Raw genomic sequence first — 144,179 nt, forward strand, 5'->3', positions numbered from 1 at the left:
GGGGGGGGGATGGAGGTTGAGAGGCAGTTTGCAAAAACATACTAGGTAAAGATGGAGTTGGCCCATGACGGAATCATTAGCGTAGATTCTTCTTTGCAGAGATCAGATTAATTCTTAAATAGTATCATTGACTATAAGGGCAACTCTGTCTACATCCTACCATCGACAACTAACATTTGGCTGAGGCTCACTTGGGTATTCTATGCCCCCAAGAATTATCTAGTTTGAGAAAGTGCCCCTACATCTTATGGGACCGAAGAAACGACATCCAATAGGTCCTTGAAGTCTCTGACACCAATGGCCTCAATATTATTACAGAAGTGCGACATTCCCCATTCCACGACTTCTGTTAACTTTAGAAAGGCTTAGACCAATTCACTAATGATTGTCCCAGCAAGAATCACCAGAGGGAGAAAGTACCAAAGAGCAGAACACCTAGGCAATCAACTCTGCTGCCCGTCAGTTATCCACAATCTCAAAGGTTGTAGAAACAACACAAATTAACCATGAACGTATCGTGTCTGACAAAGATGGGCTAAAGGCAGCTAATGAACCTACAAGGAAGCCCAAATATCAATTGTCGGAAGAGTTTAAGGAAAGGTCAAGCAGACAGAAAATAGAACCGAGCCTAAAACTGATGGAGGCAAGGGTCAATAGAGAGGACAAGCAGTTGCTCAAGAAGCCCACAAGGAAGCCCGCAGTCACGTGAAAAATTGATGGTACTCTTCAAGTCATGGAGTTACGAATAGGGTGACCAAGAAGATCAAGGCCCTAACTCGGAATGGTAAAGTCTCCATTCGTAGAGCAAGAAAAATGATTATATGTATATGTATAAATTGATCTATACAAAAAATCCAAAAGAGTACAAAATTTGGTAACTTTTGACCCCAAAATTGAGCTCAAAAGGGCCAAAAACCTTAAAATGATTGTAAACATAACCTATTTTACCTCAAGATAAATTTTTCTCAACATCTCTAACATTTTTAGCTGTAACCTCTTTGGCAAGGCACCTTGTATTAAGGTCGAGAAGCCTTTCAGCCTTTCTGTGGTCATTTGGGGAAAAGCAGATTACTATTTTGATCACATAGTCCTCGGTACAGCCTTACAATCGAAAGTGGACTGTGTCTAGAGTCCCTAAGGGGACAAGGCTTACAGGATGAATCTCAATTGGCTGCTGCATACTTCAAAGAATGGATACCGACAAGGCTTGGGCAATATTGAGCATGGGTTCGATCTTTAGTGATGCTTGAAGTCGATTTAATATGACTTTGTTTGGTCCTATTTCTATTCATTATTTGTTACTTAGAAATAACTTTCTTATTTCCTTGGGCAGTTTTTTTATAAAACATAGGTTAGTATAGATTTTGGTCTATGATGCTAGTTGTTTGGATATTGACAATTGGTTTTCTCCTCGAGTGGAGGAAAGACACCCTTGATTGGGAATAAATGGTTTGCGACAAGTTTGCTTAAACTCCTTTGTCCCATAGTGCTTAGGTCTACCCCACTACTTTATTAGGAGAGGCAGTTTTTTCATCTCCTTATGCAAGGTCTCAGGGGGCATATGGCAAGACATATTTGGCACTTAACTATGTGCCCAAGACATGGCACTTTTTCTGCTGGCATCTTGTTGCTGATCTGGACCTATTGATACTCAGGGTGATCCTTCCTACACAGTTTATATATCTTACAGATGACACCTTTGCAGGACAGAATCTGCCAGTCAACAATTGCTGTAAGTTGGCCATGGCCATGCATAATAAAGGTCAACGAGAGTGGGAAAACATGTGGGATCAGTGTGCTTCAGATTTTCTCAATACAGATACTGTGGCCAGAATCTTCGACTGGGTATTACAGAAAAGAGTGGCTTTTCATTGTGCTGACAAAAGAAAAGAGGAGTGGCCATCCTCTTCTTTTTGCTCATAGAGACATGCTTACTCAATTCATGGTTGCACCTTCTAAAAAGCCCTTAGTAAAGTGGAAACTCAGGAAAGACTTGAAGGAAAGAAACAACTTGAACTTCATCAGAGTCGAGGAAGAATGGAAAAATAGATATCCCCATGCACAATCAAAACTTGGAGGGGCAATATCAGGAAATGCTGGTGACCTACGCCCTCTCCTAGACTTAGCTTGATACTATGGAGGGTCCTACGTTGGAGGGTGCCAAGTAAGAACTCCTTTTCCAAGGTTGAATGGTACTCCCCTTGATTTGCTTTGTGTGAGAGAGTTAAGGAAACCATCCTGTGACATTAATGTGACATTAAAAGTGATATTTAATGTCACATTAAGGTCATAAATGTGGAATGTGACATTAAAAGGGATATTTAATGTTACATTAAGGTAAATTTAGGGGAACATGCACGAGAGAGACCGTCCGGGCTCTTGGGCGCCCGAACGGGGTTAAGGGGAGCCTAGAGAGTAAGGGAGTCCAGGAATAGTAGGACTCCAGGAAGTTGACAGCTGGCAAAGAGATGAGCTTGGAGGGCCAGCACTTATCTAGGCGTGGCTGGGAGGATAAACCGACTCGTGCTTCCATCTTTTCAAGAAATCTGTCCCCGTAATCTAACATTGGTATCAGAGCCTATGTTTCTGATCATTAATCGAACAGAAATCCGTCAGGTCGTCAGTTTTGTAATACCGCGTGAGCATCAGGAGACGGGCCGAGAAGAATAAAACGGACGGAAGCGGAAGGAAGACGTGACGGGCCGGAACCAGGAGCCGTGAAGACGTGACGGGACGTCAAAGAAAAATTAAAAAGAACTCCAGCGCCACGTCACATTAATGTGACCTTCAACGTCACGGCAGAAACGTTACGAGCAGAAACGGGCAGAAAAATAATAAAAAAAACGTAAGGACCAGGGTCGCGAGAAGGTCGCGAGGACCAATCAGACCAAGCGTGGAGCTGTCAGCATTCGCGAAGACCAACCAGATCAAATGTGAAGCTGCCAGCATCCGCGAGAACTAGATCAGAAGTGGAGCCGCCAGTATCAGATTGCTGTTGACGGGTAAATCCGATTGCTCCTGAGGCGGATAGGACTGCTCCTGAGACGGATAGGACTGCGACTGCTGTGAGATAGGTAGAAAAACTTCATACACAACTGAAGCCACAGCCTGCCATTAAAAATCAGGGAAGTACTTTATCTTGTATGCAAATTTCTTATTTTTGCTTTCCAATTCCAGTGTATTAATGGCAGAAAAAGGGAAAGAAAGGGTAATGGAAAGTTCTAGTTCCGGGGATCAACCTATGGTAGATCCCCATGAACCAGACATACAAGAAGAACAATGGGAAGAATTTTTTGCCACGCGAGAGCAATTCGATGATCTTTCTGCTCGTGTGCAAACTCAGGGGGTTCAAATGGAATTTTTAACTCAAACACTTACTGAAATAAAATCTCAGTTAACTTTATTGTTGGAAAAAGATAAAAATAAGATAGAAATCTCAGATGTCCCATCTTCATCGAAAGATTTAGATGTGACTATGCAAGATCCTAAAGAACCCCAAACTTATCATAAATTGAGGGATAATCCGGTTTTAAAGGATATGAAACCACCTCAATTTTACGGGGAGGAAAAAGATAGGAATAAAGATACAATCTTTAATTTCCTCCAAAAATGGGAAGATTTACATAAATTAAAAAATACCCCACCACATCTCCAAGCACTGGAGGCCAGTTTAACTTTGGGGCCCAAAGCATATAAGTGGTGGCGAACTTTAAAGGAGGCGAATAAAATACCTGAAACTTGGGCTCAATTTGAATCCGTCTTTTTAAAAGAATTTCTTCCTGAAAATGAAATGGAAAGAAATTGGGAAGATTGGGATTATGTCAGACAAAAGGGACGGCCCCTACTGACATATCTAGAGGAATATCGTGAGATAATCCTCAAACTGGAAGGAATTGATGAATTCCAAAAAACAAGAGGATTCATTAGGGGACTGGATAAAGCCTGTAAAAAGGAAGTAAAACGGAGTTTACCTAAGACGCTTGAAGAGGCAATTAAATTTGCATTAATTTATGAAGATAGTACGCGTCCAGGTACACTCACTAGTCCCACTGATACGGAGCCCAAGTCTAAGGAATTGGAAACCTCAAAATTTGTGGGCAAATTTAAAAGAAAAATGCCATTTTTCAAGGGTAAAAAACAACCTTTTGAAAAGAAACCATATATGAGGCCAAAGTTAAGTCCTGATGACTTTGATAAGGCCAAAAAAGAAAAGTTGTGTTTCAATTGCCTATCCCCTAACCATGCTGCTTGGAATTGCCCTCAAAAGAAAAAGGAGGAAGACAAAGGAAAGGACAAGGGCAAGGGAAAAGAAAAACAAATCCATGTAGTGCAGACCTTAGAATTAAAGGGCCATGAAAAGTATAAATCTTTAGAGGTCTTGCACAGGGATATACAACATAAGTGTTGTATGTCAACTTCTTTGTGGCAGCCTACTTTTGGGCCACATGATTTACTTAGAGTACATGGATTGATAGCTGGAAAACGGGTTAGAGTCATGATTGATGACTCTGCCACACATAATTTTATAAATTATGCACTTGTCAAAAAATTGAAACTTCCCCAACAAAACAGTGAGCATCAATATGTTGTTCGTATGATGCAAGGCCAAGACAATAAAATATGGGATACAATGGTATCCAATTTGGAAATCGAGATTCAAGGATATAAAGATAAGCTTGATTTCCAAATAATGAACATGGAAAGAGCTGATATTGCTCTAGGGAGGGAGTGGCTATGGGGATTGGAACCATCCTTAAAACGTAGCTATCACCATAATACACTGGAATTTGAAAGGGATGGTAAGACTTTTGTCATTCAAGGTGAACATAAAGTATCTGATAATCCTTTGCTGTGTTCTACTGAAGTTCAGAAGCTGATAAAGAAGGAAGTTTGTGAGGTATATATGCTATGGTCTCTTCCTGTACAGAGTACTTTTACTTTCTGTAATATAAAGCAACAATTTTCTTATGTTTGCGAATTGAATGTTAATAATGAATTGAACAGTTTGTTAGATGATTTTAAAGATGTGTTTCCTTCTGATTTACCAAGTGGCCTTCCACCAGATAGGGGTGAAATAAATCACCCAATTGATATAAATAAGGATACACACCCAATTTCAAAACCACCGTATAGGTTAAGTGAAACACAGCATCAAGAAGTTGAGAGACAAATTAAGGATTACCTGGATAAAGGGTTTATTCAACCCAGTAATTCACCTTGGGCTTCACCAATTTTATTGGTAAAGAAAAAAGATGGTTCTATGCGACTTTGTGTTGACTATAGAGCACTTAATAAAATAACGGTGAAGAATAAATTTCCTATGCCCAGAATGGAAGATCTTTTTGATCAATTGCAAGGGGCAAAATTCTTCACAAAGATAGACTTAAGATCAGGTTATCACCAAATAAGAATTAAGGCACAAGATATTTCCAAAACGGCATTTCGTACTAGATATGGGCATTATGATTTTTTGGTGATGCCTTTTGGCCTCACTAATGCACCAGCTACCTTTATGAAGCTGATGAATAGTGTTTTACGGCCCTATCTAGGACATTTTGTAGTAGTCTTCTTGGATGATATCTTGATCTTTAGTAAATCAAGAGAAGAACATTTGGAACACTTACAATTAGTATTCCAACTGTTAAGAACACATTCCCTTTATGCGAAGAAAACTAAATGTGAATTCTTTGCACAAGAGGTCAAATATCTAGGGCATATAATCTCGAAAGAGGGAATCAACATGGATCCAGAAAAAGTAAGGGCAATTATTGAATGGCCACCTCCAGGGAACCTGGAAGAGCTGCAGATCTTCCTAGGTTTATCTGGATTTTATTGTAGATTCATTCGAGATTATGCCAAAATAGCTGTTCCAATGACAGACCAACTTAAAGGGAAAGGGAAAAGTTTTAATTGGGGAACAGACCAAAATGAAAGTTTTCAAAAACTTAAGGTAGCTATTGCTACAGCTCCAGTATTATTAATAGTGGATCCCAATAAACCATTTGTGGTTGAAGCTGATGCCAGTGATAAGGCAATAGGCGCGGTCTTATTACAAGAAGGTCGACCAGTTGCTTTTGAAAGCAAGAAATTAGATCGTGCAAAACAGAATTATTCTGTTTATGAGAGGGAGCTGTATGCAATAGTACATGCAATGAAGAAATGGAGGCACTATTTGTATGGTGCCAAACTTTTGATTTTATCGGATCATGAAAGCATTAAGTGGCTTAATGATCAACCAGATTTACATGGGCGTAAAGCCAGATGGGCCGAACTCCTTCAAGAGTTCGACTATGAGATAAGATATAGAAAAGGAAAGTATAATATAGTAGCTGATGCACTCAGCAGAATGCCCATTATTAATGAATTGAGTTTTACTCAGTTTACTTCCAACTTGCTTGAATCTTTAAAAGGGAAATGCCAGGTTGATTCGGCATATTCCAACATATGGGAAGCAATAAAAAACGGAGATCCAACTGAAAGTGCTTCTACTGAGGAAGGAATATCGGAGGATGTTCAACTAGGGAATGGAGCATCAGGGGTTGCTCAAACTGGATTCAAGTGGAAGAATTTTACCATTGATAATGGTTATTTACTCTACAAGGGTAGGGTATGTGTCCCGAAAGATATAGAAATAAGGCGCCAGATATTCGGAGGATGTTCAACTAGGAAATGGAGCATCAGGGGTTGCTCAAACTGGATTCAAGTGGAAGAATTTTACCATTGATAATGGTTATTTACTCTACAAGGGTAGGGTATGTGTCCTGAAAGATATAGAAATAAGGCGCCAGATACTCTTTGAGTGTCATGATACCCCTAGTGCGGGACATCCAGGAGTTAATAAGACTTATAGTCTTATTAAAAGGCAGTTCTATTGGCCTGGAATGAATAAGGACGTCCTTGACTATGTGGTCAAATGTAATAAATGCCAGGTTAATAAAGCTGAAAAATTAAAAATGGGAGGACTTCTCCATCCATTAGAAATTCCTTCGGGAAAATGGGAGAGTATCTCCATGGACTTTATTGTTGCTCTACCTAGAACACAGAGGGGGCACGACTCTGTGTGGGTAATTGTGGATAGGTTAACCAAAATGGCTAGGTTTATTCCAACCTCAACTGATGTTAAAACACCAGAATTGGCTAGATTGTTCGTAGAGAACATATACCGATTGTATGGCCTTCTGGCAAATATAGTTTCTGATCGGGATAGAAAATTTGATAGCCATTTTTGGCGTGCGGTATTTAGGAAATTGGATACTAAACTTAGCATGAGTACGGCGGATCACCCGCAAACAGATGGGCAAACTGAAAGGGTTAACCAAATTCTTGAAGATATGCTTAGGGCATATGTAAGTAAAAGGCAAACTAATTGGGAAGAGTATTTACCGATAGCAGAGTTTGCATATAACAGTGCCAAACACTCTTCCACTGGATATAGTCCATTTATGTTGATGTATGGGTTTCAGCCCAGAGCTCCTTTTGCAGTAGGACTGCATAAGGAAAAGGTTCAGGCAGCTAAAGACTTTTTGGAGGATATGAATAGTATGTTAAAATTTGCTCAAGAAAATATTAAAAAAGCTCAAAATCGAGCTAGAGCATATGCAGATCCTCACCGTAGAGACATCTCCTTTGAAGAAGGAGAATTGGTCTATCTTAAGGTGCCTGAACAAACTAAAACTATGAAAAAGGGACATTGTCCAAAGCTTTCACCAAGGTATTGTGGTCCTTTCATAATACTTAAAAGGGTGGGAGAATTGGCTTACAAGCTCCAACTACCTGCTGGTAGTAAAATACATCCAGTTTTTCATGTAAGCAAATTAAGAAAGAAGCTGGGTGATTTGGATAATATAATCTTAAATGATGATATTGAGGAGTTATTTTATGACCAATCTAATCCACATGAACCAGAAAAAATATTGAATGTTCGTAATAGACGAACGAGGAATACTATTTATCAAGAATGTGTGGTTAAGTGGAAAGATTGTTCAGAAGAAAGCTCAACATGGGAGCGAGTAAGTACTTTAAAGAAAAGGTTTCCCGATTTATAGTTAGACCTTCCAAATATCGTTTTCGAGGACGAAACCGATTCTTAAGGGGAAGGAAATGTGACATTAATGTGACATTAAAAGTGATATTTAATGTCACATTAAGGTCATAAATGTGGAATGTGACATTAAAAGGGATATTTAATGTTACATTAAGGTAAATTTAGGGGAACATGCACGAGAGAGACCGTCCGGGCTCTTGGGCGCCCGAACGGGGTTAAGGGGAGCCTAGAGAGTAAGGGAGTCCAGGAATAGTAGGACTCCAGGAAGTTGACGGCTGGCAAAGAGATGAGCTTGGAGGGCCAGCACTTATCTAGGCGTGGCTGGGAGGATAAACCGACTCGTGCTTCCATCTTTTCAAGAAATCTGTCCTCGTAATCTAACACATCCCCCCACCTTTTCTGGGACTGCGGGGAGGCCCATGCTCTCTTAAGGAAAGTTGGCCGCTGGATAGACCACACAGGATTCAATGGCATTCCCAAAGAATTACCCCAGTGGTAAAGATTTTGCTTCATAACCTAGAGGTTGTGGGTTCAAGCCCGTCAAGGTGCATCATGAGTAGGGACACCTATGTTCACATAGAGTGTTCATGCAATCAGGACTCGTCCCCTGAAGACTCAGGTGATCCTTGGCGGGTGGCCCAAGGAGGAGAATCTCTATTGCGATCAAGCTCCCTTGTTCCTTGTTCCTTGGCTCATGGATTATCTTTGGTGTCCATAAGAGACGCTTGTGTTGTTTCATGGCTAATATTTGGAGGGGAGGTGCCACCCTTTGTGGGTGTTTGGGTGTGCGAGTCTAACCAGAAAAAAAAAGTAGGATTCAATGACATCAACTTCAGGACTGCTATCCTCGGTAATCAGGGTCGAATGGATGAGGAGACCTGGAGACTCTGACAGCTTCCAAGGGCTGCGACTCTTAAGACAATTTACCACTTCAGAAATCCCTGTGTATATGGCAAAGTCAAAAGTTTTAAGGCTCTCTTAGATGAGCTTGAGAGGTTGAAACGACACACGCTTGCTCTTTTTAACAAGCACAAGCTTGTTTTAAGATTTCCTGTTTAGTGGCTGAAAATAGCCTGAACCTTTTGTTATTCTCACCTAGCTTTATGCATATGCATGCACGCCTTATGATGTTGTGAATGTAAATACATATTTCTTTGTCACATTTAAAAAAAACAAACAATGAATTAGTTGGAGCTCAGATTTGAATATGAGAACCAGTGAAAAGATAATATAGTTCACCTATAGCTTCATATACTGTCCCACTGAAAAAAGGATCCTGTTTAATGTAGCTTCGACTCTGTCCTCTTGTTGCCTAGCAATACTATCTTCTCTCTATACAAAAGTGCTTGCTTGTGAGCACTTTAGGTTTTTGACACTAGCAAGAACGAAGACCTTTTGAACCTTATGCATTTTTGCAAATTTGAAGGATCTCAACTGACATTTTACTTTGAAAGAACTGATAATCTTTTAGTGTTTTGTAACGCGAGCCATCAAATAGAATCCTCTAAAGATCTATATCATAAAATTTATTGGCTCACTAATGCTTGAGAGCAAGGAGGATAGCACTTGTGCTCAAGCAAAGTTTACTAGTCACACCCAATCACCCTATCCTTACCAGGTGGTCAACATGCTACACAACCTGATACTTTATAACTACTTGGAACTTCTTCACAATGCCAATGACAAATGATGCTTTGATTTGTACCTTGATTTTTACAAAATTCTGTAGATGATAAGGAATCTGGTTGTAAAGACACTCAGCATGTTCATGCTGCAATGTCAGCAAGAAGTCAGCCAACTTGCTCAACTTGGATGTGCCAAAATGGATGCTATACACAAATGTCTATTTTAGAGAAGAATTAATTGAGGTATCGGCTACATAGGCAACACTGATGCACATGCAATGTCAGCAAGTTGTCAGCCAACTTGCTCAACTTGGATGTGCCAAAATGGATGTTATACACAAATTTCTATTTTAGAGAAGAATCAATTGAGGTATCAGCTACGTAGGCAACACTGATGCATGCGGAAAAACCATACCATTTTCTGATCACTTTGGACCTGTGAAATTCTTGATCTCCGGAGGCTTTACATTGTATATTAGTGGCACTACTGTTGATGAAGACGCGGTTGGGTCAAATGGGATTACAAATGCAAGGTTTTTATACAAACAAACCTCATCCTCTTCACAGAAGTAAACCTGTCAATACAACAGTTTTGATCTCAGTATGGAATTTGTAGAATTTGGAAGATAATACGATTATCTGAAGTTTATAAGAAGAACAAACCACAAATAAATCTTTGACACATTTTTTCCTTCAGAAAGAGTCATTGAGGCTTTGGGAGTCTTAACAGGCAAGAAGCATGCTTAAAAGCTCAGCAGAGTTGGAGCCATACATTATGACAAACAATGAAATAGTTCCAATAAATTCATGAAACAGTTTAGCAGCAATAATTTGTACAGTTAAATAACACCAGAAGCATGCATACACATTGGCTTTATAGTTATGAAAGTTCCTATGTTAGTAAAGACAACTGTCCTAGAAGCTAAGCCTGTCCAGAGATCCCTTGTAGTGGACAGATTTGTGTTTGCCTTGGAAGATATTCCAGAAATGGCACCAAGACTGAATCTTGCCTATGTTCTAAATTCTACTCAGAGAATGAAATGCCCCCTTTCAGTTTGGTTAGCACACTAAATCTCTTCTTGACAAGATCTACTATCTTTTACTCATCCACGCCCACCAGATTCCAGACAAAATGTCAATTTCTTATGACCTGAACTCTTGGCTATTTCTAGATTGCTGCATTGGCCAGATGAATCATTGTTCAAAAAGATGAATAGAACGACACAGGTTTGAGGATGGTGAGAGATTCTGCTATTCCTCACCAGTCAAGACTTTATTCTTTTCATTGTCTGCTGCAATATTTCCACAAGTTAGAAATCATTGGGTACTGTGGGATGGAGGAGAAAACTTGGAACCATATTCCTCTTCCTGATTTTGAAGATTCTAATCCTTGGCAAGATAGGAGTTTCACCTATGAAGAAAACTACTAGGGTTTGCACTGAGGACACACAGAGTGTACGACCACGACAAAAACACAAGAAGACAGACACAGACACATAGGGCAAAGCTTAAACCCTAAACGCAAAACTCAAAACTCAAACCTTAAACGCAAAACTCAAAACTCAAAACTCAAACACAGAAACTCAAATCTCTCGAACCGCTCCCTGTTTTAGGGTTTTTACTCTAAAAGAGCATTTTTTAGTGTGTTTTGGGTCTGTTTAATAGGCTAATCAGCAAGTAATGCATGTTTTAGCTCAACACAACAGCCCTGATGATTTCCTATAGTTCTCAACAAATGCAAATGTACCATAAGATGATAGAGGATAAAAGATGGATTATGGAAAAGGCTAACAAGGTGTGTTCATGTAGAGATGGGTGCAGAAAATGGTGTGATAGATTCCTACAATTATGCAAGTCAAAGATCCTGTATTAGGGCAAGGGCTTTGACATGAGAATTCTTATTGCAAGTCTCCCTGCTAGTGTTATGGTGTGGCAATGCAAGATTATTGGGGTCCATTGTGTATTTGCACTACATGTGTGGACACCGCATCTCATCTTTTTGTTTCATCTTGCTGCTAAACAAATTTGGGATATATTTCCAGCATTCTGACTTCAATGACATCCCAAAGAATTACTAATTGTGCACGAAACTTGGGAAGATTACCCTAGAATGACACATTGCAACTGCAACATTCTCATTTGTCTCATTTGTTACATTGGACTGGACTTTAGCACATCTAGTGTACTAGAAATGCTTTTATCTTCGACTCTGCCTTTGGAATATGCAGCAATATTGGTTTTGTTAGATTATTTGCACAATTTCGATGAGTGCTCGTGCGTGATGGTGCTCGATATTCTTACTGTTCAAGGGCTTCAACAAGTTCTCTCTTTTGTTTTTGCTATTGGTTTAAGCTTCAATTACTAGGGGCAAGTTTTTATATGGAGGCTTCTTATCCGGGGTCTCCCATAGGGGATATGCTAAGCAATCACAACTAGTGGTAGATGTGTCTCCTATACTACATATGTTTCCTCTTTTTATATCTTCCTCGGTTGCTAGATAATTTTGGGTTTCATTTCCTGAGTATGGACTTTAGTGAGAGATCAGCATACAATCATCCATTCTTGAGTTTGGGCCAAGATGCCCTTTAGACCCACTTTATACATTGTACTTGCAACTAGGTGCTCTAAGTAGTCTTGTGTTACAGGAGCTTGAGCTATAAACAAAGGTGTTTCTTGAAGATATTTTTTGACTGATTTAGGGCGGTAATTTTCAGCCGTGACACTTCCAAACTAATAACAACAGTTCTTCCTATTTCTCTTGCATCATACAAGCCCTCTTGATAAGATATGTATCTTCCAGGAGCTCTTGTGATACATCACTACATGTATCCTTCATCTAGCTAATTTCTCTTGATATAAGAAGAATTCTTTTTATCTTCCAAATCTTGGGATAATGTTGCATTGCCAAGAGATTGGCTATGTCTACATACCATAGGGTAATAGTTTTGATTAGAAAAAGGGAAGCATTAGGAAGGTTTGGGTCATCCTACTCCTCTTTGTCGCTCTGAGGGATCCATGACAGATGATCAACTAGGACATGGGAGCGACTAGTTTTGGTGATTACCTCAAAGTTGAACTCCTGGAATAGAAGGAGCCATCTCATCATTCTTTCCTTCTCATCTACTTTGTTCATCAAGAAGGACAGAGCCTTGTGATCCACATAGAATTTAAAATGCGGCGAAAATAGGTAGTGTTGGAATTTCTCCAAGACAAACACCATTGCTAGGCACTCAAGCTCTATCATTGTGTGTAGTTTCTTTCTCAATCAGTTACTTTTTGGCTTGCATAATAGATAGGTTGATCTAACTTCGAGGAGCCCTTTTGGGGTAACACTATGTCTAGGCCTTCAACTGATGAATCAGTGTGCACATGGAATTTCTTCGTCCAATTAAGAGGTTGCACGATGGGCACTTCAACTAGATACTGCTTCACGGTGTTGAATGCTTCATCACAATCAGTGGTCCATGTAAACTCTACATCTTTTCTCAGGAGCTTATGCAAGGGGGTTGCCTTTGTTGCAAAGTGTGCAATGAACCTTCTATAATAGCCCACATGACCAAGGAATCCCCTCAATTGTTTAAGGTTGGTTGGCGCTATCAACGCTGCAATCTTCTTGATCTTGGCAAGGTCTATTGCTATCCCTTGTGCAGAGACAATGTGGCCTAGAAGAACTCTTGTGATGGCAAAACTCCAAAGACGCATTTGTCAGGGTTGAGAGAGATCCCACACTCTCAACAACTATCAATGCACTGCTCTAGGTGTCCCCAATGCTCACAGATTAGGCTATAGACATAGAAGTTATCTAGGTACACCTCAATGAAATCATGCAGATGGTTTTGGAATCTAACCATCATCACTAGTTGGAAGATTGCAGGAGCATTACAGAGCCCAAATGGCATCACTATGTGAGCATAGGTTTCCCACTCAACAAGTGCTTCGTTCTTTTTCAGCTTTTCATGAGTGAGGGGTGATTCTCTTCTTCACGGGTCGGATTCTCATGCTTACCAAGATTCCTCAGTGGTGTGGCTGACTGCCATTCTTTAGACTAATTGTGTGGAGGAGATCTCTGCTGGTCTGCATGAATTTTATGAGAGGTTGTGCTTCTCTCTGCTTCAGCCTGGGATTTCCTCCTCCAAAAGCAGCTCCTCTTCTTTGAGAAACAGTTAGTACATATTGTCACAAGGCGCCCCCTACCAGAATTTCAATCTTCATTGAAGCACCAATGTCCAATGTGAGTGGAAGTGGAGTATTGCCCGGCTGTCTATTGGGCCCTTCCCAATGATGTGATGGCTGCCAAAGGCTAGGTGTTGGTACCCCCCAGGCCAACCGAAATAGACTATGTATGTTATGGGATACTGCTAAGAAGCAACCCAGTTGGTTGAACCTCAATTGTACAGGTATGCGGCCACTTTGGTTTCAGCTCAAATGGGGTACTTCTGCTGGCCACTATTTCTCCTGTGGTCAACTAGGTCACTTCATGGCTGAAGGTCCTGATCGCAAGAGCACATTGGTAGATCAGCCCATGGACAGCGATCAGCACATGCTCCCCTCTTCTCCAAAGCAATAGATTGTTCAACCTACTTCGTCCAAAGGCACCGTCCAAAGGCAAGCAAGTTGCTCCTTCTTCATACTTGGAAACACAAAGACGGCATGGTAAGGGAAAAGCAAAGGAGACTTCTATGCCTGTGGTACCTATTGCCCCTCCTTCACAGGATTCCCTTCACACTTGTTCACGTCGTCATGACAAATCCTCAGACATGCCTATTGCTTGACTTCCTACCATTGCAAAGCATCTGCCGCCTCCCATGACGCAACAACAACAGCAGCCACAGACCCGTCCATCGTTGCGTGCCTCTCACCCTACGGCTTAGTAGGTCTTCAATGCTGCTCATAGAGTCATCACTCCATGGGATCGCAGGTATCTAGGTTCTACTTCCCATGCCACCGATGTGCCTTCTTCCTCGAAGGCTAACCATCAGAGACCCAATCCCTTTGTAGTGCTGGGAGACTTCTTTGAAAATGGTGTACTAGAGACATTAGCAGCGAAGACCTAGGCCCCTGCAGCAAAGTCCCATCAAACCTCTTGATCATTTGTGTCTGTCTAGTCCTGAGGTGCCTTTTGCACTCTCGTCTTCGTTTCTTAGATCCTGTTGTATCTAGTTTCTACTTGATGGCCTAGAGCGACCTTGTACTTTGTAATCTGGTTATCATGTTTTTTTTTTTTCCGTAAATTAATACAAATACCCATTACCGCGAGAGAGAGAGAGAGAGAGAGAGAGAGAGAGAGAGACCTTGCAGCCAACTTGCACAGTGGCTGATGCATCTGCAGAACGTGTAAAGTTTACAACAGCTTTTCCATTTGTATCTAACACCCCTGTTGTTGGTTCCAACATTACTCCATCACCAGCTTCGATACCCGCTTCAAACTTGCTAGACACCTCCTGCATGCCCTCAGAACAAAAGGTTTGAATATTACTTGATTTAAAATCCTGACACTGAAAAAGAGAATAAACCTTGAATTATCATTAGACTGACATTGGGAAATAGAAAGAGTGGTGAATTTTGAAATGTAGCAGCTATAGATATCTAGACTTGTTGCCAATATGTTAAGAGACTTAAGGTGCTTTGATGTTTTCCTTTGTACCATATGAAGATTGTGAAAATGACTACATGTACTATGATGACCTTTATTGCAGTATGTTCCTTTCATACCATGCTGAAGTCCATGGCCTAGCCCTGGAAAAATGTATGGCATCATGGTAGTGTCTTTGGCTGTTAAGTTTATGTGTAGTTTATGCGCAAGATTCTGATGTATTTTTAGTCTGGTCTCTTTTAGTGGTTTCTGCAGGCTTTGCTAAGCTTCAGAACAGGATACCGATTCCTACCTTCAAAATCATAATCAAGCATTTCGACAGATCTCACTGAAGATACGAGGGCAAAAATGTACAGCTCCAAGTTATGAACCAATCAAAATAAGAGAGATGCTGAGCAGACCTTAGTAAAGTGAAAGCCAGGTGGAAGCAGGATTTGTATCTCGAATTTCCCACTCATAGCTTTAGTAGATTCTATTTTTATAATTTCTGCATCACTTGAGCGTCGACGACGAAGTCGCCTTGGTTGGTCAGTCTTCAATTGGGGTGGTTGTACACCCTTCAACTCAAGGGTTGACAAAACTGTGTTATCACCTTTCATATCCAACACTCTTATGACACTATTATTTGTGTCTGCAATATATATCTTTCCTGAAAGACAAAAACAAAATGATCGTAAACAGAACATCCAGTCTGCAGCACTTCTTGAACAAATCATGTATGTCATTTGCACAACAAAACAACAAATCGTGCCATATGACACAAGATGAGTCATGTTTATTACTGATTGCACACATTAATTGCAGCTATTGCATCCAAAATATTCATAAAACACCACTAGAAACAGAATTGGAAGGGGACAGTGTGGCCCAGTAGGCCTGCATAGACATGAGCAGCAGAAGATGAAATCAAGTTTGGTGAATGGAAGACCCCTTGAGAGCAGTGACACTTATGCAGATAGAATCTTCAGGAATGGAGCTCGCATGAAGACCTTAGCAGGAGCAGTCCTAGCTAGCAGCTTCAAACAGTCCTTTACCCAACCTTGTGGGGATCTTTTACTAGTTTACAGTTTCAAATACCTGGTTCCCACTATTGACATTCACACTGCACAAGGTCAAGTCAGTATATTAATCTCTGAGAAATGTGTGAATATTATGGGGAAGAGTAGCAATTGAGGAAGACACTCTTTGATCTGCTCCTCTCCTTCTACACCTTGAAAAGGGCCTTAGGCACACACAGGTTTTGGCACTCACATTGTGCAAGGTCAAGTCAGTATATTGATCTCTGAGTATTGGATGAGAAATATGGGGAGAGTAATGATTGAGGAAGTCTTTTTAAAGGTTTTCTAAATGTTTTTCTCTCCTTCTACACCTTCAGAAGGGCCTTAGGCAGATACAGAGATTTTGGTCCAACTTGGGAGCTCCACAACATTGGTGCTTTCATAGGAATTGACATATGATTAAGGACCAAGGACAAGACAAGGGGCAGCCAGGATGCCATCTTGGTGAAGAAACAGGTGATCCGCAAACAACTGGCACATTGTACTCCACAGTTTTAGCACCTTTCTGAAAGATGAGACCATGGACTGGGCACTTCCAAGAGAAGGAGAGTAGCTGGAGACACAGCGTGCTGTTTTCCTTCAGAGACTTCAACTAGACCATTGAAAGATTTGGGGTGTTGCATTGCTTGGAAAGCACTAACATCAAGCTGACGGCCTTTGAAGAGAGGGAATCAAAGCAACAGTCACCTTGGGTGATGCAATAGAAATGCAAATTTTCCTAGGCCTGAACCTTTTTAGCCTATCTCATGGATTCGAGTTATCCCTCATCTCCTCAGCTGCCACTGCTGCCATATTATAAGAAACAGTGCCATCTCCTCTTCCAAGTTTGTGCTCTTCCATGCCTTGCTGCCTTTCTCTTCCCCCCTGCGCACTACAGCAACATCGCCACCTTTTGGCTTTCACCATTGCCTCAACACTGCTACAACAGGCAGCATGGCTGCTTAGCTCTGTTCCCAGCTTTCCCCTTAAACTCCAGTTTCATCCTATCCTTTACTTTGTTTCTTGGCTGAGTTTTCTGTAGTTTGCTCACCCCCTGTGGTAGTTTCCCTCCTGGAAAAGAGTTCATAGGTGAGGATACACCTAAAGCGTGTCCAATTGCTGAATTTGATGGCCTCTTTGGGACCATCCTGCCAGCCTTATTTGCAGATTGCAAGGGTGCCAAAGCTTCAAGTGGTTGTCATAGATATCCACAGGATTCCCACAGCCATTGAGATAGTTGCATGAAACATGGCAGTCTACTAGAGGGTCATTATTAATAGGCAACCCAACCAATGTCCACTAGAGGGTATCGTAGATGGGGAGGTTCCTAGAGGCCTTTCTTTTCACCATGGAGGCCACAGATGCTGGGAGATAACTGGTCCTTTGTAGAAGGTAAGATTCGTTGGAAAAGTTGTAGGGTTATAAGAGACCGGGAGGCAACTTGCGATAGCACCTTGACAAGTTTCATGTGGGAAACTAGGGTACTTTTTGGGAAAAGAACATCAGTCACTTGGAAAGTATCACTTTCTAATACGATGCTTCATGAGTGCAAGATAGTGTCCAAATAGAAATGTGAGTTGTGGTATAGAGATTAGGATTCTTAGTGCCAAGGTTTATCATAAGATGGTTAAGGATAAGAGATGGATGACTAAGAAAGAAGATAAAGTTGTCTTCTCAGGACAATAAAGCTAAGTGGCATGATCAATTGCTTCAATTGTGGAGGTCTAAGCTTCTGAACAAGGGGAAAGTTTTTATATGGAGGCTCCTTATCAGTCTCACCACATGGGATATGCTCCACCATCACAAGATCTCCAGTGGTAGATGTCTCTTCTGTATTACATGTGATGAGACTCTTGCTCATGTTTTCATTTCTTGCCTAGTTGCTAGACAAGCCTAAGGTTTCATTTCACAAGTATGGAGTTCAATGACACAACAATATACATCCTTGGGTTTTCTGTTAGATGCCATGAGCAGACACTTTATAGCTGGAGCATCCTTGTTGTTTTCATTTCTTGCAATTAATTTTTATTCGGCTTCAAGTATCCATGGTCATGTGGGCTGTGTTCGAGGACTATCATTGTGGCAAGTTAGTGCAATGGGTTCTCTTGGTGTGATCCTCAAAGAGGTGGCTGCTCCGTGGATGGATATCATCCCCTTCTTTTGTTATTGTAACCTAGTGTTTTTTGTAGCCTTTTGGCTCCATGTGTTGTTCCCTACCTGTCTTTGAGTCCACCTGGTTGGCTAGATGGCCCGTTGTAAATAATCCAATTTATTAATAAAAACTTGTGTGTGTGTGTGTGTGTGTGTGTGTGTGTGTGTGTGTGTGTGTGTGAGAGAGAGAGAGAGAGAGTACCATCTAATCCCTCTGAAAGACCAGCTGGCTCGGACAACTTCAAAATTGGGGGGAAAAAAACAAGAAAAGAGAATTAGAACTTCATAATGATGTAAAATAATCAGTTCTACTGACAAGACTGAAATAGTGGTTGGTAATCTTTAAAAATTTTAAGAACATGATCCACAACTTAAAATTATCATGTGGCGAGACAAGATTCTAATGCAAGACAATGGATTAAGCTAAAAATCCATACACCATCTCACAAGCCTTTATATGGAAATTTATAAGCAGGCATTGCTAAACCTGCAAGGTCAATTTATCAGCAAGATCCTGGAAATCAACAAAGGCAACTTTGGTTATATTATTTTGACAAGGCATCTATTTCTAGTAGAGTAGATTTCATAGGGAAACTTGGCTCTAGACCACTACTAAATGTGATAAAAGATATTGATTAATATTTCAAAACTCCCCTAAAAGAGTAGCTGTCATGATGAGCTAAGAAGTTACCTTTTCTAAATGATGATTTTGTACAGTTGGAGTTTGTAGTGAGGATAAGACTCAGTTGAACTTGATAGAAAGGTCTGGTTACTTGGATAATAGAGAAAGAAAGGTGTTTGAACTCATCTCTAGTCAGTTCTTAAGCAGAATTGGCACGTTGGAGTTTTGATATAGTCAGTATGGACTGGGGGGTGCTCGCACAGATGGGAGCTGATAGCAAGCATTATTGCTTGTTATATTTGGGCACAGATGGGAGAGGATGCAGGGCAGTTCAGAGATGATGAGAAGGAACAATGGTGCTTTTCTCAAGTCTTAGGATTTTGGCATTTTCTTTCACTATCAGCCAAACATGGTTTGGCACTATAGAATGCACAGTGGAACAAGCATTCTCCAAATTTTGAGAGCAACCGATTGAAAAAAACTCCCAATCAAACTTTCCTTATGCTCATGTTAATGGCACCACATGATATTCATGGCTATTTATAGCATTGAGAAAGATGCATGAGAGGCATGCATTGGAATTCTTAAGCAAAGATCTAGAAATTTAAATGGAAATTTGCATAAAATGACAAAGGTAAGTGAAATTAATGACAATGATGACACAATAATTAAGATCCTGACTATGGAGGGGGTAATGGGTTGTTCCAAGGACTCCGGAGGATAGGTGCAAACTTTGTCAGGCATTGTTGGACACTAAATATCTTGTGCTTCATTTTGCATTGCATTAGACAAACTTAAAGCAAGGACACACTTTAAAAGGTGGCATCTAAAATGTGACTAAACAATCAAAAGCGACATAAAAGCTAAATTTCTAGCACTGATTAGGTCAGAGGGCTTAAATAGCATTTAACCATTTTGGTACCCCTTTACAGGAAAATGCACTTACGTGGAACTTTTCTTGGAGACTACAATAAGCTCTAAAGATAAGGTTTTTACGGGTCCCATGGAGTAGACTATTCAGAAAATTGCACATAATTGCACACTACTTAATGATGAATTAAAAGATCAGCCAATTTCCTCTTTATGTGGTCAATATCTTAACTTATATATGTGTGGTGTTGGTCTCCAAGACAGAAGGACAAACCCTAAACCCCATAAGAAGTTTCCAGATTGCATTTGCAAAGTCTTCTTTATGGTCTGCTCAGCCCAGTACTGACTTTGTTACACTCAATCATCAACACTCCTCATCAAGGTATGCCTACCTGTCCTAATTTTCTACGAGGAGAGAATCATTCACAAGCCACCACAACTTCCTTGGATCCCGATCAAAGTCATATAAGGCTCAACCCTTCCAAATCCATAGGTATCACTTGTGAAAATCCTGCCAATAGTGTGCCTCCAAAGTTTGAGAGAACTAGCATGGGCTGCCCAATGGATGTGGGAGTGCTCACCCAACTGCATCAATAGATCCCTCTCTTTGACTTGACCATCCAAAACAATGGGCTATCTAACACTCTTCTCTTGCTATCCAAGAGAATCCTTGACCAGCCTCAGGTTATGGGGATCATGGGGAAGATCTGTTGCAAGGATGGCCTCAAATCTCTGCTAAACCTGGCCCAACAACTATATACCTCTTGTCATGGGGATGTGGAATTTTGATGCTTTGCTTAGCATTTGATTAATGATATAATCAAATGTGCGAATGTGAAATGCACACGTGATGTGCAAGGTTGTGTAAGTTATTTCACATTGACAGTCCAAGGACCCTAACAAGTCAGAGTGGGTACCAAAGATAAAAGTTGTAACAAGTTTTCCTTGATAGGTACCAAGTGGTACTTGGTGACAAATTTTGGCCTAGATTCATTACCCATTAATGTCAGTGATGCACTAGGAACTCAACATTAATTAATTAATTAATGCCAGTTCAAGGGCTAATAAATGCTCTACTATGAGTGGGTGACAAATTGGCCTCACCAATTTAATTGTTGACTAGACTCATTACTTTTTTGGACACAAATTAATTTTCAAAATTAAATATTATGAAGATTAAATTTCAAAATTAAATATTCTGAAAATTAATTTAGTAAGTTTGAAAATGGCTAAAAATGGATAAGAAAGGCTGCCACTTGGCAAAACTTTCTATTTGAAGTTTGGAAAGGCTGAACTGGGGTTGAAAGGGAGAAGGAAATCCCATTTTGGCAATTGGAAGCTGTTGAGGATAGGTATTGGATTGAACTTGCTTGCTTTTGGGTTGTTTCCTAGCTGTTGGAGACCATTTTCATGAAGGCAACACCATATTCTTGACCTTGAGAAGCTCGGAATTGCTGCTAATGTACTTTTTTCTGAAGATTGCAGCCTTCCATTCTTCTGTCGCTGCTCATGAATCCATTTGGGGCTGGAAAACAGGGACAATACCTAAATTTCACCAATTTCTCATAACAAACCTCCTAATTTTCTCTCTCTATAGTTTCTTCTCTATTCTGCCAGCCATTTCACAGCTTCTCAAAATATCTCAGCCAAATTCGATCTTTGGAGGGTGCATCAAACTATCCTTCCTCCTTGGATAGGGTGGTAAATAACCTAATTAAGCACTATTTATAGCAATTAACAAATTTACAAAACTGAAATGCATATTTTACCATATAATCTTGGACATTGGACACCCTGTTGGCCCCAAAATTGGCACCCGTTTCGGTATTTATTTAACTTAATTGAAGAAGAAGTTGATATACAATGGGATTCTCCCAATCCCTTTTGGTATTCCAACTCCCCTTGCTGTCCAAAAAGACCAGCAAGTCTTCAATCTGATTTGCCCTTTGATTTGGGAAGTCTATTGCCTTCACCTGCTCTGATGGAGATGGAAAATGACCCAAGTCCCTCCACCTGAATTTGGCTGAAAACAACTTCAGCCCTATTGAATCTAGCTGAAAATCTCTTGAAAGGCTTATAGTAGGGGGTCCTTCACACCTCCCAGTAGGTAGTGAAGAAAGCCTTAGAAAGACCATCCCTTGCCAAGCATTTCTGCCCATCCTGTGCATGGAAGGCCTCAGCTAGCTCCTTCTTTGTGAAGGGGTCTAGAAGGGAGCGTCCCATCTCCTCTATGACAAGGGACGGAATGCAATCCAGACTTGTTGTCTCAACGCTGTACTCTGGCTGAGATTGCCTCCTGCTGAAAAAGCTGTCTATAGAAGTCAATGGCAATCTCCATCACCTCGTCCCGGCTAGAGTGAATTCTCCCGTATTGATCACGAAGGCTGCGAATATGATTTCCTGAGGTGCGAGGCTAATACACCTGAAAAAACTCCCTGCACAATGTGTCCCCCTTCTGCGCCCAAAAGGTTGTTGGGGTACGGAAGGAGAAATCAGAGCGCTTGTCCTTAAGACCGGCAAGGGCAGGTGGCGTGGGCGACTATCATACGGCATCGGTCAGAGGAAGGGCTTGGGATCATAGACCCAGAGTATTAGAGTATGGCCCTCTTAGTCAAGCTAGTTGTCCGCGGCCTCACACCAGGCGGGCAGACCTGAAAGGTCTTATTGCAGGAGGGTCTTCAGGATTGTTGATCGAGGCTTGGCGGTGAGTGGAGGCCATCCCTGAGATGAATCTTCACGTCAGCCCAGATCACCCCTCCTAGATTACTTTTCCTACGCAGCTTACTATGCGTGTGGCAGGGCCTTTGTAAGGCCCTAACCCAAAGCCCCCCAGGCTGTAGGAGGAGATAGACCGTTAGCCGGTGATCTGGAACCCCCAAGTCAAAGATCGGGAAGGGGTACAGATTGACGAGCGCCCCCACATCCAGTGGGCTGGTTGGGATGCCGGCCCGGCTCATACCATCAAGACATGGCAGGAGGTGTACAGGATGGCGGATGAGGAGGTGTTACAGCGAGTATCAGGCTGCCAGAGAGAAGTGGAGTTGAGGAGAAGGGAGATAGACGCAACAATAACTTTGGAGTGGCTTGCTTCCCCGATATGAGAGCCGATAGAGCCCGGGGAGGTATGGGCCGCTAGGTTTTCACCAGTAGGCATCCCCCTACAGGTGGTAGGTAGAGTGGGCGACGTCCCGCAAGGGACTTTCTTCATTGTTCAGGAGGGGGGGCATCTGGCCCTTGACAGAGGGCAGCAAGATGAGGGGATAGCTGCCCTTTCGTGGAGGAGGATTCGGGTGGTGGGCCTTCAGGAGAAGACATGGCAACTGGACCCCTATGTTTTTTGGAAGGAGCTCAGGGAGTGGTGCCTTTGAATCTGGGAGGGCAGACCACTTGATGAGCTGGAGTGGGATCTAGGAGAGTGGCTATGGCCGGCCACTGCGGTCGCCAAGAAGCCACCAAGGTTCCTGGAGTACACTGCTAGGATTGGTAGACATGTACTGATGCAGGAGGATATGGATTGGGCGCCGTCATGTAGCAGGCACTTGGCGGAGCATAGCATCACGGAGCCTTTCCGACGGACCTTCTGGCGCCGCCTATGGGATAGCTGGAGGCTGAGGAGGGTATTGTATTTCTTATGGCTGGTGGCACATGGAGGCTTGGTGGTGGGAAGTTGGCTTGCCCTGATGCAAGAGGAGGGAGGTTATAAGCGCTGCACACAGCAGTCTCTAGAAACCCCTAAGCGTTGTCTTTGGTCATGTGAGGAGGCACGGCTCGTGTGGAGAGGAGCATGCCGCATCCTTCACCGTATAGCACCCAGCCTTGGATGTATCTCATGGGGAGCTTTCTGATGGTAGGCAGTCAGCCAAGGCTGTCACCTTCTGTATGAGGCTAGGATGCAGAATACAATCTTCATCATCAAGGCAGGGTCGTGCGCAGTGGTCGGTTTGGAGGCTCTACCCATCCGCTAGGTATTGGAGTTCACAGTAGACCGCTTTGAGCTATGGGAGATCATAGGGAGTCTTATTGGATGGCATATCTAGAAGGCGCGGTGTCAGGAGACTTTCGGCGGAGAGAGATTTTCAGTATAGGCGACCTTAGCAGAGCTCTTGACCTCCATCATCCACTCCTTGTGCGGCTGTTGGGACTAGGTGCAGGGCGAGTCGAGGGCGAGTCAGGAGATCCGTTGTCATTTCATGCACACTTGGGGCGGCCAGGACCTGTTTTTCATAATGCAGGCAGGCAACCCCAAATGGCGATATACCCCCCCCCCCCCCCCCCCCCCCTCCATGGCTTCTTGTCCCCATTCCCCCCAGACTGCCTTGAGAGGCTTTGTATACATGATGTATTGGTGACTTTGCATCAACTCCAACTAGTCTGTTGAGCATGAGCACTCCGTTGTAATCAAAATTTTTGAGTAATATAATCAGCCACATTTTACTTGCAAAAAAAAAAAAAAAAACCGGTGAGGGATGCCTATGCGCGCACCTTGCATGTGGAGAGTGGGATCCCCTGGTGCCTCTTGGAGTAGTCTCTGAGTGGCTGCTAGGTCTTGCCAGAGTGCTCTCTCCTCCTCCCAATCCTATTGCCTCGCCTGTAGGGCTGCTTCCTGGTAGATCCTGCTCAACTCAGCTAAGACCTCCGCAACGTCCTCTGCGATCTGGTCCCCCTTGCCGACAGGATGGAGTGTCAAGGGCTGAAATAGGAGCATCAAGTGTGAGGAGATCCGCACAGTGATCAAACAAAGTGGTGCCAACCAACTGCCCCACCTAGCCTGAGCACCCCCTCTCTCCCACATAGAACTGGTCCAGCCGCTCCAAACGAGCTCCACCTAGCCGCCTGTATCCCTGAGAGAAGTCCAATGACCTCTCTCTCTTGTGAAAAGTTGGGTCCCGCCAAGCATCACGTGCTCCTACTACGAGGAGAAAGACCTCCCATGCCTCCTGCTCCTCCCTTGCCATACCATCCTAGTAATCTCTGCCTCTACCGTGCTGATCCTCTAAGGCCTCCAGATTGTTGAAGTCTCCTCCAACAATCCAAGAGTCCACCTCTGGAAGTCCTGCTGCAATCTCCATCCAAAACTTGTTGTGTGCCCTAACCTCAGTAGGAGCATAAACATTGAGGACTCCAAGGCATGAGTCCCCTAAATCCAGTCTGATCCATAGGACCCTCCTTGCCACAATCGTCCTGTGGTATCGCACAAAAGCAGTAAGGCTCGAGCCAAAGCTACCTTGGCTTTGAAATACTTGCAATCTGCTGCTCGATGCCCAAAGTCATGGCATCACAGGCACTAACCAGACTGCCCTCTCACAATAACCTGCTGCCTGAAAGAATGTCTGCCTACCTCAATCTCAAGAAACTTAGGTATGTTCTTTGTATCTTCCATAGCCACCCGTACCTTCGAGACTCCTACAGTTGTCACTGCATCCAAGATGGGAGGAAGAACTGTGTTGAAAAGCCGTCCAAAGTCCTCCACTAACTGACGATCCTCTACCGCCGATACAGGGAATAGAAGGGTGATCGGGTATCTAGGAAACTTGTTGTGCAGCGTAAAGTCCTCCACTGTGAAACCACTATACCAAGGAACCATATAGATGACCCCCTTTGTGGAGGCATAAGGTGAGCTATCCACTAGCTCACGGGCTGTATCCGCGGAGGTAAGTCGGACCATGAAGATCCCCTGACCCATGAGAACTGCCTCCGCAATCTGCGTTGTGCCAATGCGTAGCATGGAGTGAAGCCAATCCCGAAGCTTGGCCCTGGATGGAGAGTTTCCTATGACCTGTCCAAAGATTGCTATTTCTTTCACTTCCATCTCTGTGGCATGGACGGATAAGAGTCGTTCCTCAGAAAGGACAACGCGCAAGGTGTTTCACTAGGGGGGCACTTGCAGAATGCATCGGCGTCTGACCAGAGGTTTCCAAACCGAGGGGAATGTTGCTGCAGACGGAGGGAGCAATGATTGCTAGTATTATCACGTCTCTGCAATCACAAGCAACTCCTGCTGAACTTGCAGAGGAGAAGCAATCAACGGAGCAGACGAACGTGCAGCATAGGATGGAGGCACAAGAGCAGGTTGACTGGGGAGGCCTTTTCGAGCGTGAGGCAGAGGATGGAGCCGCCATAGCAGGTTGATGGTGGAGGATGAGCGTTGATGCAGAGGACGGAGCCTGATGAGACACAGATGCGACGACGCTGACCCAGACTCGCGGTCACGAGTGGGGCAACGAGGCACAGACGCGATGACGTTTAAGTGTTTTGCTACATGCTGCAGAACAAAAATACTGATCTGACATGTAATTATGTTCTCAAAAGGAACAGATTATACTTGGGCCAATGTTAGAAGTGACCTAGCATCCACAGCAACAGTCTATAAGGGTCTACCAAGAAAGGTCTGACCCTAACTTAAGATGCACATAAGGAAAGCTGATAAACAAGCACTGGTTTAAATGGCCTGCTTTTCAGTGAGTAACAGAATTATGAAAGTGGAGAAGGACACGAATGTTCAATCAAAGCACACCAAATAAATGGCTCCTACAAAGTTCAAAAATAGTTCTAGAGAGCCCTGAATATCAGCTTCCCACCTAATGTGCTTATTTCCCTACTTATTGTAGCTAGGTGTCTACCGTCATGGTCTTGGTACCAAAAGTTAAGATTTTGTCTAGCAATCTGTTTCTATGTGCCTTGCTTCTCTTTCCTAAATGAGACATGACGAGCCTTTCAATCTATCATGATGTGCAAGGATTATACAATACCTTTTCACCTGCAAGTTTCACATTGAACTTTCCACACACAAAGCAGTGAAAATCTCTTAGAGAAGCCTTGAATCCTCAGAGAATATTAGAAACTGAATGTCAATTTTGGGTACATTTATTGACCTATCTGTAAATAATGCTGCTGACCAGTGTTGTGTAGAGAATAATAAGCTCTTGCTTTCTTCCCATATGGGAGTTGCCTGTTTTCTCAATAAACTCTGATATGCAAAGGGATGATGATGGCTAGCACCACAATTACTTCATCTGGAAGTTTCACATTATTTGAAACTTGGCGGCCAAAAGTTAAAATACCTGACATGCTAAGCCATATCCATCCTTGAACCCAGCAGTTCCTGAGCCTGCAAGTGTTTGAACTTTCTTGCTCTTTGGGTCAAGGACTTTTATCTGTTTTATATAAAATTCAGTAACAAGATGTTAATTTCTAAACAGTATTATCCAGCTAGTAAAAGATGCTTCCTCAGAAGTGTTCCATATAAAGCAGTACAAATTCCTTTGCATGATAAATTAAAGACTCTTTTCAATCACCAGACAGGTGTAATAAGAATTCCTGCATTAACTCTGGTCTGTAAAGCGGAGAAATATAAACAGCACATATGTCAAAAAATCATTTTTTTGAATTCAAGAAATGCAAGCAGTACCTTCTCACAATCCCCACTCAATTTCCCCTCAATTCAGCATGCTGCCTCTCTCCTTATTCTTAATAACCAGCATAAGTCAAAGTCAAAGAAAGAAGTATATGGACTCAACAGCCTGGCTGGAGCTTTAAGTTGCTACATTGCATATGTATAAAGCCTCTCATGGTGGTCCAGGTGGGATATGTAGCGAAGCCAAGAGGGGAAGTCGGAGCAGTCCCATAGCATGTACAGGCTGTGTTAACCCCTAGGTGTGAAGAAACAGTTGTCAAGCGAAGTGAACTAGGAGACCTTGTCACACAGATGGAAGCTAAATGTATGTGGATATGAATATATTCAAAGAAACCAGTCCTTTATCATCTCTGACTAGCACTTGATCATGACTTCCATGCTAGACTTTTTTTCACAAGCAAAGTGGACTGTCACAGATACAATTGTTAGTAGATTGTCAGTTCATGTGTGAGTCTGTGCATGTGCTGTAGGCTGGGCACATTATTTGTTGTTTATTTTTTGTTGGCACTTGGATTTATTGGGGCCAGTCTATGGCCAACTGGGCATTGCTGGCCAACTGCATATTTTGGGCCTTTTTCAGCTGGCCAACTTTTCCCAGATTATTGCCTATTAATAGGCTGTGCTCCCTTCTCCTCAACTATCATCATCAAAATACTTTGACATCTGCAAGTCCTACTGGAGAGAGGGAGCTAGTGCTAGTGCCTACTCAACCAGTGACTCACAGTTGCTGTATTGTTTGTTGACTTGGTATATTGATTCCATTTCCCAAGCATTCTCCTAAGTTCTCTTTGCAATGTTCTTCCCTTTCTTTGCACTCTCTCTCTTCTCTCTTAGGTTGTGCAGTCTATTATAGTAGTTTTACATGCTTCCATCACTACACCCACTTCTAACATGGTATCATATGTTTGTGTTAGGTCTTGTGGTGCTGATTTCTACTGCTGCAGATCTACCCTCACTGAAACATCCCCCCTAGGATCCAACTTGCACACAAGATACAACACAAGCCACATTCACAAATGTAAAGGACTGGAAATCAGACTCACCTCCCAGCCATAGAGCCAAACAGGCTCATTCCCAAGCCTAGGAGCTAGTAGAACTGCAGGTCTAGGCCACATCCCAAGGACTAGCATCCCATACCACCCGTCCACACCATGGCGGTATATAGATGCGTCGGCCAACAGGCCAAGAGTCCACGAGTGGTGATCACACACTAATCTCACAATAGGACCTTGAGTCCTGTAAATAGAACTCATTTGCCCTAACCGCAAAGAGTCCTTAGTACATTACACTAGGTCACTTCATAACCACTGTGACCAATGCTACAAGTACCCATCCAAATATCCAAGGATATAACACTTTTTCCCTTATGAATGGAGGCTGTTTTCAGCAATATCCTTAGAAACAAAGTGGAAAATATGACTCTTCAACGAACGTAAAGACTCCCAAGTAGCCTCTGCCTCCAAGTGGTTTTTCCACTTGACCAAATACTCAAGATAAACAGTCCGACTTTTCACCTTGAGCTCAATGGCAATCCCTGGTTTCGGCTCATAACCATACATACGAATAACCAAGCTATAACCAGTAGCTAAATGCTTAGCAGTATTATAATCAAACTCAATCTAAGGAAGGTAATGCTCCCAATTAGATTATTTACGAAAGACATGTACATACAGCATATCCTCCATAGTTTGATTTATTCTCTCCTTATGCCTCTTGCAGACATGGTAAGGATTTAGCAATATGCGTATAGTTCTTAATGAACCTCTAAAAAAATCCAATAAAACCCAAAAAACTTTTTACTTGCCTTATGATTCTCGGAATAGACCAATCAAGCACTGCTCGAACCTTTTCGAGATCAATACCTATGCCGCCAATCAAGATGACATGTTCAAGATATAACAACTTCGTGCAAAAAAATTCACACTTGGATTTTCAAACAATTGCTCTCGTCTTAGGAGACATAAGACAATACGCAAATAGCTTGCATGCTCCTTCTTCAACTTACTCAAATTAAGTATTAGAGGAAAATGACTTTCCACTTTTCCAAATATGGACCAAACAAATCATTCATCATTGAGACTGAAAGTTGTGGGAGCATCCAAAAGGTAGGATTGGAAATTCAATGTCCATACCATGTCCAAAGTGTAGTTTTTCAGACATCCTATGAAGCTATCCATATCTGATGGTAATTGGACCTAAGATTAATCTTGATAAAAGATCGCGCACCACAAAGCCAATCTACAAGGTAATCCATGGGAGGTAACAAATACTTTATTCTTGATAGTCACCTTATTGAAACATTTGTAATCAACATAGAAGCACATCGTGCCATCCTTCTGTTTAGTGAGAAGTACAAGTATGTCCCATGGAGATTTACTTAGTTCAAAAAAATCCTTAGCTTGATAATCATGAAGTTCTAAGCTCTCATTTTTCTCTTTCAGACTAAACCTATAAAGTTGCTCAGAGATGGAATGGCTATCAGACAACATGTAGATCCTATGGTCTAATGTCACAAGGACATGAAATTTTATTACTTTGCTTGGCATTTAATTAAAAGTTAATCAAATGTGCTAATGTGATTTGCACATGTGAGGAGGTGCAAGTTAACTATTTCACAGTGTGAGACCCAAGACCCCGAGATATCAGTTGGTGCCAAAGGCAAAAGTTATAATAGATTAACCTAATAGGTTCTAGGTGGTACCTAGTGACAGATTTGGACCTAGACTAATTTATTGGCCACTAATATCAGTAGTGATATTAGAGACTAAGCATTGCTTAATTAATTAATGCCAATCTAAGGATCAATAACAGCTGAAGGATACTTGGAAGAAATATTGGCCTAGCCAATTTAATTATTGGCTAGTGGAATTATTTTTCTGGGCACTAGAATAATTATTACATTAATTTTCAGAATTAATATTCAAAAAATTAATTTAGTAAGCTGGATAATGCTAAAAAATGGAATTAGAAAGTTACCACTTGGCTAAACTTGCCCATGCAAGTGGAAAAAACATTTTTAAGGGGCTGGTGGAAGTCTATTCCAACCATTGTGAGAGAGAAAGAGGCTGTTAAAAAGCAAGGAGAGGTTCCTAATGTGATTTGCAACCACCAGGGATCAGTCCTACAACAAGTGACAATAGTTTGGAGTCCTCCATGAGTAGATGATAACGGCCCAAGGTCTTTCTGATGTAGCTGACAGTATAGATGAGGGGGCAACAATCTTTCTAGTGGTAGGTGACAGCTTCCATGGCTATTTAAGCAGGGCAACAGTAGCTTTTCAGCGTTTCTCGCGATAAAACTCTCTCCACAATATTATCTCTCATCTCCTAGCCATCACTCAAGTTATCTCAGCAAACAACCATTTGAGTCATCTGAGATGGAGATATTGGAAAATTTTTGCTGTAAACCCTAATTTACAAAAGCAAAAATTAGGGTTTGACAGCCACTCTGGAATGCATGCTCAGAATTCAGGGCTTAGGACTTAAATTCGAGCATTGTTCAAGAGGCCAACCAGTTAATATCAAATTTAGGACTGAATTTGTCTTTCAAGGAGTAGGGTAAAGGCCAAAACCAAAAGGAATATTGGTTTGGAGACTTATTGGGGTGGTCACTTTTGACAGCAAGTGACACTTGGATTAGTGGAGGAGGTCAAAGGACCTCAATTGTACTCCATCCACTTGCAAGAAAATTAAAGAAATACTACAAGGGACACCAGTTTTGGGACCAACAAGCTATCCATTGTCCAAGATTAAGTGGTAACCTTTGTATTTTCCGTTTATGTGAATTAATTACTTGTAATCAGTGTTAATTAGGTTAGTACCACCCTATCCAAAAGAGAGGCTAGTTTCAAGGTCCCATTGCAAGGATACCATCAACTCCCTTGAATTGGTGAGCCTAGGGTTCCTGATTGAAGGTCAGAAGCTTTGCTCTATTGCTGAAATTGTATTCAACTTGGCAATTACAGCAAGGATGTCATCAGCATTCTCTTTTCTATATCAGGCAATGAACCTATGGGAATCTACACAGTGAAGGAAGCCAAATGTAATCCTCCGGGCAATGGGCTATCAAAGTAATCATTGGAAGGTGAAGGACAGTTGTCGAGGGAGCAAATCACAGTCCTTTGTTGTTGGAGATGAGGAAGATGATCACCGGCTGTCAAGGGAGCGAAACATAGTCCTTAGATGCTAGGAAGATGGCCTAGGCTGCAAACGAATATCCCTGAGGCCTATGGGAGCTTACGCCTAATGAGATTCAGGTCGCCAAGTAAAGGGGCAGCCACCAAGAGGGTAAATGTAGTCTATGAAGGCCTATCAACCCAAAAATGCAGGTACCTGGGGCTGTAGAAACTAACACCAAATGTGGGGTGACACCTGGCAAGAAGATGCTGACGTCTAGCTAGGGAAGGTGACGCAATATGTGAAGGAGGCCTCCAAGCAGCCAAACGCAAATCTGATTAAGCTTGACGGGAGTGGATGAGGTCACCAGCTGTGAAGGATTGATGCCAAGGTAGGAATGTTGTCGTCAACTGTAGGGAAGATGCGTCAGCTGAAAAGGAGGGTGACTTCCACCAAAACGCAGCCCAAGAGATGGTAGAGGCTGGCACCTGATAGCAAGAGGGTGAATTTGGAGTAGGCAGCCACAAACCACGAACCACAATCTCCACTAGAAGGGGTGTGAGGGCAGTGGAAGGGCTAGAGAGAGAAGGGAAGAATGTCTGAGTGATGGAAGAAGAGGGGTGAAGAATGAATGGAGTGACGGCCTATTTATAGGCCTAAGCTCTCTAGGGTGGCGAAATAACTAAAATGTGGACACCAACCCTTTTTCAACATCACCTCAGCATCTTTAATGACAAAATGTGTATGTCAGAAGTTACAAGTCATAGAATGCTGTTGCATAAACCAAGTAACAGGTTTTCAAAAACAACATGTACTTTTAGGACATCAGACATGCTACCTTGTGATTATATGAATCTGCAACGTACACAAGTCCATTGGCACCATAGAGTACACCCAATGGATGCTGAAACTGAGCTGCTGTTCCTGAGCCATCTTTATCCCCAAACTGAAAGAAAACAAGAAACAGAAAAAAAATTCTATGAAGCCTTCATGATGGCAAATCTTTGTAAGTAGATGTTACATCGTATATCAAAAGAGAATTGGCCTTTTTTTAATTGAATCCTTTGCCCGATTTTTTCACATGCAAGGGGAATGGAAACTCACCTGAAACAAATTATCAGGAAACAGTGGGTCCCCACCAGCTACCAATATAGAACCTCCTGTAACCAGGTCTACTGTTCTTATAGAGCTACTCTCACTGTCTGCTACATATAACTGCTTCAAATCTAGAAATATAAAACCCCTAAATAAGATCCTTGAGTAAATAAAGCAATTATCCAAAATAGCAGGTACTGGGTTCATAAACTTATATGTTGAGAATAAAAGAACCTGAAGAGAGTGAGAGTCCAGATGGCTGAGCATAAGATGAGTCTTTGCCCCTGAAATATTCAAAAATATTTGAGTTTGAATCCGTTTGTTTGCTGTTATGGATACTTGAAAGGACCAATTCCAACATAAGGGTTACGTAAGTGATATGCAATTTGATCTAGTGAGAAAGTTTGGCCAGGCCATAGATTGAAATGGCATTCTGCTGGTCTTAGGTACATCATTTCTTTTTGGTAAAGTCAACATTCCAATTCTTCAAGTAAGCATAACAAGTTGCTCAGTGTAGAAAGAAATCCCAGCATAACACAATCAGGGAAATGTCGATCCCTGATCATAAACTTAAGTCTATGAAAGCCGTTCGAAACAAGAATTTGGAAGAGCCCCATGGATCAATGTGCTGATCTTGGAATAATACATGGTTGCAAATGATCCGCGAAGTCAGGAATGACCAGAAGAGTATGTAGATGAGAATGGTATTCCACTGTCCAATATATTCAAGAGATATCAATGACAGACTAAACTCGGCTATAACAGCAACCTGCTTCTTCCTCCCTGTGCCATGTTCTCTGCCTGCTCGTCCACCATCACCTGCTGCTCTCTGCTTACCATCTCATACTCCATCTTTTCACTTTGATTTATCTGTCTACACTACCTCTATTGTGAGCAGGTTTTTTCTCCCTCAGCTTTCTCTAACCTGCTCACCACCGTTCTCTCTCCCTACACTCTTCCTGCTGCTCTTCACCTGCATTGTATGCTCTACATCCGCAAGCAGTTTCTGCTGTTGCCTTGTATAACTTTATGCCTACCCACATTCACAAGCATTTTTTGCTTACACAGCATTTCCCACTCTTTCCTTCTCCATGCTCATCTTGTCCTCCACTTTCTCTACCCTGCTTGCTCTGAATTTTTCTTGTTCTACCCACTATTCCTGATACTCTCCTCTTTCCGTGTACAACTCTCTCCACCCCACACATTTCCTCTGCAGTACCTACCCGCAACCATTTTTCTTGGCTCACTTTTCTCAGGCTTTCTGTTCTCCTAGGTGTTTGGGGGCCTTGGCTGATTCAGTAGGGGACTCCAAGGCAGCCTCCTCAATCCTTCTAGTTGAATCAGTAGCAGTCTCAGGTTGAAGATCAAACACTGTAGCTGTTGGAGCACCGAATCATGGACAGTATCTTAGCTTTTGGAAGGCTACAGCCTTAGCCAGATTGAAGAGGGAAGACCTTGTGGTGTTGTTCCTCGACTTAGAAAACGTCAACCACAGAGTTGACTTGGATTTCACAAACGGAATGATGCTGAGGATCAGTTTTTCGGCAGAGTAATGTCAGTGATGCCAAAACAGGCATTCAACATGCAAAGACAAATTAGACCAAGTTTTCCACTAGCTCCTTTTCTCTTTCTCTTCATGGTAGAGGCTATGAGCTCTTTCTTGAGAGATAAACAAAGAGGTCTTAGAAGGATCAACTTGCCCATCTCTAACCATGGTGAGCTCATACATGTGGACTTTGCAGAAAATCTGGCAATCTATTTGGATGGTGATAAGGTTAACTTTAAAGACTTGTGAGAATTCTAATAGCTTTAGATGACCTCATAAATTGATACTAGTCTTGTGGGTTCTGGGGTTTTGGCTTGAGCTTTTCATTGGGTTTCCACTTTGTACCTCAGTGAGGCTATTATGTGGAAGGCAAAACTCTCTCAAGAAGGGAGAGTAATGGTGGCTAACGAAATTCTTTTCATGATACGGAAGTCCCTGACAGGATTGTCCACACTCTACCTAGGAAGTGGAAGAGGCTACAGGGTGGCTCAAAGACTATGAAGTGGAGGAGAAATGTTTCTATCAAGATCTAGGAGGTTGGCACTTTCTTTCACTATCAACCCCACACGGTTTTGCATGATAGACCTCTTGATTAGTTAACCATTCAGGCCTTGTAATAGACTTCCTTTTTGTCATCAATTTGTTATTTTTTGGAAGTCCCTTGCAGGGCTAATTTTGTACTTTGCCTTGAGATAATTTGTCTGAAGGACTTTATAAATAGGATTGTTCCTTTTGTGGAGAAAATAAAAATCACATCACCCTAGCTCTTTGCCGAGGGGGATTGACTTCTTCTCCTTTATTTCCTTGCACCACCACACCAATATCAACAAAAAATATCTTCGAATCAAAGATAAAATTACAAACTATACCTTATAAAGGAATCGTACAAGTAGTTAAAGCAAGTACTTTCTCTGTATTTAATACATCCGAGAGAAATTTAGTACCTTTTCCCATTCAAATTGCGTTCATAGCCATCACCACTGAAGACCTTTGTCACTCCATCTGCCAAAGTATGCTGCCAAATTTGATGCTGGCCTGCCATGGCAATATATAAAATGCCGGAACTAGGTTCACAACAGACATCCCATGGAGAATTCAGAACCTGCAAGATATACATTTAAAAGAATTCCACATGTTTGTTCTGTTCACAATTATGATAAAAAGTTGTATTCATCGCTAACAATGCTAATCACAATTCATAATAGCAGGGATTGGAACAATTACAGCCACTAAAATTCATCATATGACAGCTTAAGGTTCCATTTGTATTTCGTCCATTTGGCTAGTAGATCAGGATATGTGATGATTTTACAACCAATAAAGCTGTTGCAATCGACGGCTCCTGAACCATTCATACTGCCTCTGACTGCTTGCCAATCTACCATCCTCTTCTCTGCCTCAAGTGTCCTCCTCCACCTCCTCCCCAGTGAATAAGCTGGCAGCTTGCACATCCCTCTCTGACAAGAATGCAACACCATTTCCTCTAGTGCCCAAGCTGCTGTGTAGTCCACCACCACCCCTTCACCTACCAACCACCTTCCTTATCCCATCCCTTGCTCACGCCTATCTTGTCCATGTATTGTTTTGCACACATGCCCCCCAACAAAAGTAACTCCTCCTCCACCCTTTCATCTGACCTCCCACACCTCCCCTTGTCAGCCTCCCACCTGCTCAGGGCGTACAATGTTTCCTTCACCTGAGCTCCAGGCTCCTACTCCTGTGTCTGCTACCATTCCCCCCTCCACCTCCTTCAGTGTCTACTCCCTTCTTTCCCCCAAACCCTAGTAGACTTTTAGGGATAACACACCCCTATCAAGCCACCCAAAGGAATATAAGTGCACAGTGCCACAGTTCAAGCACAGATTCTCATCAAGAGATTCAAATCACTTCAGCCACATCAGTGGCCACAGGTCAAGAGCAGAGCCTTATTAAAATCCCATCCCTTCAGCCTATGAGTGACTTTCTTTTAAACACAAGGGCGTAGCTTCAGGCCTAAGAAGCAGAGATCCTCTGATACAATTACAAACCTTGTCAAGAACGAAAAGTTTGGATTTTTCTCCAACACTTTCAAGATAGTTTATAGTTGTTGGCATGCACGAAGGTAGAATCTGACATTCTGCTCAGGTACATTTATAAGCCTCTGTGGACTTCAAAGGGATTACAATGACAGCCAGCAATCATCGCATTTTCTGTGTACTTGCAGAAAAGTTAGACCAGGGATTGCACAGTCACTACTTGGAGCTCCAAGGCAATCAATGGTCTCACCTCACTCATTTTGATACCATTTTGTCATGATGTAGATCACAACTCTAGCCAGCAACTATGAAGTGCACCATCCACAGTAGAAACCTTCAATTTTTGAAAATGGATCTTGTTTGAAACGATAATATAATGCTACCATGGTATACATCAACAGAAAACCAATAGTGACTGTATTTTGGATATTCACCTGTGCTGTTCCTTTCTTGCCACCTTTGTAGTCAGCTCCTTTTGTGCCATTCCCTGCAAGTGTGCGTACGGACTCACTGACAAAATTAATCTCCCTGAATCATGATGGCTGATTGTAAGTTCCAATCCTGGCATCCTTCCCTAGAGAAATAATTTACCATACAGCTAAACACAATCCTCATTATTTTTCAGATCAAACTGCTTACATGAAACCTACTTTCTGCCATCTAACATCCATAGGTATCAGAAAAATATTTGATGATACTGTTTCAAAGAATCCTCTGAATGCAAGTTTCTGGTTGTATGAATGATATGCTCCCCATGCACCAGATATGAAAATAAAACTAGTCATCAGAGGGGTAAGAAAGTTCCATCAGCCCACTTCTAGTTGTAGGATAACAACAAAAACTGCAACATTGATTTCTGAGAAATTTCTGCCTCATTTGTGATTGGTAGGATTGAGTATATAAATTTTCTCCTCATAATTTGATTAACCTAGAACCATTCTATACTTTGTTTCAAACACGTGACAAGTTTGAAAGAATGTCCAACGAATTAAAGGTATCAGGATGGCAATATAGAGACTGATGCATTCAGAAGACTAGCATTTACCAAAACACAGAAAATTGCATCTGTAAAAAAACACATTTAAAAGTTCACACTTCCACCCAAAGACGCAATATAAGATCTCTTGGGAGTCCCAAAACTGAAGTGTTGGACACTGAATGGAAACAGGAACTTCTTAATCCCTAACTATTTTCTGAGCATCTGATCAGCAATGTATTACAGCACCTTAATAAGAAACACACTATATAGATTGAACTTTTCCACCCTTGCTTCTCTTCAAATAACATTTCAGAGCTTCTCTGCATGTCAATACCCGAAGATCTTATGCCATCCTCAAAGATGTTTGATTGCATTTGCAGAGTCACTTGTAGCCCTAGACAGACATGAATAATTATTTATTTTCCAGACAAGAAGGCCAGCCAAGGTGTCTACTGTGTCCTGTCACTGCCTCCCACTTCGTCACATCTAGTCCCTTCCCCAACCCATCTGTGTTGTGAAAACTTTCTGGCTACCTTTCTTCCATTGAAATGCAAGCTAACTTTAGAAATAAAGCACCATTTACAGGTCACCAACCAAATGAATAGAGCCAACCTCAATGCATGGTTCTCAGTGTCTGCAACATAAAGAACATTTTGGGTTGGATTATATGCAACTCCCTGTAAAACATACATAAAACAAGCTGGTTGGCAAAGGTTGTATATATTACTGCAGATTATGATCTACAGAGTAAAAATTCAAGTCAACGTTTTGATACTCTTGTTCCAACACTATTCTCTCTTGATTGAAGCTTTTAAGCAGTTCAGCTTAGTTGAAAACCAAATTCGACATGATCTAAGATTAGCATCTTCCTTTCTACCTGATGTACATTTGAGTGCCAGGCAGGAAAAACAGACAAAGTTTTCTTGCGAGCTTTACAAAAAAGCTTTGTAAGACTTGCGGAGTTACACATACACGCATGAGACATCTGTTTCACACTGTTCATAGGTACTCAAACTTAAATATTTCAAGGGCAGTGATCAAGATGTACCACAACTTTATAATTGGATGAGCTTGTCATATAGTACATGGATGGGTTTCAACGATGACATAAACTTCAAGTGGGTCATCTGACTACTATGTTTCGTTTTTTAATAAAGAGGAACATTGCAGTGCAATGCAAATGTGAGAAGATGACAACAGTGACTAAAATGATAATTTCAACAATACACTTGTCAAAGAAATGAAACAACATACATCAACGACTGGAAATTGTCATGAAAAAGTACTTCATTAGTTTATGATGTTAACTGCAAACAACAAAACACAGAAAATTTTACTTTCAAAAATCTTACTTGTGGTCTATTAAAAGCTGCATCTTCAAAGCTTCCATCCCGAAGTCCTTCACCACCCAGACCTCCAATTTGTTGAATAAATTTTCCTTCAAGGTCAGTTACCACCTACATTCATATGAATTCCAACTCAAAAAGCAGTGGATCGTAAGCTTTATATAACAAAAGAATCCCTAAAAGATGAACATGAAAGTTCAATACATTCTTCTCATTGATCTTACTGCCGCTCAGATGATTTGTGATTATAGCCCACTGGACCAGTTGTTCACACAACCATTGTGCTCTTTACAGAGTTCCTTTTACTTCATATTTACCTCAGGTTCTTTCACCAAGGTGTTAATGATAGAATTTTCTTTTCTTGAACAAAGGAACTTTACATAACTGACCGTTAAAAAAGCTCATCCTGTGGCCCCTTAATCAAGATGGTTTCTCTAAAAAGTTTGAGAAATACTCCAACAACAATCTGCACTCTCAGTCACTTTAAAAGAAATAGCACAATCTAGAAAAAGTATTCATGAACCCACAATTCTGTGATGGTTGCTGTCTGATATAAAGAGACGTTGATTTGCAGGGTCAGTAGCAAGCTTCCCTGGAAATTTCAAAGGTGAAGAAACCAGTCTTGTATCCTTGTCCTTCTCTAATAGTTGAGGTAGAGAGCGACCATCTAAAAGGTTCTTTTTCCCATAATATTGAAGAGCAGCCTCTACAATATCAGCTAGATCCTGCAAAAAATGACATGAGATCACAAGTCAACTTGTTGAGCTCTTTCTGAGTAACATGAGATGCTCCAAAAATCAAAAATTGAGAATTGAAAACAATGTGCACACCTTTCGATGACCCTCCCCTGAAAGCATAGCAAGAATTTTTCCTCGAGGGCTTACAACTACAAGGGTTGGCCACGAATTTACACCAAGCTGCCTCCACATCACCATATCCCCATCATTCACAACCTGGCATTAGAGATCAAGATTGATTTGGTCACCATTACAGAAGAACAATGACAGATGATGACAAATCATTTTGTGTGGTTAGGGGAAGGCAGTAGGACATCTGCCTGCTTGCTGTCTTACAGAAAAGCATGAAGTAGATAGAAACTACATATGTACCGGATGTGTGATGTTGTATCTAAGCACTGCATTACGGATAGCACCAAGATCCTTCTCATTGTCAAACTTTGCAGAATGAACTCCAATGACTGCAAGCTGCATTGGGTCTCCATGTGTTAGATCCTTGTGACAAATCACATGAATATTGCTGCACAGAAAGATTATCATGATACTCTTGAATTTAATGGTTGTCTGAAACAATGACTTAGGAAAGGTAACTGTCAACAAATTGTTATCCTACTGGCTGATCCTTGTACTTCTTTTCGAGATAATCCAGGTCTGGCAAAATGTGCATGCAATTTATGCAGCAGTATGTCCAGAAGTCTAGCACCACCACCTTCCCAACCAAGTCCTGCAAGTTTACACAAGATCCACCAGACAGGCAAAGCATTACTTCATGTTTAACATTAGTGTTCTTGATGAAGCAAATGCATGAGATTGCCAATAGTTCAGAAATTGAAAAACCTTCCGTAATCTGAGAGGAGTTGTATTAAGCCATTCCAATCTTGGCTGGAATTCAGGAATTTGCTGTCCTCCTCCTCTACAAGTAAACAAGCACAATAAATATTTTTGTAGGTAAAGAAATGGTAACAGCACCATCTTACAAGAGACTAGTTTTATATCTTGAATTTAGACCTAATCCACCTCGAATTTCCCTCCCTCCCTAACTCATCTCACCCAACTGGCAGGACGAGTTATACCAACTGTTAATGAGCTCCAAGAGCAATGTGCGGAGTGTGCTAGCTTTTCCTTCTTGTTGAAAACCAGTACCATCATGTCTCTTGAAAAATCTAAATTCACCCCTTTTTTTGACTGTTTTGCCCCGTCTTTGAAGAACATTCAATTCACTCACTGAGAGAGGGGGATGTACAAGCCATAGTATGAATTGATAGTGAGATGCTTTGCCTCAAATCATATACTCTCTCTCAAAGCTCTCATGAGTCATTGAAGAAGCTTATCAACAGAAAGAAAAGCTCTCATCATTCTTGGATTGATTTCAGAAAATCCTTTGATAGTGTGTAAGAAGCTTGTTTCTTGGAGGTCATTTCCTGGGTTCTCACCTGGTATGAGTCATTGTGATCATTGAGTAAATCAGATTCAAATGTGATTAATAGTGTTGAGAGGTGGTTAGACGGTATTGAGAGGTGGTTATATAGTGTCTGAGGCAAGGATCCATGCTCTACCAGGATACCTTGAATTTGATTCCCCAATATACCGGTTCACCTAGCAAAAATTAAGGTCATGAACTTCCACACTTTTGAGAAGTAAAACAATGAAGCATACTTCTCTAATGTGGAGGGGGAGGTTAGACTGTATCTTCATATGTTACCCTAGCATTACTTTCTCGTGGCTGTGTTCACCACAAGAACTGCAATGGAAGCTAAAATGACTCGGCAGAAACCTGAAGTTGCTTGAGGAGAAGTTCTAGCAAAAAGGGATAGAAACTAGATTTTTGGTTCTCCTTTTTGCTATGCAAATGGCTTTTGCATGCTGGACTCTTGTACATCTGATATCATAGAATGCAGCAACCTTGCAAAAAGAAAAGAGAGGACCATTGAGGAAGAGAGGTGCATTTGTCAATCAAGCAATTTTAATTTAGCATCAGTTTTTCATGATGAATACCACCTAGCCAAGTTCTACGTCACATCAAATCTGCAACTTCAATGCCATGTGAACCAACATCCATATAGTTGCATACCGTGTCTCCAAGTCATTGATGTAATTCATGAATGTTGCAACCCGATTCGTATCATTCATTTCTATAGCAAAAATAAGAGAAGAAAAGACTGAACATGTGAGTCTTAATAAAGGGTACAACCACCTCAAAAGTACTTACCTATCATGTTTCTTAATGGCCATTAGCATATGACATTAGATGTACGTTTGCCTTTCAATAGGTGCCACATCTCTTGGATTATAGTCAAATATAACAATGCACCAATGCAACAAATCACAATGTCTTTAGAATATATAAAGTTTTAAATTCTACACATGAAACTTATTGAGCAATCCCAAGCTGTCAACTGACAACAACCTAAAAGTCCATAAATCTCATGCAAATCTAGGAACTAAGTAAAGCCCCAATCTACAGAAAAAGCCAGGTGCAGAAGACTTGCAAATTGCAGAAAAATATGTGATTGTGTTGCACTTAAACTATTTTGTAAGCTGTTGATAGGCAAAAGGCCAAATTACTATGACCTTTAAAAGTGACATAACTACCAAGATTTACTTAAAACAACATAGTTCATATTGAGCTATTGTTCATTGGTGTCCTCATACTTTGTCACCTTCTATGGCTCACCCTCTTGCATTGCAAGGAGTCAACTCCTTTGATCAAATACATGACTCTTGTTTACATATCATGTCATGAACATTGCCTCGAGAATGGGATCAATGCATATGGAAAATGATACTATCTTGACATGGCTAAAGCAGCTCCAATTGAAACATATGTTGCTCTTTGTTAGAAGGAGAAATGAGGTAGAAAAGGGAAGTTGCTCCTTGACCTTCCTCAACCAAATAGGCAGCTCCAAATCAACTCGCCATTGCTTGATTTTGGGAGGAATCCAGATGGCTCAACCATCCAAATTTTATACTTACCAATTGGACTATTTCATTGATATGCACAAAGATGGTGGATCTGTTCCAACCTCGACCTAGTTCTATCATCTCAAACGTTCTCTTTTCTCATGTAATAGATAAATTTCTGTTTCAACTGCAGTCAAAAGGACTAGAAACCATCAATGATGACAAATGCATCTATGTCCAAAAATCAAAGGTTAGGATTCATCAAAAACCTACTTCTTTATGCTACCCTGAATCTTTCAAAGAGTGCACACTGCTTGCCAGCCAGGCTCTCTGCAGAGCTTAAGGTTTCTGCCAGGTATTTTTCCTGTATTATGATGACACTGGCCTTGGACGAAGCAACCGTCATCAATTTAACAGGCTCCACCTGAGGAAAGATCTCATACTTCAAGGCCTTCAACCGAAACCTAGGATAGCCATTCAAACTCAAGACATCAGAGACACTTCATAGGCATGTTAAAATGCTTACCAATGACAATGATCAGTTGTTAAACCTTGGTTCACGTACTACAACCTAATAGCAACAAGGACCGTCCTACAATTTGCAGTACATGTGATGCACCAACCACACTTGTGGCAGTAACAGGTGCTAGAGGTCATGGCCATCTCCTCCTCCCCTAAGTTAGCAAGGGACATAAAGAGCACTATCCAATCATGGTCACTTAGGTCATATTGGTCCACTTTGTCCACTTTTTGGTCATTTTTTTTCTTTTGGGCCCGCCTATATTATTTGGGCCCCAGGCATTGTCATGTCACTTCTATATTACAGGCCTACCTTAGGACAGCTTGTCAGCTGGGAAACTTCACATCAGTCAATCACACTCTGGCATCCTCAGCCTTCTCATTCCTACCCTCGTTGTAGTAACACATTGTGACATGTCAAGAAATTTCGTTGTATCAGCCTTCAATATCAGTGCAAGTTTTCTTCATTGTCTTCATCTTGCTCTTCATTTTTCTGTCTTGTGTTCGAAAGTTCCTGCTTTGACTCACATTTTCACAAGGTATCGCCATTGTTTCTGATTTCTGAGATGTGTTTTGTATGGAACCTTTGCACTTTCAGCCTGCAGTTCCCATTGCCATGTCAACTGTATTTTTTACTGTTTTTGCATCCTACTGATGTAATTTAGCCAACATTTGTAAGCCACAAGCCAATGGTCAAGAGGAAAGTACACACAAGCTCTTAGTGGGTATTTTGTATAGAACTGTTTTGCAAAGCAAGCATGACTGGGACAAGAAACTATATGCAGCTATTTGGGCTTGTAACACTACCTTCAGCAAGCCACAGGACACGCCCCTTTCAAATTAGTCTATGGTAAGTAGTGTGCAGTTCCCCTGGAGATTGAGCTCTCTATGATTCCGTTTGCACTGTATCAATCCATGGGGCATGAGGAAGCTTTGGCAGAAAGGCTTACCTAATTAACACACCTTGATGAGGAGTGACTTGCAAACATTTAAATCTAGGCTAACTTCCAGCTTTTAAATCTTAAAATGAATCACATCTACAACAGAAAAGATCAACTTCTCCATAACCAAAATTTTTAGAACTTGAGAAGGCACTGTATGTACCAGTACCACTTGCTATTGGCGGCTGAATCAGCCCAACAAGTGCATTTATCAGAGCCCTTGGAGACACATATGACATTGCCTGCAAGCATCTAATACTTTGTGAGCTTTAGCCAGATTCAATACACACGTGCCTCATTCACACACAAACTATTAGGACTACGTATGTAAACTCAATTAACAAATGTTAGGGAAATAAATGAAGATTCAGTTAAGAGGCCTATGAGTGGCATATTCGAATGGCTTCAAATAATAGAAGAAACATTTTTAATGCACACAGAGAACAGATTCAATGTTTAGACTCTGGTAAACAATCAGAGATTATATACATGCGACACGAAGCTTTTAGCCAAGACAAATCAGTTCTAAAACTAAGGAAGTAAACATGCATACTTTTGCAAGTTAAAATGTCTTGAGAAAATACAGCAACATTGGAAAGGGGGAAGGGTTGCTTGTTTATCAATTAAATGCTTTATCAGTTTATCTTGCATCTTCTTACATCTAAGTTCCAAGCTTTGCCATCTACAGAATGTGGAAAAGAGTCCAGTGAGTCATTAAAACTACAGATCCAATCACCTAGAGAATGAATAATATATGGAACCTAGGTATGAGAGTACAAAATTGTCAAGAGCAACCTGGCTTGATAATTTTGAGAGTGAGCATTTTGTTTTGCTCTCCCACTTTACAAGGTTTACAACATGTGAGTTCTTCAATGAGTCAATGACAAATCAATGATCACAGCTTTCATTGGATGATCATAAAGAAAGGCTGATTTTCCCTCTTTTCCTACCTTCAATTTCTAAAGAAAGCAGTTGTTTTAGGTGCATAATAAATATATGCATGTGATGCATGTGCACAAGATACATCTTTTGCAAGGTTTTGTGAGAGTGAGAAACAGTTCTCACTCTTGGATTGATTGTAGCTAAGCTCAGCCCTAAGGGACTTGGGTTGAGAAGAAACACATTCCTTCCAGGGAGGCTTTCCCATCTTCCACCCTTAACTTATATCCATCTCTTTTATGTGTCTATGGCTGCGATCCATTTGTAAATAATTGTCATATTCAGCCTCAAGTGTTCTCAACCTTTCCATTTTCTCTAAAGGTTTAGCTACAGAAATAAGCAATCAGTTATATTGTAAAGCTACATTGTTTGGGCAGCTTACATAAGACATCAGCCACATCTCAGTAGCTCCATCTCTAGTTCTCCAAAACTCTACTTGGAAATGTAGTCTAGCGACAAGACTGGCAAACTGAGGACTAAAAGTTTTGTTCCATCTTTTCCATGAGTATCCAGCCTCTCCGTATCATACTACAGAACTCCACTATCCATGAGCAACAGTAGGGTGACTACCCTACAACTAGGCTCTCACTCATTGCTCCTCCTAGGATAATACCTCTTGGCTCTTGCTGATCCTTTGCCCCCTCTTTTACACAGGTGAGTAAACTTCTACCTCCACTCCTGGCTGAAGCTCACCCCCAAACGCAGTACTTACAAGTTGATTATTTATATCTTGCTTCAAAGACAACAGAACTACAACTATGTAGACCATTCAAGTCCCTTGAAGAAAGCTAATTCTGGTTCAAGAAAGCACGAAGTGACGGGTGGCTAGCAGTGTTATATTGCAAAACAGTCAAACAATCTAGGAGCCCTACTCTGCAGTGTGGAGAGAGAATTTCGAGCATTAAAGCTTACATATTTTTGGCATAACTTAATGGTAATTCAGCTACAAATGGCATTAAACAAGTCTCGACATACCTTCCAATGTGTAAGGGCAATATAAGAGCTAGATAATGCAACAAGAAGGCTTCCATACTTCAAAATTTTTCGGCGAGGAATTGTCATTCTGTAGTCAGCATTTCAATATGAGACTTGAGTTTCAATAGAATCATGTTAACTATGAAACATATACTTTTGATTAACCATGCATACTAGACTGTGTTTCACACTCACTACTCATGGACAAAAATGCATCAGTTCAAGCAAAACAATATCATGAACAACATACTTGTCAATACCGGAAGAAAGCATTAGAATGACCTTGTGTGACTATGCATACTTGTCAATACCGGAAGAAAGCATTAGAATGACCTTGTGTGACTATGCAAACTATGAGCAATTACCGAAACTGATTAGTCTATTGCATTGTTCAATTTTGGGATGAGTTTGGGCAGTTCAAGACATGGGGACTCTCAAAGCATGCCTCCTCTTCTGAGTAAATATCTTATTCACCTCTTTTGCATAGGAGACCAATCAATTTTCTTGGCAACCTATCGAGCTCATGCAAAGTAGAGATCTTGCAGTCAATGCTTCAAGAGAATATTCATGAAATGCCAAACAGTTGGAATGTAACAACTCCAAAAGTACTTTTTCTCTGAGGGAAGTTGTGTAGCAAACAGGGCTTCTTGGAGCCAAGAGACCCTAAAATACATAGGATTGATAGGATCATGAATCACCGAGGCAGATGCCAATGGCTGTCCTTCGACACATGAGATCATTGGCACTGTAGTTCCTTGGCCTATTTGAATAATCGGATGTGAAGCGTTCATGCAGACATTACAGCACCGAGAAAAGTTTTCCAAGTATCCTAGAAAGTGCTTCTGTCATACATCTGTGTCTCTGTCACTATCTAGTTCTATGGACCAATTTTTTAAGGATTATGTCCATAGTATTACAAAGTCGTTGTGTTGGGAATGATTTCATGTAGGGTCCTAGGTGTGCCTGCTCTTTCTCCATTTAATGAATTTCCCCTATCCATTGAGCCTCTACTTGTTGCCTGTGTTGCTTTTATAACATCAGAATTGGCATAGCAATAGAATATCTGATGCAGTCTTAACAGGCTCCTAGCATTGCCATGGAACAACTACCCCCTCAAAGTTTTCCCATTTTTCTAGTTCATGGCACATGGTTGCTCTGCTGTTGGCACTTTGTTGGCTTGAATTGGCCCCTTTCTCAAATGCATCTTTGTGGGGACCCCTTGAAAATAGTCCTTACTACTTGCAACACTTGGACAGCTTGCTAGCATGTACATATAGACTGAGTATTTTGCATCAGCTTGATGTCGTGTGAGATTTTGACCAACCTCTTCCATACCCTTAGGGGCCGTTGGACTGGATAGTTTCCCTTATGATATATAAGGAAAAAGAGAGTAAACTTTTACATTAGTTTTTGCTAATCTAAAATGTGTGGGCATCCTAGATCATTTCCTATCTGACTTTTGAAGGAGGCTAGATGACAGCTCAAGGCCTAGGAAGATATCCCTTTTCAATGGTATAGCTCATAGGAGCTTGACAGTTGATACATGGTCTGGATATGGCAGGGATCCAATGGCATGTGCGAGATGTAGTGAGCTAGAGGAGACATAGACGCATTGTCTACGGGACTGTCTTAGAGCCCAAGAGGTATGGGGGAGAGCCCTCAAGATGGTTTGTCACAGCATAGCAGAGACCATGGCTACAGCTTGGGGGGCATTAGTTTGGATCACAGATAGAGGTCCTGCATGTGGATGTGAGGATTTTCAGGGGAGCCACTCTTTTCTCATTGTTGGGCAGCATCTGAATAAGATCCCCACTTCAGATTACTGCAAGCATAGTGGACTTGAGGCACCATCATAGACAGGAGCTGAGTGATAGTATTATTGCTTGATACATTGGACCATGCAACCATGCTATAGACCTTCAAGATGTCTCCATTGTAGAGACTTTTTGGAGGAATTGGACAGAGATCATCCAAACTCTCCACAAGAGATGGGAGAGGATGTAGGGTAGCTCTGAGAGGATGAGGAGGAGAGATGCCTTCTTGCGCACCTGGGACTCGTGCACCTTTTTCATATAGTCCCTTAGATGGTCTGGTATTATAGCCCACCAGCTTGGTTGTTCACACATCCATTGTTTTTGTGATGTACTTAGCTACTCTTTATAGGGTTTTTTGTACTTTGTATTTACCTTGGGGAGATTTTCTCAGAGGTGTTATTAATAGAATTTTCTATTTTTTGGAATTTAAAAGACAAGTATCAGGGAAAATTGTCATTCAAGCTTCCAAGTGTCCCTCCACTTATGTCAATTGGTGACATGTGGTTGTACACTTGGCTTGTGCTATTCCAAGCCTTCCTTTAATATAAAAAGAGCTATCTGCATCCATTTTCCATCAAGTTTCCTTGCTGCAAACTCATGTATAGGAGCTGAAGAGAGCCCCAAAGTGTTAGCAGTCAGATCAGATCCTGTCGGACAGATTTGTCCAGGTGCAGTCGGACTGCACAGTCGGACTGCCACGTGGCAGTCCGACCTGTGCACCTTTTTCATATAGTCCCTTAGATGGTCTGGTATTATAGCCCACCAGCTTGGTTGTTCACACATCCATTGTTTTTGTGATGTACTTAGCTACTCTTTATAGGGTTTTTTGTACTTTGTATTTACCTTGGGGAGATTTTCTCAGAGGTGTTATTAATAGAATTTTCTATTTTTTGGAATTTAAAAGACAAGTATCAGGGAAAATTGTCATTCAAGCTTCCAAGTGTCCCTCCACTTATGTCAATTGGTGACATGTGGTTGTACACTTGGCTTGTGCTATTCCAAGCCTTCCTTTAATATAAAAAGAGCTATCTGCATCCATTTTCCATCAAGTTTCCTTGCTGCAAACTCATGTATAGGAGCTGAAGAGAGCCCCAAAGTGTTAGCAGTCAGATCAGATCCTGTCGGACAGATTTGTCCAGGTGCAGTCGGACTGCACAGTCGGACTGCCACGTGGCAGTCCGACCTGTCCTGTCAGTCAGCTGCATTTAATGCAGCCGACAGGTCTTTTTCTGGCGCCCAGATTCTGGCTATATATAGCCGAGTTTTTCAGCAGTCTCCCACACTTTTCTGCTCGCAGATTACAGACTGGTGGCTCGCGCAGATTCCGTCTCTGTTCGTAGATTAAAGACAGGAGACAGTGCAGACTGCAGCGGACTTCGAGGCGAACAGCAGGTTGCATCGTCGAGGTGAAGACACGCAGTCCAGCGCACTGCGCCCGTGTACATATCTGCATATCTTTGTATACAGCACACTTTATACAGCAGATCTTCATCTTCCACTGTCTCTTTCTATCTCCTCTCTCTCTCTGCGTTCTCTCTCTCTCAATCCTACGCTTCCGCACCGCTGCACTCTGACATGGTATCAGAGCAGTGTTAAAGGGCTGACTGAGTGCAGAACCAACCTGAAGAGGAGTTTCTATCGCGACACAAGGCTGTGTTTTCAGCATTTGAGGGCAGGCAGGAGGGCTGCGCCTCGGAACAAGGCTGAAGTGAGCGTGGGCGCGCGGGAAAGGAGTCCAGGTGGTGGATTTGCTGCTGTTTACTGCTGTTTGACGAGGAGGATGTTTGAGTTTTCAGCTTTCAAGTGCAGGTTTTGCTTTTTCATTGCCTTCCGCGGGTGAAGAAGTTTCAGGACGCGGAAGAGCCCTAGCAGGCTGAGTTATCACAGTCAGAGGGGGCTGCTTTTGCGTTTGTGAAGGCATTACAGGTGAAGATGTCTACCGAGATTGACTTGGAGTTCCAGACGATTATGGACCGGAAGGTGCCTGTCTTACCGGCTCTTCCCGCAGATTAGAAGCTCGATGGCGACAACTACCGCATCTGGCGCGTCATGATGTTGGCCATCCTTGAGTCCTATGATTTGGCGGAGCTTGTACAGGAGGAAATCGACCGGCCCTCGGTGAGAGATGAGTCCAAACTCTCTTCCGATGCTCGTGCGGAGTTGGCCAAGGCTCAGTCTCACTGGGACAAACTGAATGCCAGGATTCGTTCCTTTCTTTTTCTGTCTTGTACTACGGCCGTGATAGCTCATATCGAGCACTTGACGGTGGCTCGGGAGATATGGCTGGAGCTTGATCAGATGTATAACCGGATGACCCTTATGAAGCGGGCTTCTTTGGAGGTTCAGATGCGGACCTTGTCCGTGAACAAGTCTTCTTCGTTGCGGGAGCATATCAACAAGCTTAGACAGCTTCAGATGCAGGTTCAGAATGCGGGGAAGCCGATTTCCTCCGAAGACATGGCGATCACACTCTTGTCCCAGTTGCCGCCACGATTCGGTGCTTTCTATTCCGCCCTTATTGCTTCGGGGCGGGAGTCCACTCTTCGGTGGGAAGAGTTGGTTCCTATGGTCTTGGACCAAGAGGAACAGCTAAAGGGACAGAATGCTTCCAAGTCGGAGGCACTGACAGGTCAAGCCTCTCAGAAGAAGGGGAAGGACCAAAAGAAGAAGAAGGGGGATAACAAGTCAAAGAAGGACAAGGACAAGGACAAAGAATCCACATGCCATATTTGTGGAAAGACTGGCCATTGGAAGAAGGATTGCCCTAACAAAGACAAGAAGGACACGAAGGATTCTGGAGCGGTGGCTGCACCCTCATTAGCTGCATTTCTTCATCTAGCTGTCATTGAGGACTCTTCATCGAATGCTTCTGATGCTTCGATGACGGCTCCCAAGGCTCGAGAGTGGATCATTGACAGTGGTGCCTCCCGGCACATGACTCCTTCATCAGATGGTGTTGCCCAGTTGTGACCTTCGCGTGGTCAAATTCTCATTGGAGATAGCTCTTCAGTGTCTATTGCAGGACGGGGTGAGATGCAGCTTATTCCAGATGGACGTGGTGGTACCCATACCTCAGAGGTCTTGCATGTACCAGGTCTAGGGTATCATCTTCTGTCAGTTCATAAGATTTGCTCCCTTGGACTTTTGGTGGAGTTTGACAGTGCTTCTGTGCGCGTCCTTGATCGTGGGTCAAGGAAGGTTCTATCATCCGGATATGAGGAGAACGACATCTATAAATTGAAGTCTTTCACCGCCCTCTCTACTCTTCTTCTTACCTCTCAGACACAGTCAGAGTTATGGCATGCTCGGTTTGGTCACCTCAACTATGATTATCTTCGAAGGGCGTCACGTGGACAGCTTGTTCGAGGGTTGCCGAGGGTTGCCGGATGTAGTGATGAGCCAGCAGCCATGCGTCTCCTGCATTCGTGGGAAGCAGCATAGGGATGCCATTCCCCACAGCTTCGCGGCGGTCTACTTCACTGATGGAGCTTGTATCTACGGATCTTTGTGGCCCTATGAGGAACGAGTCCTTGCAAGGGAGCTCGTACTTCATGCTGATCGTAGATGACTACAGCAGGATGACATGGGCCTATTTCTTGGCATTGAAGTCAGAAGCTTTCTCCCACTTCAAGGATTGGCTTCTCTTTGAGGAGAACCGATCAGGCCGGAGATTGAAGACCTTGCGATCCGACAAGGGTGGTGAATTTGTTTCTAATGAGTTTGCTCGTTTTTGTGCAGATAAAGGTATTCACCACGAGTTTGCTAATACCAACACTCCTCAAGAAAATGGCATTCTTCAACGGAAGAACCGCAGTGTGATCGAGATGGCGCACACCGTGATGGAGCACTGACAGACACCTCAGTTTCTATGGGCCGAGGCTGTGGCTACTGCAGTCCACATCCTTAACCGATCCCCCACTTCGGCCGTTGATGGGATGATACCTTTTGAGGCTTACTTTGGGACTAAGCCCGATGTTTCTTATTTTAGGGTCTTTGGGTGTGATGCCTATGTTCACATTCCCAAGGCCCATCGTGATAAATTTGAAGCAGCCTCCCGAAGACAGGTATTTGTTGGCTACAGCTCCCAGTCCCAAGGCTATCGTTTGTATGATCCCGTCAAGCGGGATGTGTACACCAATCGAGATGTGCAGTTTGTGGAGGTTTCGGCCATACCAACGGGTAAGGAGCATCCCGTTCTTGGAGATCCAGGGGAGAGTTGGGCTCCTGCTACAGTTCCTTTGGAGCCCATGCCTTTTGATTCAGATTCTGTTTCCGATACAGAGTCTACTGATCCACCAGCCACCCCTGAGAAGATATCACCGGTGGATATTCCAGAGTCTTCAACTGATGGAGAGAGACGAGGGGAGGTCCAGCCTCCTCCTCGTTGGGCCCGTGACACACTCCGTGATTCATGGATCGAGGGGGTTCCTAAGGAGTGGGGACCGCAGGATGGTCCGCGGCGGTCACAGAGGCACCAAGCACATTCTTCGGAGCTTGTTTGCTCTAACTATTGTTTGATGACCCGTGTTATGCAGGATCGAGAGCCCACCTCCGTGAAGGAGGCTTTACAGTCCGCACCATGGAAGAAAGCTATGGAAGCGGAGTTGGAGGCTATTGAGAGGAATGGCACTTGGTCACTCGTGCCACGCCCCCCGAATAAGAAGGTGATTGGCGTCAAATGGGTTTTTAAGACCAAGTACCTTAGCGATGGTTCTTTGGAGTTGTTTTGTTTGTTACATCATAAATCTACGTATTTCTGCATATTTGCATGATCTATGAGAGTGAGCTGTATGTTCCTTGCTTTGAGGTTGATTGTAACTACATTCCTTCCATTTTCTTGAAATGTTGAGTCTTGCAAATAAGCAGGTATTATAATTGTTAAGCATACTACATTGTAAGTGGTGTTTATAGCCTTTGCAAGGCATCTATGGTTTTTTGCATGGTCTTTGCTATGTGCAAGGAATGTGTGATAGAGAGGGCTGTGTACACAGCCTCCAAAAATGAAAATTTGTATCCTTCTGTTTGCTTTTAAATGTGTTTCTCTTCACAATTGCAAAATTGACAGCTCTTCTTTTAATCAAATATTGGTAAATAAATGCTCTGCTGCTTTGGGAGATCAATTTGCAGTCAAACATGACATTTACTCATGCTAAACTGACTGGTTTCTGAAGCAATTCGAAGTACAGATTCTCTTTTATGATGATGGAGTGTTCTCTAGCTAAACTTTAAGATTGCTAAACTCAGTTCTTAATGAAAAACCCTTTAATAGCTTTAGCTTGCTTGGATTTTGACTACTTTCTCTACATAGTAACTGAGTTCAACCTTTTCTGACCACAAACATCATGTGAGTATCCTCCTTGATGTTCTCAGCTAAACCTTGAGAAAAGTTATAGATAACAGCAGTCAGAAGCATGCAACCACACAAACCTTCATTGTTTGTTGGTCCTTGGGGTTTAAACAACTCTAGTGTAATCAAGAGGAATAAGGGAGCTCTTACCATGTCATCATCATTTAAATTTTACTTGCACAACTCTGGCCGATCTCATGGCCATGTGCATTGTTTCAAGACACTTCCCAATGCTAAAGTTAACCCAATCTATGAGCATTCAATATGACCCTTTTTTCGCATCTCCTGGCCATCTATATTGATGAGATTGACAGACTAGTCAAAAAGACTTGGAAAATACCTCATCTGGGTCATAAATGTGCAATCAACCACAATCTTCAAGGAAATCCTCACCTAAAGCTTGTGCCTCTAAGCTATGGCCTGGCTCATGTGTCACAATACTCCACTACAGATTTTCACCTACTATTGTCTATGAAGAAGGTGGATTAGCACACCTAGTGGACCCATGGCGCCCAAAATGTCCTACATTTATGCCTCAGCATGGAAAACAATATGGTAAACCAAAGACAAACAGCCAGAACAATGAAAGCCAACTAGTATTTGACTAGAAGTGCCAACTGCTAGTGGGCTAAAGAAAGCTGACAAGAGCCTTTCAGGAAAGTCTCTACTTTCTATGGTGGGGTAATGAAAGCTGACAAAAGCCTTTCATGAAAGTCTCTATTTTCTATGGTGGTTGACGTTGATTGGTTGACAGGAGGATCTGTTCAAGCCCCCTCCTCAACTCCTTTTTTTAGTTTAATAGCTTGTGAAGTGCATCTACTAAATCCAGGAGGAGATTTGAGTCAATGCTCAAGACCTGGGCTATAACAAAGGAGGTTATTGAGAGCCAGACAGAGGTAGATACCTGCACTGCTTTCCATTCTCGGCAAAGTCCTTAAACAAGAACAAGCTTTAAACAAATGCATTAAACATGAGAGTACTTTAATGTGACTATCAGACTTTTAAAATGATGAAGTCATGTTATGTGTTTCTATCCTCCCTGAATGTATGATAAAACTGCAACCATAAAAGAACCTAGGTGGAGTGCAGCTCACCCTGGCAAAAGAGACATTTCTCCACCATTAGTGATCTTCAGCAGTTGACTAGATTCAGCACTGCCTACAAAACATTACAGCAATGGCAAATTAAAAAAAGTAAATCACGATTCATGACAGAATATCATCTCAAATTTTCCAATAAAATGCACATAAGCACAGGAATGGACATTTGAACTTGTATCTAAACAAATCACTTGCCTTGAGAAAAGCTTAGAACATTAACATCTTTAAATTGAAGAATATTTCTTTGAGAAGATATGGGCACAATATTCCAGTGCCACACTCCATTATTCATTGACTCTACTTGAAATGAAGTTACTGTAACACAAGCATCGGTTTTAAACCTTTCATGATCTACTTTACAACTGCCCTGAATGATAAGCCAAAAACTTCTTTATTCCGGCTCTATAGGTCTACCTAGCATCAACCACCTACCCAAGAAAGTTGCAGGAGGTGTACAGGCATGAGCAATGCTAGGCTGCACCTTTAGGGCAGGAGTAGCCAAAATGCAGCACAAAAGCACCACAGGTTTTCATGTGCCTCTTAAAAAACAATGAGGTCATATGGACCAATCTTCAGTGTGGCACATTATACATCTATCATCAATCAACTATCTGTAAGCTGATAAAGTGTCTTCATAGGCACTATTAAGCTGCAGATGATGAAGAACTGGTATTTATATATAATCAATGAACTATCTCTAAACTGAGTGTCTCCGAAGGCACCCATCTGTTGTGGATGACAAAGAACTGGTATTTAACTATTGCTAGATGTACCTACAACAACATTCTTCTGAAGCACATCGTATTCGGCCTGATAGATAAACTCAGAAAGAAAAAGTATCCACAAAACTATCTTATGAATGGTTTTCAAGGGAGAAGCAACTTCTACAACAACATTCTCCTTGCCTGGCACACTCAACCTGAAAGATAGCCTAAGAGAGTAAATGCACCTGTTGAGAGAGTCTCCAGCTTGATTTAGGAAACACCCATCTTTTATCCTAGCTACCCTACTATTTTACCCACTTTTGCACATTGACTGGTCTCATGAGTCACACGTCACATTTGACCACACTGCTATAACCTGAATCCTACACGTCACATCACAACCTGTCATGAGTTACACAAGCTCATGAACTTTTCACATGCCCTTTGCCATGCCTCTGTGAGTCCATCACTGACATGTTCTGCTTCACTTGTTGCCATCACCAGTACAGTCCCCCACATTGGAGTTCTTCCATGTTTGTGGATTGTCCACAATCACAATCTCCTTTATTGTAAACTTCTCTTCTATTTATAATTTACTTGGTCTCACTATCTTCTCTTCTCTTGTAGTTTTAGCTGCATTTGGCTTCTCTGCATTCATCTCCTCCACTTGTCTCTTTCCCTTTGGCTTCAGCTTTTCCTTCCAAATGGCATGTCCAATCCTAAGTGGAATTTTTCTCGTACAAAACTTGCTCCAATACCACGAAAACAAATAAACTCTCACTCAGTCACTCGTCATAATGATGGAGGGGGAAAACTACTAACTGAAAATGGAGGGAACAATGCCTTGTATAATCTACATGTCTACTGAGATACAAGTACACACATAATGATACTCCGGCAAAAGATGTGCATTCCCAAAATGGATCTGAACACCATCTCAACACCACCAATGAATCTGCTAAAGAGTAGGTTTTACGGGGTAAGCAGAGAATCAAGTACTTGGTGATGTTCTCAACAAAAATCTGCACCAACAGAAAATTGCCTCCGCTTTTTGAGTGTACCAATTACAGAAGCAATCCACAATCATATAAGGAGACTTCGCTATTGAGAAGGCCAATCAGCCCAAACACACACATCCACCACACCCATGTCAATGCACCCATCATGGCATCCTTGATCTGCACAGCTCCAAGTCTGAAAATTTCTACAAAAAGACAAAGTAATCTTGCTACAATCAGATAAGAGAAGCACATATTAGGCAGGCACATCGTTCTAGCTAAAGGCCTTTTGATCACTTGAAGGTACCAGCCTAAATATGGTTCATAATTCACCATGAATTTCAGCTTGACCTTGAAACAATATTCAATATTACCATTATGATACCTTTAGCCTAAAACTTGTTGGACGTTTAGCATTAACCCACAGACTATCCTCCTCACCACACTCTTGCCCCTCCTTGCATCAATCACTTCCTCCTCCAATGTCTGTCTGTCTGTCCATGCCCCTAAGAGGTCCACAACACTTCAAAGCCCCCATAAAAATGATGATGAATGATTCACATGCCCAAATTAGTACAGCAGCTAACAAGGTTTGTTTTCATTCCAAAACCTCTTTTAATCAGATAAATTTGTGGAAAGCTATAAGCTCTAAGTGCATTCAAAACATTTGGCATATGAGCATGAGACAACGAAGATTAACTTTTGTGCCTGTGACCAGTTGGCTATCCAAGTGAACCAGAAGTAAGAACATACAACTTAACCGACCAAGCTACTTGAACTTTATGGCTATCCAATGGTCACCTAATTAAATCCCCTAACTTGGAAAAAGAATCAGGTCTAACTGCATGGCATCATTCATGAAGCATCCATCACCCCTAACATGTGCAGCATACACTGATAAATCTGATTCCACGACTTACACCAGTAGCATGGTGAGAGACACTTGCCAAAGACACTAATTGTCAAGGAAATGCACAAAAGACTGTAAATATTATCTGGAAATTAGGTACCTGCAAGTGACAAAGCTACAGTTCTTGGGAAAAATATGTTCAGCCGATATATTTCCAGAAGAAAAGGGAATAAGTTCATCCAATATATTTTCACATCCTTTATAAACATTTTTGATTTGGCACCTTACTATATATTTCCACATCCTTTATAGACATTTGTGATTTGACAACTTACCATCACAGACTGTAACATCATGCTTTCTTGCACCATGAAAATAAAACATTCCAATACTCTCTCACATCCTAGAAGTTTTGAAATTGACCTGAACAAAGGAACATATCCCATCTGCTAGTAGGTAAGATATGTTCTTTGACAGTAAAATAAACCTTCAGCAAAATGGGGGAAAAAAAGTGAACACAAAGCAATTAATTAAACTGGTTTATTATTGAATGAACCACTGTATCAGTGAGAACCAAAAAAACAGTGTGAAAAACCTTGTTTACAGCATAAGGGGCTCAACAAATCATGCTGATAATGAACCAAAATGCAGTAACAAATTTTGCATCAGCCATCTGTCACTAAATGTGCAAGGCCTTGCACGATATACGAGCCAGACAAAATAAAAAATCTGCTTCTAATGCATTTGAATTACAAGGTAATCCAGGATATCAACCCTTTCAAATACAAACATTTGGTGGACTCTCATCAGTGTGTAAAGTTTATCTCATGCAAGACTGAGACTGATACATTTGAGTCTTTTGATAAATTCCGCTGCAAGTTTTCCTTTCCCCATAGCTCAACATGCAGACATCAATAATCACCAGGTAGCTGTAGGATGTCATCCAATGCAACATGTCCTATGTCTTTTCTGATAAGAGATGGATTCCCCTGCTTCAGTTTTTCCTCACTTAAGGTGGTGGTGACAGCAATGCACCTGCATGTATATACAAGACCATATGAAAACATTAGGGTTATGCGTTCTTTCAATCACACTTGCATGTAGTAAAAATCAGAAATGTTTCAGGAAACAACCTCATTCCTGCTGCCTTTGCAGCTTGCAAACCTGCCAAAGCGTCCTCAATAACAATGCACTGCACACAAAATAAGAACCTTTCATTTTTTAATTTATTTTAAAAGGCTTCCCATCAAGAACGATCCACACGAATTTGGGGAAGTAATATATAATATGTATAATATGTTCCTGAGTTTGTGTAGTATCACTACTGGTTAAAGCTCGTTGAAGAGCAAAATGTAAGTGTCATAATTCAAACAACCACCTTGTATACTTTACCTCATTGGCAGGAACATCAAGCGCTTTTGCAGCTGCTAGGAATATGTCAGGAGCTGGTTTCAAGTTTTTGAAGGCATCCGCTGATACAATTGCATCGAAACTGTTGTGAGAAGCAACAAAATATGAGCCAGTAGCTAATCATTTCATCATGCAGTTCAGAAATTATATGCTCAAAGATTCTTTACTCGCCAGTAAACAGCAACAAACTGTGAATCAAAGAGAAGTATTCATTCTCCATTGATGATAGATGCACGGAGGAGGATCAAAACTTTTATTTTAGAGAAATGGAAAGGTAAAATAATGTATGCAGATTAAAGTGTTAAGAAAAACTAGATAAGGCACGAAAAAACAGGATAGAATAGGCTATTGATTCCAAAAAGAAAAAAGCTACAGCAAGAAGGCATGAGACGAAGCATAGGCAGAATCACTTCTGATAAGGACAAGCCAGCCATGTTTCAAAAGTAGCTGCAAACTTACAGTGAGAATGGCAAACCAGCGGCTGCTAGATTTGCATCAATTTTAACCCTATCTGCACTTGAGGCGAGTGCTACTTTTAGGCCAGCATCTTTACACTGCATAAACAGATACAAACAGAGTTTCACTGATTGATGAGCTCCTCCTAGAAAGCTTTTGTAAACATTAGCACCACAAGAATGGCCATCAATGACTGTGTACCTGCACTATGAGCTCTAATGCTCCAGCAAACCCAAGTCCTGAATTTGGAGTAGCATACTGCTCAAAACAATCAGTGGCACAGTCGGGACAGCAATCACCAATGTTGTTTTCCACGACTTATCCTTGACAACACTTGCTCAACACAATACTCTTGCAATAAATGATTAAAAAACTACAAAGTTGAAAATAAAATCACACAAAAATCACAAGAAAACAATGCACCTTTTCCAAATATATCTGGAAAAACCGGGATTTTGCAGATGAGACATCAAAATCTTGCAGACCATAAGCTTTAGCTACTCCACCAAGAAAATTTGCCTCGCCTGTTTATCCATGCCAACCACTACATAAATCGATCTGCATAAATAATTTGCACTACCTACTTGTTTTGACAAAGTACAGTTCAACTTGGGCATAATGATACAAAGAATATTCCTCAGCGAAACACAAGAGATGAAGATCTGGTGAGCAGAAAAAGCATCACGTCTCTTTTTATGTATAAGACCCTATAATCCTAATGTACTAAAATGCCCTTGAGATACTAAGCAGGCACTAAAACTTCCGAGACATGCAGCATACCCAGCTCTCACCCCTTCACTGGAGTTCACTGTTCAAGAGTGGTATTGTTAGCTCGATTGATAGAAGCAGAAATTCTTTAACAGTAAATCCTAAAAAAACATCTCAACTGAAGTGAAAATGATGTTGATTAGAATTCTATTGACGTGCAATCTGTTGCCTCTGTTATCACAGCATACTTCTCTTGATAATGAGGCTCCAGCCCTAAAACAAATTGCATATCATGAGAGCCATACTAGAACCTATGACTCCCTAGTTCATAACCTAATTCAAACTATGCATGAGAGAACTACACTAAAACTACTACGCAGCACAACTTCCTGCTCTTCTTGAAACTCCCTCCATATTGTTTTTAATTGCTTCTTCAAAGTTTTTGTAGGTCCACTTGTTCTGTTATAGGGTTGGCTTTAGGCTCTAAAGCCTTGTCAAACCTTGAAAAGAAGCATGAAAGCAAGAGAATTATAGTATTGTCTGACCAGCTCATAGGGAAACCCTCACATATTGCTATATTGAATATATGTGCCAATATGGGTGCTAGTATGTCACAAGCATGTGAGAAATGTTTTGCTACTAGCCCATCCTCATCATGTGCCCTCCTATTTTGTAGTCTAAAATCGCATCCCTAACCATTTTCCATGTGAAGAAAGACAACTGTGTAGGCCTACACACCTGTGGGGGCTACATAGGTGGCTGTCTTGGCAGATCATACAGCTGTCTCCCATAGTTAAGCCAAGCATCTAGTGATGTAATCTAAATGGGGGCTGTCTTTGATGAAACATCTTCCATGCACTATTGCTATCCTATCCCAAAAATAGTTGATATATCTCTATCTCTACTTTCACCAATGTTGGGTTTGGCACACGCCTACACTCACAAAGGAGTGTCGGCAATCCTCGGTAGGACACTGGGGCACTTTTTACTCTCCTTACGAGAGTTTTTTCCCCTAGATTTATTCTCTTTTATTTTATGTGCATGTGTTACTTAGTTTGGGCACTTTACACCTTTCAGGATTGAATACACTCTTGCAACCCTAAGGTTTAAGGGTTGTACTTTGTACTTGCACCTTACGCTCTTCAGATTATTGCATTGGGAGTTGTGCCCTCACTCTCGCACTCTCTTCGCTGTCAATTGTACTCTTAGCTGAGCTTCGATCTTTGTGCATTCTCTCACCTCTCACATTTGGTATGAGAGCTGGCCCTCAACTTAGCTCAGCCAGTGGCCACCATCTCTAGTTGAGCCCCTTGGCATTCAGCCCCACATCACTTGTAACTCCAGCTCCCTGTGCAGAGCTACTGCCCCAGGCATCACTTGTAGTTCAGTGCACCTCCAGACACGCACCCGCCAACCAGTCTAGCGACCTGAGCCACAGTCGCCACCAACAGCTCCAGCAAGCGCCGCCAGTCTGCCTACGCCCGCCCCACTGCCTGCCCCATGCTGCCAGCACCTGCAATGCTTCTACCTACACTACCAATCTAGGCAACACCCTCTGTCCCCCAACCGCCACTACTACAGGCGCCTGCCCCAGCACTAGTCGACTTGCTCTCTGCGCTCCCTGCTCCGTCATCAACAGCCGCCTACCTCCAGCTTGACCTCTAGCTGCCACCTGCACCAAACTGCCACCTGCACCGCTAGGTCTGCCACCAAGCACAGTTCAAGGAGGCAAAAGAAAAATTTTAATCAATTTTCTAATTCAAATTTCATCTTCTAGAAGGGGTTTGTACCTGGGCAGTATATCTTTGTTCTTGCAAGTGTCCAGGACACACTTCTCGCAGAGGATTTGTACATTTTGAATCAGAAATTTGGGACTTTTGATGTCAGCTTAGAGATTGGCAAATGTACATCAGTGATAGTCTGTAATAGACTGAGTTTGTGCATTTTGGGACAATAAATTTTGGGGCTTTTGCATTTTTTGTCCTGCTGAGCACTATTTATGCCTTGGACAGCGTGTACATCAAACACTTTTTGACAGAATGTGATTAGATTTTCTAATTACAGCAAAGTGTTTGCTGTAATTTCTGGAAATTCTGAGATTTCCAGGTTGGTTCAGCTTGAAATATTGCTCTTTTGCTCCTTGATCAGTGACATTTACCATGGCCAATCAAGGAGGTGATGTATTTACATGTGTCCAAGGAGGATAGGTTGGATGGCAACAACTATTCTCTATGGTCTTTTATGATGAAAAATGTGCTGATTGCAAAGATCTTTGGGATTATGTCGACGATGAAGAAGTTCAGCCTAGAGTTGTGGCTCCTACTACACCTCCTCCACGAGGACGTGGACAAAGGGCAACACAGCCCGCTCTAGCTCAGCCACTTCCCAAGAGATCAACAGCACAAAAGGCATGGGACACACGGGATGCTCAGGCTTTGTCGTTGATTGCATTGGCAATTCAGTGGTCTATCATCGCCCACATTCAGTCTACAGCTTCTTCACGAGAAGCATGGCTGACTCTAGAGCAGATGTTTGCTGGAAAAAATGAGACACGCATCTCTTTCTTGAAGCAAGAGCTTGAGATTGTGAAGATGGATGAGGGTGATTCTATGCAGGATCATCTAAATAAAATTCAGAATTGCGTGAGCAGCTTATGAATGTAGATGAGTGTTTACTTAAATGCGCAGTTAATCTCTACTACCTTGAATTCATTTCTACCCTCATATTTGGCCTTTCATATGGCCTTGAACCTCACCATGAGGATTTCCCCATAGTCACTTACTTTCCTTCAGTTGGTCGGTTTGTTCTTAGAGGAAGAGCAAACAAGAAATAACAATGGGGTGGATGTTATAGTCTTTGAGCAAGCTTTTATGGCAAGGCAAAAGGGTAAAGGGCAGCCAAGTAGAAAATGCTCCACAAAGCTCTGGGAAATCAAGTACTTCACAAAGTAGCAAAAAACAGGGGGACATGCAAACCAAGAAAGGCAAGTGCCACTATTGCAAGAAGCCAAGACACTACATCACAGAATGTAGGAAGCGCATAACCAAGAAGGAGTCAGCGATGTCTGTTTCTGATGCACCTTCCACTGCTACTGAGTCAGCATCGTTTGTTGCAGACAGGGACTATTGTTTTTACACATACAATTATGACTCTTCTTGGGCTGATAGAGCATTTAGCTCTACTGAGAATGCAAGCACATGGTTTTCTAACAGTGGTGTATCTAGGCACATTACATCTTGCAAAGATTTGTTTGCTTCTGTTATTGTAACCCCAGTTGGCAAGTTTGTAGAGTGTGCCAACAATGCATCATACCCTGTTAGAGGTATTGGGGAGATTGTGCTAACAGACATTGATGGCTCTATTCTCTGCTCAGGATGCCTTGTTTGTGCAAGGCATAAAAAAGAATTTGTTATCTATTTCTTCTTTGGCATGGTGTGGTTTGCAGGTCACCTTTCATGATGACAGATGCATGGTGAGAGATAAGGAACACATGACTTTAGTTTTGATCGGCACTCTATGTCATGGGTTATATGAGTTGGATGCTCTTTCAGTTGATTAGTCGACCTATTTAGCGTCCACTCTTACTCCTGCTATGTTACAAGCGGAGTTATGGCATGCTCACATGGGGCATGTAAACTATAGTAGCTTGATGCTTTTGCAGTCTACACAGATACTTGATGGTTTACCTCTCTTCAAGAGAACTCCTAAGTAAATATGCGAGCAATGCATTTTGGGAAAAATGCATCGTTTTGCATTTCCTCGTAATGTTGCTTTTAGAGTAACTACCATATTACAAATTGTGCACTCGAATGCATGTGGCCCTATGCATACAAAGTCATTGGGTGTGTGAGAACAAGAAGAGATTGAAGCTCAGCTAAGAGTGGAGTAGACAGCATAGAGTGTGAGAGCACAACACCCAATGCAATAATCTGAAGTGTAAGGTGCAAGTACAAAGTACAACCCTTAAACCTTAGGGTTGTAAGAGGGTGTTCACATCCAAAGTGTGTGAAATATGATAAGTGCCCAAAATTGTGTAACTTAGGTACATAAAATAAAGGCAATAAATCTAGGGGAAAAAACCTCTCATACAGAAAGTAAAAAGTGCCCCAATGTCCTACTAAAGATCACCGACACTGCTCTGTGAGCGTAGGCGTAAGTCAAACCCAACAAGCCCACTTGGAGTGGAGAGTAATCAAAATACAAGGGTCGTCCACCAAAGGAGATCAAATTTTCAAATTTGTCAGAAGGAAGAGCTTTGGTAAAGATGTCTGCCACATAATTGGTGGTAGGACAGTAGACAAGGCTGATATCTCCTACATGTAGCCTCTCTTTGACAAAGTGATAATGCATCTCAATATGCTTCATGTGTGCATGAAACACTGGGTTCCGTGCCATTGCAATGGCACTCTGACTATCAGTAAACAAAGGAGTAGACTCCGTAACAAATACATCTAGATCAGCTAGCAAGCGTCTAAGCCATACGCATTCAATTGTGGTAGTGAAAGCTGCCTTGTATTCAGCTTCACATGACGATGTGGCAATTGTGGATTTTTCTTGCTAAGTCAAGAGATGCAAGATGAGCCAAGAAAGAAACAATTGCCACTAGTGGAGTGATGAGAATCATGATCACCAGCCCAATCAAAATCACTGTAAGCATGTAAGTGCATTGGTCTCCCCTTGGCATAAAGCAATCCAAGAGTCCTAGTATCCTACAAGTAACAGAAAACGCGCTTAACAGCTTGCCAATGTGACATGTGTGGCTGATGCATATATCTGCTCAAGGCTGAAACTACAAACTATATATCCATCCTAGTGTTGCATAGGTAGATAAGGCATCCAATTGTTGGAGCATATGTGTGTGTATCAAACAAGTCACTGTCATCATGCAATGACAACTTCAGTCCAGGTTCCATTGGTGTACAGATTGGCTTGCAATCCTGTAAAATGACAACAGCAAGCAAGTACCTATGCTAGTACAAGCAGTCTAGGCGGGAATACATGTATTCTATGCTGAATAATTTTTTGAAGCAGAAAGGCATTGTCTATAAGTAAACTACTACTTATAACCCAAAGGTCAAATAACAGTAAAATCTTGTGAGAAGCCTCCTAGTTCTCTGGGACCACCCTGCCGTAGGACAAACCCGTCGGGGGTTCCGTCCACCCACTTCCCTCAATAGGCATACTTTAGTTATCTAATTAGCCCTATCACATTTATGTGCGACATGTAAAAGCAGCTTCCTTAATTAAGCCTCTTAGGGAACAGGGTTCGTTCACGTAACCTTGTGGCACTGACACGAAAACAAATTCACACAGGTTTCTTTGAAGTAAACTTAATATTAGCATTTTATTGAGTATTTTATTGAAGATACAAGTCTTGTTCAAAGGAACAATATCCACAATCCGTGAGGATGCGCTTTATTTTCTCCAAGATTCCGCCTTGCACTAGTAACAAGGGCCCTCGAGAATCTATCTCGAGTCACGCAGGTCGTTTGAGTAGGACCCGAACGCAGGGAATTTACAGCTAGAGCCTCCCTAACATCCAAGCGTCCTCCTACATTCAAACTAACCCGTGGAGAGATCTCTCATGGCGGGTTCGGTCCACATTCCCGTCACGGCTATTTAGACCCCCTTGGCTAGGGTTGGCGGCCAGTTGGGGGTGGTTTGGTGTGCCCTCCAAAGGTTCAACCTGATTCATTATTCCCATTTCTTTTATGAGTTTGGGATTATACAATATTTTACAAGCGGTGTTCCTAAACTCACAAGCATAAACAATGGTGCAGGCGAGTGCTCAGGACATCTACTAAGATGGGGTCTCTATCTTTGATGCTTGGCATTGGTCCTTCTTGCCTTGGCGGCAATTCCCAATATCCTCCGAGAAATAGGGAATACCTTCTTTCCGACCCCGCTCCTATATGATAGGAGCGAGCAATTATGCAATTGGATCTATATCCGATAGTTCTCGGATGGTAGCTATCTTAACTTGCTAGTCTTCCAGGGTTCTTGTCTTTGGAAGAAACAATGCTTGAACTCTCTTGTATTAACGATAGATTGCGTCACGGTTAAAGGTGATATCTTCAAGGTTGTTTCAGCTTTATCGAGGCAAATTTAGAATAGAGACCAGTGGGTGTTTTACTTGTCTCATGGTCCCCCTATTGAAGTAACAATAGATTGGCTCAATTACCTTTAATCCCTAAATAAGTCAAGTTAAACCCTATATAGGATTTATCTCATTGAACTACCTGAGCAATTAAGGTTAACGCTTCATATGTGTATCTTATAACTATCTTTAAGATGAATCGCTAGCAGTGCAGCTGAAACCGTCCGTGATACCACGTAATCTAAATGCGAGTCATTCTTAGGACGATGATGCAATGCGGAGTTCTACTCTTGGGAATTTCTTTTCAATGCACTTATGTAAATCATAAATAGAGGCTTGTATTTTTCTTTTGTATGAGAAACACAAAGTCATCAGGCCTAACACATGTGCGAGCTACATCTCTCTAAAGGATTATAGAAGCCTAATACCCAACTTATTGTTGCAATGACCTAAACATACTTAACCCGTTATTGTAGCACTCACGATTCTCATGGACTTAATTCAAGCTTTTACTCCTACCTTTTCAATTTAACCAATTTCGCGATGCAAAAAAAGTACAATTTCCGCTTATGAATGGATATGCTTTATCGTCCCAATAACCCATTTTTCAGTTTCTTTTACCTCTTAGGCATGCCAAATGCTAGTGCATAAATCTAATGCACTACGAGTTCAAACAATAAAGTTCTTGATTTCAATGTATACAAATGTGAAATCTTTTGTGCAATTTGTTCGTTCTAAGTCATTCTAGAGTGCATAAACACTATTTTTCAACATGCTTGAGTAATGCAACCTAATTGGTGGTTAGTTAACATAGATTTTTACTAAACCACTTCCCCCTTCCCAATGAAGTCGGTCCATATTTTTTTAAGAGTTCCCACCAAAGTAGGATTTATGGGGCACACCTGGTTACCAAGTGACGCGGTTCCTTGACCCGCAGCTCCATCGGTTGAAGCAGAATTCGCACTTGATTGGACCTTGCTTCGCTTGGGAGGCATCGTATAATTCGGCTTTTGCTTCGCAGCTACGCACCCAGGCTACAAGAGAGATGATTCCTCGTGGGAGGAGATTGTTCGTGAGAACCCTCTCTAAGAGGGGGGAAAGAAAGACGGCAAGCTTGGAAGCCTTCCAAGAGGGAAAAACTCTCTCTCTCTCTCTCTCTCTCTCTCTCTCTCTCTCTCTCTCTCTCTCTCTCTCTCTCTCTCTCTCTCTCTCTCTCTCTCTCTCTCTCTAGTCAGACAACGTGTAGAAGCCACGAATCCCAATCCCCTCCTTCTCTACGCTTAGGACCTTTTATAGGGTCTTGGGGGGGGGGGGGGGGGGGGGGGGGGGGGATGATGGAAATTGGTAAGGTATGGAGCCCCCCCCCCCCTCCCCCCTTATTCCCAACAGGGCGGCCAACTGGATGGCCGCCGCCACGTAGAAAATGGGAGAGGGAAAGAGGAAGTAATCATTACCCCCATTGCCCACGTCGTCCTCCTTGCAGTTGGAGCTCCCCCCCACACTGCTCGTCATCCACAGCAGCCCCCTCCCCTTCTGTTGACACACGGCAGCCGCCCCCCTTGGTCCGCCAATTAGCGGCGTGAGTAGGGGGGTTAATTCTTCTTTTCTTTAAAAAAAAAATTGTTTAATTAGGGGGGGTCATGCGGGAGGGAAATGTTACAAAGGTAAGTTCATATGCATGATGGTGCACATACACTAGAGTTTGTTATGGCAACAGATACACTTGACAATGAGGAGCCTGAATGTTTTGAGGATGCACAACATTGTGCATTGGATGGCAGCCATGCAACCTAAGTTTGATTCTATCATAAAGAATAAAGCATGGGATTTAGTGTCTTTGCCTATTGGGAAGAAAGCCATTGGTACAAAGCGGGTCTAGAAGTTTACTACCATCATCTTCATCCGACATTGTCAGAGTCACTACTAGAATGCTGTTACCTTTCACAATCCATCTCAAGCATATTTTTTCCATACGTGAATCAAACATCAAATGCAAACATGTATGAAATTCTAGTTCAGGTATAGTTTGAACTATAGACCTGCATCATACATGACCCTAATTTTTTGGCATATTTTAACCAATTATGAGAAAAGAACTAATCTTTCAAGCATCTTTAAAACAACTTTTAGATAAATCATAATAGATACCATGTGCCAATTTCCAAATAAAAAGGTAAATCAGAGAGAGAGAGAGAGGGGCCTATTGTGGAGAGGGAGTGCATGTATATGAGAGAGAGAGAGGGATCATGAGACGGAATGGTGGTCATCTATCTGCCACCTAGGGTTTTCGTCCATGTCATCCTGCTCTGCCCTCTCGACTGAAGACTGGCTGCCAAGCGCCCAATTGGTTTTCTCGTCTGACTGTGCCCACCTGCACCTTCTTGAAGTCGCCTTGTCAGCCTGTGCCATCTGTCCAGGAAGCCACCTGTCAGCCTACACTTGGCTATCTGCCCCACACCCTGAAGCAGAGTCACTCTGTCACCTTGCACCATCTGTCCAAGGAGCTGCCCTATCAGCCTGCACCTGGCTATCTTCCCCACACTCTAAAGCTTCCTGCCCTGTCCTCCAATACTTGTTTGTGACTGTTTGAGGCAAGGGCTCCTGCCCAACGTGCAGTGCCTCCATCCCCTGCTGCGCCCTATGCCTTTGCCCTTTGGAGGGCCCTGCTGTGTCTTCTCGGGTCAGGGCTAATGACTAGTCATGGACTATGTTGACTTAATTCCCAAGGCCGGAGACCCAGCCATGGATGTCAAAGATGGTGTAGCAGAAGAAGGTATCGTCCCCTGCATTGATGAGATGGCTTTGTCGTCCTGTGAGGATCAGCCTTCTATCAAACACAGCAAGCATGAAGATTTTTCTGTCGCCCCCTGAGGCCCCTGATCCAGGTGATTCTCTGCTACACTCATATGCACAGGTAGCCTCTCCATTGTCAGATTTGCAAGAGCCAAATTGGGAGCAGATGTTAGAGTTTGCTAACTCTCTTTTGGAGGAGTATGTTGAGCATAATCATAGAGATATTCCTACTTGCACGGAGAAAGAGATTTTGGACACATAGGTGAATAGCCATGAGATTCTTTGCTTCTTTTCTACTTTTCATGAGCGAGGTATACAGACCAGGTTCTGATCCTCACCAAGATCTGTAAGTGATTGGTATCTCTTCTTTAGATGGATGGTGTGGAAGAGATTTTCGCTAGTTTGCATGGCTTCTACGAGGTGGTGCTTCACTCTCCCTCAACTTGCGACTTTCTTCTCCATCAGCAACCCCTTTTCTTTGATAAACAATTGGTGCATATTGTTTCTTGGCATCCAATCGCAAAATTTCAATGTCTGCTCAAGCATGCATGTCCAGTATGAGTGGAAGTGAAGAGATGCTAGACTGTTTATTAGGCCCTCCTTAAGGATGCTATGGCTGCAGTCAACCACATGTCGGTGCCCCCTAGTCTAAATGCAGCCAACAAAAAAGGATGTGCATGCCTTGGAATATGGCTAGAAAGAGGCCCAACTAGTTGCACCTCAATTGCAATGGCATGCGGCCTCTTTGGTTTTGCCTCAAGTGGGGTACTTTCGCTGGACATTGTTTCTCCTATGGTTGGCGAGAGGTCACTTCTTCGCAAAGTGTCCAAATCGGAAGACTACCTTGGTGGACCAATCCTATTGAGAAAGAGCAAAACATGCCCCCCCATCTTGCTAAGCAACAAATTATTGAGCCTAGTCACTCAAAACCAAAACCACCACCTCCTCCCTCGGATATGGGGATGCAGGGATGGACAAAAGCCCACCACAAAAGGAAAAGCCAAGGAGACTTCCATACTTGCAGTGCCTGCTTGCCCTTCTTCATCACCAGATCCTCTCCATACTTATTTGTGTTGTCGAAATGTGCGGACTACTTCAATTTCTACTATTTCCAAAGATCCACAACCTTCTAAACAATTGGAACAACAATAGCCCACATGTGATCCACCAACCTTGTTGGCCTTTGATGTTGATGGTCAAGTGATTACTCCATGGGATCGCAAGTATCCAGGTTCCACCACCCACCCTACAGATGGACCTTCCTCCTCATGGGCTGATCCTCAGCAGCCCAATCCTTTTGTAGTGCTGAGAGACTTCTTTGAAGATGTTGTACTGGAGATATCAGTAGCAAAGGCCCAAATCCATGCAACAAAATCTCGTCGACACTCTTGATTATGTGTGTCATTGAGTCCCAGGCTGCCTCTTGCATACTCGTCCTTTTGTGTTTGTTGATCCATTGTAACTGGTTTATATATGATGGCCTAGAGCCACCCTAAACTTTGTAATCATGTAATCATGTACTTTTCTCGTAATTAATATAAACAACCCATTACAAATAAAAAGAGAGAAGGCTGATTGCACTACAATCTTTGAGGGCCGAGAGAAAGAGAGAGATTCAGGCCATGAACAAAGAAACAATGCAGGCTGAAGAATACAGTGCACTCTTGTTGAGGCAGCATTGTTTCCACACAAGCAACTATGTATACCACTGTTTGTGGACTTCATGCAGGCTGAAATCCGTCATTTTCACTCAATAAATTGGATAGAAAGGGTAGAGCTTCTCCCAAGGGAAAATCTTCTATCGAGCAAGTTGTATCTTCTCACCAAAGAGAACTACACGTCCATCTTCAAGCAAAGATTAGACAAAGCTCCATTGGGAGTGAGCCCGTGTTGAGCTAAAAATGCATTAGCTTTACTTAAACAACCCCAAAACTTGCTTAATTAATGAAGAAACCTTGCTTATTTAAAAGAAACGCGATCCTAGAGAGTTTCTGTGTCCCATAAGCACAAACCCACTTGGGAGGGCCCAAACTTTCTATAAATGCGTATGCTACCCTCCATTCAGCCCTTAATCTTGTTTTTGCAGATTTCAAATGTTTCAGCCTTGCTGCCCACACCACATTCGCGGAGGACTTCTCAGCCGAAGCTGTCCATTGCTGTCTACATCAGTTGGCGCTTGATTTCCAGCCCTCTTCTCATATTTTGGAGCTGATCCCAGCCAGGCAACTGCCGTTGCACAAACTTGCTGCCGTATTGCCTACCACATCATCTACAATCTACATTTGGCAGTTTTCTCTCTCCTCCAATTGTCGCCCAACTTCTGCAAGCTGTCGCCAAGCTATCTAGCCTACGTTTGGCAGTTTTCTCTCTCTTGCACGTTGTCTTGCCTGCGTTTTTAGTCTCTCTCTCTCCTACAGCCTGCGTTTTTTGTCTTTCTCTCTCCTGCAGCCTACATTTTTAGTCTTTCTCTCTCCTCACTACATCAGATCTAGCTTCTCACTGCTGCGTTTGCTGGTGTTCGACATCCGAAGCTGCCTTGCTGCAATTCGGGATTCGTTTAGAGTACGACACACTCTCCAGCTCATTACCCTTGACCTGATCCTTGAGATACAGCCGTTGCACAGACTTGCTGCCGTACTGCCTACCACATCATCTACAACCTACATTTGGCAGTTTTCTCTCTTCTCCAATTGTCGCCCAACTTCTGCAAGCTGTCGCCAAGCTATCTAGCCTACGTTTGGCAGTTTTCTCTCTCTTGCACATTGTCTTGCCTGCGTTTTTAGTCTCTCTCTCCTACAGCCTGCGTTTTTTGTCTTTCTCTCTTTTGCAGCCTACATTTTTAGTCTTTCTCTCTCCTCACTACTGTCTACATCAGATCTAGCTTCTCACTGCTGCATTTGCTAGTGTTCGACATCCGAAGCTGCCTTGCTGCAATTCGGGATTCGTTTAGAGTACGAAACACTCTCCAGCTCATTACCCTTGACCTGATCCTTGAGATACAGGAGTTCGAGATTCAGTATTCATTCACTGCATAGTGTGTTTGCTACATGAGCATTGTCTATTCAACATTTATATCAATTCAGTTATTTTTTATGTTCATTGTCTCTAAGTTACCCTAACCCTAACTGTCTTCTTTTATCAATCTGTGCTTTGTCATACGATTGTTATTTGTGTTTTTGTGTCAAAGTATTTCTTTACATGGTATCAGAGCCTGGTACTCTCTGAGAAACCTAGGCCTTTGATCTGAAAGCTCTCCGCGAGAAGCAAGAACAATAGCAGGTTCAAATGACTTGGAACACATCAACACCAATTCAATCTCTAGAAAACCTATGCCAAGAACCGAGCGAGAGTAACAGCTTGCTCCACAAAGTTTCAACATGGTGGAAGACGCTTCTAACAACACAGAAGAAAGGCTATACAAGCTTTCCACTGAAGAATATCATGTGATCAGGGACTTTAGACGAAAGAAGATTGAGAAGCTCAATCAAAGGATTGCCCTTCAAGAGAAGCTACTCAATGAAGATATGCATGAATTTCTCTCTTCAGATGTTGCTCATAAATCTGATGATATTACAAGGCTGTCGAGACCTCCCTTAGGGATGGCTCCCTTATAGGAGAAAGAGATTCGGAGTATGTTCCATTATTCCATCCTCTTCCGACCACTTCGGTGCAAGGTACTTTAGATTCGTCTTTTGTTCCTTCGTCTTTTACCTCTTTTGCTTTGCAATATACTCGTAGAAATCACGAGGAAGATAGAGTACAATCCGTTGACTATAGAAAAGGTTCTCTTAAGGACCAATTATTGTACGTTAACACACATCATGGGGATTATAAGAAAAAGTCAGGTACCTCTTCTTCTACCCTTCCTTCTTTTCAGTTTACTTCTCAAAATCAGAATGAATTTGGTGTTCTTATTTCTACATTGCATGGTGTATCATCATCATCATCATTTCATTTTCAATCATTAAATGGTAAAAATGAACCAAATGCATCTACACCTTTCACACCACAAATTCAAAACCCACCCATCCCACCACGTTCTTCCGCTGCTTCACTTTCCTTCACACCATTTACATTCCCCTATCAAACACCTCATGTTGCACAGTACACCGCACCAAGAGGTTATGGAAATAAGCACCGCCTTTAGGACCTCATCCTTTTCTCCATCAGGTTGTGTTCCACCTCCTTCTCACACACTTTCAGGATCATTGCAGCCTGGGTATCCCCCCAGTCTCTCTCGAGAGTGGATCAATTAGTGGACCTCCTAGTCATGCTGTTGTGCCCCAATTGAACTTTGCACAGGGCTTTCGTGTCCCAGTGCCTCCACCTCCATCGACAACTTATGAAAACATTTATGTTCCAGTGCCTCCGCATCAATCAGCACTCACTAGATACTCCCAACCTATTTCTGCTTACCCACCTTTTCCCCCTCATTCTTCCTATCAAACACACCCACTGCCACCATCTTACCTTCCACCTCCATCTTATCCCACTTTCTCGACACCTCATGGTTCCAGCTCATCTTCTGCCAAGTATGCTTTCAATGATAAGAATCGTTTTAACGGGACAAACTTTACCACTTGGTCGAACTTGATGAGACATATCCTTGACTCCCAAAACCTATGGGATCTTGTGCAAGGGTTGGAATCCCAACCCGATCCCGCACTTGTTTCATACGAGGTTGTTTGCTCACGGAAGGCTAGGAATTCCTTCACTGTTGTCGAGCTAATACGGACCTTATTGCTTGAGTTTCATTCTCAACTTCAGCATTTTAACTTAGCGTCAAAATAATGGGCACACTTGATTGATCACTATGCGGCTCGGGATAGGACCCGTTGTATAAATCTTGACCATGAGCTCCAACTCTTTAAAGTCACTGACCGGGATGACTTGAAAGTCAAGTTGGCTAAGTATCAGCAACTTCTTGCCGAATTCTCCACTACGAGGACTCCCAAGTCCTCTGACAATCAAGTCACATTGTTTTTTAAAAAACTTCCCAGAAAATACTTCAATTTTGTGGAAGGTATAGTTTCAAAGCCTACCCTGTCTACTTTCTATGAATTTAAGTATCAGCTATTGCATTACGCACGGTTGTTTGATCAATTTCATATAAACTCTTCCTCAGAGGGGACTCTTGTTGCTCATTCTCAGAAGGGGCAACAAGGGAAGGGCAAACAAAATCAAACCTCCACTCAAAATCAAAAACAAAATCAATTATTTAACCTTAGATTACTTAGGTGTACTAACTATAAGCACCCCAAGTACTCTCTTAGGACTTGTATCTTTACTTCAATCCTAACTAATCTCATAGCTTTGTCCCCTGAGCCTTAACAAGTGAATGTGGAAAAAATTGACAAAGAGAAGGCACATGACATTCGAAAGACTCCACAAGAAGAGCATGACATCTACTCATTGCTCTGCAAGGAGCTATCAACACCAATCCATGTGACTCATGGATTGTGGAGGGCTTGAACAATGACCACGCATGCAACAAAGCCAAAGCCAAAGTCAAAGCGAGAGGCTACTTCATCATCCTCTCAATCAAGAAGAGAGCCCTCAGATACACAAGTCCTCATATAATGTAGAGAAATGTGCCATAGTGCCATCATTCATGCTCTATGACCTATCATTCTATGATGGCAAATGCACATAGGTTTTTCATTAGATGTTGTCACATGTATCTAGATTCTACTATCATATGTCTTGGACTTGCCCTCAGCATCATGATTAATTTAGTTTTTTTGCGTATTGACACTATGCATTTGGATCTTGGGATCTACCATTTCGCTATTATATATGATATACTCCGCCTGGTCTTTTAAGTTTTCTAATATCTATGCAGATTGCAAACCCATTCCACGCTCAATGCTCATTGCTTGAAACTCAATGTTTTAAGTTCTTCACTCTTGTAATGATCATGTATGATTAAAGTTGTAACATGTTCAAACTTCATGAATTATGTGACATGAAGGCTTGAAGCTTTGTGTAAAACTTGAGTAAATGATGTTGTCGACACTAATATATTAAAATACATATATATGAATTTAATACGAAAATCTGAAACTCCCCCCTCCATCTCCAAAACTACATTATTTGTTTTTTTCATTTCCCCTATTTCCAAAACTCCCCCATACTAAGCCTCTATTCTCACACTGCTGCCCAGATCTGAGCTGCTGCTGGTCCATCTCAACCTGCTGCCCATATAGAGGACACCATCACATCAATGGAGGATCACCCTACAACTGATGCTACATCAAATACCTACTACATGACCAGATCGTTGCCCTCCAGTTGCACTTTGCTGCCAGCCCCTGTGCAGGCCAGCCTAGAGCTGGCAACTCCTCTCCCACCTGGTGATCTGATTGATGACCATATGCAGCCTGTGTTTTGCTGTTTTCTGGCAGCCCAGCTGCTATCAACTTCATTACCAGTTGCATTTTCTACAGAGATAAGCTGCCATACCTCCTACCATCTCCCGAAGTGCTAACGTCATCATTTGTACTGCCAGATCTGTGTTTTCAGCTGCTGGACCTGGATTTACTGCTGTCAACCTCATCCAATGCTGTCAGAGCCATTGGTGCACAGCGCTTGCATTTTGGGATTTGTTTGGAGTATGACACCACTCTGAGACACCTGTGCCCTGGTCCTATAGACACAGGGGTTAGAGATGACCTGATTGTTTCATCAATATTATGATTCATTCATTCTCATTCAGCATTCTAGAGATTGTGATCTATACGTTGCTGTACACTTTCTGTTTTCTGTACCCATACCATTTCTTCGCAGAGTCTGCACACCCCATTTTAGCAGGGCAATGTTTCACACAAATTGCATTTTGTTTTGTGTTTTCACTATTGGGACAGTCAACCTGATTACTACAGTAAGACCATGTTTAACAGAAAGGCCATGTGTGTGTCGCATTGATCGTGAACATGGTTTTCCTTTACAACGTCTTGACTGGTTTTAAGTAATTAAAGTTACACACACGTACGAATTAGTGATGCCGGGGATCTCACCAGTGCCCATGAATGGGAAAAAATCGGATTCGGTAACCTTCACCCCCATTTCTGCAAACAAATCCACGCCAGCTAAGCGTGACCTTTCTTCGCTATTGCAGAGCACACCGTCCATGTCGAAGAGGACTGCGGAGACACGAGACAACTCCTTAGAGGTGGATTCAATCGAGGTTTCAGTTGAACTTATGGCAGACGAAGCGAACGTCGTCAACTTGAAGCGATGGGGAAGGTATAGAAACAGGGGCTGTGGTGAAGAAGAGGGACGAGGCAGGGGTACGAGGGAACGTGAGGTCGAAGCAAGCTGGCAGGGCTGTGGGAAAGGGAGGCTTCGTTGTAAAGAGGGGGGGCAAGACGACAAGGCAACAGAGGATGCCATGGAGCTGAGCCACAGCTTATCTTGCCCCCACTTTCGGAGCTGAGGCTATGGCGGATTTCGAAGCTGTGGAAAAATGGATGCTTGGGCCCAAGTGTGCGAGGAGATGGAGGGGGCCCAATTCGACAGATTTGCGAGACTCTGGGTCTTGGGCGATTGGAGCCTGCCCCGGTTCCGAGGTCGAGATGGAGACTAGACAGGGGAAGCTCCAATGAAGATTGAAGGGGGGGGATTCGGCGCGACCCAATTCGTATGCGAGGAGATGGAGACGGTCCAATGCATCAGATTTCCGAGACACTGGGACTTTGAGCGATTCGAGCCTGCGCTTGTTACGAGGTCGAGTTGAAGGCTATACAGGAGAAGCTCTGACGAATGTTGGAGAAGGTATGAATTTGCATAAGCAAGTCGATTATGGGTGGCAGCAATGATCCTGCACCTTAGCTCATCTTACCATGGCCTTATTATTCAGTCTAAGCTTCTGGTCGCTGCTGCTGCTGCATGGCTACTAACAAAGTACGTGGCTGATCCTCATCCAAACTCTAGTAAGAGTGATTGAAATGTTTTCTTGAACTCTTTTCTGGCAAGTGGACGAATCGATCAAGGGTGGGGGGTTTGGATTCTCCACTCTATTCACGATAAGGCTGAGGCCATGCCCAGGTCTCACGTTGATTCTACCTACATGAGTCATGATAGTTGAAGTTAATGGCATGTGGATGGGTGACAAAAACTTTCACTACTAACAAAGCAAAATTCCAGCTACTCCAGTTAATGGCATGTGGATGGATGACAAAAACTTTCACTACTAACAAAGCAAAATTCCAACTACTCCAGTTAGTACCCCTCAAAATGGAGGTACTTGGTGAACTAGCTGAAGTCCACATTACATGGCACAACTAGTTTTACAACGCCTAGGAGTCTCTTACATGCAACTCATTCTTTCTCTTCTATGCATTGCAAGGTCATTCTCTCTCCTTCTGTAAGCCAACATCCCAACAATAGAATATCGCCACTTGTGGACCTGCTGCACTTAAAGTCCTCCTCTCTTCTCTATACGAGTTAATAGACTTGCATGGGGCTCTTCTCTATAGTAGAGGTTTAGTGTCAAATCAATTATGTTTTTTTTCTTTTTGGGTGGGAGAGGAGGGGGCAGGGGGAAGACCACATTTTGTAGAGAATGTTATTTAATTTTGAATGGAGAAGGATTTTGTATTAGTTGAATGTCAAGGCTTACATCGATACTTGTAATCAAGGGGTGCTTAAACTCTTGACTACCAACTCAACACATGGTCCCATTGCAACATCCATCTTGGTCACCAACCAAGTGGAGCTATAATCACTTTTTAATGGAATACTTCACCTTAGGCTTTATACACCATGTCACTACCACTTGAGCTAATGGATCAGGGTTATCTTAGGTGTAAAATGACCAAAAACCTTGAAATTTTTAAGAAAACACTTGCAAATTGTCAATCATTGAAGGTTTCTATATCCATTACAAAGAGTGGTTTCTATAAGCATTGTTAAAGATGCGGGATCTAGAGCATGACAAAGGCGGTAGCTATGGAGGATGGAAGATAAAGACACAACTCATATTGACATGACAATGTAGACAACTGTTACACAAGTGAATTAGGTTTCAAGATTGAGACTTGAACTCATAAACACAATCTTGTGTATGGACAACAATGATACAAACACTTGACATAAGAGACAAGTACTATTGCATTATCATCATATAAAAGTGATAGTTCAAGTACATCATTATATAGAGTTCTTTGGTAGCACTTAACATCCACTATGCATATGGAATTTTGTCTCTCTTCCTAGAATGGATTGCATCTTCCTAGCCTAGCTATCCTATACAAAGGGACTAGAGTAGGTGTGATTGCAAGTATCTCAATAAGCATTAGTCTTGAACCTGAGCCCTAAGGGTAGTTTAAGGCTGCTCTACCCATATTGTTCATGCATGGTACCTTTTGCCATCTTTTGATAGCTCCTCATATTAAACACATGAGCTTGACCTTTCAACTTCCTCAAAAGACCTAGGACTTTAATTTCATTCAAAAAGACCTCTAACAAGGTCTTTCTTACCACAAGGGGCTAATACAAAATGTGATTTATGAAGACCAAGTTTTATAAAGATAATAACCTCAACTAGGTTCCAAAGCTTAAGGTTCTCCTCACCTCCAAAGCTTAAGGTTCCATCTATAGTCGATACTTTGCACATCAAGATTCTCCATAGGTTCAAGAGAGGGGTGGCCTTCCAAACTCTAACAACCTTAAACTTCCATGATTGCTAAGAGGAGAGAGGAGTACTTGAAACTTCAATTATTTTGGGCTCTTTCAAACTAGATTGTGGATGTCTTATTTGAATTACTGTATTTTAGAAGGGACTTTTTCTCTCCATTAGTAAATCATTTCCTTAGATATAGTAGAGAGGGTAGTGGTCAAGCATTTCCCTCCATCTTACTACTATATTAATTTGGCTGTAGGTTTAGAAAACCCCAAACCTCCAGAGAACTTCCCGAACCTACCCCCTTCCCAAACCTCCCCTTTTTAATTACAACCCCCTTTCTCTCATGTTTAATTACTCCCTCTCTCTTCCCCCTCTCCTTTTTAATTAAACCCCCCCCCCCCCTCTCTCATATGTAGGCTCTCTCTTCCCTCTCCCTTTTTTAATTAAATCAAACTTTTCACAAACATCTCTTTTTCCCCCTTTTTAAATCAAAGCTCTCTCTCTCTCTCTCTCTCTATCAAAATTTTTTATTTTAAACTTTTCATTTACTTAAATGTTTTTTAAATCTATTTTTAAATTTAAAATATTTTGAACATAATTTTTCATATACTTCAAGAGAGAAAGAGGAGGGAAAGGTAGAGAGAAGAACAAGAGAGAGGGGGAACACACACACACACACACACAAAATAAAAAAAGGCAAAAAGAGAGGAGATAGAGAAGGACAAGAGAGGAGAGGGGGGAGAAGAAAAGGGGAGAGAGAGAGAAGAAGAAGAAGAAGAAGAAAAGCAAGGAGAGAAGAAAAGGGGAGAGAGAGAGAGAGAGATAGAATTATAGAGAGAGGAAATATAAAATTTAAAAGAGAAATAAAAAAATTTAAAGAGAGAATGAGGAGGGAGAGAGAAGAAGAGGAAAAAGAGAGAGAATTTTGGATGAAAGATCAAATTTAAAAGAGAGAATAAAAAAGGGAAAAAAGAGGGGAGAGAGAAGAAAAAGAGAGAAGAGAAGGGGGAGAAAAAAATGGGAGAGAGAGACAGAGAGAGAAAAGAAAAGGAGAGAGAGATAGAGATAGAGAGAGAGAGAGAGAGAGAGAGAGAGAGAGAGAGAGAAAAGAATAAGAAGAAGAAGAGAGAGAAGAAAATGAGAGGGAAAGAGAGAGAGAAGAAGAAGAAGAGAGAGAGAGAGAATATGAATACAGAGAGAAAAATACATAGAGAGAAAAATATAGAGAGAGGAAAGATAAAATTTAAAAGGGAGAGAGAAGAAAAAAATTAAAGAGAATGCAAAGAGAGAGAAGAAGAAAAAAAGGGAAAAAGAGGAGAGGGAGAGAGAAAGGAAAGAGAGGAGAGAGGGGGGAGAAGAAAAGGGGAGAAAGATAAAGAAAAGAAAAGTGGGGAGAGAGGGGGGAGAGAAGAAAAGGAGAGAGAGAGAAAAAAATTACGTTTGATGTGACAATGAGAGATAGAACAAGGAGATGAGAGAAAATAAACTAAAATAAAATGCAAAGAGAGCGGGAAGGGAGAATGAGACAGAAAAAGAAGAAGAGGAAGAGAGAGAGGGGGGGAGGAGAGAGAGAGAGAATAAAAAGGAAAAAACAAAACATGGAGAGAGGGAAAAGAGAGAAGAGGGTGGGGGAGAAGAAAAGGGGAGAGAGAGATAAGAAAAGCAAGGAGAGAAACATAGAGAGAAAAAGAAGAAGAGAGAGAAGTATAGAGAGAGGAAAGATAAAAGTTAAAAGAGAGAAAAGAAAAAATTTAAAGAGAGAATGAAAAGAGAAAGAGAGAGAGAGAGAGGAAGAAAACAAAGGAAAAAAGAGGAGAGGGAGAGAAGAAAAAGAGAGAGAGGGGCGGAGAGAAAGAGAGAAGAAAAGCGGGGAGAGAGGGGGGAGAGAAGAAAAGGAGAGAGAGAGAGACATCTCTTTCTCTTCCTTTTCAAATCAAAAGTTTCTCTCTCTCTCTCTCTCTCTCTGTTAGATTAAACTTTTTAATTTAAAATTTTCTATCTAATTTTTTAATTAAATATTTTTAAGTTTTTAAATTTATTTTAATTAAATATTTTAAAACCTTTTTAACCTAAAAAATTTTGACATAGATTTTCACATACTTTGAGAGAAAGAAAGGGGGGAAGGAAGAGAGAAGAAGGAGAGAGAGGGGGAACATAGAGAGAGAGAGAATTATAAAGAGAGGAGAGAGAAGAGGAAGAATAAAGAAAAAAAGAAAAAATGAGGAGAGGACGAGAGAAGGAAACGAAATGAGACGGGGGAGAAGAAAAGGGAAGAGAGAGAGAGAGAGAGAGTGTGTGTGTGTGTGTGTGTGTGTGTGCGTGTGTGTGCGCACGCGCGCGTGCGTGAAAACAAGGAGATGAGAGAAAATAAACTAAAATAAAAGGTAGAAAGAAAGAAAGAAAGAAAGTTATATTAACGTCTTCTAAAGATCAAAACTGGCCTATGAGACAAACTGTGATACAACTGATGAGGTCCAGCTATCCAAAATAAAAGTGCTGAATGAAAAGCTAAAAACTGGAAACTGAAAATACGGTGCTGTGAGTGTGATAAGTGTCGTGTATGTGTATGTGCATATGTAGCTCTGGTACTCCAGATAATGGCTACAAAAGGGGAACAAATGTCGGCTGTGATAGGGGAACAACTGTCGGCTGTGATAAAGTGGTGCGATGTATATATGTAACAGATGCAGGGAGATATACTATCCTGGGATGTAGTAGCAGTCGTCGAAGTCGCTAATAGCAAGTGATCCCTCCTGGATGCAGGATGTGGTACATCGGCGGTGGAGAAAGAGCAAACTGAAGATCTGAGATCCAATGTGTCGAGTGTCGTCGGATCTCAGTCTGCTATCGATGTAGATCAAGAATCCTCCGGATCTCCTGTCGGTGTGGCTGTGGGGTTCGAAACCCACGGATCCTCGTGCGGTGTCGGGTACGCTGGTCCTCAGCCTGCTGTAGTGTGAGCCCGGAGGTCTGGCTGGAGGCTAGTACAGTAGCTCTTACTCTGTCTGTCTAAAAGAACTGTGTAATAGTCGTCTGGGTGGGCCCCTCTTTGACTGGGACCCACTATGTGCTCTGCTCTCTGATGTGCCATGCCTCTCCCAAAAAACGGCCAAATGATCTCTGATCCATATCAGTCATACATCCCTGAAGTGAGCTGCTCAATGTGTATCTAGATCTCAACTTTGAGTATGCCGGGCATCTGAGAACAAAATGCTCCTCACTCTCCATCTCTGATCTGCAAAGGGGGCATATCCTCTCCTCCCGTGGGATGCCACTGGCTCTGCCACTCTCAATCATAAGCTGATGTGATGATACCCTGAGCTGTCCAATAAGAACTCTCAATCGATGTGGCATATAGATCTGCATATATCTCGGAATCTCTATGAATCCCTGCTCTGATATGCTCAAGAATTGTGTATAATAATGTGCCATCTTCGATGGCAGTGGCTGTGCAAGGCTGACCCATGTCCTCTGTATATAAATATGCCATATCTCCTGTCTGATGACTCTGTTCCTCTCAGAGAGAGAGAGGGTGTAAGTGGGAGCCTGAGTATCATATAGAAGAGGTGGGAGTCTATCAATGTCCAGCCCATGTCTGTCAAACCAAGCTCTAGTCTGTGCATACCATGATGTGGTATCCCCCGCTCGAGCCATCTCCTGAGATGCCATATATGCTCTGTATGCAATGCGATCTTTGTCCATATCCTGAAATCTGTGTAGGAAGCAGACTGTCTGAAATAATACCTCAACTAGCTTGGGCGGTGTGGCAAGCTCTGCTCGCACAATGTCATGTGGGACTGAGGCCTTGCTGCGAATCAATCTAGATATCATGATCACCTGAGGTCTCTCCATCAATGTCCATACATAATTGGCAAGGCCTGGCCCCCATATAGCTGCTCCATACATCAGTGCTAGAGTGACTAGAGTATCAAAGAGCCACCCCTTGGTGCGGGGCTCCTGGAAATGTGCCTGATGACACTGTCGCTCCATAAGAGCCAATGCTGAGTATCCTCTAGTGAGGCGGTCACGAGCTGCCTATGTCATCGAGAAAATCCCTGAAGCTGCTGTAAAGGTGACTCCCAAATATACATATGATCCAGTGACCTCAATACTCCCTCCTGCTGCCATGAAAATACTCTGTCTCCGTATCTGAGCTGATGTATGGAATATAAGAACCTGGGTTTTACCGAGGTTCACTGTCATGCCTCTCTGTATGCAAAAATCATCCAATGCTAATAAATGCTGCTGTAATCCCTGAGCTGAATCTGAGACCAACACAATGTCATCTGCATATAGTAAGATATGAACTGTGGCTCCACTGAGATCTATACCTCCACCGGCTCGCTGTTGAATAAACTCTGTTATCTCATCAATGTATAGCCCAAATAGAGTCGGTGAGAGTGGGCATCCTTATTTCACACCAATGGTGCTCACAAGGGGATCTGATATACCTCCCGGACATCTGACTCTGCCAGTAACCCGCTCATGTAGTGCATAAATACCCCACATCATGTCATCATCCACCCCCAGATCAAGTAGGCGTCTGAAAAGTCTCTCTCTCGGAACCATGTCAAAGGCTTTGCGGAAATCCACAAAGCAACAATACAATCTCTGTTTCTTCACTCGTGTCTGATCGATCAGACAACGGAGAGTGAAGATGTGGTCTATGGTAGAAAATGCTCGTCTGAACCCTGCCTGTCCGGGTGTGCGCATGCACTCTCTCTCTGCCAGCGTGCTGAGCTCCTCCTCCATCACCGTGCCATAAAGTTTGGCCAAAACTGGCCCAATCATGATGGTCCTATATGTGTTAGGATCCATGGGATCCCCTGACTTGTGGATAGGTACAATGGTGTGCTCTGTCCACGAGTCAGGGAACCCCTCAGACAATGCACGGTTGAAGAGGTGAGCAATGAGTGGAGCCAATGTGTCTCTGCCATTTATAATATGCTTTGCTTGAAGATCAAACTGGTCTCGAGCGCGGCCATGCTGTAACCGTGAGATAGCATGTTTCACCATACTAGTGGTGAAAAAGGATGAAATACCCGGTCTCGGTGTACATGGTGTGGGTATCAGCGGCTGTGCGGGTACATGATATAAACTCTGTGCATATCCATGCCATATTGCAGGGTCATGTATCGGTGTGGGTGAGCGTGGTTCTCTGATCTGCCTCCATGCCTCTACACAATCTCTGCTCATAAGAAGGTGGTATATATCCCAATATCTCTCCTCCTCCCATTCCCGCTTTTTACGGCGGGTCAAGCGGTGCATGCGTCTCTGCGCCTGTCTATGTGTGATCTCTCCTCTGGCCTCTAAATCGCGTAGCTATCGACGTAGATCTCTACACTCATCATCATACCACCTGTTCTGTGGCATGGTACCGGTCCGAGGGGGGTGCGTGTATGTGTGATGTGGAAAACTGAGTGTAGCAGAATCATGCAGAATGCGTGTGATATCAGTGGTCAGTGTATCAAGGGGTGCGTATGGATCAAGTGACGTGATGTGCTCCTCCAGATGCTGTGAGTAAACATGTGAGAGCTCATGAGTGAAGTGTATGGCAGTATGCATGTGGGGTATGATATCTGCAGGTGGTGATGGTAGTGAGGTGAGGAGTGAGAAACTGAGAAAGGTGTGATCGACACCGAGTGGAGTCTCCCAAGGCCGAAGGACTCAATAGTATGCATCCCATCGATCGGTCCGAGCAGATAATCTACAGTACCCTCGCCCCCCCCATGTGGGAAGCATGTAAGACCTCCTGAATATGGCCATCGTGCCATCCCGTTATAAATAACGAGATGATGTCTACTACCAAGCTCAAGTAAATGCCCTCCATACCCTGTGGCGTCTGGCCCAGTATCTGCTGACTCCCGACTGATCCCCAACTCCTCAGGGTCTAATGCTCTCATGATCTCTGGCTGCTCCATATCAAAACTCTCACACTGTCGGCTCTCTGTGCGCCTGTTGAAGTCCCCCATAAGGAAGACCTCACCCAAAGTAGAATACAGAATAATGTCCTCTGAGAGCTGTGAATAAGAGGAGGGGGAATCTCTGGCCTGAATATCACCTTGCGTAGTAGCATATCTAGACCCTCATAGTGAAAAGTAGCATACTGCCATATAGATCCATCTCTCATCTGATATCTGCACTCTGATCCATATGTAACTGGCCTCCTCATCTCGTCTCACTAACTGGATATGTCTCTATATGCCCTGACGGAATAGAACTGCCACCCCTCCTGAGCCCCTAGATGTACTCTGCCTAGTAGTAGCCCGGTATGCAGATACCCACTCAAATCCTGTAATGCGTGGAAGCCCTCTCTCTAGGCTCTCATGTGTCTCTGTGAGGCATATAACATCATGGTCGGGTAAAATCTCCTCAAGTCTGTCTGGTCGTGACCATAGGGAGCCGTTGCAGTTCCAAACTGCCACACGTATCGGGGTCTCCTGTACAGTCCTCTGCCCCGTCGCATAGGCCACGCCCCCCTATTTGGTGGGGCGTCGATCTATAAAAATCCGGCCATCTCAATAGAAGGCCTTACGGCCTTCTCTACGTGCTTGGAGTATCTGTGGCATGCATGCTCGTCTGTGTGCAATCTGCATCTGAGTCAGGTCCTCATCCATGAAGATGGGAGCCCCAGTCATCCCTCGGAGCGAAATCCGCTTCCGAAAGAAAGCGGCTCTGTCCTCCGGTGTGCTCATATGTAATATCAGAGCTCTGACCCTGGTAGTATCTCGTCCTGCACACCATGCCTAAGTAAAAGGCATGCTCGTGTACCCTAGTCGGGTGCATAGCCCGCGTGCATCCTCCTCCGGAGAGGCCCCTTCGGGGAGCCCGGTAATACGCACGTTCAATCTACGCGCGTTCCTGAGCCTCTCCTCCTCTAAGGTCTCCTGAACTCGGACTACCTCCTCCTTTTTATTTTCTTCCTGGACCTCCTTCTTAATGTTCTTCTTCACTACCTCAATCCACCCCTCCTTATTCCCTTCTAATTCTTCCTTCATGTTTGCTTTGATTTTTTCCTCCCATCCCTCTCTCGAAGCCTCAACTTCGGTTTTAATGCATACCTGGAGGTCCTCTCAGCATTCCTTCGTGATAGCCTCTCGGAGGTCCGCTTTGAAATCCGCGTCCTCTCTTGCCTCCCGTAGATGTGACACTTCTGTTTGTAGCTTGTCCAGGTCGGTTTTGAGATCCCTCTTCTCTTCCGTGAGTGTCTTCACCATCTCCTCCAGTCGCCGGATCCTCTCATGGAACCGGCGGGTTTCTTGGTTCAAGGCATTATCCGCATCCTTCTTGAAATCTTTCTTCGCCTCCTTGATCGCCTGGCTGATTAGAAGCTCCACGTTATGGAGCTCGAGCGGCATGTCGCCTCACGGGGAAAAAGCCCCCTCCTGGTTCGAGGATCGTGAAGATTTTGCGGGATTGGGGGGACTGTGGCAGCGGGTCTGTGGGGGGTTGCGAGCAGAGCAGGCGCAGGGGGGGCAAGGGTCACAGGCAGTGGAAGAGAGAGAGAGAGAGAGAGAGAGAGAGAGAGAGAGAGAGAGAGAGAGACCTTGTACACAGGACCAAATCCTCCCTCTCCTAGCTTGTACCTCAGATCGAAGTTGTTGGTTGCCTCTTGTAGCTCGTGAATAGTGAACTTCCTTGCATTCCGTCGGAAATGGTTGGATAGACTCAGCTACAGGCTCTCCTCTCGAGTATTGAACCTGTCAGTTTGGTTTCCTCTTCGACGCTTTTGTTTTCGGGTTCCGATTCTCCAAAGCAGAAGGGCCACCACAGCTGCAGCGAGGACCAGTATCACACCCGCCACCGCGGTGGCAACGGGAATTAAGGGCGATGTTCTCTTCTTCCCTGACGTGGCACTGGAGTGCTGATGAGTGCCAGAGGCCCAAGAAGGGAGAGGCGCGGGTGCCCCAATCGCAGTAGCGCTGCGGCTGTTGAAGAGAATGGGCGAGTTGTTGTACACGTAGTAGCAGCTGTGCCGAAGTAGACCTCCCAGTGCTCCACCTGTCTCTCTCAGGTCTCGTATTTCTCCACCGTTTGCAAGAACTCCATCGCCGGCCAGCACCTGTCTCTCTCAGAGAGAGAGAGAGAAATTTAGACAAGGAATTGGGGGGAGAGAGAGAGAGAGAGAGAGAGAGAGGATTAAAAACAGAGGGGGAAAAGAGGAGAGAGAAAGAGGAGAAATCGATCGTTGAGCGTACCACATGGCAACTTTGATTGCCACTTTGTGGCAGCCTAGTGTTCCGTGCATGTGAAGCACACATGGAATGTTGATTTAAGTGAAAGTAGAGAAGAGGAGTGGCAGCATAGGGGCACTAATCCTTCATCCTCTATATGATACTTTATTATCTATTTCACATTGGTGAGAGTAGAGAGGAGCAATGGTAGAGGGCCAATGGTTTTTCTTTCTTTGCATGATACTTCCTACCCAATCAACCTCTTTCTTTATTAGGCCAAAATGGTCACTAATCTTGGCAAGCTCCCAAAAAGTTTGGGTGATGTTGTTTGAGTAATCCATCTACCTTCTTAAACCTTTAGCACGAATCATCATAGAAAGAAATGGCTTGCTTAAAATAAGAGATCTCATGTCTTTAAAGGCATTGAAAGAGGCCCAAAGGGTTTGCAACAAGGAAGGATCTCTTGTATAATCCAAATAATCTTTTTTAGCATGAAACCTAAAAGATTAGATGCCCATGACTTGAGCAACACCTGAACAATCTATGAGCAAGAAACTCAACATTGATAACCTTATAAAAGACAACATCATACTAATTGAGATAACTCCAAGCACCACTAAAGATTCTAAATTTGGAAGAATAAAAATCTGACCATACTAACCCAAGGTTGGGTCATGTTTATCCTTTTAAGCCAGTTCAAACTTACGTAGGTAGCTTTGTCCTTTAAATTATTGATGCTTGAACCACCATTGGATTATTTAGACAACATTCCTTAGGCCCAAGCAATTGAATGTCCTCTCTTATACTATCATCATTCCATTGAACTAGATATCCACAAACCACATCACTCAAAGAGATCTAACTCTAGTATCTAGGATCCTCTGTTGTTGTATCTCTAAAGTTTCCTTGATGAGCATTACAATTTAGACATAATCTAGGATATGATTAAGGTTAAATACATATAGAATTCAATATGTCGTTATGAAATACATCATGCACATTGAGATGACTAGGTGATTTTAGCTTTCCTAAACACTTGAGTATTGCATAAGGATTGCAATACCTTGGGTTAATCTTCTTAAACCTTCTTAGGGATAGCAATATCCTTTTGTGTCTGACTTTAAGATCTTGAAGCATCATGCCCTTAAATGGCTTTGATTGTGGTAAAATTTGCAATTACTTATCCATTTCCCCATGCATTTCTCTCAAGGCTTTCACCTTCAAAGGTTTAGGGATGATAGATACCTTGCCCATACAATGATTTAATTGGTGCCATACAACTACTATGTTGATAAGTGGCATTGTAAGTGAACTCTACTAGAGGTAGATACTCAATCAATATGCTAGGTTCATGTCCATAATAAGCTCAATGAATGTCTTTAATGATCTCATTAACCCTTTTTTTATGACCATCCATTTCAGGACAATAAGTAGCACTTAAACATAGTTGGGTTCTAAGACAAGTCCAAATCTTTGATTTCTTTGTCCATTGCTATTATCTTGGTAATCCACAACATCTAAAAATCTCATTAGTAAAGAGTCTACAATTGTTATAAGATTTAAAGGCCTTCTTTACTCGAATTAAATATGCTACTTTCAATAACATGTCCATCACAACCATGATAAAACCATATCAACATTGAATAGTTTGAAGATTGGGAACAAAGTCCATGCTAATGACTTCCTACTTCATGTAAGGAATTTCCAAAGAGCAAGTTAAAGTTTTCTAGGCATCTTAACTCTTTCAACCTTAATTGTTTTACGAGATAGGCATGGAGGTCTTACATTAAAATCATATTGAGTGAAAAATCAACTTTAAACTCGTGATCTGTGATTAGTAAACACTTTCATCCAAGTAGATAATGTCTCCACAATTTGAGAGCGTGGATGATTACAAGAGCTCTTGATAATTCATGCCATCATCCACATCATAGGTTTTCAACTTCCTTGAGGCAAATGCTATTGATTTTCCTTTGTGCATTAGGAACACACAAATTTCATTCCATGTGCATCAAACATGACCTAACGTTCCTAAATAAATTTTGGGAGTTAAGAGGTGTTAAGATACTTCTTTAGTCAATCAAAGCTCAACCAATGGATATGTTCCCATGTAATCTGACTTCTTAAGAAGATTGGTGAGCAATGCTACAATTTTAGCATAACCTTTTATGGATATCCTATACCAGCCTGTGAGACTTATGAAATCTCAATTCCTTGATTGTATTGGGTGTTGGCTCATTCTAAAGCATATTTGACTAGCACGGTCAATGGCTATGCCTTCATTTGAATCTATCTACCCCAAGTTCTCAATCCTCTGTGAAAAGACGATGCATTTTTTCTTCTTAGCATGGAGCTTGTTTTGAAAAAGGATCTCAAGTGCTAGGATGAGATGGTTCTTGTGGTCATCCACTAACTTTGAGTACACCAAGATATCATCAGAGAATGCTAGAATGAGTTGTTTAAATAGTGTTAGTAACTATCCAGCATCAACTGGTTGAAAGTTGTGATTCCATTGATCAATCCAAAAGACATTACTAAGAACTCCAATAATCATATTGGGTATTGAAGATAATCTTTGGGATATCTTGACAGCTTTCTAACCTTGAGTCAATTTTTGTAAAGGTCCTAGTTCTATGAAGTTAATTGAGTATCTCATCGATACACAGAATATGAATCTTGTTTTTGATAATGACCTAGCCTAGATCTCTATAATCAATACATAATAGAAAGAAACCATCATTCTTCTCATGAAGAGAAGGGGAGGTCTCTAAGGTGAATTAGTTGGTTGGATGAGTTCTTGATCTAGAAAAAGTATCAAATCTTTCTTTAGCTCGATGTCCTAGGTACTAAAAGCTTATAAGGAATCTTTGGCATCGCTTCAACTCATACTAGATCGATTAAATTTCACAATCAAAGTCATAGGTATTGGGTATAATACACTCCTTAACTTCATGCATCTTCATTTGAGCTTGCAATGCCATCACTTGGCAACAAGGCATCTACACATTGATACATGAATGTATCCATCCGTGCTACAAGGTTTTGTAAAACTAGTAACATTTCCCTCCTGTTACGAGACTACCATTGTACTAAATATTAGAGGTAATATGCACCCTAGATGTTGAATGTTGGACTTGAGTGGCATGGTTGGATAGAGAGGTAATGATTGTTGTTGATGAACATGTTACTTTGTTAATGTTGAAGGTATTAGGACTTTGTGTGGATAGTGCTAAAGGAGACCAAGAAGTGGCAACTCTTTGATGGAGTTGATATTTGCCTTGTCATTATTGCAATGGTTGATGACATGGGGAAGGTTCATATTAGTCTTTCGTGAAGCTACTTATCTTAAAATCCTTGAAAACTTCTTTATAATACCTTATCCTCTTCATCAACAATATTTCTTATCCCTAAACCATGGACAATACATTTGGAATAACAATAGCCCATCATGGAATCAAATCAAAGAAGCAATATTATAGTTATGCATTAGCCTTAATCATGCATACTCACATATCAATCACACTTTGACTATTAATCCAATAAAATGTGCCCTTTGCATAAGAAGGCTAGCACTCCCCCTTGGGAAGATATGCACATGAGTTTTTCAATTGCAAGTACCAAGGTTCACAGAGGATGCTAGCCTTTCATCTATAAATTATTCATTGTTAATCACATTTCAATCAATTTATTTTATGCATTTCAAGTCAACATTTGCAAGAAAGGAAATACCAACTCAGAGTACCAATGTTCATAGCACCGATAACATTTTCAATGAGCACCTCTTGGAGCCACATGCTACCCTGTAATCAAGTTTGCTTCCTAAACTTGTTGTCTTCTTGAATAACTGTCCAACCAACATTTAAGCCAAGACCACAATTCAGGGCCCTCCACTTATATTTTGATCAATGAAATCATTGACTTCTCTCATTGGTGCCATGCAACATGTATCTAAACACAAACTTCCTATTTTTAAAGATAGCATGAAAGATCATGCAACCCACGCTCAAGGAGTTGGAGACCTCAAAATCAAAGCTAGTGTCCTTATCATTGCAATTTTTAGTTACTTGAGAAATTGCATAGGGTTCTCCCACTCTCTCTCCCTCCCTCCTTTAGCCTTGTAATTAGAACCAACTGTAGGATAGTAGACAAATTCTTAGATCAATTAGATAAACAAGTGTACCACTGGTTTTACCATGATTCTCAAAAGTGGTACTACAACTACTATGTTAAGCCAACTAATATATATGGACACAAACTGATTTGGCAACACTTGCCTCTAGAGATAATGCCATGGTGTGGTGGGTCTATTGTGTGACTATATTATCCTTGTCCCTATCAATTCATCTAGTTTTAATACATTGATCAATGTGCATAATAATTTTCCAAAGATTAGATTTTCAGCAATAATCACTACTGCATTTCAGGTTCACATGAACGGCTCCTCAGTACAAAATGTTCTTTCCTAGATATCTGCTTTATTTCAGCTTAATGTGCATACACAACAAAACCCCAAGTGCTCTACACTTTGTACACCACAAGCACCAAGAAGCACCAGTTTGTCTAGCACAACAGACATACCAACATATATCTTCCTAACCGCGTGGTGAGAATTTTAGGGCAACACTGATCTCGCCTTGTGGCTGCCCTTTTTGTCCAAGCACCTTGAACTTTGTGGGAGGAATGCAACCTTCAGAGAAGGCTTTATGCAATGGAACCACAACTATTCCTAGTGGATCATCTAGTCGAGCATCATCTTTATCAAAAAGCTTGATCAGAACCTCAGTCACTTCATTATCTATATTGAAGGTGAACTACTCATCCCAAACAGGATCAGTAGTAGACTTAATCACTCGGCTTTTCTGGATTTCCTTGTGGCAATAGATAACTGCAAAGGGATCAGACTTTCCAAATGTATCTAAATCCAACAACCCATGAACTTTCAGAAGATGAAGCTTCAATATGCCGTGATGGACCTTTGGAAAAAAGTATATATGACTTACAAGCAAATGACATGCAATATAGAATTAATTTCCAGAATAGTTCAACATTAAACTTTAGAGTGTGGAAGCGTGTGTTTTTTGGTGATCCCCATAAGTACAATTTAAGATCCATACATTTGAGAAAAGGGTCATAGATTAGAAGCATTGCGTCCCTCTTTATCTAAATCATGGTCGCATTCTTGAAGTTTGTAAGTCTGTTCATTAATCCTACAAATTTTCCTTGTATATATATAAAAAAAGGGCAAGTTACTAACCCCACCCTTACTATCAAATCCTTCCATATACGCAAGATGATAAATTAGTCATATTCCTCATCCTTAATGTCTATTATCTTCACATAAAATATTATCATATTCACAAAAAATCTTAACATAAACAAAAATCCATCAACTTAATCTACTTCCAGACTCTTTTACTACTAAAGACATGTAAATAAGTGCTTATTGAGAGTCAAGTCTCTTGGGAAACATTATTTATGTTACTCTCCAAACATGACGCCTTAAGAACAAATGACAACCACAAAAGTTGATAAAAACAAAGAAGTGCCAACCACACAAGCATCCCATCAACAAATTTGTCAATATATTATGCACTATAGGCATTAAAATTTTTCAAGCACAGGGCTAATATGGGTGCAAGGTCAATATAACCTCCTAAGCAACATTCATTTAAACATGTTTCCTAGACAAGCACTAGAATTTTCAATGAGGAAAACAAAACAACAATTGAATTGGCTTACAACAAGATCCAATCTTGTTGTATCTCTAGGCCTTTCCCCAAATAATAGGGCAACATGTATGTTGGATATCCAAATTGCACGCATGATCAAGAGGTAGAAGCCAATTTATCCCAAGACAAGACAATGATTTGCATAAAGTAAAATTGAAAACAAAGATAGTGTCAGAGGCCTTAAGAGTCACAAGCACATGAAAGCTTGGCTCTGATAATGAGCTATGTACACCAACACATGGATTTGTACAGAATTTGGATGAAAGAATCAACTTAGAGAGACAATGCAATACAATTAACAACATCATACAATCCAAACCAACTTCAAGCTTGCCAACACATTTGCATGACTATAGTAACTTCATTTCAAAAATAGGCTATATGCACTTCAAATATCCTTGCAAGAGACCTTAATATCTTATATTAGGCAAATAATTTTTTGTCAATGCCAATAATAAGCCCATAAAAACATTTGCTTAAAGGATAGAGAACATAAAGATCTCTAAAGCACCATGAGCATAACATATGTAATACTCCTAATTAGCCTACAATGGAGATCACATATAATAAGTCACATATAATCTACAATAAGATATCAAAAGACACATTTGAAAATGGAATATGAGAAGCCTACAAGGCCCTTAGTAATGCACTAATCCATGGGGTTCTATCTAAATGTATTCACACAAGGAAAGAAAGTGCAAGTAAAGTTCTTTTAAGCATTTCTTAGCTCCTCCAATCTTTCAACCCTTAAATGACCCACCATTCTCATATCTAGAAAATTTTCAAAGGTAACCACCCCAAAATGAGAAATTCTATAATATTCATACCCTAAATTTTGTTACAAACATAAAAAATTGATGTTTTTCAACAATAGAAAAGTAGCAACAATAAGGATTGGTGAATTGATGATAAAGTATATTGATTCACCCTAAAAGGGTCCCCCTCTAACTTGAATAGCAATTTTTATCAACATTATTAATGAATCAATGATAAAGTATATTGATTTGCAAGCCAATGGGGTTATGGTGTAGTGGTTTGGGTGTGGGTTGAGCTTAAGGGGTGTGTGAGTTCAAATCTTGTGCCCCACATCCCCAAAGACATATTCATAATATCTATTCACTTCCAAGTATATTGATTTGCCCTAAAATGCTTCACTCTAATTTTGAAGAGCAATTGTCATCATCAACATCCCTTTGTACTCATGTAATTTGTTACTAGGCGCTCCGCGCCTAGACTCACCCCGGCGCTTGGGCGGGCGCGATTTTTGCGGGATGGACGGGTGCTGGATGCGTGGCACCCGCCCCGCGTTCTCTTTCTTTTTTGTGGGGGAGGTGGGGACTGCCACGTGGCACCCACCCCCCACCTCTCCTTAACTAAAGTATAGATTCAAATAATCATTTATAATGCTCCTTAATGTTATCTTTTGTTCTTCATTATCATTCATAACACCCTTTAATGTTGTCTTTTCCAATTTTAAATCTTTGTTTCTTCTAGAGAAAAAAGCTTGCCTCCATGCCCAAGACAATCGATCTCTCGCTGTCATTTCACAACCACTTGCAACCATCAATAAGTCACCATAATCAATAGGTCAATACGTGGCATAACATCAATAGGAATAATGGATTATCATGATATTTTGTGCTTTCCCTTTAGTCAAGGGGCTAAAGCTTTTATTGTCTACTAAACTTGTAGATTAACAATCATCTACCAAATGATATCTTCATATTAACAATATCTATACATTATGATATTTAGCATATTTTGTGGTTAGGAAGTGCCTAGAAAAGAAATGTACATGTATATTAAGCTGAATTCAATAAAAAAAAATGTACATGTTAAAGTAAAGAGTATCAAGATAACCCAACATTTTGTTCTTAACAATGGAAACACCTAACAACATATGCACTTGACAATCCAGTTTTGGATTGGGAAGAAATTAACTCCCCTCACAAGATGAATTTTGTGAGAATGAATTGTGTGAGTCAAAATCTACTCCACATGAGCTAGTTCATGATACTACCTAGAAAGTAAATTGTGAAACCATTTTGGTTCTAATTAATAGAATAGAGATCAAACTTCCACATCCTAATTGAATGAAAGGTGTAATATATAGAATCTAGAGTGCAAGGAACACTAGTTATTTTATTGGGAAAGAACACAATCAAGGTCCTTGATTACAAAATATAAACTAAGTTGCCTTATGTATTATGATGTGTGAGGTGTGATAGAGAGATTCCTTAATGTTTCAAAGTTTTAAAGTGAGATAGGGCCAAACGGTTTTGAAATGAGAGAGATTTGAATATATGGCTCCATAAAAGAATATATCCTCACTCCAACCATGAAGTCATATCTATGATCATTGTGAAAGTGTTTTTTGCTCTCGTTTATCCTATTTTCAAAAGCTGGTAAAAAAAAAAAAGGCTCCCAACAAGGCCAAAGACATGAAGGTAGCAAATATGCAAGATGCAAGGCCATAAAGGCTTGGCAAGACAAAAAAAAGTTAGTCTCATGTGGAATGCAATGAGAGAAAATTCCCTAAAGTGAAGATTTGATCCTTTTGCCTCATAATAAGCACCTATCATGTTACACCTTTCATCATTGTACTACTAATGTTGATTGCTCGAGAGTCTATTACACTATCCTTTTTCCATTGAGCAACATTAGTCCTTTGATCACACTAGTTTTAACAACCATTTCCAAAGCTTTCATTAAGTAAAATAAAGCTACCAACAAGGCATGATGATATTCTAGTGCAAGATGAAGGGCCCTTTATATGAAGGCCCAATTTAAAGTCGAACCTAGACAAACATAAGCTATCATGTGTCAATTTCAAAGATAAATAAAGTGAGATATTTTTTCGCCAAAGGGACAATTGAATACAAGAACTCACCATCATAGAATATATCCCACCATTTTGAATTATGTCCATAGTCCTTTGTCTAGGTTACCCTACTATGGGAAGTTTTGCTAAAAGTGAATTTAGCTTTTCAACAAGGCGGCCAGGAACATCCAAATAGCCAAAATGTAAGATGAAAAGCCCTTCATCTTAAAGGAGTAAATAAATCATATGCATATAGCCAAGATCCAATTTGAAGGGTCTTGTATATGAACACCTAAACTTCTTAAATAATATAATAGCCTTTAGATTCTAACATTGACCCAAATGGTCCATTGTCTCCCCTAGGGCCAAATTTCCACCCGCTCTTTCTCTATTTCACAAAATCTATCCAGTATGGTCCTTTTTTATATTGCTGCCTCGAAGTGGGAAGTGAAGTTGCTATCGCACTACAACTTCACTCAGCAATCCATTTCTCATCTTTCTCTTCTCTTTTTCCTCTCTCTCTCTCTCTCCCCCGAATTCCCTATGTCTAATTTTTTCTCTTTCTCTCTCTCTTTCTTTGCCTTCTATTTTAGTTTCTTTTTCTTTTTCTCCTAGTTCTCTCTCTCTCTCTCTCTCCCCGCTTTTCTTCTCTCTCTCTCTCTCCTTTTATTCTCCCCCCTCTCTCCTCTCTTTTGCTTTTCTCTCCCTCTCCTCTTTTTTCCTTTTTTTTCTTCGTCTTCTCTCTCTCTTTTCATTCTCTTTTTAAATTTTTCCTTTTCTCTCTCTCCTTTTCTTCTCTTTGCGCTTTTCTTCTCTCTCTCTCTCTCCTCTCTTTTCCTTCTCTCTTTCTCCTCTTTTTTATTCTCTTTTAAATTTTATCTTTTCTCTCTCTATAATTCTCTCTACATGTCCTCTCTCTCTCTCTCTCTCTTCTTGTTTCACTTTCTTCCCCCCAATCTCTCTTAAAGTATGTAAATTTTATATTTTCCCTATATATAATTCTCTCTTTATGTTTATATTCTCTCTCTTCTTCTCTCTCTCTCTTCGTCTGCCCCCTTTTCTTCTTCTCCCCTTTCTCCTAATTTTCTTTCTTTTTCTTCTCTCCCTCTCTCCCTTTTAAATTTTATCTTTTTAAAAGAAAGAGAAAAGAAAAAGAAAATTAAAAAAAGAGAAGCTTTCTTTTTAATTAAAATAAGGAGAGAGAGAGAGAGAGAGAGAGAAATATACAAAGAGCAAAAAAGAAAGAAGAGAAGAGGGAGAGAGAGGGGGAACTGAGAGAAAGAGAATTATAGAGAGAGAAAATATAAAATTTAAGAGAGAGAGAGAGAGAGAAAAAGAAAAGAGAGGAGAGAGGGGGGACAGAGACATAGAGAAGAAAATGAGAGAGAAAATAAGAGGAAAAAGAAGAGAGAGAATTTGAACACAGAGAGAATTATAGAGAGAGGAAATATAAAATTTAAAAGAAAGAGAAAATAAAAAAATTTAAAGAGAGAAAAAAAAGGAAAAAAGAGGAGAGAGAAGAAAAGGAGAGGAGAGGAGAGAGAGAGAGAGAGGAAAGAAGAATAAGAAGAAGAAAGAGGAAAATAGGAAGAGAGATGGAAAAAAAGAGAAAATATAATTTTTTTTAAATTTTAAGTATTTTTGAGTGAGAAAGGAAGGGGGAGAGAGAGAGAGAGAGAGAGGATAAAATTTAAAAGAGAGAATTTTTTTATTTTCTCTCTCTCATTTTCTTCTCTGTCTCTCTCCCCCCTCTCTCCTCTCTTTTCCTTTTTTCTTTTCTTCTCTCTCTCTCTCTCTTAAATTTATATTTCCTATTTCTATAATTCTCTTTCTTTTTTTAAAATTTTTATCTTTTCTCTCTCTATAATTCTCTCACTGTGTTCAAATTCTTTCTCTTCTTCTTATTTTTTCTCTCTCATTTTCTTCTCTCTGTCTCTCTCCCCCTCTCCTCTCTTTTCCTTTTTTCTTTTCCTCTCTCTCTCTCTCTTAAATTTTATATTCTCTCTATAATTCTCTTTCTCTCTGTTCCCCCTCTCTCTCTCCCTCCCTCCCTCCCTCCCTCCCTCCCTCCCTCCCTCTTCTCTTCTTTTTTTTTGCTCTCTCTCTCTCTCTCTCTCTCTCTCTCTCTCTCTCTCGCTCTCTCTCCTTATTTTAATTAAACAAAACATTTACATTAAAAAGTTTAATATAAGAGAGAGAGAGAGAGAGAGAGAGAACCTAGGCCCTACGCATGAAAGAGAGGGGGAGGGGAAGAAGAAAAATATTTAATTAAAAAAAGACTATTCTCTTTAATCTTTCTCCCCCTTTTCTCTTAGTCTTCTTCTTTTTATCATTCTTCTTCTTCTTCTTCTTCTTCTTCTTCTCTCTCTCTCTCTCTCTCTCTATTTTATTCTATCTCCTTTTCAAAGTGTGTGAAAAACTATGTTCGAAAAACTTTAAATTAAAAAAGGCTTTTAAAATGTTTAATTAAAAAGTTTAAATTAAAAATTTTAATCTAATTGTGTGAGAGAGAGAGAGAGAGAAACTTTTGATTTAAAAAGAAGTTTGATTTAATTAGAGAGAGAGAGAGAGAGAGAGAGAGAGAGAGAGAGAGAGAGAGAGAACCTAGGCCCTACACATGAGAGAGAGAGGGGGAGGGGGGAAGAATTTAATTAAAAAGGGGATGGGAAAAAGAAAGAGAGAGATTATAAGTGAGAGAGAGAGAAAGGGGTTTTAATTTAAAAAAGGGAGGTGAGGGGGGGGGGGAAAGGCTTTAATGAAAAAAGGGAAAGGGAAGAGAAAATGAGATATTGCATGTGAGAAAGAGAGGAGGAGAGGGGGTTTTGATTGAAAAAGGGAGGTTTGGAAAAGGGGGTAGGTTCGGGAAACCCTCTGAAAGTTCAGGGCTTTCCAAACCTATAGCTAAAATAATATAATAGTAAGATATCCAAAGACTTTCTCGACCATCTTGGCAACACTATCCAAGCCAACTTGAGAGCCAAGCCCATGAACACAATATTTATGGCGATGAGTTTACAACTTAGAAGCCATAAATATGGCCTTGGAGGACTCACTTTCCAAGGTGCATATTCACTTGGCTCAACTAAAGAAGTTAGCAATGGAGGTAACTATAACTAGTAAGAAGATTGAAGATGAAGTCAAGGACATGACAACAAGAGTACAAGAGGAGATATGTAAGAAAATCAATATGGGGTAGTAAGAAGACAAATAAGATATGATAAACACTATCTTTCCTATAGTTAAGGAAGCTACATTGCAAAAGAATATTTAATCTCATACATAACTAATATGACTTCCTAATGGGTGGCATGAAGAAATACAAGTGAAATTAGAGAATAAAGGTTGATAAGAATATTTGAAGTCATACAAGTTAGAAACCAAACTAAAGAAAATGTTAGAGAATCAAGGGTTGAACTAGGTGAAGCCATGGTGCATTACCAAACAAGGGAATAGCCAAGCAACTTTGGAGTTTGGAGATGTACAAGATATAATTGAAGCACTAAAGCAATCCAAATGTTTCAAGGAACCAAATTGTGGATCACAAAAGAACTCACACTAGCATAGCTCTAAGCATGACCAAGTGAGATTGCCAAGGTGGAGGCACCTAGAAAAGAGAGCAAATAAGCAATTCATTGAGGCAACAAAGCCATCATAGAAGAGCTCAAAAGACCTCAGCCAACAACATGTTACTTTAAGGTTATTAACTTACTATGTAGCCTTAGTAGTTTGTCTTCATTTATGCCAATGGCATCCCAAAGTGGGTTGTATATATGAGACTTGAGTTACATCATTTTGTCTTATGCACCTTTGAGGCATCTTAGAGGATCTTAATATCACTCTCCTCTCTCTCTCTCTCTCTCTCTCTCTCTCTCTCTCTCTCTCTCTCTCTCTCTCTCATTATTAGAAAATAGCAAATTGTACAAATAACTACAATCAAGATGTAAGTATTAAGAGCCTTACATCAACACACATCTCATTTGAATGATTTCCAACGAACCTCAAAGTAAGGTTGCCTTGCCACCCTAATGATTCTAACTAAATGGGTTCAAGGTAATACCTTTCATTAATTACCCTCACTATTCCAAAAGAAGCAAGTTATCAAAGGAGTAATCCAAGATGCCTGGTCATAAATAAGAAAATACCTTATACAAAAATGTTAAAAAAGGCATTTCTTACAAATCAAATGCTCCTCTTCTAGTGGATCTCAAGGCATTTGAGTAAGATTTTCAATCATTGGGCTTCACTCATTGCTTGAGTCAAGACCTACCTAACTATAGAAACAAAACCATCGCTTTTGAACTATGCAACAAGGATGGGATAATTGCAAACTTGCATTTCTTACAAGTAAACTCAACTAACTTAGATGTTCATCTTAATATGAAATTGTTTTTTTATACAAATTATATCTACATCTAGATACTCTTCTATCTCTCATCTATTTGTGAAGTGCATTGTTCATATGCCGTTACTTATCTTTTATTTTCTTTGACCCTTTCCTTGGATGTATGTTTTGAGTTCCCATCATTGATACATTTGCCTTTTCTTTACTCCTTGTCCATTGTAACTATGTGTTTAGTTCTTCCCTTTTGAGTTGACATTGCTTAATATTGCTAGCAACTAGATAACAGCAACTCAAGTCAATAGTATCTCTACAGGAATTTAAATAGCTTGCATCCATCGACAAGTGCAAAGCGCGAGTGGTAACAATGACTAGATTCTAACTAGGCTAGAGTATTGACTACAATTTCAAGCACATGGTTGTTAATCTCATTGCATGTCACATGCCTACACTTTAGTAACTTGAAAGGAAATACTATTGTGATGAGCATGAGATCATGGCAACAATAAGGACACCTTGTCATACACATATTTGATAAGCATCAACCACATAATTTAACAACTTATCACTATAAGATAATGATATTGATAATGATGATAAAGAAATCTTTGGTAGAAACACATCATGTTGAGGTATAAACATTCTATCCAATCTATAGCTCAAGTGCCCCATTATTGCTAAAATTCATTCAAAAATCCATATTCCCAATGACTAGGGTACAACCATGACCACAATCCTACTTAAAGACCAAAGATGTAAAAGCATACCACATTCTTACCTCTCTGGACCATCCAAAACAACCGAGTGTTCAATGCTTGCTAAGCCCTAGCTTAGCATACCACAAACATTGCAAGACCTCTAAGCCATGGAGAGGACAGGCCTTCCTTCATGCAACCTTGGGCTATTAAACAAATAACCCTACACTAATATAAACTTCTCAAGTTCATCAGCCTTTTGGTAATAGCCAACCATAGTACACCATCTCACCAAAAAAACACAAAAATCTCCATTAACTACCCTAGTTACAGCTGCTGCAAAGTACTTGTTGACTCAAGGTGACCAGGCTACTGTAAAATGCCCAAAAAATGCTTGTGTTACATACATAGAATGACCGAAATTTTCTATAATAAAGCTATCCATTTCTATGCCTAAGGCCTCAATGGGGCCAACGTAATAGAATTCTCATAAAGGCTATGTGGTACTTCAAAAATCTCATTTACCTTTTATGCTCCTCCTAGGTGTTCTTTTCCATGGTTGAAGTATGGAGTCTGAGAATTTGTTGGGCAAAACCTGAGATCTTCCTCGCAAAGACCGGATCACAGGAACTCCATCATTCAGCTGTGCTGCATCTGTTGCTCCTGTACTGTGGCCATTCTCAGTCACCTCTGAGACTTGTATGTTTGAGGTATCTGAGACTAACATGGTTGAAGTCCCTTGCTCCTGATCTTTCTCCTGGCTAGTTCCAGAGCTTACCCTCCTCCTTCTGACATAGTGAACTGCTGGTAAAACTTCAGATACATCAGACCTCAAAGCACCCTGCATTGAAGGAGTATCTGAAAATTCTGGTGACAGAGACTTAGCTTTGTTTCGATCAAGCCCAATCACTGTCCTTAACTCAGGCATCTCCAAAATTTTCAACCTAGCAATCTCTTGTTTTTGGCTTTCATCCTTCTCATCAGAAGTCCTTCTCCTCTTACTTGTGCAACCATAAGCTGGAAAAACTTCAGCTGCCTCAGATTTTGACACAGAATCTGACCCGTTCAGTCTTCTTAATGCACTCCTTGCACGCCTTGTAACCTTCTTCCTAAGAATCATGGATGTTCCATAAAGAAAGTAGGGAGCTTCAGATCTGTTCTTGTGCAATTTAATCTCACTGTGAGCCCGCTTTGATGGCCCTGTAACTCCATTCTCATCTTCATTTTCATGTGTTCCTTCTGATAGTACTTGTATGGCAGCACTGACTAATAGATCAAAAGCAGAACAATTTAGTCCCACTGGTAAGAAGCTCTGCTCCTGGTGATGGTCCTCAAAGCTCCCAGCTTCACTCATGGCATCAATCTCCCCTGCTCCAATGCAATGTTGATGTCTCTGCACACAGCACTGATTCGCCACCATCCTTGTGGTTATCTCTGGTCCAAATTCATGACATTCTGAGCTATCCACACAAGAAGTTGAAGGTGGAGTTTGACGCAAGGAAGCCATTTCACCACTACGGCCCGAAGCATGGTGCTCAATCTCCGATTGCGCATGGGAGCTCCATTCTTCAAAATGGAACCTACCTGAGCTTTTTTTATGTGCAGATATAGGCAGCACCTGTTCAGCACCGATGGCATTATACCAAGAGGATTTGACAGGCCTTGTCTTGGGAGTTCTTCTGAAAGGAGGGGGGAAATCCGGAATGCTGGATGGATCTTGCCGTGCATCTTGCATTTCCTCCTGTTCCTCTTTGATCAGCAAAAGCTTTGATCGAGACCGGGTTGTTGGTTTGCTGTACTGTTGCGGTGCCGCAGGCGAAGGCAGGGCAAAATCAGGGAAGCTGACACATACCTCTTCTTCTTTGCTATCCATCATGTGGCTTGAGAGCTGAGACAGATCTGAGACCAGGCGAGGGAGCGATTTGCCTCGCGGTATATCCATGGATTGACAGAGACCTTGCTGCTTGAAGTGAAACCTCAATCAATCAAGATTAAACCTTACGAAGAACCTGATCACCTGATCTGACCGGTTTCTGTCGATTGCGGAGCTTGATCTCAGCGAAAGATGGCAATGTCAGTTCCTGGTGCAGCTTACCTCAAGCTCGGCTTTTGGCCATTTTGCTTATGGCGAGAAGAAAGCCTGCCGCTTCGACTGATGCTTAATGTGTATAATGGCGAAAATTGATGAAGCTCGTGTCTGCCTCAACAATGGAAGCTATGGTGCCCGATCAAGCTCGATCAAGATAGAAGGAAGACAAGAGAGGTGTAGAAGGATTCTGTTCTTGGACAAGCAGGAGGGGCAGGGCAAATGTGGCAATGGCGGATGGGCCTGCAATTGGTCTTGAGAAGATCATGAGTGGAACTGTGGCACATAGACACAAAGAGAGAGAGAGAGAGAGAGAGAGAGAGAGAGCTGGGCCTAGGTGAACTTTGTCTAGACTATATGCATCACAGCCAATGCATGCATGCATGACAAGAGGATATATCATCTACAACACCACAAGAGCTAGGACACTCACAAGTAAGGCTGGTTACACACACCCTGCCCACCCAATTTGTGCCCAGTTGGTGGGCACAGGAAAAGTTGACTTGAGCAACCACCTACTTACACACTAGGTGGCGGATATCCGCTGTCCATCTTTCATCCACAATCGATTGCACATCAGCCACCACCTATGCACCAGACACTTCCCGAATTATCCCCGGATCACATTTGAATGAAGGGATGCTATCGATGTTGATCATTATTGACATAATAATTATTATGTGAATACCGAATTAAACACAATCATTGATGGTAGATTTTTTTTTAAAAACGACTAATAAAACTAACACAAATTAGTAATGAAAAAGAGAGCAGGGGAGTTGAACCCCTTCACCATGCTGTTGAGGCATTGCTTTACCTAGCTCTCTATGGAAAGATAGAAAGAGGGAAAATTTATTAGCACACCACCCCTCTTTCCACCTTTCCATCTGCAATGCAGATGCAACAGAAGTTTACTCACCGTTGCCTTCGTCGTGGATCTCCTCCGCAGAGTCAGAATCACCAAAGATTGTTCTCACAGTTGTATTCTCCCTCTCTTGAAGCATGGCTCGAGTAACGTTGTCTCTTCAAGATGCTCCCCCAAGATGGCTTGGCCCCGATGTCCACTGAGATTGAGCTCTTTGTATTGCTTGCATGGTACCTATGTCTGTTTGCATAGCAACCTCTGCTAATCCATTTCTCAAACTATTTTGCTGGTCCATGTCTTGACAGGGTGCATTACTTTCTCTCTCAGGTTCTGTTGTCACTTCACGTATCCATGCATCATCAAAACTATCTCCATGCACAATGCATATATTATGTAGAATAAGGCATGTTGCCACCATCTTCAGGACTTTTTGTAAAAGCATGTCACATCTCTTCAACAATATATGAAATTGTGCTTTAAGGATGCCGAATGCTCTTTCAACTGGCATATGAGTACTTGATTGTATGTAATCCCAATAATAATGTTCTAGAGATAGTCCATCCTTACTACCCTTGAAAGGAGGAAGCATCCAAAAGCATGCAGGATAAGCACAATCGCCTAGTAGACAGTATTGTCCCTGAGCTTTGTTTGTGCATCATTTTCCTAGATCTAAACATTGTAAAGCATTCCAATCATGCATAAAACTTGCCCAACCAACGTCAATCCCAAACAACACAATTGGCTACCACATTGATTTATAGAATAATTGCGTGGAAGCCCTTCCTATTAAAATAATCTTTGTAGTTCTCTCTTGGGGCAATGATAGGTATATGACTACCATCTACTGCACCAACAACATATGGTATACCTCGAAGGACCTAAAATGCATATGCATATTTTTGCATTTGTTGTGATGTTGGCCACTTTATGTACATACCATGCAATCTGGATGGGGCCAGTGCATCGCAAAAGTCCATAATAGCCAATTGTGTAAACAAAGTTGAGACTTAATACAAAATAGCTATAAGTCCCAAATTTGAGCCACTCGCCAAGCGATGCAGAGCCACACAGTCCCACTTCTCGACATGTATTGCTCTTCTATAATTCGTGTTCTTGCATCACATTTGTGGTGCTAACTTCATGACGAGATATTCAAATGTACTCTTGCTAACTCGTAACCAACTTTTAAACATTTGGTTTGAATGACTCCCCAGAAGCCCCTGCTCCATAAAAGTTTGTGGTCTTGGATAGGCCCAACATGACCATTGATCGTGCCTTCAAAGATCTATCCTAGCTCGACGTGCAACGTACCCTCAAGCCATGCACTCCATCAAAGTATGCAATTGCATACTGTCATTGTTCCTGTCATCCAAATCACTTAACAATAGTTGAAACATTGCCATGACAGCAACTACAACATCGATGCTACATATTATCAAAAGACTTTAATTGTCCATTCTCCTGTCAAGAGACTTGACGAAACTTTATGAGACAATCGAAGAGAGATGTATAAGTAGACTTAAAAATATTTTTAAATTTTTTTTCAAATTCATCCATTGCTGAAATCATCATTTCTTTTTAAGACTTTTGATTACATCTAGCAAACCAGATACATAGGAGGCAAGTGTATCCATGATAACGAGCTTGCACTCTTCAAATGCTTTCTTTTTCTCTAAGATTGCTTTTTGGTTGGCTAACATTGATCGAGCGGTGCTAGCCATGTCACTGAGAGACTCCTCTATCTTTTTAGCCTTCTTATTGCATGCTCCTTGGCTAGTCTTTTGATCTTGCCCGATCTTCGAAGGCTCATTGGAGCCAATGCCTTCTTAAGTATGCTCACATAGTTCATTGGAGACTGATGTAGTGTTGTCTTTTGGAGAAGACAACCCACCAACAGATGAGGCATGTGCATCGTTGACAACATTGGCACAATTCCACATATATTCATCCACAAGATCATACCATTGACAAGTGATCTTACGATCATTGCTTGATATGGCATTCTGGGCCTTATCCTTTCTATATGTGATGCCAGGAGGCATATTCCACGGTGGATTCCGTAAAACCTAAAGGCATATTCTACAGTGGATTCCGTGAGGTTTTACGGTGGATTCCATAAAACTATATGTATTTGTTGGGGCTTGTACACAAGGTGGATTCCTTGTGTGAGAAGTTGACGGGGATGCTTGTCCTTTTTGGTGTGCAAATCGGATGTTGTATACGCGCGTAGTGAATGAGGGAAGGTCCCCAATAACAAAGAACTCTACAAAAGCTCATAAAGCAAGAAGAGAGGTTTGGACGACATGAGACAAAAAGACAAATTGGATACAATCTTCCCCCATGCCTTGTGTGAGTGCTCCACAAGGCATGCATTTATAAATTTATTAATTTCCAAGCTCAAAAATAGCCCGATTTACAATTAGCATGCTTTGGCTTTTGTGTTTGCTTTTGTCTAAATAAAGAATAAAGTGTTTGGGCATCCAAAATGTCAGGCTGTGCCCAAATACAATGTCCAATAATGAAATATTTAAACCGAGCACCTATGCGTATACAAAATAATAAATTTTTGTCAAGTACTTTAATAAATAAGCATGCTTAAATAAATATTAACACCACACATTTAATGATAAGGTGCGTGCCCATTAAAAAATGATAATTTCTTCTACGAAATATGAATACATGCCCTCGCCCGGTGCTTCCCAACACTACCGCTGCCTGCTCTACACATCAATTGAAGCATTCACAATTGTTAGAAAATAATAAGATAAAACCCACAAAAGTGAATATCTAGCAGTCTTTAGCTACAAAATAATAAAATAGGTTGGAACTTTGTCCTATCCTTAATTTAATACAAGTGCACTCTAAACTCATAAACATCTATTAATTTAAATATGCATTTTGCGGAATCACTCGCCATGGAATCACCCATGTGCACATTAAATTAACATGACACCCGAAAAGGACAGGTGTCCCCATCAACTTCTCGCACAAGGAATCCACCTTATGTACGAGCCCCGACAAATATATATAGTTTTATGAAATCCACCGTAAAACCTCATGGAATCCACCATTGAATATGCCTCTAGTTTCATGGAATCCACCGCAAAAACCTCACGGAATCCACTGTGGAATATGCCTCATGGCATCAATATGACTCATAGACGTGTCCCCAACGTTTTCTGCATGCCTCACCATCTTTGTCGAACTCTGGAAATAGTGATGCTAGCTGTGTGACTACCTTGGACCATAAGGTAGAAATGTAAATGAAGTTGGAGATAAGATCCAACACTCAACCTGACCTAAGAAGAGATGGAGAGAAGCTAAGCCATGCCCGACTGGGCTTTGATACCATGTTAATGATCATGGATCTAGAGCATGGTAGCTATGGAGGTTGGAAGATGAAGACTATGTTCATGTTGTCATAGACAAAGAGAGATTGGCTGCTACACAAGTGAATTAGGTCCCAAGATAGATTAGCTTGGACTCATAAAGCCAATCTTGTGTAATGGACTAACACTGGCAATATACTAAGTGAAAGTACAAAGCATCATGATATTGTACTCATTCCATAGTCAAATACAATGCTTTATAGAAGTTAGATTGTTCCATTCTCCTCATTGTGCATATGGGATTCAGGACATCTCTTCCTGGAGCATATATAATTTGTTATTTCTCAACATCCTTTCCGTGCCCTCTTTGGTTTAGGAGGTTTTGGTGCATCAAACTCCAAAGAAGTTCACCGTGGATGCTGCTTTGTTGGCGTTTTTGGAATGTGGCATCATTGGTACTACCACGTCAACCTTGTCACATGTGTCCTGGATTGCATCACATGAACTTATTACTTGCGGTTCTTGTTGTGGTGGTACCAAGGGGCCATGTTGAGGACTATATGAAATAGGATGAAGAATTACAATATTATGTATTGTTGTGGGTCCCTCTATACCTAACTATCTTGGTCGTAGGAACGGTTTGAATTGAGGAGGATGAGGATTGATCAAAGGAGGGCTGTTTGAAAACACATTTACATGAATGTTGCCAGCCACACTATGGCTTGGAATGTGGCTTGGAACACCCACACTTTGGCTTAAAAGGTACATAAAGTCATTAGTGCATATTGCATCCTGGCTCATTTGAGACATGAACTGTTGAAACTCCTCCATGGGACTGCTCTCTTGAGAATCCATCAAGCTCCACCTTACGCATGAAAATTGATCCATTATTTACAATATGTGGATGGACAGTCAGGTTTATTGTTCTTTACATAATTGATCCATTATTGTTATTTTTGTAACTTTATGAGAAAATCCGTATAAAGATCATTCTATGCATAACTTTATGAGACATAGATTCACATTCTATGCAGAACTTTATTGTTCTTTATGTGGCTTTATGAAACAATTTGTGTATGCATAATTGTCGAATGCATAACTTTATGAGACAATATTAATATATGCATAATAAGTGCACGCATAACTTTATACGGGACAATCTGCATACATAATCATTGTATAATTAGGGCCGTTACACACCCAAATGCAGCCGTCCAAGTCCACCAATGCGGGAAAATAGGAAGGGGCCAATACAAAAAAAGGCCTTAGTGTATACATAATTTACTTTGTAAATAGCTAAGTTGAGCTTGGCTATACCAAGATGCCACTAATCTAATCCAAACATATACTTTTGCATATGCTTTTTTAGTTCAAACTTCTTGGAACAACTATTACCTTACAAGGGATTGACTAAGTTTCATCTATTTCTTATGTACACATGCTAATCGGTATACAAGATCATTATATGCATAACTTTATGAGACACAGATTCTTGAAACAACTATTACCTTACAAACCTCGCAAGGGATTAACCAAGTTTCATCTATTGCTTATGTACAATTGCCAATCCATATACAAGATAATTCTATGCATAACTTTACGAGACACATGTTCTTGAAACAACTATCACCTTACAAGGGGTTAACCAAGCTTCATCTATTGCTTATATACACATGCCACTCTCTAGGCTTGTCAGTTCTTCTTGGATTTTGCAACTTTGTTGCTTGGAGTTTCTATCCTTCAAATTTGTCTCTCGTTAGTCAATTGGTCATGTGATCTACACTAAGTGCAAGTGGTGAAATTATGGGCACAATGGTTGGCTTCTCGTCTCAATTTCTGTGGTCTTGGCACTTTCTTTGAATGTGGTTCAAAATGATTCAAAGGGGGCTTAGGACTTAGGGATGCTTGGTTGATCATTGTGCCCTTAATGTTTGGAATGGAGAACATGATGACGATGGCTTGGTTGGATGATTCCCCCCCTAACGACTTGCAATGTGTCCTATATGTAGATGTGAAAGTGACTCTTGTGGTTATGTATTATGATCCTAAATGACCTAAGGTAATGTCAGCCCAATGTGAGTTGCCAAGGTTGCCTAGGTGCTAAGTGCAATGTGTGCCAGGTCCTTGCGATATGACAAGGTGGTTACTTAGTTTAACAAGCTCCTTGTTGAGTTCTTAAGTCATTAAGATATTTATTTCAAATGCTTGACTTCAAAACCTATAAGTTATCAAGGCACTTTGCGACACTTTAATTCAAAGACTTGCAAGAGTGAGGTGTGTAAAATCAGGCATTCCTTTCCAATGCAATGTGCATGGGTGTAAGCAATTCCTCAAAGTATCACAACCATGTCATGATGACAATATGGCAAGTAAGGACGACACTTTGATGCAAATACTTAAAGCAAAAGGTTCAAATTTAGAATATGAGTAAGACAAGTGGGAGTGAATCTTGAGGCGTAGTGTGCGTGTGAGTGAGTGTGGGAGTGATTGGTTAGTGTCAATGGGTGATAAATGAGAGTTGAGGGAGGATGATTGAGTAGGGATGAGTGTGAATGAGTAAGTGGGGGATTAGTGAGAGAGGAGTATGAGTGAGGTGTGAGTATGAGTAAAGGATAAGTGAGGTGTGAGTGGGCTTGTATAGTAGTGTGCGTAAACTTTCCTTATGTGTGAGTGAGGTGTGGTGGCTCGATTGAGGGGTGATTCGAGTGAGTGAGGTGCAAGTGAATGAGGTGGTGTGAGTAAATGAGCTAGCGTTGAGATGGTGTGAGTGAGGGGTGGTTCAAGTGAGTGAGGTGGTGTGAGTGAATGAGCTAGGGTTGAGGTGGTGTGAGTGAGAGGTGGTTTAAGTGGTTGAGGTGGTGTGAGTGAGGTGGTTCGAATGTGTGGCTAGGGTTGAGGTGATGCAAATGAGGTGGGTCGAGTGAGGTGCTACGAAGGAGGTGGTATGAGTGGTGTGAATGAGTGTGACCTAGGTGGTGTGAGTGAGTAGTGAGGTAGGTGTGACCTAGGTGATGTGAGTGAGTGGGCTAGGGTCAAGGTGGTTCAAGTGAGAGTGTGAATGAGTGGTGAGTGAGTGTGACCTAGGTGGTACGAGTAAGTAGTGAGGAGGTAGCTGCACGCGACCATTAGTACTCGACTGCAACCAAAGCGCCTCCATCTTGCCTACCTCTTTCAAATCCATTCGTGCCCCTATAGCATCTCTCTTTCCTGTGATGTGGTCCCATAGCAAGCTGCCCACATTCTTGAAAATATGCATGAGATCCAACAAGTGGTTGATCTGTAAGTGGGTCCAATATGGCAACTCGTAGAAAACTGAGAAGCGTCGCATTCCATTTGGATGTGACTCCGCGTGGACTATTTTCAGCTCGTACCAGCTTGCAGCATTCATATGTGTTGGAGGTCATCCAAGAAAACCTTCCCTGAGTTCATGACTCTCTGGCAAGAAAGCGATGTGTCCTTGATATACCATCTTCTTCATGGTTCGTGACCTTTGGGAGTCTAACTGTGGCCCGCACAATGGACATACATGATAATTTGAGGTAACCAAACCTGTTCCAACACCTCTATCCAGTGAATACAAACTTGAACGAGCTATGATAGATATTACTAACGAGAATGAAAGCCTATTTACCTGAGCACTCTCCGAATCCCGGAAAGTCATGCATTGTCCACATGAGAATGGCTCGAATATTGGCGGACCGTCGATCATCGCGCTTGCTCATATCTTGCACGGTGACCCCCTCCTCCCACAAAATCTTAAGCTCATCGACTAATGGATGAAGATATACGTCCATATTTGACTTTGTAGCGGACGCGGACGAGTAAGCTAAGGATGAGATGCCCTTTCTTTGTAGAAAGCCATGGAGGGATATTGTAGTTGACAAGGACTATAGGCCACACACTGTAAGAAGTTGAGCGTAGACTGAATGGTTCACGCCATCCATTGCAAGACCGAGCTGAAGATTCCTTGGCTTTCGAGCAAAGCCTGGGAAGGTAGAGTCAGTGTGGCTCCATGCATGTGAATCCGCTAAACTCCATTTGTGGATCTATTCTGCGCATGCCACGTTGTCAGGCTCTCCACGCCGGATGTACAAAACATGTGGTTTATGCGGGGGATAAGCGGAAAGTGTAAGAAATTTTTGAGGGATGGTTTACCCTTGCAAGTCCTGTCGATACATGTGAGCACCACGCTTTGGACATGTCTCCATAGTCTCGTATTCTCCTCGAAACAGTATGCAATCGTTGATACATGCATGGATGCTGTTGTAGTCCATGCCAAGCTTTCGTAAAACATATCGTGCATCATCACGAGACTTAGGCATGGTATTTGCAGGTGGTAATATATAATATTTCAGTAACCTGAAAAAAATCATAAAACACCTTGAAAAAGCACAAATATTTTTAATGATAGTGCCGAAAAGAAATCAACTCAGCGTACGTACAAGGTACCTGAACAAATCAGTCACACTCGCATCGCTCCACCTGTACACTTAGAAGTGCAAGCAGTGTCTTTAGGCGAGATACTCGGCACCCATCATATAATGGTATGTATACTTTCTCTCTAAGCAGATCAGAAGTCTCGACATTCATGGGAATCAATGTATCGAGCATTGCCTCCATCTCAGGATCTAAGATTGTAGGTAGGTTTGGAAGGCTGCTTGTCTCCTTTGGTATTGATTGTATGGATTGGGTAGTACCTTAGTGGATTGGCTCAGGCACTCCATCCATCGCATGCCCACGAACTCTTCTAATTGGCCGCAAAGGGTGCACTCCTCCTTGGGACGAGACGTCACTTCCCTGGATAGAAAATTTGCCAGTCACACCTAATCTTCTTGTAATATGGCATTCAATTAGCTTGCGAGTACAATGCATGATTGATATTAACTTTTCTTACCGTTTGTTGAAAATCCAAGATCACATGATCAATGGTCTCAGATTGAAACTCACCGAAGCATCATACGTGTTCTATAGACAATCGATGTTTTCGTCGAATTGCCAGCTTGCATTGAGATCAAGGAAATGGGACATGCTGATTAAGATACACCTCACGATCTTGAACAACAAGACCTTCATCGTTTTTCATTTTGTCTACGTTACGACAAACAATTTGTTTTTGTTATCATTATTTTTTTCTTTCTTACATTGTTTGAGAAGGGATTTCTTCTCTTGTAACAAAGTAAAAATTAACGTATGTAAAGTCTCCACCTACCCATCCACAAATTAATGTATATATATCGGCCGTCTCATGGTCTTGCACCGGACCTCACCAGACCTCGCCACCACTCTCTCTTTGTTTTTTATCCATTCATTATCTCCTCTCCTTCTATCTCTCTCTCTTTTTCTCTTTCTTTATTATGTTGTATGTTTATTCCCTCTCTCTCATTCCTTCTTCTTTTTTCTCTTCCTCCCCCTCTCTCATTTTCTTTAATGATTACGACCATGGCCATGACCATGACCACGACCACGACCACGACCACGATCACGACCATGATCGCGACCATGACTACAACCATGACCATGACCATGACTACGACTATGACTAGGACTATAACTACGACTACGACGACGACTACGACTCTGGCCATGACCACGACCATGATCATGATCATGACCACGACTACGACTATGACTACGACGACTACGACTATGACTACGACTACGACTACGACTATGACTACGACTACAACTACAACTACCACTACTATGACTACCACTACTATGACTACTATGACTACAACTACAACCACGACTATGACTACCACTACAACTACCACTACAACTACGACTACGACTATGACTACCACTATAATAAACAAGAAAAGAAGAAGAAGAAGAAGAAGAAGAAAAACAACTACTACTACTACAATAAACAAGAAAAGAATAAAAAACTACTACTACTACTACTACTAATACATCAACAAAAAACAAGAAAACTAAACAACAATAAACAAGAAAAGAAAAAAACTACTACTATTACTACAACAACAACAAACAACAATAAATTTCATTTTCTCTTCCTCTCCCTCCCTCACCCTCACCCTCTCTTTCTCTCTTTCCCTATCAGGTTTAATGCTTTTTCTCTCTTTTTCTCTCTCCTCTCTCATTTCCTTTTCTCTCTTTCTCTCAGTCTCTCATTTTCTCTCCCTCCCTCACCCTCACCCTCTCTTTCTCTCTTTCCCTATTATGTTTAAAGTTTTTTCTCTCTCCTCTTCCTCCATCATTTCCTTTTCTCTCTTTCTCTCCCTCTCTCATGTCCTCTCCCTTCCTCACCCTCTCACTCTTTTTCTCTCTTTCCCTATCAAGTTTAATGTTTTTTCTCTCTTTTTCTCTCTCCTCTCCCTCTCTCATTTCCTTTTCTCCCTTTCTCTCACTCTCTTTCTGTCTTCCTCTCCCTCTCTCATTTCCTCTCTCTCCCTCACCCTCTTCCTCTCTTTCTTTCCCTAATAGGTTTAATGTTTTTCTCTCTCCTCTTCCTCTCTCATTTTTTCTCTCTCCTCTCCCTCCCTCACCCTCACCCTCTCTTTCTCTCTTTCCCTATTAGGTTTAATGTTTTTTCTCTCTCATCTCCCTCTCTCATTTCCTTTTCTCTCTTCCTCTCCCTCCGTCACCCTCACCCTCACCCTCTCTTTCTCTCTTTCCCTATTATGTTTAATGTTTTTTCTCTCTCATCTCCCTAATTTTCTGTTCTCTCTTCCTCTTCCTCTCTCATTTCCTCTCCCTCTCTTTCTCTCTTTTCCTATTATATTTAATGTTTTTTCTTTCTTTTTCTCTCTCCTCTCATTCTCTCATTTTTTCTCTCTCCTCTCCCTCTCTCATTTCCTTTTGCTCTCTTTCTCTCCCTCTCTCATTTCTTCTCCCTCCCTCACCCTCACCCTCACCCTCACCCTCTCTCATTTCTTCTCCCTCCCTCACCCTCACCCTCTCTTTCTCTCTTTCCCTATTATGTTTACTGTTTTCCTCACCCTCTCTTTCTCTCTTTCCCTATTATGTTTAATGTTTTTTCTCTCTCCTCTCCCTAATTTTCTTTTCTCTCTTCCTCTTCCTCTCTCATTTCCTCTCCCTCTCTTTCTCTCTTTTCCTATTATGTTTAATGTTTTTTCTCTCTCCTCTCCTTCTCTCATTTTTTCTCTCTCCTCTCCCTCTCTCATTTCTTCTCCCTCCCTCACCCTCACCCTCATCCTCTCTCATTTCTTCTCCCTCCCTCACCCTCACCCTCTCTTTCTCTCTTTCCCTATTACGTTTAATGTTTTTTCTCTCTTTTTCTCTCTCCTATCATTCTTTCATTTTTTCTCTCTCCTCTCCCTCTCTCATTTCTTCTCCCTCCCTCACTCTCAACCTCTCTTTCTCTCTTTCCCTATTATGTTTAATGTTTTTTCTCTCTCCTCTTCCTCTCTCATTTCCTCTCCCTCTTTTTCTCTCTTTTCCTATTATGTTTGATATTTTTTCTCTCTTTTTTCTCTCTCCTCCCCCTCTCTCATTTCTTTTTCTCTCTACTCTCCCTCTCTCATTTCCTCTCCCTCCCTCACCCTCACTCTCTCTTTCTCTCTTTCCCTATTATGTTTAATGTTTTTTCTCTCTCCTCTCCCTCCCTTTCTCTCTTTCCCTATTATGTTTAATGTTTTTTCTCTCTCCCTTTCCCTCCCTCTCTCTTTCTCTCTCCCTCCCTCTCCCTCTCCCTCTCCCTCTCTCATTTCCTCTCCCTTCCTCTCTCCCTCTCCCTCTCTTTCTCTCTTATTTCCTCTCCCTCTCTCAATACACACGAATTATACCAAAAACAAGTAAAAGAGAGAGAAAACACAAAAGCAAAGCAAGAATGGACAATGCACTCACCGTAAAGGCTTGAAGAAGGGTTTGGCGGCAGCTCCTCTTCGCCCTCCGTACATCTCCTCCTCTCCTTCGTGAACGGCGGCAGTGAGAAGGCTTTTTTCTCCCTCTTTCTCTCTTTCTCTCCCTCTCAAATGCAAGATGTTCACTCTCCCTCTCGCTCTCCCTTTTGCTCTCTCTTTCATGAATGCACCCAAAATAACACGCTCGGGTTTTGGCCTGCGTTTTTTTCGTTTGAGTACCGTCGCTATTTGCATCGCTATTAGCGTCGCATTTGTGACGCAAATAGCGATGCCGCTATTTCTTGTCGCAAATGGCCGTCGCTATACCCTCATATCCTTGTAGTGAATTGGCAAATATTTGAAGGGGTATGGACCAATTTTAATGGGAAATGGCCAAGGCTGAAGGGATACTTTAATTTATGCAATTCTTGATAAAAGAATTATTGAGAGAGGAGAAAAGAGAGCAAGAAAAGTGAGTGTTATATTTCATGGCTTCTGATGATTGTTGTGTGTGGATTCTTCATCATTTGTCACAAGAAATATTAAAAATGAGACCTTCTCACTGTCATCTACGTGCTCATGCAAATTTTGTGGCCTGATTTGAAGAAATGGAAATAATGATATTCTAGTATTTCTCTCTCATTTGTCAAAACAATATTTCTCTTTCCTCCCTCAAAACAATATTTCTCTCTTCTCCCTTTCCCTTGTATAAAGGCTATTCTTATGAGAGAAGGGGGATGGGTGAAAGAGAAGGAGAGGTGAGAGTTATGTGAAATAAATGGTTCATGGCATGTTGCTAGTCTTCATGAAGGGCTCCTTAAGCATGTCAACAAGTATGGTAGGTATTAGCGGCCTTAGGAACCACAGGGGGTCCCATTCGTGTCACAGTGTGTATGTGGTCAACAAGTAAGCGGCCTAGTTTTTATAGCAAATAAGATCAAATTGAAAAAGTATTTTAAATTTATATGAAAAAAATTGTCTCAAAGGTTTAAAGGGGTTTCTAGTGACGATGACGGGAGAGTAAGCATTACGTTTGTGTTAAAAGAAGAAGATCGATGGGTCACATCCCTAACCAAGTAGGCCACTTTATCTAGAGAGGTGCATGTGTTACATTTTTATGGTGTACTAGACACTTTAGTTTGCATACAATCATTTGGAGTTTGAGGTAAGCAGTTAGGAGATTAGACTACAATGCAGTGTGTCGAGGTCTAGAGAGAGAGTAGGCTAGTCTATTGCAGTCGCTCATGCTAAATCCTTTAGGATTTCCAAAGAGGGCCTAGAACTCAATTCTTAAGTATATGACTCTTCATTCAGTAGTAGCAGAGAAAGAGCTATTAAGGCAAGAATATGAGCGTAGGCTAGAGATCTCTCAAACTCAATGAAAGCACCATAGGAATGGCTAAAGAAGCGCACATATTTTTTTTGTAAATATTCCTTGGACTGTAGTAGTCCTATATCCATTAAAGATAGGGTACATAAAGCCCCTCATAGTAAGCGAAATCCTACTACACACCGGTGGTATTTTACTCTTAATACCTAAAGCTAGGTAGTCTACTCCTTTGAGGACTAGCCAAAGTGTTGGATCAATCTCACCATCTAGTGGTGCCATTAGTAGCATCGTAGTTGTCCTTCCTCTAAGTATATTCCTACATGCACATGGATGGCACCACCACCCTTAATATCCCCTCAAGCAATTCAAATTTTAGTTGGCACAATGGCTCTACCCACTTTCTATATTCAAAGGAAGTCCAAATGAATATGTGGAATTACACATCAAAGACTTTCAACAACTTATGCTTAACTGTCAAGTCAATGAGGAAGCACATCATGTGTATAACGTGTCCACTTGTATTTTCAGGACACGTCTTAGCAGTCCATCGGAAAGGATGTCTAGAAAGCTTCGCCCGACACTCCCATGGAATGTTATGGGATTTGCGATCTAGGGCTTTCCGCGTCTGCCACGTAGCGAAAGTATTCCGGCCGTTCCCACTTAGGATCGACCTGAATGAGGGTTTTCCTGATTGGTCATTTCCTAACACCAACTAGCGTCGGATCCAAGCGAACTACTTTACGTAGAAACGCCCGGTCCGAAGCGGATTCACGCTGCACTTGGTTCAAGAACAATGGGAAATGAGAGGGAGGCAAAGCTCAACCTCTCTGCCATAAGGCATAGTCCCATTTCGTTCCCCTAAAACAGCGTAAATCGGGTTCAATCATAACTCTAGGTCAATGCTTTGGTTGTTCGTGTTCTTTGACGTTCTTCCTGCTGTCCATCGTGTTTTGAGAAAAGTTCCCGGCCAACCGGGACCACCCATCCATAGGATGGATCTATGGCCCATCCTCTGCACTTTCCTCGGGTTGTTTTAGTTATTTAATTACCTAACACATTAGTTGAACATATAACAACTAGCCTCTTTAATTAACCCATTAGGCACCAGTTCTTTCACGTGATCTTATCACTTGACATAGAAAAACAATATCAGACAAGTTCCTTATTAACAGGTTATCATATTTATCTATGAAATACAAAGAGTCCAGCTCGTAGGCTTATCCACAATCCGCCCGAAGGCTATCCAGCAATCCACAGGGATCACTATTCCAAGTTTTCGCCAGTAGACTAGTATGCGGGCCTTGAGATCCAATCCCAAGTCACGTTAGCCTCTTGTGCAGGGCCCGGAAGGCAAGGGATTTACGGCCAAAGCCCCCCCGGCACCCAAGCGTCCTCCTGCTCCAAGTAGCGCTCAACAGAGAGACCTCTCGCGGCGGGTTCGGTCCACTTTTCCGGTGCGGTCAACAACCCCCTTGGTTAGGGTTAGGCAGGTAGTTGGGGGTAACTGAAGCTGCCTCTCCCTTCAGGCCTTCAACCTAAAGTATAGATATCCATTTATCTTTTAATTCATTGATCAAACAAAGCCGAACAGTGCTCTAAAATCTGTAGCAAGCACAAACATTTCCATTGATCATTTTTGTTGGCAAACTGCTAAGGAATGAATCCTTCCTTTCGAATGGATCCAGCACTCGATCCGGGATGACTTGCAACTTGGGAAGATCCCCTATATCTTGGGTCAGGGCGTACCCCATTAACCCAACTTGGTCAAACCTTACGTTCATTGGTTACTCCAGTTTATCAGCTGGTCTTTAGTTTCCAATTAATCTTCCTTACTCAAGAAGGATACTAAAGTATCCATCCTCTTGCAAGATAACTTGCGTAAGGATCCGCCAACCTCATTGCGAGAATTTGGCCATTCTCTTGTGATCCAATCACAATATCATATAACTCTGCACTTGTTGCACAAGTGCTACATCAAACTATGAGACTATGGAGTCATGAACAATCTGTTTCAGGTTCTTTAGGCTGACGTCGTTAGACCTAGGGTTTCCAAGTTTCATCTTTGTAAGATTCTCAGGGACAAACCCTAGTTCACTTTACGATTACAATTCACTGTCTCTACATTCAGTGAATGTGGGCAAGTATTTAAGGTATAGGCGTTTCTTGGAATTTAACTTATTCCGAACAAGTATTCTGCGGCTTAGGTGTTTTTATGTTTTATGCCAATTTGGTTAACTCTAGAAGATAATTTCAAGATTACTTCCACATGATTCGTTGACTATGAGTAAATTAATTTTTTAAACCCTAACTTATCAGTTTGAGGTTAGGCATAGGTTAGGTTAATTTCAACTAATTTTCCATTTTCTTTGCGAACAAAATTCATGTTAAATAAGCAACCTTTTCTTGCTAATTTATGCAGTTGACAATGATAATTTCATAGAGTTTATGCATTGTAAGAACTTGTTTCATGCTTTGCACTTTCCATGATGATTCATTGCGATATGGGTTAATAGTGCGAGATGTAGATTATACTTCTAGGTTTAACCGAAGTATACTATTTTAATGGATAATAATCTAGTCTTATAATTCATTTCAATGCATAAGCTATTTGCTAGAAATGCGTTTATGCTTTCTTTAATTTGCATGTTTCTTTTAAAAGTATTGATGACTAAGTTCCTTCGTCGTGAACAACTAGGACGAAAATATATCCTATTTTTAACAATTAACCTTGCATGATTGAATTACAATAATATCAAATAAAAATTAGGAAGGAAAACCTGTGTTTGGGGTGAGATATCCACATGGATACCCGGAGATGACCCTCCCGCGGCTTTGCCTTGGACTTTCTTAGGAGGCATCGCAATTGTAGTATTTCGGACGTGGAAGCAGCTTTGCAACTCTTCTTTGGAATTCCACCGTCGCTCCCTTGCACCGTCTGTCGAAAGTAGTTTTAGAAGGCTCCCTCCTTGAAGTAGGAATTTCGAAAGGGGTGTTTCAGAATCTTTCACGACTGACTCATTAAGCCATGGGGAAGGCTTAATGGCCTTGTAATGACCCGTTCAAACGAAGAATGAAAAGGGGTGGAAAAGACACAAGGTGCGGGAGAGCTCCAAGGGAAAATAATAACTGTAAAGGTTATAAGTAAGGGTCTAAGGACCCTTAGGCAATTTAGGAGAAAAGGGGCTTATGAGCTTTAAGCCCAAGGGGGGTTCCAAAATGGCACAAGGGAAGGGGCCAAGGGTTTAAATACGGAGGGGGAAAATGATTCCGAGGCCAATGAGGAAGGGCTAAAGGAAAATTAAAAAAAACACGGGGGTTGGGTTCCAACTATGGGAAGGGGCATTTAGTGCTTTAAACACGGGGGGTGATAAGACCTCTAAAGCCTAAAGGTTTAAGGGATAAACACGGGGGTGTTTAGGCTTAAGGGATAAGAGGGGTGATAAGACCTTTAAAGCCTAAAGGATTAAAGGGTAAGGGGGGTGATAGGACACGGGGGGGGGGGGGGGGGGGGGGGGTGAAAAGGTTTTTGAAGCCCATAAGAAAGGGCTTAAAGGTTAAATCACCGGGGGGGGGGGGGGTATGGAAGGGTTTTGAAAAGGCACAAGAAGGGGGTGAAAGGGCCTTAAGAGGATTAAAACCGGGGGGAGATAATAAGGTATAGGAAGGGGGTTAAGGAGGCCCCCCCTTTGGAAGCTTCCAAGCTTCCAGAAGCTTGGGGGGGGTAATTAAGACCGTCAGTCGACGGCGCAATGGAGGCGGCTCCTCCCTCCTTCGATGGCATCGCGTCCCTCTGCCCAGGCGGCCAGCGTAGAGTCCCTCCTCCCCTTCTCTCGTTGACTGCACCGGCGGTCCTCACTTCCTCCTTCTCCTCATGGTAGCGGCACGGGACGGCGTTATGGCGGCAATTACTCTCTCCTTTCACCCCCCATGGCAGCAGCCCCCCCTTGGTTTAAATAGGGGAGGGGAGTGGGATACTTCCTCTCCAACGTGTCGCGAGGCATGGCCATAACACCCTGCGAACTCCCACCGAGGAGCTTCCGCCTGGTTTCTATTCCTCCCCCTCCAGCGCAACTGTCGGCTGGGGGGGAATAAAGAAAAAATTTGCATTTATCGTCAAGAAATTAATAAAATTGCCTTATCATTATCCCCCTTTCCTATAAGGGGTAGTTCACGCGAGGAAAGAGATTTAGAACTTTACATTCTCTCCCCCTTAGAGGAATCGAGATATCCTCATCTCGAGATAAACTGGGGATATTGATGGTTGAGAGTGCCTTCATCTACCCAAGTGGCATCCTCTTCGGGATAATCTTTCCACTGGACGAGGCATTCTTTCAAGGTTCTGGATCTTAATTGTCTCTCCCTAACATCTAAGATCCTGTCAGGCCTTAGTTCAAGGACTACTTGACTAGGCATTACAACTTGTGGGTCCTTGAGTACATGGTTAGGATTAGGTACATACTTTTTCAATAAGCTGATATGGAATACATTGTGAACCTTTAGGTTCTCAGGGAGTTGCAATCTATAAGCATTAGATCCTAGGCATTTGAGGATCTTATACGGCCCACAATACCTTGGACTTAGCTTCTTGCAATCTCCTAAGGATAGGGAACTCTTCTTAGGGCGTACGTGAATGAAGGCCATGTCTCCTTCTTCGAAGATTCTATCTTGATGCTTCAAATCCGCATATGCCTTCTGTCTATCCTTGGCAGCTTGGATGTCTTGTCTTATTGACTTTATTTGGTCATCCATCTCTTCCAATATCTGCCTTGAAGCTTCAACCCTTAAGGTTGGATCTGAGAAGTTTAGGGGACTTCGACAGTCATGTCCATACAATGCTTGGAAAGGGGTCATCTGAATGCTTTGTTGGTAAGAAGCATTGTAGGCAAATTCAACCAAAGGCAAGTATTGAATCCACCTCTTCGGCTCACGACAGCAGTATGCCCTTAGCATATCCTCCATGACTTGATTTACTCGCTCTGTTTGGCCATCCGTTTGGGGATGGTAAGTGGTGCTAAAACAGAGTTGAGTCCCAATAGCTTCAAAGATAGCTCTCCAGAAGTGTGACGTGAAGAGAGAATCACGATCACTAATGATTCTTCTGGGTAAACCATGTAGCTTGAATATCTCTTTGATAAAAAATCTTGCAATGTCTGAGGCTTTATAGTTTGTCTTTACTGGAATAAGGTGTGCAACCTTAGTAAGCATGTCAACCACAACCATGATGGAGTTGTATCCTCCCTGGATTTGGGGTAGGCCTACAATAAAATCCAAACTGATGAATTCCCATTTCATTTGGGGGATGTCAAGCGGTTGCAGTTTCCCTAGCATCTTGACATGTTCGGCTTTGACACGTTGGCAAGACAAACACTCGGTGACATATTTGAGAACGTCACCTTTAAACCTCTCCCAGTGGTAGCTCTTCCTAACTGCATTGAGAGTCTTGGCATAGCCAGGATGTCCTGCGAAAGGGGAATCGTGAGCTTCCCACAATATCTTCTGCTTAAGTGACTAGCTTGCTAGTATACACAACCTTGTTCTATAGTAGACAAGCCCACTATTAATAGAAAATTCATGATACTTAGCATGCAGCTTTTGATTCTGATCCTTGATAGAGATCTCCCTTAGCATTGTTTGGTAGGCCGGATCATGGCATGCATCCTCTCTAGCTAACTCAAGTATTGGATTGTTTGGCATAGATACTTTTGTAGCTAGAGATCTAGCTATTGATCGATTTTGCAAGATTAGAGAATTAAGGAATGCCTTGCGACTAAGTGCATCAGCAACTACATTTTATTTCCCTGGTCGGTACTTGATTTCAAAGTCATATTCCTCCAACACTTCAATCCACCTACGTTGCCTCATGTTGAGCTCATTCTGGGTAAAGATCCATTTGAGACTCTTATGGTCAATTACTAGAGTAAACTTGTTACCCAACAGGTAGTGTCTCCAAAGCTTTAGAGCATGGATGACAGCTAGCAATTCCAGATCATGCGTAGTATAATTATTTTCATGACTCTTCAATTTACTTGAAGAGTATGCTATTGGATGACCTTCCTGCATGAGTACACACCCCAAGGCAAGTATGCTAGCATCAGTTACTATCTCGAACTCTTTATTGAGGTCTGGAAGTTTTAGGATAGGTGCTGATACCAAACTTTGCTTCAACCTGTCAAAGCTATTTCCATGCAATGGAAGTTTGCTTCTTCGGTAAGTCCGTTAGAGGTGTTGCAATCAAAGCATAGTTTTTGATGAAGACCCTATACCATCCTGTCAATCCCAGAAAGTTGTGTATTTCTTTGACAGATGTTGGTATTGGCCATTCTAGCACATCTCTGACTTTGGATAGATCCACTGAGATTCTTTTCGCTGATACTATGAATCCCAGATATTCAATCTGTCGTTTGAAGAATGCACACTTCACTCATCTTAGCATATAGCTTATATGCCCTCATTGTCTCAAGGACAATTGGAAGTTGGGGTTCATGATCTTCTTCCTGTTTAGAATAGATTAAAGTGTCGTCGAAGAAGACAAGCACGAAATCATCAAGATATGGCCTAAAGATATCCTGCATTAACCTGTTGAATGTGGCAGGTGCATTTGTAAGTCCAAATGACATAACTAGGAACTCAAAGTGCCCATATATTGTATTGAAAGCTGTCTTTGGGATATCTTCTTCCTTGATCCTTATTTGATAGTAACCCGACTTGAGATCAATTTTGGAGAAGATCTTTGCACCCTGAAGACGATCAAGAAGCTCATCTATTCTAGGAATAGGGTACTTGTTCTTGACCGTTGATTGATTCAATCCTCGGTAATCAATACATAGTTGAAGTGTCCCATCTTTCTTTTTCTAGAATAGTACTGGAGCTCCACACGGTGAACTGCTAGGCTGGATGTAGCCCTGATCTAGTAATTGGTTGAGTTGTTCTTTCAGCTCAATTGCTTCTGGTATGGACATTCTATAAGGTCTCTTTGCAATTGGCGCAACTCCTGGTACTAACCTAATCTCATGATCCACTTCTCTTTTGAGGCAGAAGTTCAGTCAACTCTTCAGGGAATACGTCTGCGTATTCCTTTAGCTAAGAAGGTCCTTCATTAGACTCTTGCTTCTGATCTAACTTGTTGAGTTTGATCAAGTAAACATGTAATCCTTTTCTGACTCCTTTTATGATCCGAGATACTTTGGCCAATTGGATTCTTGGCATTCCAGCCTCACCTTGGGTTGTGACTTTCCCTTTCAGAGTTTCGAAAGGAAACTTGACCCTTTCCACAATGAATGTGGGCGTCATTAGGCTTAAGCCAATCCATTCCGAGTAGACACTCATGGATACCTAAATTCATGACTCTGAATTTGACCGAAGTTCTTTCCTCCCAGAAAGAATTCTACCTTAGCAGTTTGCCTGGTACAAGTAACCTCACGACCATTTGCCAATTCCACAAGCAAGGTAGGTGCTTCTACTGTGGCTATTCCTAATCTTTTTGCACAAGCTGGTGAGATAAAGGAATGAGTACTGCCACAATCAATCAAGGTCTTGAAACTTTTACCTTGATAGTCCGACGGTGTCTGAATCACCAAGAACTGGCGATTCGGCCCTTTCTTGTGTAGAGCGGCATGGACTGTCACCCTTTCAAACTTTGCTTCCATGGTCGGATCTTCTTCTTCTTCTTCTTCTTCTTCTTCTTCTTCTTCGCACATTTGCCTATTGGCAACATAGGCGGTTCTTCCTCTTCCTCGGGTAGCGACTCCTTGACCACGGCCTGTTCCTTAGAAAGGTGCTTGGCGATGTCCTCCACTGAGCTTGGGACATTGCCTCTTGAAGTGACTGGGCTCATTGCAGTGGAAACAACAGAGGTTTCAGCCATTATTTTGAGTAGGAACAAAGTTGTTGACATTGTTCGTCCTTGCTTTCTTTCTTTGTCCCTGATTATGACCTTGAACTCTCTTTATCTGAGGTCTGAATGCTCCTTTGTTCGGGTCATTATAAGACCAAGCTTTGTTACCCCTTGGTCTAGACTGCACCTCCTGAATTATAGGTGCCGCTCGAATGAGTGCGTCCTGAAGATCTGATGGACGCATAGATTCGAGACATGTATTGACTGGTGGATTTAAACCCGCACAAAATTTGGACACCTGCTGTATCATGCCCATCTGCGGTGCATACTTAAGAAGTGAGACAAATTTGGAATAGTATGCATCAAGAGTGAGTCCCAGTTGTTTTAGCTCATAGAACTCATTCATTTTTTACATGCGATATGCAGGTGGTAAATATCTTCCTTGCACGGCTTTCTTCAGCTTCTCCCAGGTAACGGATCCCTCTGCGATCCCTTGATCCCTACATCATTGCTTCCACCAAAGCCTGGCTTCGCCGGTGAGCTTTAACTTGGCGAGCATAGCTTGATTGGCGGGTGCAGTACCGGCTGCTTCAAAGTAATCCTCCATGGATTCAATCCAAATTTCAGCATCAGCTTGGACGAATCTGCGTCTCCCCTCAAACTCGGGTGGCTTAATCTGCTTGAGAAGGAATTTCTTCTCCTGGATTATAACAATACTTGATGTAGGAGGCGAACTAGGAACCTGTACCTGGGGTTGTGCCTGGATAAAGGTTTCTTAACATTATTATACGATAATCGTTATTGATTACATCTTCAATTCTGCTATTATGTAAGCAATGTAGCTACTTAACTTTTTATCAATTCTCATGCATAATCAGACATTGATAAAAGGAAGTCTTATTCGTATTTATATGGGCATAGCCCTTTCGAATACAACATTTCTTGCGATGATAAGCCAACTGTTACATTTAGTTTGGGGAGAACAACGTTGTATTACATTTATCTACAGGAATTGTATAATAGTATGGTTTCGGGTCATGGAACTTTAGGAATCGGTAAGTCATTGGAAGTTCAGGATATCCTTTCCTTTGGAATCCATACTTCTCATGATGGCCCAACACTTTAATCCTGTCGGCGGGGATTACACGGGTTACTTTCTCATATACATATGAGTTTATCTCAACCCTCCGACCTCGAATATGTAAAGTTGAGTTTATGTGAGCTTCCACAAAAATGAACAGCTTCACGACTTTCAGGTCTTCCAACCACTTGATCCTCTTTAGGTTGGTTTGTAGGTAAGCAAACCGGTGGGCGGCTATATAGTAGATTCCTGAAGCACCCGTCCATCTTCGTTCCATGTACAAAGGTGATGGATTATAGAATTGCTCCAGGATGTTCATCATCCCAACCCTTTGCTGATAATGCGGAGAATGCATTGCAGTCATAAACATGATTCGAAATACTAAGAACTTGTTCCATGCTTTGTAATTCTGCAAGAAAGCATTGAAGGTAAGGAAATGTTTGGAACATCAACATTTGCTTTACTTCTTCTTATTAAGATTTCATAAAACAATTCCGATGTTGGTTCGCTCTGATACCAACTGTAACGTGTCCACTTGTATTTTTAGGACACGTCTTGGCAGTCCATCGGAAAGGATGTCTAGAAAGCTTCGCGGCACTCCCATGGAATGTTACGGGGTTTGCGATCTAGGGCTTTCCATGTCTGCCACGTAGCGAAATTATTCCGGTTGTTCCCACTTAGGATCGACTTGAATTAGGGTTTTCTTGATTGGTCATTTCCTAACAGTAACTAGCGTCGGACCCAAGCGAACTACTTTACACAAAAACGCCCGGTCCGAAGCGGCAGTTACTCTCTCCTTTCATCCCCCATGGCAGCAACCCCCCCTTGGTTTAAATAGGGGAGGGGAGGGGGATACTTCCTCTCCAACGTGTCGCGAGGCATGGCCATAACACCCTGCGAGCTCCCACCGAGGAGCTTCCGCTTGGTTTCTATTCCTCCCCCTCTAGCACGACTGTTGGTGGGGGGGGGATAAAGAAAAAAAATTGCATTTATCGTCAAGAAATTAATAAAATTGCCTTATCATTATCCCCCTTTCCTATAAGGGGTAGTTCACGCGAGGAAATAGATTTAGAACTTTACAATGTGATGTTCCTCAATATGACTTTGAAGGGAAAAATACATCCAATGGTATTACCGAATTGTGATAAATTTGACTGACACTATGCAAGCAGTCTACATTGTGTGTTATATGGAGTTCTCTCCTGAAAATTGGGGTCAATATTGGTTGCATGTCCTAAAACTCTAACTTGGCAGTTTGCTATGTAGAAAGTACTTCCTTTCCATTTGCTAATTCCACAAGCAGATTTGATGCATTTACTGTATCTATTCCTAACTTCTTAGCACACTTGGGTGAAATAAATGAGTGTGTATTTCCAAAGTCAATCAAAACTTTAAATGATTTACCTCGGTGTGACTAGCTGGTGTCTATATTACTGAATATTGACGATTTGGACCTTTCTTGTGGAATGCAGCATGAATAGTTGCTCTTTCAATATCTTTTGCCATAGTAGGGTCTTCCTCCCTATTAGTCTCTTTTAGGGTAACATTTGACGTTCTTCCTCTTGCCATAGCTACTTGACCACGGCCTTGGGCAGCTTTGCCTTGACCTCGAAATTGGCCTTGGCGATGGTTTCCACCAAGCAATACCATCCTTCTTCCCTGGGTAGAAACAAAATTTTCAATTGCATTGGATTTTTCATTTTTCTTTTGACCTTGGTAAAATTGGCCTTGGGTTCTTTTTGCTTGACCTTTGAATCCTCCTTTATTCTCGTTATTGTATCTGTAGAACTTATTATGATTAGGCTTTAATTGTACTTTCCGCACAATAGGAGCAACTCGAATCAAAGCATCTTGAAGGTCTATTGGGCACATTGATTCCAATGAGTGTTCAGAAGATAATTTAGCCCATTGCAGAACTTGGACAGTTGTTGAGCAGTATCCATGGAGGGTGCATTCTTAAGAAGTGAAACAAACTTGGAGTAATACGCTTCCAGGGGGTCAATCCCTTTTGCTTCAAATTAAAGAACTCATTCATCTTCTAGATGCGATAAGCTGGATGTAAATATCTTTCTCTTACAGCTGCTTTAAGCCAATCCCAAGTAATGGTATTTTCAGGGACACCTTGATCTTAGCACCATTGCTTCCACCAGAGTCGAGCTTCACCAATTAACTTTAGCTTAGCTATCATAGCTTGGTTGACTGGGACAGTTCCAACAGTAGTAAAGTAATCTTCCATGGATTCGATCCAAATTTTTGCATCGGCTTCCACATTCTTATCCTTCCTGTCAAATTCTGAAGGTTTGATTTGCTTCAAAAGATTCCTTTTCTCTTGGTCTTTGTTGGGAATTATTTTGGACCCGTGCGAAGTTCTGGGAAATTTTCATCAATTCCCAAGTTAAATTTTATGAAATTTATATAGCGTCAATATAAGATTTTGATACTCAAATTACTTCTTAAGCTTACGCCATATTCTATACTAATGTGTGCCTTGATACCAACTGTGAGGTGTTCTCCAGTCTTAATCTCCACGACACACCCTTTAGTAGTCCATCAGTAGGTTTTCTGAAAATGATGCTACCCGACGCTCCCTTGGAATGTCATGGGGTTTGTCACTTAGGCCCTACCGAGTCTACTCTGCAATGGGAGAGTTCCGGCCAAAACCACTAGGATCAACTTGAATTTTCGAGTTCCTAAAATCAGACGAGTTTCCTAACAACTAGCTAGCATCAGTAATTTCGAGTTCCCACTTCTACAGGATTACTCGATTTGAAGCGGACTTACCATTGCACTTGGTTCAAAGAGAATGGGAGACGGAGGGGAGTGCAGTATGTCAACCCTCCTGCCCATAAGGCAAAATCCCATTTCGGCCCCCTAAAACAATGCAAGTCGGGTTCTACCTAACCACTAGCTGGTAATTTATTATCTTCGTATTTCTATTGCCGATTTAGAAAAGCTCCCAACTAACCTAGACCACCTTACCGTTGGACTGACCCGTCGGGGGTCACGTCCACCTGCTTTCCTTTGATGACATAATCATCTTTAGTTTTTTAATTACCTATAGCATAATTATTGGAACATATACAACTAGCTTTCTTAATTAGTCCATTAAATCACATGTTCCTTCACGTAATTTATCTCATAGGCATGCATACAATTTAAACAATCCTTGAATAAAATAAACTTCTTTATTATATTGAAAGCTTATTACAATTTCCATCTCTTCGACACTGTGAAAGATATACACAATTCCATCTCTTCGACACTGTGAAATTTAGCTAACTTTCTTTTTTTACATGACATCCTGTTCTAAAAAAATTCATATCTTTTTAGGATATTTACAATAAATAATATCTAAAATATGCTAGTCTTGTCCAAAAATCTAATATTTTTGGACCATCCATACTATACACATTGACACTAATGACTAATATGGCTCATAACTCCAATTCACATGTTAACTTCCGTGATGGGTGGCTACAGTCCTTGTTAATTCGAAAAAAATATTAGGTTACAATCCTTGATTTTATTTATTTATTTATTTTTAAATATTAGTTAATTAATTTTTTCACTTTAGTTAGTCTTTAGCTAGTAATCTTACTAACTTATTAATTGACTAACTAACTTTCAAACTAACCAACTAACTTTTAATTGCGTGGAAATATTACATCCTCCTTTCCTTAGAGAAATCGAGATATCCTCATCTCGAGAGAAACCGTGGGTATTGTTGATGAAGAGCATTCTCATTTATCCCTGTAGCATCTTCTTTAGGATAATCCTTTCACTGGACAATGTATTCTTTAAGGGTTCTACTCCTCAAATTTCTCTCCCTTACATCAATTACTTTGTTAGGTTGTATCTCAAGGACTCCTTGGTTAGGTATTACAACTTGTTGATCATCAAGGATATGGTTAGGGCTAGCTACATATACTTTCAATAAGCTAACATGTAATACATTGTGGATTTTTATATTCTTAGGGAGTTCTATCTTGTATAAGTGCTTGGTCCTAAGTGCTTGAGAACCTTATAGGGTCCACAATATCTTGTACTTAGCTTCTTAAATTCTCATAAAGACAAATAACTCTTCTTTGGATGGACACTGATGAAGACCATGTCTCCTTTTTTGAAGATTCGTTCTTTTCTTTTTAGATCAACATACGCCCTTTTTTGGTCCTTGGTAGCTTGAATATCTTGTTTGATAATCTTGACTTGATCATCCACTTCTTCTAACATTTTTCTTGAAGCTTCTACCCTTAGAGTAGGATCGAAAAAATTAAGTGGCATATGACAATCTTGACCATATAGTGCTTGAAATGGAGTCATTTGAATACTTCGATAATAGGAGGTACTATAAGCAAATTCCACTAAGAATAGATACTAAATCCACCTTTTAGGTTCCTTGCTGCAATATGTGCGCAGAATGTCCTCAATCACTTGATTAACTCGTTTTGTCTACCCATCAGTTTGTGGATGATAAGCAGTACTAAAACAAAGTTGGGTTCTAATGGCTTCAAATAAACTCTTCCAGAAATGTGATGTGAAAAGAGAATCACAATCATTGATGATCCTTTTAGGTATCCCATGTAACCTAAAAATTACTCTTATAAAAATTCTTGCAATATCTAAAGCTTTGTAATTGGTTTTGTTGGAATAAGATGAGTGACCTTTGTTAGCATGCCTACTATTACCATTATTGAGTTATATTCTCCTTGTGTAGAAGGTAACCCGACTACAAAGTCCATGCTAATAAATTCCCATTTCATCTAGGGAATGCCAAGTGGCTGGAGTTTCCCTGGTAGCTTGATATGTTCAAATTTTACGCTTTGGCAATTTAGACATTTAGTGACATACTTAAGTACATCACCCTTGAGTTTTTGCCAATAATAGCTTTTCTTAACATCATTAAGAGTTTTTGCATACCCCGGGTGTCCTGAAAAAGGAGAATCATATGCTTCCCAAAGTATCCTTCTCTTGAGAGTTTGACTTGAAGGAATGCGTAGTCTCATTCTGTAATAAACAAGTCCTTCATCTTCATCTGTAGAGAATTCTTGATATTTAGTCTTGAGTTTGGGATCTTGTTCCTTATTTTGAACTTCCCAAAACAATCGTTGATAGTTTGGGTCCTTATTTTCTTTCATCCTTAGTCAATTCAATGATAGGATGGCACTGATACCATTGTAGCTAGAGTTTCTGCCCTAGATGGTTCTTCAACGATAAGAGAATTAAGGAAGGCTTTACGACTAAGGATATCTGCTACTATATTTTCTTTACCAGGTCTGAACTTAATTTTAAAGTCATACTCCTATAGAATTTTGATCCATCGTTGTTGCCTCATATTAAGTTCAGGCGGCTGAGTAAAAATCCACTTAAGACTTTTATGATCTGTGACTAAGGAAAAATTATTTCCAAGCAAGTAATGTCTCCATAATTTGAGAGCGTGAATCATAGCTAACAACTCTAGGTCGTGAGTAGCATATCTCTTTTCATGGGCTTTCAATTTTCTCAAAGAGTAAGCCACATGATGACCTTCCTACATTAGTATACATCCCAATGCAAGAGAGCTGGCATCTGTAACAACTTAAATTCATTTCTTAAGTCAGGTAGCCCTAAGATAGGAGCAGTTATCAAACTATGCTTTAGTTGCTCAAAGCTAGATTGTTCAATTGGTATCCAGATAATGGCAACTTGCTTTTTGAGTAGGTCTATAAGAGGTGCTACAATTTGGGCATAGTTTTTGATGAATATCCTATGCCATCCTATCAGACCTAGAAAACTTCTCACTTTCTTGATAGTGGTTGGGGGTGGCCAATCTTGAACATCTTTGACCTTCGCAAGATCTACTGATATACCTTCAGTAGACACTATAAATCCCAAGTATTCAATCTTCCTTTTGAAGAAGGCACACTTCTTCTTCTTGCCATTCAACTTGGGTGTTCTCATTGTCTCCGGGACAATGCAAAGATGTGGTTCATGATCTTCTTCCTCCTTAGAATAAGTAAGGACGTCATCAAAGAATACAAGAAAAAAATCATCGAGATGAGGTCTGAAAATATCCTGCATTAACCTGTTGAAGGTGGTTGGAGCATTTGTCAATCCAAATGACATCACAATGAATTCGAAATGACTCGTATCTTGTATCGAAGGTGGTTTTAGGAATATCTTCATCCTTGATTTTGATCTCATAATATCTTGATAGAAGATCAATCTTAGAAAAGATCCTTGCTCCTTATAGACGATCAAGAAGCTCGTCTATCCTCGAGATCAGGTATTTATTCTTCATTGTTACTTGGTTTAGCCCTCGATAGTCGATACAAAGATGGAGAGTTCCATCTTTCTTCTTTTGGAATAATACTGGGGCTCCCCATGGTGAACTACTTGGCCAAATATACCCTTGTTCTAGTAGTTGTTTGAGTTGCTCTTTTAGTTCAATGGCTTCAGGAATAGACATTTTGTAAGGTCTCTTTGCCACTGGAGTGGCTCCTGGAACAAGTTTGATCTCATGATCGATTTCTCTTTCCAGAGGTAACTCAGTTAGCTCTTTAGGAAATATGTTGGTGTACTCTTTTAACGAGGAAATATGTTGGTGTACTCTTTAGGAAATATGTTGGTGTACTCTTTTAACGACCATCTTAATTTACCTTGTTAATCTTGATCAAATAAAGAGGTAATTATTTCTTCAAGCCTTTCAAAATTCAAGAAGCTTTTTCTAATTGAACTTTAGGTTTCCTTTTTCCACCTTGTGTAGTTGCTATTTCACTGTTCAAATCCTGAAATGTGACTTGACCTTTTCCACAATGGATATGAGCATCATTGGGAATTAGCAAATCCATTCCCAGTAAACATTCATAAGATCCTAAGTTCATTATTCTAAACCTCATACTTGAGAAGTTTTCTCCTAGGTTAAACTCTACCTTGGCAGTTTGCAGTGTAGAAAGTACTTCTTTTCCATTTGCTAATTCCACAAGAAGATTTGATGCATTTACTGTATCTATTCCTTTCTTAGCACACTTGGGTGAAATAAATAAGTGTGTACTTCCATAGTCAATCAAAACATTAAATGATTTACCTTGGTGACTAGCTGGTGTTTGTATTATCGAATATTGATGATTTGGACCTTTCCTGTGGAATGCATCATGACTAGTTGCTCTTTCAATATCTTCTTCCATTGTAGGGTCTTCCTCCCTATTAGTCTCTTTTAGGGTAATATTTGACATTCTTCCTCTTGCCATAGCTACTTGACCACAACCTTGGGCAGGTCTGCCTTGATCTCAAAATTGGACTTCGCAATGGTTTCCACCAAGCTTTGGACAATCTCTCTTGAAATGTCCTAGCTCATTGTAATGAAAGCACCTAATAACATCCTTGTTTCCCTAGGTAGGAACAAAATTTGCAATTGCATTGGATTTTTCATTTTTCTTCTGACTTTGGTAAAATTGGCCTTGGGTTCTTTTGCTTGACCTTTGAATCTTGCCTTATTCTGGTTATTGTAGCTCCAAAACTTATTATTATTAGGCTTTAATTGTACTTTCCGTACAAGAGGAGCAGCTCGAATCAAAGCATCTTGGAGGTTTGTTGGGCGTATTGATTCTAAAAGAGTGTTCAGAGGATAATTTAGTCCATTGCAGGACTTGGACACTTATTGAGCAGTATCCATGGAGGGTGCATTCTTAAGAAGTGAAACAAACTCCGAGTAATATGATTCCAAGGTCAATCCCATTTGCTTAAAATTAAAGAACTTATTCATCTTCTAGGTGCGATAAGCTGGAGGTAAATATCTTCCTCTTACAACTTCTTTCAGTAAATCCCAAGTAATGGTATTTTCAAGGACACCTTGATCTCAACACCACTGCTTCCACCAAAGTTGAGCCTCACCAATTAATTTTAGCTTAGCCATCATGGCTTGGTTGGCTGGGACACTTCTAGCAGTAGTAAAGTAATCTTCCATGGATTCAATCCAAATTTTTGCATCGGCTTCCACATTCTCATCCTTCCTGTCAAATTCCGAAGGTTTGATTTGCTTCAAAAGATTCATTTTCTCGGCTTCTTTGAGAATTATTGTGGGTGCGAAATTCTGGGAAATTTTTAACAATTCCCAACTTAAATTTTACAAAATTTATATAGCGTCAATATTAGAGTTTGATACTCAAATTACTTCTTAAGCTTACGTCATATTCTATACTAATGTGCACTCTGATACCAACTGTGAGGTGTTTGCCAATCTCAATCCATGGTACACCTTTTAGTAGTCCATCAGTAGGTTTTCCAAAAATGATGCGACCCTGCACTCCTTTGGAATGTTGTGGGGTTTGTCACTTAGGCCCTATCGAGTCTACTTTGCAACAGGAGAGTTCCAGCTGAACGAACCCACTAGGATTGACCTGGATTTTTGGGTTCCTAAAATTAGACGAGTCTTCTAACAGCCAGCTAGTGTGAGTAATTTCGAGTTCCCACTTCTATAGGATTACTCGATCTGAAGTTGACTTGCCATTGCACTTGGTTCGAAGAGAATGAGAGACAGAGGGGAGTGTGGTACATCAACCCTCCTGCCCATAAGGCAAAATCCCATTTCGGCCCTTTAAAACAATGCAAGTTGGTTCTACCTAACAATTAGTTGGTCAATTTATCATCTTTCTATTTTTATTGCCGATTTAGAAAAGCTCCTAGCTAATCGCAAGAACCCTACCATTAGACAGGGACCCCGTCAGGGGTCACGCCCACTCTCTTTCCTTTGATGACGAAATTATCTTTAGTTTTTTAATTACCTATAACACAATTATTGAAATATATACAACCAGCTTCCTTAATTAGTCAATTAAATCACATGTTCCTTCATGTAATTTATCTCATGGACAGGCATACAATTCAAACAATCCTTGAATAAAACAAACTTCTTTATTATATTTGAAGCTTATTACAATTTCCATCTTTCTGACCGTGCGGAAGATACACATAATTCCATGAGGGTATTTTTCCCACCAAGATTCCACCCATGTAACTAGTATTTAGAGTTCCAAGATCCCATCCTGGGTCACGAAGGGGCTCGTCAGATTCTAGGAACAATGTAGGATTTATAGCCAAAGCCCCCCCGGCACCCAGATTTCCTACTACCCGAGACTATCCCTATTGATAGACCTTTCGCTAACGGAGCCGGTCTAAGCCTCATGAAGCGATAACCATGACCCCCTTGGAGTAGGGTCTCACAACTAGCTTGGGGGTAGCCTAGTGCAATTCTTTCTTTTATCCTGTTTGTTAATATTTTCAATCAGAGATCTAGATTCTAGCAAACACAAACAGTCCTTTCAAATGTATATAAAATGATGCAATGACAATCACACCATCGTGCAATTCACAACTTTCACAACCAAGGTAAAGCGTTGAGCAAAATGTAGATAATTCTTATATGCTTGACTAGCAGTCGTCCACTCCCCTAGATTAACCAACTGAGGGGGATGAGGAATACAAGTGGTAGGAGATGAAAGAGGAACTAGTAAAAGAGGATGAAGAGATGCATATGCAAAATCGTAAAATGAGAAATGAGCTAAAGAGGGATCAATTGAAAATTTAGGAGAATCTGTTAAGAAAGGTGTTAATAGATAGGCGAGAAAAGTGGAAAGAAACAATGTAGATGGGGAAGGACAAGACGGAGGAGGGGAAAAGACACGATGTTCAATGAAATAACAATGAGTAAAGATAGGAATTTGAGGAGCACCTTGAGGTTGGAAGAGAAGGGGTAAAATGATTAGTAGGTTAGATTGATAAAGGGAAAGATAAGTGTTATGCCTATGAGCCATCTATTGATAATGGGATAGACAAGGTACTGATGGACCTACGACAAATCTATGACGATAAGCTTCAAAGAAGGAGGAATCAAATGGGGATTTCTTGGAAAGATAGGTTAAAAGATCCACCCTTAGTTGGTTAATGTTTTGTGCATGAACAGAAGCTTTGATTTGTCATTGATTCAAAATGATATAGTCAATCATGGTATGCCGCAAAATTTTAGGACAATCAGCTACTTTAGAGGAATAACACTGAAACATCTCATTTATCCGCAATTCCAAATGTCTGATATATAAAGAAACTTGTAGTACCACATCTCCAATATACCAAGCTAAATCTTCATCGTCTGGAATCAACAAATCACCTCTCAAATATATATAAGACAGAAGCATAGTATTTGAAGTCACAGAGTCTTCAAAAACCATTTAGACTACTTTAGTCAACAAGTTAGAAGACTAGGCCCCACTCCAACCATCCTCTGGAAGAGGTAAATCCATCGTGGAAAGCTTAATGTAAAGGCCAACTTCTATTGCCGATAATGCGCGAAAAAGGAGTGATCTAAAGGAACATATTCTTGGAACTACTCAAATGAAGACCACATCAAATCCATTCGAGATTGAAGTCTTTCCACCTTTTCCTGGAACAAAGGACATAATGTGGCTTGTCTTTGAAGAACTGCTAAGACTGCAGGGGACAAAGAAGGATCTAGTTCCACAAGACTCTATGAAGAAGAGCGAGATTGAGCTAACTGATCCATAACAACCTCAAAGTCTTGAAAGAAATCAAGCAACTTTAGAATAGAGTCAATAGTGAGGTATTCCATATTATCTTGCCTCCTTCTTGACCAATTCAGTGAGAGGTGCAACTATGAAGGAATAATCCTTGATGAAGATCCTTTACCACCCCCTTAAGCCAAGAAATCTTGATATTTTCTTAGTGTTCCATGGTGCAGACTAGTCTCAGGCATTTTAGACCACCTTCATGGGATCAATTGATATGCCTTCTTTTGAGACGATGAAGCCCAAGTACTCAATTTTTCTTATAAACAATGCACATTTTGTATTATTGGCAAATAGTTTATTTATGTAGAGAGTCTCTAAGAAAATTTAAAAATTATATAGATGATCCTTCTTTTTATATAATAGTCAAGCTATCATTAAAAAAGTGAGGAAAAATGAATATAGTAAGCATATTGGTAGCTCAAAGGACATTATAGTGATTTTTTAATGGCCATATCAATGTTGAAGGCTATTTTTGAAATGTCATTCTCTTTGATTTGGATTTGGTAAAGCCCAAATCTTACATAAATCTTTGAAAAGATCATAACACCTTGCAACTTATCTAGCAACTCATCAATTTGAGGATGGGATACTTATTCTTGAAAGTAACCTAATTTAATCCCTTGCAATTGATGCAAATTTTGAGCTTTGCAAGAGAATAGGAGTACCCTATTAATTGCTTAGGGAAAATATATGTGTACTCACTCAACAATAAATGTTTAATCTCATCTATGGCATATTCATACTATTAATCTTTATTAGATAGGTCAAAAGTCCTTTTCTCATTTCTTTAATAATCAGATTTGCTTTGGCCAATTGGATTCTAGGTCTACCTGACTTCCCATATGATAAACGGTTTCTTTAATAATCAGTTTGGATTCTAGGTCTAGCCAGTTTCCCATATAATAAACAGTTTTCCCAGAGCGATTCTTGAGTGTAATGTAACCTTCTCTACAATGTATGTTTGCTTGATTAAGAACTAACCATTCCATCTCTGAGAGACAATCATAGAATCCTAATGGCATGACTCTCAAATTGGCTTTTGTAGTTTCTCCTCCCAATTGACAATCCACATTGTTGATTGTTGCACTAGAAGTTTCTAGCAGATTCTAGATTTAGCTTCATTCTTTTTGCACATTTAGAAGAAATAATTTGAATGGGAAGCTCCACATTCAATGACAGTTTAAAAAGTAGTATTGTGAAAAGTTTCATGGATCTACATAATAGAGAATTAATGCCCAGCGCCTTGGTTATTTATGATGACATAGATAAATCCTCTTTCCACTTCCTCCTCAAGTGAAGGGTCCACTTTGTCACCTACAATACACATGTGAGTGCTAGCTCCATATCCTACTCTACACTTTGTTGCATGTCCACAACATCAGTTGTTAAAGTTTCATCCTTTTGGAGGGTTGCGAGAGGTTTTGACATCAATGTCATTCATTTGTTGGGACATTGAGCTTGGGAGTGGTTAGGATGATTATATTTGAAGTACTATGGCAGATTTTCCTTTCTACCATTATTGTCTTTATTGTTACAATTGTTTCCAAGATTGGCATAGCCCCCATGGTAGTTCCCATGCTGTGGTTCACATTAGCCCTTTTGGAATAGGAAAACCTATTGCCATTCTTGTTCAAATCAAACAAGTTATTATGCTTGGGGATTCTAGATATTAAGGATTGTGCCCTCATAAATACATCTTCAAATCAATAGGCCTCATTAGCTCATGCTAGCCATTATGAGGACGATTAATCCTGTAACAAAAATGTGCCGCTTGTTGGGTTATGGAAATGTGGGAAGTAGATTTCTATAGCATCACAAAATGGGAATAATCATCCTCAAGGGTTTAGCCTTGTTGCTTGAAATTGAAAAAATCATTCATCTTTAGGGTTTGATAGGTGGGCAATGTCAAGAATCATGTGTTGGGGGGACTTGCTTGAGCTACTGCACCAAACACACACTATACACACAAGAGGAAGCTCACTCAAGAACACAAGAAGAGAGATGGAGGCCAAAACGTTTTCTTGCTAGTTTTTTAATTCTTCTTCCACACACAATACAATGTACAAAAAGTAAACATTAGATACAACATAAAGGAAAGTGGCCTACTAAGTCAAATAGTGAATAACTGACTATACTAATTGATTGGTGCTATAACTATGCTAGCTATAGGTTGGTGCAACAAACTAAATACAATAAGTGATAAGTCAATGGCCATGTGAGGATCATAATGACCACCAAAATATTAAGTGTAGATGTGCAGACCCATCTAGCTAGGTGGTCCATCATCAATGTCCACACCTGTTGAGCTTGCTATCTCAACACTTCCTCTCAAGCTCAACTATATCTCTGCAACTCCAAGTAAGCTTCAAAACTTTCAAAGCTTCTTTACACCCAATGTCTTCATGAAAATGTCAGCTATCTGATCTTGTTTGTTGACATATACTAAGTCAATCTCTCCTGCAAGTACCTTCTCTCTCACAAAGTGGTAGTGTATCTCAATGTGTTTTGTCCTAGCATGGAACATTAGGTTCCCAACTAGCTATATGCTACTCATATTATCATAATGAATGAAAATTGGACCATCTCCTCGCACATCCAAACCACCCAATAACATTCGTGGCCATACCACCTCATATGCTGCCATAGCAGTACCTCTATACTCATTCTCCTACTCGATAAAGAAACCTATGGTTGCCTTTTGTTGCTTCATCATGTAGCTGTTGCACTACCAAGGGAAAATATGAATCCACTAGTAGATCTTTTGTATGAAAAGCTACCATCCCAATCTAGATCTGTGTATCCAAACACATGTACATCCTTACCTACCTCATAAAAAAGTCCATAATGTGAAGTGGAATTCACATACCTCAATACCTGCATCCAAATAAGACTTTCTAGGCATCTACATAAACTGACTAACAAGGCCAACATCATAGCTCAAGTCTAGCCTTATGATAGTCATGTAAATTAGACTCCCTACTATCTTCCTGAACATAGTAGGGTGTTCTGTCTTATCCCCAATGTCAACACTCAACTCAACTTCACATTGCTCCAATGGTATTGAAAGAGACTTACATGCTGTCATACCATACTTGGATAATGTATCCAAGCCATACTACCTTTGGGATAGCCATATACCATCATCACATCATCTGATTACCTCCATATTAAGAAAGTATCTTAGCTCACCCAACTCCTTCATCTCAAACTTCTTCTTCAAGAAGTCCTTAACTCCAACAATCCCATTGTCACTCTCACATGTAATAATTAAATCATCCACATAGATGACTATGATGACCAAACCTATATCTTCCCTTCTCACATAAAGTGAGTGATCAACATTGGAAATATAAAAGCCAATATTGATAAGATACTCTCCAATCTTGTTAGACCATGCTCTAGGTGCTTACTTCAGTCCATAGAGCACCTTCTTTAACTTGCATACATATGTGGGATACTCTAAATCCTCATAACCTACTGATTGCTCCATATACACCTCTCCATCAAATCCCAAATGACTAGTAGATACATCATTACCATCCAATATTTTTTGTCCTTTGTCTTTACCTATAATACTTGTAGATCCACCTGAAGATGTGGAGCTACTCCTTAGTCTCCCAAACCAAGGGCTAACTATAGATGTAGTACTAGATGATGTTTCTGGTCTACTAAGGCTCCATGATTCTTGCTTTTCTTTCTACACATAACTATCATGATCATTATCACCATTTAATACATTGCTAGTAGATGCATACAAACTGCTCATCTCATAAAAAATAACATCCCTACTCACTCTGAACTCACCTATGACAGGGTTATAACAAAAATACCCTTTTTGCTCTAAAAGTATCCAATAAAAATTCATTTTTTAGCCTTTGGATCAAGCTTCTTTCACAGGTCACATGGCACATGGATATATGCAATATTTCCAAACACTTTCAAGTGTGACACATTAGGCTTTTTACTTGTAAAGCATTCTTTGGGAGTCATCCCATGAATTGTAGCAGCGGTGAGAGTCCTGTTTATAATATAGACATTAGTATGAACAACTTCAGAACAAAAATGTTTTGGCATATTCTTTTCAGCTCAATGCCTGTGCAACTTCTACAATATACCTATTTTTCCTTTTTGTAAACCCATTTTGCTATGGGGTATACCTACAACAAGTAGTCTGTCTTTTTATCCCATGAGACCTTAAGAAGCGAGAGATACTCTCTCCCTCCGTTTGATATCAAGCACTTAACTTTTAAGCCTATTTCTGTTTCAACAGCCACCTTGAAAGATTTGAAGTGCTCAAATACATTACTCTTTTCCTTCATGAAATATATCCATAGCTTCCTTGAACAATCATAAATAAACATGGCAAATTATTTGTTGCCACCAAGAGATATTCTGTGTAGGCCCCCAAACATCTGTATGTATAACATCAAGTATATTTCTACTCATATCTTTGTCTTGTAAAAAGGGTTGTCTTGCCTCTGCTTACCAAACTAACATGCTTCACATACTTGATGAATTTCTTTAACTCTAAAAGCAATCAACCTTGTAACCAATCTTTTGGATTGTATTAATTTCAATCTTTGTACATGTGCATGTCTAATATGTTTATTCCATATTTCAATGTCTGTACTACTTCTTGTCCTTTAGTATACATAGTAGCATTCATTTGCAAGAATTCTAGCATCTAAAGTGAACATGCGACCAACTCTACTTCCTTTTGCGACCAACCTACACTTATAATTAAAGTCTTCTACAATTATTATTTTTGGTATTAAATCAAACCTGCAACCCTTGCTCTAGCATTTGGCCAATAGACACTAAATTCTTTGTGATTGATGGCACATCTAATACATTTCTCAGACTCTTTGTCTGGTCATAATGCCAGGACAAGGGAGCCTTTCCAATGTGTGAAATTGGGTGGCATGAATCATCACTCGTCTATACATAACCTAGATTTTGTAAGTCATGCATCTCTCCAAAGCATTCAACATGACTAGGCATATGATTAGATGTACTTGAATTGATATACCATACATCATCATGTGTCCCCTTTCCTATAACAACATTCACCATATGCTGTATAACATATAGATGCTCATTTTTGTCTTTATTCTATCGTGAAGATGATGCATAGTTTCGTTATTGCAATTTACCACTGTGGATATCATCCTTCTTAGCATAACAATGGGCTGTAATATGACTTGTTTTGCCACAATAATGGCAAAAAATTCTAGAATTTCCAGAATCTCTATTCTACCATCCACCTCTTCCTCTAGAGATCCTCATGCCTCTAAAGCTTCCATGGCCTCTTGAAACTTGCATTTCACCAAATTGCTGATTTGGCCTATTTTTCTAGTTATCACCAATGCGTCCCATACCACAACCTCTCAAAGAGGACCTACCATCCCCTTCCTGAACTTGAGTAAAATGCTTGGACCTATTCACCATTTGTTTTAGATGAATCACCTTGCATATTGATCTCTTTGATAATCATGAGAAAGACCAAATCATTAAAATTTGGAAATGGATTCCGTACATATATAGAAGTGACAAATGATTTCCAAGACTTCTTATTATTAATGCCACCCAAAGTAGATGAAACCAAATCATTATCATTGGGCATTGTATCAATTGCTGCTAAAGCATCTACAATGCTCCTCACCTGCAACCTCACCTGCAAAACATACTCATTGATAAACATTTTCCCTTTCTTCAAGGTATTCAACTCTTACTTGAGTTGAATCTTTTGTGCCTTTGTATTTACTGAAAATATGTTCTCAAAAATTTTCCAAGTTGCATATGAAGTTTCTACATTCTTGATATGTCTCAGCATAGTATTATCAATGATTGTAGATAGCCAATATATCACCTTTTTGTCTTTTGCATTCCATTGTTTCCACACCTTTAATTCATTCTACAGTCGTAGGGATACTCAACTCTAGCTCTTTTTCTTTACTTGAAGTGAACTCATAAAGGCCCTTTCCAATTAGAAAATTCGTCACATGGCACTTCTATGAAGGGTAGTTGTTCTTTTCCAGTTTCTCAATGATAGGATTTCCACTATTCTCTATTGTTATCACAAAAAAGATACAAAATAGCAAGCAAATCTTTGCAACCTTCCACAACCAATGCACAAAGTGTAATGTTTCCATTACTTAGTTTATTTTAATGTGCGTATACATTCCAAAGAAAATTGATTTATGTTACACATTTTTAAAATCTCATTATGAAGATAATTGTTACTATTAATGAGGTATTATATGCCAGTTCATGGAAGAAAGACTTGGGAGACCCTACCAAGACTAGCTTATTAAGACTATGTTTGTAGTATAGAACGTCAAAAAGAACTAGCCTAATGGATAGTCACTTGGCCGTTAAGTGCATTTGGGTGATGACACTGTCGGGATGGGTGACCTCTCGAGAAGATTTTCTTATAAGCTAGTGGGAGCTTCTCACGTGCAGCCAATGGCACCAATGAAGCCTTCGTAGCATGTTGTCAAGTATGCCAAGGCCAAGATGTCAAGGTCTATGCCTTGGTCGTTGCCTTGGTTGTAAGCCTTGGAGTGACGGTTGCGCCCGATGATGCGCCACCACCCAATGCTCACCCATATATTTGTTAAATTGGTATCCTCGTGTTGCAAAAATGAAGCCCCTTCCTGATGCCATCAATGACGTTGTCAAAAACACTAAAAGAAATCATTCCCTCTTTATCATCGATGACAGCATAAAAAATGCTAAAAAGAAAACGCCCTCTTTTTATCCCCCCTCCCCGGTTGCTATATAAACAGAGATAGAGCATCACATCAGATACATGCACACACACACAATGACCCGTACATAAGTCTCTCTATTGTTGACACAACAAAGCTCTGCTACAATAAGCCGAATCTCTCCCTCTCTCTCCACACCTATGCGGAAGCAGTGCTCAAATCCATCAGCTTCTTCCATGGCTCCCAAGAGACATCAAGATGCTAAGCGAGGTCATGCTCAGAGAACTCCCCAACTTGAAAAAGTAGTTGCTGCTAAAACGCAAGTGGAAGTTAACCTCAAATCCATTCAACCCGAATGACGGGTTATTCCACAACAAACTGAGGTTGGAGCCATAAACTGTAATCATGATGGATGACTGAATGGAGATAATCAGATTAGTACATAAGAAAAGGATCATGATTAGTTAGAACTTACTTAAATTTGTAAAAGCATGGTAGTATTATCAAAATCTTTTTAGGAAGGAATAGCGAAACTGACAAAGAGGATAGATTCTATGCATCGCATACAAGTGTATTAAAATTATTTTATGGTTATGATTGCTTTTGGATTTGTGAATGATGAATTATGGTTCTTATGATTCCGGGCTTGCACAGACAGACGAGTTGTGGATTGTAGTGGTTTAGGACATTGGGATCCCCAACCCAATGCTCCCTAAACACTCTACGGAGTGTGGAAAAACTCACCTGAAGGTGGGGGGTCCTATACTCCTAAGGGAGATAGGTGTTTTTGATATTTGATCACTCGAGCACCTGAGGGGCAAAGGGCCGAGTGATAAGTGTCCCTTGTTATGTAGGACAGCTCTGGATGCTCAAAGAAGCTTAGAGGGGCTTTGAGCCAGTAAATTCTCTATTGACTGGGGATGGAGTGCGATCACATACATACCAATCTTGAGGGATTGGAAGGTCCTAGACTGTGTCTTTCTGTGGAAAGATGATTCTGTATCACTCTGCAGAGTGATGGTGATATAAACTATCTGATTTTCGAATTGTTTGTTATGTGCTAAAGATCGAGTTTAACGAATCCAATTTAACAGAGTAATAAAAGGAAGATGATTTTATATGTCCAAACAGTGTGGTAGTATGCTTTGCTAATTAGAAAACTAAGCAAACCCCATCGAGGAAAGTGGGAGACTTCAATCCTGATGATTGGATGCCTATGGCTGGGTGGACCCGATAAGTCGGGTCTGACACTAGATAGAGCTGATTAAATCGTGACCCTCCCAATATTGGTAGGATTAGTTACCAGGTTTAACACCATTTTAGGGGGTCAAAGCTGAGATTTTACCTTATGGGTAGGAGGATCGAGTTACACTCTCCCTTGTCTCTCACTCTCTTTGAACCAAGTGCGATGTTAACCTCACTCCTGCCTTTGATTGATTACAAAGTGGCCTTTCTTAGATGGGCATTAGATTGCTATTAGGGGTGACTTGTCCACACTTCCCCTGCAAAGTAGAACTGAGAATCCCATGTTTAACTAAGTCCAAGGATTCCCATGGGGAGAGGGGATGGTGATGTGTATGGATATGAATTTCAATCGACTACTAGGAGGACTCCTCTAAGTCTGTTGGAGGAGGCACCTCATATGAAGCCATAGTTTCTTGTGATAATTAATTCATTTCAGTAATATACAAGCAACCTTTTTCACTGATTGCTCAATAGTTGTAATATTTCCATGCAACAAAAGTTAGTTGGTTAGTTCGAAAGTTAGTTAGTCAATTAATAAGTTAGTAAGATTACTAACTAAAGAGTGACTAAGGTAAAAACTAACTAACATTAATAGCTAGCAAAATTTATTTAATTAAAAATATATTTTAAAAAAACGAGAGTCGTACTTCAACATTTTTCTTGGATTGACAAGGACCATAGCTACCCTTCACGGAAGTTAAAACGTGAATGAGAGTTATGAGATATATTAATCACTAGTGTTAATGTGTATAATATGGATGGTCTAAAAATATTAGATTTTGGGGAAAACTAGCATATTTTAGATATTATCTTAAAAAAAGATATGGAGATTTCTAGAACTGGATGTCATTTAAAAGAAAAGATAAGTGATGTGTTAGTTAGTTTTAAAAATTTTATTAAAAAAAAGGGAGAGATTGGCAAAATCGCACGCGCCACGATCGCAGTCTACAGACAGAAAACAACACTTCAAATAGGAAAAAGAAGGAGTGAACTGAAAGATTTCTAACCAAGTGTCTTGAAGTTTTGCCCCCCTTTCAAAGTCAACGGAACCATCATATTTATGATTTGAGCATGAGATCACTGATTTTTCCAAGATCCCCTCCACAAAGAGCTCCACTTCTCAGTCACAATCCCTCTCCTCCAATTCACTATAAATAAGAGGCATAGGGAACAATTAGAGGGACACAAGGAGACCCTGAGAGGCTACAAGAGAGAGGTAGAGAAAGAGAGGTAGAAGGATACCCCTCCAAGAGGCTGCGAGAAGGAGCTTGAGAGAGAGAGAGAGAGAGAGAGAGAGAGAGAGAGAGAGAGAGAGAGAGAGAGAGAGAGAGAGAGAGAGAGAGAGAGAGAGAGAGAGAGAGAGAGAGAGAGAGAGAGAGAGAGAGAGAGAGAGAGAGAGAGAGAGAGAGAGAGAGAGAGAGAGGAGTTAGCTCAATTCCCATTTCTCGATTACTACAAGAGACAGGCCTTATACTGACGTTCAAAGCGATGAAAATATTCATAAAAAAATTTGCCCCCGTCATCACAAAAAATATTGGTATTAGTGACGCCATAGAATAGTCGCTATCATCATTGCTATTTGCATTGCAAATGTCGGACGCAAATAGTGACACTTTACAACAGAAACTTCGACGCTAATAGCAACGCGTGTAGGAAATTTTTGATGCTAATAGCGGCAGTTATATGGAATTTTTTTTTTTGGTGTAGGCCCTGCCACAAATAGCACTATGTGCTTTATTTGGACCATACAAAAGAGTTTCAGTAAAGTGTACAATGCTCGTCTAAATGAAGGCAAAGTGTACTTGAATCCATAAGAATAATACATAAAATAAATACAAGATTGCATAATGAAAGCGACGGTATAATCATGGCAAGATATAAAGGATGATAATAACATAGTGCATAGAAAATGCCTACATAAATCACATGACCAAAAAAGAAGAGAATGTACACTTCATAGATCCAAGGGCGAGCTATAGATCCTCGCCATTCGAAAGCTCGTCCCACCACAAAGGAGCATCGAACAGACTCTGCAAAAAAAGAAACAATTACACATCAGTCCACCATACAATAATGCATTTTAATTAAATTTAGTAACTACGGAGAAGACATATGAGTGACTTATTGAGCCGCCACATCCATACAATCGGTCGATCAATGCAGTGAGATTGTGTCTCTCTACATAAT

General features: G+C 41.1%; 2 protein-coding genes across 5 annotated transcripts; both read right to left on the reverse strand.

Annotated features, from left to right (window-relative positions):
- Positions 1-9,724: 9,724 nt before the first annotated feature.
- LOC148023214 (haloacid dehalogenase-like hydrolase family protein) lies at positions 9,725-75,719 on the reverse strand. Of its 4 annotated transcripts, none has more exons than XM_087696219.1 (28): positions 74,758-75,719; positions 58,567-58,667; positions 58,345-58,401; positions 58,147-58,241; positions 57,670-57,769; positions 57,411-57,469; positions 57,200-57,312; positions 53,720-53,783; positions 45,465-45,552; positions 43,720-43,792; positions 41,261-41,321; positions 40,027-40,102; positions 39,803-39,913; positions 39,562-39,657; positions 39,283-39,405; positions 38,980-39,177; positions 38,459-38,563; positions 37,719-37,783; positions 36,562-36,655; positions 35,057-35,214; positions 32,801-32,850; positions 32,576-32,697; positions 32,310-32,417; positions 27,004-27,096; positions 18,653-18,689; positions 15,664-15,911; positions 14,961-15,110; positions 9,725-10,244 (listed from the first exon to the last, which is right to left on the reverse strand). In XM_087696219.1, the coding sequence occupies exons 1-28, from the start codon at positions 75,131-75,133 to the stop codon at positions 10,095-10,097; spliced, it is 3,171 nt and encodes a 1,056-aa protein (XP_087552345.1). In that variant the 5' UTR covers positions 75,134-75,719; the 3' UTR covers positions 9,725-10,094. The 4 variants fall into 4 exon arrangements, with proteins under 4 accessions (XP_087552345.1, XP_087552344.1, XP_087552343.1 ...); XM_087696218.1 differs by having other exon boundaries at positions 43,714-43,792; XM_087696217.1 differs by having other exon boundaries at positions 41,261-41,348; positions 43,714-43,792.
- Positions 75,720-99,029: 23,310 nt separating this feature from the next.
- Positions 99,030-101,590, reverse strand: LOC148023215 (uncharacterized). The gene is made up of 2 exons (XM_087696221.1): positions 99,653-101,590; positions 99,030-99,499 (listed from the first exon to the last, which is right to left on the reverse strand). Exons 1-2 carry the CDS (start codon positions 101,067-101,069, stop codon positions 99,483-99,485), a joined length of 1,434 nt encoding a protein of 477 aa, XP_087552347.1. The 5' UTR covers positions 101,070-101,590; the 3' UTR covers positions 99,030-99,482.
- Positions 101,591-144,179: the final 42,589 nt, after the last annotated feature.

The sequence above is a fragment of the Lygodium microphyllum genome, chromosome 16, assembly GCF_053477565.2.
Source record: "Lygodium microphyllum isolate KBCC chromosome 16, Lygodium_microphyllum_v1.1.10, whole genome shotgun sequence".
NCBI lineage: Eukaryota > Viridiplantae > Streptophyta > Polypodiopsida > Schizaeales > Lygodiaceae > Lygodium > Lygodium microphyllum.

Coding starts and splice junctions, on each gene's coding strand:
- LOC148023215 (XM_087696221.1), bottom strand. CDS start 101,069: ATGGATATACCGCGAGGCAAATCGCTCCCTCGCCTGGTCTCAGATCTG.
- LOC148023214 (XM_087696217.1), bottom strand. CDS start 75,133: ATGGCATCCTCTGTTGCCTTGTCGTCTTGCCCCCCCTCTTTACAACGA. Junction 58,668..74,757: donor TTTCCCATTCATGGGCACTG/GTGAGATCCCCG, acceptor ATGGATAAACAG/GCGAGGCAAATTTTCTTGGT. Junction 41,349..43,713: donor GCCAATAGCAAGTGGTACTG/GTACATACAGTG, acceptor TCACATGTTCAG/TCTTTTCTTCTCTTATTTTT.